Source organism: Melanerpes formicivorus, unplaced genomic scaffold (assembly GCF_026170545.1).
Source record: "Melanerpes formicivorus ecotype bairdi unplaced genomic scaffold, bMelFor1.0.p_v2 SCAF_33, whole genome shotgun sequence".
NCBI lineage: Eukaryota > Metazoa > Chordata > Aves > Piciformes > Picidae > Melanerpes > Melanerpes formicivorus.
The window spans coordinates 8760044-8881012 of NW_027142385.1; the positions used below are offsets into that span (position 1 = coordinate 8760044).

A 120969-nucleotide genomic window follows, 5' to 3' on the forward strand; every position below is an offset into this window, starting at 1 on the left:
CTTTCCTCCTAAAATGCCCCTCTCCGCTGGCTGGCTGCGCTCCGGCTCCCTGATGGATCGCCAGCCTGCATTCCTCCCCCCCGCCCCGCCAGGGCCCCGGGGAGCACGGGGGACAGAGCCCAGCTGGGCCTCCAGCGGGCACTCAGGCAGCCTGGGCTCACCACGGCCCTCTTTGCACATGGGTTGGCTTGGGTTGGGCTTGGGTGGGTTTTTTTTTCACACACCCCCCCCCCAAAAAAAAGTCGCGGGGATGGGAAGTCTCCTCCCAGAGGCTGTGGCTTGTGGCACGACCTTGGCAGAAGGCTCCAGGAAGGGCTCCCTGTGCCCTGTCCCACCCCAGGCTCCCTGCACTGATGGCCAGGGAGGGTTTCAGCCCTTGGGTCTCCCCTCTTGGGCAAGTTTTGAGCTGGTTTGGCCCCACACTGCACCCCCAGGGGGAGAGGCACAGCCAGGCTGCTGGGGCCCTTTGGAACACCTCTGACGTCTTCTCTCCTCCCCGGGGCCAGCACGGTTGCTCCCGGAGGTGTCAGTGAGGTGTCCCACGCTCAGCAGCCTTCCTCTCGCAGCCAGCAGTGGGGAGTGCAGGGAGGATTCCCCCCCGGCACGGCGCCTGGTGGAGGGTTGGACCCTGCGCAGTCCCCACCGGTGCCACAGAGCTGGGGACAGTGACCGTGCCCGGCGCTGCCGCCGCAGCTGCGGAGGCTCCAGGGCTCTGCACGGAGGCTTTGGGCTTTGCCCTGAGCGGGAGGGTCCAGGGTTTGCCCAGCCGCTGGCGGCAGTGAGGAGGTAACCAGGGCGGGGGTGAGGGTCGTGACTGCCCAGCCCACCCCATGTGGCGACCCCTGGCCGGGCTGTGCTGGTTTGGAGCAGCCCCGGGACCGGGTGCTCCGGGGCATGGGGAGCTGGGCTGCGTGACGTCACGGAGCCACACCCACGCAGCCACACCCAGAACCACACCCACGCCTGCAGGGGCGGAGCGAGCACCGCGGGAGCGCGCAAGGCTCTGCGCGTTCTCTGAGGGTAGTGCGGGGGCGTGCGCGGGGGCGGGTACGGGGGCGGGCACCGGGTGGTGGCGCCGAGGGGGTGCACCGGTGGTTTGAGCGGGGGTTACACCAGGGGCGTGCACCGGAGGGGTTGCACCGAGATGTACCCCGGTAGGTGGCACGGGAGGGGTGCCCCGGGGGGGTATTATGGGGGCTGCACCGGGCTGTGCCCCGGAGGTGTGCACCGGAGGCTCTGTCCGGACGAGAGTGGCGCTCCGGGCATTTCACCGGAGGGGTTGCACCGGGGCCGTGTGCCGGGGGGCTTGCACCCAGCGGGGCAGCGGGAGCGCGTACCGGGAGCGCGTACCGGGGGCCGAGCCGGGAGGGGCTGAGCCGGGAGGGGCTGCACCCAGGGGCGCAGCGAGGCCAGGTCCCGGGGGGTGTCCCGGGGGGGTGTCCCGGGGGGGTGTCCCGGAGGGGGTGTCCCGGGGGGGTGTCCCGGGGGAGGTGTCCCGGAAGGGGTGTCCCGGGGGGTGTGTCCCGGGGGGGGTGTCCCGGGGGGTGTGTCCCGGGAGCGGTGTCCCGGGGGGTGTCCCGGGGGGGTGTCCCTGGAGGTGTCCCGGAGTGGTGTCCCGGGGGGGTGTCCCGGGGGGGTGTCCCGGGGGGGTGTCCCGGAGGGGATGTCCCGGGGGGGGTGTCCCGGGGGGGTGTCCCGGGGGGGTGTCCCGGGGGCGGTGTCCCGGGGGGGTGTCCCGGGGGTTCCCGGTCCGCCCCCTCAGGCTCCTCCCCCCCCGCCGCGCCGCTCCCGGCCGCGTGCTGCCCCCTGCCGGCCGCGTGCAGCCCCGCCCCGGGACGCCCCGCCCCTCCCGGTACCGCCGGCTACTTCCGGTTCCGGCGGCGGCCGGGGCAGGTGAGCGGCGGCGTGCGGCGGGGCTGGGGTCGCGGCGGGAGCTCCGTGCGGGCAGGAAGGTTGGTTGGGCTCTGCGGTTCTGCCCCCTCGGGGCTCTGCGGGCGCCGCCGCTGCCTCCCCGCGGGCAGGGGTCCCGGGGGGTCCCGGGGGTCTCCGCCGTTGTGCCCCTGGCGGTGCTGGGCGCTCTGCGCTTTGCCCCGGGGGGTCTGGCGGCCTCGGCCCCTTCCCGGGGTGCCGCCGGGGGTCGCTGTCCGCCGCCCTGGCTGCGGTCTCAGGCGCTTAGGGGCAGCTCCGCTCCGGCCCTGCGCTCCCCGCCCAGGGCAGGGCTCTGCCGGCCGCCGGCACCCCGGAGCCCCCCGCTCCGCCCCGTGGAGCTGCGCCGGGGGCGGCTGGTGGCAGCGCCGCTGCGGGCGGGGTGCGCCCCGGGCCGGGGGCCGGTGGTGCCTGCGCCCCGGTAACGGCGGCCGCGGGAGATAATCCTGGCGCAGCTCCGCCGGCGGTGGGAGGAGGAGTGGGCGGCAGCGGCGCTCCGGAAGGCAGGAGGGGGGCCGTGGGGCTCCGCAACTGCAGAGCTGCTGAAAAGGCTTTTTTGCTTTAAAAGGAGGGGAGAAGCCCTCGGGAGCGCAGGCCGCGGCAGGGGCTGCCCGCCGGAGGCTGCCAGCGGGAGGAGGGCAGTGCCATGCTGCGGGCCCCCGGGCGGCTGTGCGGAGCAGAGCACCATGCCCTTCCTGCACGGCTTCCGCAGGATCATCTTCGAGTACCAGCCCCTGGTGGACGAGATCCTGGGGCTGCTGCCCGTGCAGGACGCGGAGCAGCAGAGCAGCCTGGGCAGGTAGGAGGGCTGGGGCACAGCTCTGGGGCCGAGAGGCCGCTCGCTGTTGGGGGTGAGGTGGCTGGAGCTCAGTGATGTGATCCAGGTCGCAGATAACTTCAGGCTGGAAGGGACCCTCGAAGGTCACCTTGTCCAACCCCCCTGCAGGGAGCAGGGACATCTCCAACTGGATCAGGCTGCCCAGGGACACAGCAAGTCTGACCTTGAGTATCCCCAGGGATGGGGGCTCAAAGGCCTCCCTGGGCAGCCTGTGCCAGTGTCTCACCACCCACATTCTGAAGAACTTCCTCTGTCCAGCCTAAATCTCTCCATTGCCTCTCATCCTATCCCCACAGCCCTGGCTGGGAGCAAGCCCCCAGCTGGTCCCACAGCCTCTCCTCTGGCTGCTGGCCTTGGGGAAGGAGAGGATGGAGCGGAGCAGGCATGGGCTGTGTGTGCTCCCCAGGAGCAGCTGCCCTGGAGGCTCAGCTGTGCTCTGCTGCTGCTGTGTAACCCCACGGCCAGCAGGCCACACCTGGTGGTTGCAGCACAGGAGAGGCCACCGGTGACTTTTCTTCCTCCCTGCTGCTGCTCTGAGCCTGGCACCCCCCTGAGATCCATGCCATGAGCAGGGTGACTGACTGGTGGCTTTTGTGCCCCTCCAGCCCTGCCTGTCTGGGCAGTGACAGGAGCCAGCTCTCGGCTGTCAGACGAGTCCTGGAGAGGGAGACCCACTCCCCCTTCTACCAGGAGGGTGTGAGCTACGCCCTGCTGAAGGTCACCGAGCTGGGGCTCGTCCCTGCTGCAGAAATCCTCCTGGAGTTTGGAGCTGACCTCAGCTTTGAAGGTAGGGCTGGGGGCAGGGGGATGGGGCCTGGCTAGGGGGAGCCAGCTGGCGAGAAGCTGCCCTGGGAGGTGCTGATAGCTGGGGCAGAGAGAGAGGTGCAGCCCACAGCCCTGCTGGGACAGTGGGGGTGTGCCATGGGGGTGTGCCTGGCCCAGGCCCAGCCATGAGGACACTCTGGGGGTGCCCAGAGGCTTGGGGGCCCGTTTGCAGCTTTCTTGGTTGGGGGGGGGGGAGGCTTTTACCAGCGTTGGAGCTGGTGCCAAAGCAGGAGCTGGGGTGCCTGTGCCAGCCCTGCCCTGAGCTCTCTCTGCCCGGGGGCTTTGTCCTCAGATCCGGTCACCTACTACACCTCCCTGCACATCGCGGTGCTGCGCAACCAGCCGGACATGGTGGAGCTGCTGGTGCAGCACGGCGCCGACATCAACCGCAGAGACCGGGTACGGCCCTGCCCCCCCGAGCCCCTGAGGCACAGCTGGAGGGGGTCTGTGTGTGGGCACAGCCCCCCCTGCTCCCCACCTCCTCTGTTTGTCTGGGCCCCCTCGGTCACCTCCTGTGTCTGCAGGGCTCCGGTGCTGTGGGGTTGCCTTTGGCTCTGGTGGGTGGCAGGGGGCTGGGGCAGACAAACCTCTGCCTGGGGGGAAGTTCACTTCGATTCTGGGGGCTCCTGGGGTGCCTTTAGCACTTAGTGGTGCTGTGGGCTTTTCCCCTCCTGTTGCTCTGCAGATCCATGAGAGCAGCCCCCTGGATCTGGCCAGCGAGGAGCCTGAGCGACTGCCCTGCCTGCAGAGGCTGCTGCAGCTGGGAGCTGATGTCAATGCAGCTGACAAAAACGGTGAGCCCTGGGGGTGCAGGGGGGGCCCTGCAGGCTGGGGGTGCAGGGGGGGTAGTATGGGTGAGGCTGCAGGCCCTCCCTGTCCTGTTTCCTCCTGCTCTGGCTGTTGGGGCAGGAGGGGGCTGAAAGCAGCTCTGCATGGGTGGTGCCCACACTCCCTAAAGCTCTGCTGTGGCACACATGCCCTCTGTGGCCACCGGCACATGTGGCCTGTGACCCTGTCCCCACAGCTGTGCCACCATCACAAGGGCAGCAGAAGCCTGCCAGGAGGAGAAGGGTTGCCTCTGCCTGTGCTTGGTTGTCAGGGTGCCTTGTGTTCCCCCCCGGTGCTCCCTTGCAGGCAAGACCGCTCTGCTGCACGCCCTGGCCAGCAGCGACGGGGTCCAGATCCACAACGCCGAGAGCATTCGGCTCCTGCTGGACGGAGGTGAGGGAGAGGCAGGGCAGAGCTGCTCCCTCCCAGGCGCTGCCCCGTTCCTGCCGGGCAGGAGCAGAGCCCAGCGGCGCCGGCTGCGCGGTGCCAGTGACGTTCTGCGCCCCCCCTGCAGGTGCAGACGTCAGGGCCACCACCAAGGAGGGCGACACCGTCTTCACCTACGTCATCTTCCTGCTGGGGGAGATGGCCTGCGGCAGCCCGGAGGAGGCGCAGCTGATCAGCCGCTTCTGCTTCCGCGTCACGCAGCTGCTGCTGGCCCACGGGGCCGACCCCAGCGAGTGCCCGGCCCCCGAGTCCCTCACCCACCTCTGCTTCAAGAGCTTCAGGCGCCACTTCCCGCTGCTGCGCTTCCTGCTGGAGTCGGGGGCTGCCTACAACTGCTCCCTGCACGGTCCCTCCTGCTGGTCAGGCTTCCACATCGTCTTCGAGGGCCTCTGCTCGCACCTCAGCGGCCCCGAGGACGACGGCTTCTCGGCAGACCTGCTGCAGAAGGGCCAGACCCTGCTGGAGCTGATGCTGGCCAGCTCCCAGGCCATCCAGCTGCCCACCAACTTCGAGGTCAACACCAGCAGCTGCAGGTACCACGGGGAGAAGGTCAGGACTCTCTTCTGCTGGCTGAAGCAGCTGGAGCGCTCCCCGCAGGCGCTGAAGCATCTCTGCAGGGTCTTCATCCGGCAGCGCCTGCAGCCCTGGCCGGTGGACGCCAAGATCAAGGCTCTGCCTCTCCCAGACAGGCTCAAGTGGTACCTCCTGATCGACCACACCGCTGCTGGCCACGAGGACCTCTGAGCCTGACTGCTGCCTCTCCCTCTGCCCACCTGACGGTCGTGGGGGTGCCTGCAGCCACCCCTCTGTGCCCACACCTGGCCAGTGCTGCCCAGGCTGTCCCTGCCTGCTGCTGCTGGGGGCTTGCTTTCTGGGCACTGTGAACATGCCTGGGGGTTGGTGGCTCTGGGGCACTCTGGGAGGGTGGGCAGAGCCCTGTGGCCGCCCAGGGGTGCAGAGTCCCTGGGCCCTGGGGAGCAGGGTGCTGGTCAGTGTCTGGTGGACAGGAGCTGGGGGGCTGTGTTGGGGTGGTTGGACTGGATGGGCAGCACCAGCCCTGCCAGGTCCAGGGCAGGTGCTGCAGTGCCTTAGGCAAGTGATGGAGTCAGGAGCTGCCTTGGGGTGCTGGGAGATGTTCCTGTGCCAAGAGGGTGCTGGCATCCCTGTCCTGGCTTCCTCCCTGGTGCTGCAGGCAGGTCCAGCATCCCCCCGTGGATGCCTTCCTTGCTCGCCCAGGCAGCAGCAGGGCAGGGCTGAGGGGCAGGGCTGGCCATGGTGGGTGGCTGCTCAGCACCCTCTGAGGCTCTGCTGGCACCATCCCATGCTCCTGGCACACAGCACCAGCCCCAAAGGACAGCTCAGGTGCTGGACTCCAGGACACCCAAGTGGATGTTTCTTGGCTTGGTTGTTCCCTGTGCATGGAGGAAGGGGCAGGGGACTGCTGAGTGCCTTGGGCCTCCCTCCCTCCCTCCTCACTGACTGCTCCCAGGACCTTGGTCTCCAGTGCCTCCTGCCCAGCCCCAAGGAACTGCAGCACCACTCAGACTTTTCTTCCCAAGCTGCTACTGGAAGCTCCACATCCTGGGGTTGCACTTGGGGGTCTCCATGTCCCACATCTCCTGGCTCCCTCCCCCAGGCACCTGCCTCATGATGTGCCAAAGACTGGCCCCAGAGCTGAGCCCCCAGACTGTGCTGCTTTGGGGTTGGTTTGTCAGGGGGGACAGGAGCAAGAGGATGGAAGGAGGAAAAATCTCTTCTGAGCAGGTACAGATCATAGCAGGTGGGTCTGGGAGGGGTTGTCTCCCCCCCACTGCCCTCCTGGCAGCATCTCCCCTCCCCTGGAACTGGAGCTGTTCAATAATGTGATCAGAACTCCCCTGGGGTCTGCAGTGAGCAATTAAATGAGGCCTTTTGCAACAAAAGGAGCTGGTTCCTCCTGGGGGAGAGCTGGGGGCTGTGTGAGAGCCTGGGTGGAGGCACAGGCTGTGGCTGGGGGCTGTGTGGGCTCTGCCACCTGGCAGCAGTGGTGCCAGTGCTGGAGTTAGGTTGGCACAAGTCTGTGGCCAAGGAGGAGGTGGGGGTCAGAGGCAGCTCAGTAGGCTCCCAAGTAACACCCAGAGCACAGCAGCTCCTCCCAGGCTTGTCTGAGCTCTGCCCCTCCCTGGAGGAGGATGTGGAGGGCCCAGGTGACAGCCACCTGCTCTGCTGCTGCACATGGGGGGCACTTGCTCAGGGCTTTAAAGGAGAGGTCCCCACAAAGCCTCAGACCCTGGTGGTGTTCCCCCAGCACAGGGAGGGGGGCAGAGGTTTCTCCACCTTGCCCTGCCCAGGGTGTTGCTGTGAGCAGCAGGGAGCTCAGGGGCAGGAAGGGGTCCCAAGCCCCTCAGAGGAGCCCCAGGCTCCTGCAGGAGCCCTGTGCAGCCATGGCCAGCAACCAGCTGGTAGCCAGAGAGCTCTGCTCCCGCTGCCAGGGAGCCCCTGCGGGGCGGCCCCGAGCCAGGGCCCTGTCCCACAGAGGCCAGGGGCAGAAGCTGCAACAGCAGGAGAATGTATTTGGCAAACCACAAGCAGCAGCAGCTCGGAAGACGAAGCCCTGGGGAGAGAGAGGGGCGGGGGGCAGGGCCAGGACCCTCCCCGCGGGGCAGGCCCCGGCCTCGCCCCTCCCCGGCCGGGCTCATCTCATGGCGAAGGTGTAGACGTGGTAGATCTCGTCGGGGAAGTTCTCCTGGCGCTCCTCGGCCAGCAGGCGCAGGCCGGCGCTGCGGATCAGCCTGCGCACCACGGCCAGCTCCCGGCAGACGCTGCTGTCCACATCGTCCATGATCACTCCCTCCTGGGCCATGTTGTCCTTGATCACCACGATGCCGTTGGGCCGCAGCCCTGCGCGGCAGCGCCGCAGGAACTCCGAGAGGTGGTTGTCAGTCAGGTGTCCTGCGGGGCACAGCAGGGCTTAGGGGGCACGGGGGGCACCTGGGCGGGGGGGGAGAGGGCACAAAGCGTGGCCCCGAGGTTGGCTCTGGCCCCAGCAGAGTGGCACTCCGAAAGGGGTCCTCGGTGGGGGGGGGGGGCTTTCGGCCCCAGCCCTGGCTCTTTGCTGGGCTCTGAGCTGAGGGACACCAACCCAGCTCCTCCTCCCACTCCCAGCTGCAGGCTCTTGGCCTTAGCAGCAGCCACAGAACCCCAGGGAGGGCACTGCAGCTGGCACTGCCCCCTGCTCGAGGCCCTGCTGAGCCCCTGTCCCCTCGCTGCCCTCAGCGAGGGCCTTGCTGGGGGGCAGGGCTGGAGGTGGCTGGGGCTCAGCAGAGAGGGTCTGCAGGAGCCCCACAGCAGCACAGAGGGGAGGCACTGCAGGTGCCAGCTCGAGCCTGGGGGGTGCCTAACTTGTGTCCATTGCTCTCTCCAGCCCTCCCCTCTGCAGCCCTGGGAGGCAGCCCCCAGCCCTGCTGCGACGCTCAGCCTTCACCGAGCCCTGGAGCCGCTCTCCCCAGGCTGAGGGGCACCTGGGGGGCAGCCAGAGGCCAGGCTGGCAAGCGCCCCCCAGGACCCTCACCGATGACCCACTGGATCCAGATGACATCGTAGGAGTTGGGCTCGGGGATGAAGTCCTGCAGGCCGCAGCAGAAGTAGTTGCGAACCCTCCTGCCCTCCTCGCCCAGGTAGCTCCTGGCCTTGGTGAGGAAGTCCTCTGTCACGTCCACCATGTCCACAGTCTGGAAGAGGGGCAGCAGCAGCCTCTTGGTGATGCGGCCGATGCCGGCCCCGCAGTCCAGGGCGCAGCCGGTGCCCGTCCGGTTGGGGCCATCCTGCAAGGAGAGCCGGAGGGGCTGAGCCCTCTGCTGGGCGCCCACCGGGGCTGGGCACGGCTGCAGGGCAGGGCTCCCCCGCTGCGCGCAGACAGCGCCCCCCGCGGGCCGGCAGAGGCAGCTGCCTGGGGGGGGCAGGGCTCTGCAGCGTCCTCCTACCCGCAGGAAGCGCTGCAGGAACTTCCTGGAGCTGCTGATGTCGATGCTGGAGATGTGGCCGTAGCCGCCCAGCATCCCATCCACCGTGGCTGGCACATCCTTCCAGTACTTCTCTGCCTTGGAGTAGAACTCCAGCTCGTCCTCCACCACCTCGCTGGTCATGCTGCCCAGGGGCCCGCCCGGCACTGGCTGCTCCTCCAGGAGGGGACAGAGCAGGCTCAGGGACAGAGCAGGCTCAGGGACAGAGCAGGCTCAGGGACAGAGCAGGCTCAGGGACAGAGCAGGCTCAGGGACAGAGCAGGCTCAGGGCCAGCAGGGCCACGGCACAGCCCCCCCAGACCCAGGCACAGCCAGCTCTGTGAGTACCCAAAGCTCTGCTTCTGCCCCCCTCCCCCTGCCCAGGGCCCCCTCACACCCCTTCAGCTGAGAGCAAGAAGATCTAATGCCTGGAGACCCCCAAGCCCCACCCTGGGCAGGGGGGGCTCAGCCAGCCTGGGCCTCCTGCAGCCTTGCTCAGCTCTGCACCCACTCCCCCACTGGGATGTGCTGCCCAGGGAGGTGCTGGAGGTGGTTAAGAAGAGCCTGGATGAGGCACTGGGTGCCATGGTTGAGTTGATCAGATGGTGCTGGGTGAGAGGTTGGACTCAGGGAGCTCAAAGGTCCCTTCCAACCTGGTCTGGTCTGGTCTGGCCTATTCTATTCTATATTCTGTTCTATTCCCCTGCTCTGCCTGCCCTCATGTTCTACCACTGCCATCTTTCTCTGCCCTGCAGAGGCCCCAGCTGGAGCAGTGTGCCCAGTTCTGGGCTGGTTCAAGGACAGGGACTTGCTGGAGGGGGGACTGGAACATCTCTGATAGGGAAAGGCTGAGAGGGTTGGGGCTGATTAGCCTGGAAAAGGTCAGCCTGAGTGGGATCTGATCAACACTTCAAGGGCAGGTGGCAGCAGGGTGGCACCAGTCTGCTTTCAGTGGTGCCCAGTGCCAGCACAAGGGGCCATGGGCACAACCTGGCACATCAGAAGTTCATCTGAGCAGGAGGAGGAGCTTCTGCACTTGAAGGGTGAGGGAGCCCTGGAGCAGGCTGCCCAGGGAGGTGCTGGGATCTCCATCTCTGGAGCCATTCCAGACTTGCCTGGATGTGTTCCTGTGTGACCTGCTCTGGGTGACCCTGGCTTGGCAGGGGGATTTGACTTAGCTCCAGAGGTCCCTTCCAAGCCCTCCCAGGCTGTGATCTGTGGTGACAGCCCCATCAGTCACCCCCCATTGCACTCTGCCTTGCTACAAAGCTACCTGAGGAGTGTAAGTCTGAGCTGTGAGCCCAGGTTAGGTGTTTGCAACCTAACAAAGTCAGGGTGCAGCCAGCAATGCCAGCTGTAGCCTCCCCCTCCCCAGGCATCCCATAATTCAAACTGCTGTGGAGCTGATTAACTGCACTGGGGCTTGGACACTGGACCTGAGGTGGCCAAAGGGTAACTGTGAGGACTCCAACCCCCTGCACAGAAAGAGCTCTCTGGAAGGCAGGGCTGGAAATGTCCCTTCAGGCACAGAACCTTTGCCAGGGCAGCTCAGGCAGGTTGGGCCCTGGGGGGCCCTGCAGAGCCTGGGGACAGTGCTGGGGACACAGCAGCTCACCTCAGCTCAGCTCAGCGGGGGAAATCCAGCCTGGCTCTGCGCCGGGAGCCGCTCTGCGCCGGGAGCCGCTCTGGCCGGGAGCTGCGGGAGGAAGAGCTGGGAGTCAGCCCCACGCCAGCCCCCCAGCCCCACGCCAGCCCCCCAGCCCCAGCAGGGGCAGCCAGGCCAACCACAGCCCCGGGGAGCCAGAGGTAAGAGCCACCCCCACGCTGCGGGCACCCCCCTGGGGCAGCTGGGGGGCAGGGGGCAGAGCAGGGGGGCGTCTGGCCCCACTCTTAGCAGCACTGCTGCCTGATGCCATACCTTGGGACCCCAATTTGTGCTCCCAGCAGCCTCGCCCCTTCCTGGTGCCCCCCGGTGCCACTCTCCAGGCTGTCACAGGCCCCTGCCCGCCCCGAGGGGTGACCCAAGCCCGGCGCTGGCCTCTGCCCCCTGCCCCTGCAGGGCAGCAGCTCCCCGGCTCGCAGGGGCAGTTGCTCGCTTTCTGGGGGGGCCATTCCCCACCCGCGGGGCTGTTGGCAGCCTGGGGGGCGGTAGGGAATGGGGGAGCAGGGGCTGGGAGTGCTCCCCAGGAGGCCTGCACTGCCTGGGGGGGGGCAGTGGGGATCGCCCCCAAGGGCTGGGAGGTGTGCAGCAGTCCTGCCCTCCAGGGCTGCTTCTGGTCCAAGGCCGGACCCCGCCGCTGCCCGGAGCCCCCAGCCCGGGGCCGGACCCCGCCGCTGCCCGGAGCCCCCAGCCCGGGGCCGGACCCCGCTGCGCTGTTGGCCGTTCCCGGGCGCTCCGCAGGCCGCGGCTCCGCCAGCCGGGGAGGGCCAGGCCCGGCCCCGGCAGCCTCTCCGGTCCCCCCGCGCCGGCCGCTGCGGGCACCAGCGGCGGAGCAGCCCCGGGGCTGGGCAGTGCCTGCTCCTGCCGCGACCCCCGAGTCCCCCCTGCCGCTCGCCCCCCGCCTACCTCCGCCGGCGGCCGCGCTCCGTGTGGCCCCGCCCCGGCCGTGACGGGCGGCTGCGGCCACCAACCAGATGGCAGCGCTCCCCATGACGTCAGTGTGAGGTCAGCGCGGGGGGTGGGACTGCTCTTGTGCCCTACTGGCCGTGTCCGCTGGGGGGCGGCGTGGAGTGGGAGCGCTGGGGCAGGCTGGGGGCTACTGGGGCAGGCTGGGGGGGACTGGGGCAGGCTGTGGGGGACTGGGGCAGGCTGTGGGGGGACTGGGACACAGGCGAGCACTGGCACTGGGTAACGCTGGGGCAGACCGGAGGACAGCCAGGACAGAGCGGGGTGGCCCTGGTAGGAGCCGCATCTCGCTCCAAGGCAGGGGGAGGTCCCCGTTCCGCCCCGGTGTAGGGGCCAGCGCACCCCGTGTGTGCCCGCACGGTGTAACGACCGGCCCCCGGCTCCGGCCCACGACCTGGCACTGGTGGCTCCGACGGGCCGGTGCCTGCAGGGCCACGGCGGGATGGCACGGGGCAGGGCGGCGGGGTCAGGGTGAGCAGCACAGGACAGCAGAGGAGGTGTCGTGGTCGGGCTGCCGGTTTGCACTCCCTGCCCCGGCCTGGTCCTACTGCTACCCTCGTCCCCGTCCCGCCGTTGTCCCCGTCCCGCCGTTGTCCCCGTCCAGCCGCGGTCCCTCCTGTTCCCTCCACGGCCGCGCGGGGGCGCTGTTGTCCTGCCGTTGCGCTGCGGCCGCCGCGGGAACTTCGCTGCGTCGTGGTGGGAGAACCGGACCCGCACCGACCCCTGAGCCCCGACAGCACTGTGCTTACCCCTGTACCTCACTGTGCCCACCTCTGTGCCCGCTCCTACGCTCACCCCACCCAGCCCGTCCCGCCAGCCGGGCATGCTGAGAGCTGCTGGGCTCATCACAGTTGTGCTCTCCCTGTGTCATCAGCACCGTTCCCTTTGGGGCTGCTGCCACCTTCCCACCTTCCCCGGTGAAGGTCTCCAGTCGCGGGATGACAGCAGAGTCCATCACCTCCCCTGAGCTCCAGCCCCCTCCATCCCTTCCCACTCCAGAGCTCCGTGCTGGTAGGGAGGTGACTGTGCTCCTGCCCCGGCTCTGGGGCTGAGGCTCCCCTTTGGCCCCTCAGAGGGGGCGATGCCACCTGCGGTGTCCCCTCTGGGTCTGTGTGATGTGTCTGAGGCAAGAGCTGCAGCTGGACGTTTGAGAGTGAAGGAGCTCTGTCGGGTGTCCCTCAGCTCACCATGCTCCTGAGCCCAGCAAAGGGCTGGAGAGGGAAGTCCCACCACAGAGGACACCCTTCTGAGTCCCACTCTGCTGGGGGCAGGCCCACCCTTGGGGGCAGGTTGTGCCAAGCCAGCTCTGCCCTGCGGCAGTGGTAGCAGCAGCTCCGGCCGCGCCGCGGGGCTCTCTGCTCCCCTCCCCGCGGTCGCTGCTGCTGGGAAATGCTTCTCCTCGGCCCACTTTCAGTCTTGTCCCTGGGTCCTTCCTTGCGTGCCGAGACAGAAACACCCCCCGGGACCCCAGCCCCAGCCCAGTTCTTTCCCCTCCCCTCTCCTCCCGCCCGCTGGCCGTGGCTCGGGGCAATCACCGGCGCTGCCGGCCCTCCCCGGGAGCAGGCGGGGGTTAAATTCTCTTCCCCGGGTGCTTAATCACCCTTATTACCCTTTTCTGATTAATTAATTCTAATTAATTGTGCACTCTCATTTTGGAGGAGAGGTGACCAGGCTGGCACATGTTGTCGCAGGTGATTTGCAAGGCAGGTCCTGCCGCTGGCACAGCTCTTCCCTCGATGGCGACTGCCCCGGGTCCCGCCGGGCACCCGCTGCCCGTTAAGGGCAATTAACGGAGTAATCGAGCTCCGAGGCCCGGGGCAGAGCCCCGAGGTCCTTTGCCAGGACCCAGGCAGGATGTTGCCACCTACTTGGCCCCGCCAAGGGGGCAGGGTTTGAGCCTGGCCAAACCTGCCCACGTCCACGGGGCTCCTTCAGCTGCCCCCACGCCGTGGCCATGGCTTGGGAAGTCATAAGGAATTAGGTCAGGGCTGCTCCTCGCTCTGCCAAGAGCCACCGAGGCTCTCTGAGGGGTGGCAGAGACGTGTGTCCCTTGGCACTGGCCATGCTCTCTCATCACTCATCTTCCAGCACTGGTGCCAGCCTTCTGCTGGGTACTGGTGCAGGATGCATCCCACATCACCCAGGGCCTTTGCAGCCAAAGCCTGAAGTGGTTTGGATGGTCCTGCCCCCAAAAGAAGTTCAGGTGTCCTGGGGACAGAGGCCAGCACCACTTCCCTCTTTGTCCTAAAGGCAAACGCAGGTCCTAGTGCCTGGTGAGGAGGGGGCTAAGGGGGGGGGGAAGGTGCCATGCTCATCCCCAGGAGCCTGTCAGGGTGTCCCTGTCATTGTCCCCAGGTGGTGCCTCTCAGGCAATTCTGCTGGCCAGCTGGCCACCCAGCATGGCTTGGGCCATCTCACCTCCCTCCCTTGGCTCCTGGCTCTCACTGGGAGCTCGAGGCAGCCCCCCTGGCACTGCTGGAACCCCCCAGCAGTACAGAGGATGTATTTGTTGTACCCAGGGTGCCACAGCCAGGCTGCTGGAGCTGTGTGCTGGAGCTGCTGGCTGGCAGAGAGCAGAGTGTGTGGCAGTGTTTGTGTAAGCATCCTCTGCACCGTGTGAGGAACAGGGTGAGGGGAAGAGCTGAGTAAGGGGCTCCTGATGAGGGCCTGCAGTGATAGGAGGAGAGAGGAGGGAGAGGAGGGAAGGAAGGGAGAGGAGAGGGAGAGGAGAGGGAGAGGAGGGAAGGAAGGGAGAGGAGAGGGAGAGGAGAGGGAGAGGAGGGAAGGAAGGGAGAGGAGAGGGAGAGGAGAGGGAGAGGAGGGAAGGAAGGGAGAGGAGAGGAGAGGGAGAGGAGGGAAGGAAGGGAGAGGAGAGGGAGAGGAGGGAAGGAAGGGAGAGGAGAGGGAGAGGAGGGAAGGAAGGGAGAGGAGAGGGAGAGGAGGGAAGGAAGGGAGAGGAGAGGGAGAGGAGGGAAGGAAGGGAGAGGAGAGGGAGAGGAGGGAAGGAAGGGAGAGGAGAGGGAGAGGAGGGAAGGAAGGGAGAGGAGAGGGAGAGGAGGGAAGGAAGGGAGAGGAGAGGGAGAGGAGGGAAGGAAGGGAGAGGGGGGAGGGAGGGGAGAGAGAGAGGAAGGCCACAACTGCTCCCAGCTGCAGGAGCTGCATTGCACTCCAGGGCTGGATGCTCCCCAGCAGTGCCAGACTCGCAGCACTCAGGGGCTGCTCTGTTTGAGCCTCCTCACTCCCTGAGCTCACTCCCAGCTCTTCAGCTGTGCCAAGCTCTTGAGGTGAGGATGCCCAGGCAGGGGACTGAGGCACTTGGCAGGGGGGGGTAAGGAACTTTCCCCCCAAAGTTCATCTTTGCTGGGCAGAGAAATCCTTCTGCAAGGCAGGGCCCTGCCCCCCATGACCCCCAGGAGCCTGACCCAGGCTTTGCAAAACCTCCTGGGAGCTCCCAGCAGGGAGGGCTGAGCCCCTGTGGCACAGAGAGGTGCTGCTGGGGTGCCAGCATTGGTGCCAGGCTCGGTGGTGGCAAACCAGCTTCTCCTTGCAGTTTGAGCAATGCTCCAGGCCCTGTGACCCCCCCACAGCCCCCCCAGCGGTAAATCCTGGCACAGACAACCCCCAAACGTTTGTCTGAGGCAACACACTTGGGGTCAGCCCGGCACTAGCAGTTACACTCCTCAATTAATACTTGTTAGGCTGAGACTAAAACTAACGTGCTGGGCTGCTGGGCTGGGCTTTGCCCTCACCCGGCAGCAGGGCTGGGCTGTGGGGCCTCAGCACCAGGCTGCTCCCTGCTCCACAGCCAGGGAAGGAGGCAAGCCCAGGGCTGTGTTGCAGCAGGGAGCCTGCTCCAGCCAAATCCTCTCCTTTCTGCACAGCCCTGGGGGCCAAACCGAGCAGCTCAGCTACTGCCCAGGGTGTGAGGCTCAGCCTCACCTCTGCTCCTGCCTGGGGACGAGCTGGGGGGTGGCTGGGATGAGCTGGGGGGTGGCTGGGACAGCAGAGCACAAGGGCCTAACCTCCCTTTTCCATCTCAGCTTCTGAAGCTGCTTCTCTTTCGCTGCTCTTTCTGTTTTCTCCCTCCCAGCTCTGTTGTATTTCCCACCGGGAGCTGATTGCATTTCCCAGGCAGGACCCCCCCAGGAGAGGCCAGGAAGGAAATGGTCAGCCCCAGGCTGGTGCAGGTGGGATTTGGGGGTTTTGTGCCCTCTGCCAGGCAGCAGCTGTGGCAAAATCCCTTTCCCAGCAGCAGCCCTGTGGCTGCAGAGCTGGAAGCTGCAGCCAGGGCTTGGTGATGCTGGGAGACAGAAGGGCCTGAGCCAGGGCTGCAAAAGGGAAACCCCAGGGTGCAAGCAGGCAGGGGGGGGCAGTGCTGCTCCCCCACCACACCACAGCCCAGTGTTAAACCCTCCAGGCTCCAGGGCTCCTCCTTTAGCAACCCCCTGAGCTGCTGGGGCCCTGTCAGCCCTGGGCTGAAGCCTCAGCAGGGTCTGCAGCACCCAGCCCCGGGGTGCACACACAGTTAACCCCTGCAGCTGCAACCCCAGAGCCTGCAGCTGCAACCCCAGAGCCTGCAGCTGCAACCCCAGAGCCTGCAGCTGCCCCTGAGCCCGGGACCCCAGTCCCTGGGACACCCAGCACCAAACCTCCCCAGCCTTGGCCCTGCTGCAGCTGCCCTTCCCAGAACTCCTCAGCTTCCACCTTCTGGGCAAGTCCAAGCTCCAGTGAGGCCAAGCTGGAGGCCAGGATCCCATCCTGCCTCATGGAGCTGGGGGGCAGGGGGGCTCCCCCAGCCCAGGCTGGGATGCAGGTTGGAGCCAGCAGCAGTTGGTGATGCTGCAGCATGCTGGGAATGTGGATGGTGCTGAGCTCCTGGGAGAAGTGATCCAATCCTCCTTACAAAGCAGGGAGGGGAGGAAGGGAAAGGAACTGCACAGATTAATGCCACTGATGAACATTAAAGTCAGGCATCTGCTTTGGAGCCACAGCTCAGCCCCAGCCTGGCCACAGCCACCCTCCAGGGCTGCCTCTGCCCAGGCTTTGCTCCTGTTTGTCCCCCAAACCCCCAGATGGGTTAAGCTACCAGCTCCCTGCACCCAGTACCTGCACTGCAGTGCCTGGGCAGGATCAGGCCCAGAGGGAATGGAGCAGCCTGGAGCATTCCAGCTCCAAGGGGCTGATGTTTCTCTCTGGTGCCTTCACTTCACCCAGCAGCACCTGGCCAGAGGGCAAGCTGGGGCAGCCAGGCCTGGGAGATTCACTTCAGTGCCAAAGAGTCAGAAAGGGAAGTGCTGAAGGCTTTGGAATTCTGCTGCTTTATTAGTAGCCAAATGAGGTTTGGGACTTGAAAGTCTTTCTCTCCCCCTCTGCTCTGGGGTGAGGATGCCTCTGGAGGTCCTCCTGGCAAGGCAGAGGCTCAGCAGTGCTCACAGAGCTCCAGGAGCTGCTGCTTCACAAAGGGAAGGGAAGAGTTGGGGAGGAGGCTGTCCAGGAGCTGCTGCAGGATCCAACCCTGCTGGAGCTGGAGCTGGAACTCCTCCCGTGGGAGGGAAGTGACTCCAGCATTCCCAGGGCAGCTCTGGGGCACCAGGGACTTTCCAGGGCTTGCAGTCACTGTGGGCACGCTGGCTGGCACCGAGGGCTGCCCCGGGGCCACACCACAGCCTCAAAGGTTCCTGCTGAGGCTGGGGCTGCAGCAGCCCGGGGGGCACCCATGGGTGGGACCCCCTGAGTGCCCTGCTTTCTGCACCCAACCTTCCTGCTCCCCTGGGCTGTGCCTCCAGCCATGCCCCCTCCCTGGCTGTGATTTCATTCTGCTCTGGGCTGCTTCCCTCCCTCCCTCCCTCCCTCCATCCTCCTCCCTCGCTCGCCGCTGCCAAGTCCGCAGGTTCCTGCTGTGACCTTGAGCTGGTTTCTGGAGCTGGTTGTGGGCTTCTTAAAGGAGCCGTGGGGGCTCTCACCATCCCCCTCCTGCTCCCCCACACCCCACCCAGCCACACACTGGGATCCTGGGGAGGGGGAGAAGAGGGAGCAAGAGCAGGGGGAGCCCCAAGGACACAGAACCTGGGAGATGGTGAAAGAGGCAAATTCTGTGGCCACAGAGCCACGTTCTGGCCATGCTCATCACCAGCCAGGGCCAGACAGCCACTGGAAGGGGGTCCCTGGCCACCAGACCCAGTGCTGTGCAAGGGGAGGAGTGGGCAAAGCTCCTCTTGCACCTGGCACCCAGTGCTGGGGGGGGGCATGAGGAGGGGGAGCCTGGGTCAGCAGCAGGAGCTGTGGGGGGTGCTGGGGCTGGGGGGGTTCTCCCACCCCCCATCTGCTGGTGGCTTGGTGACCCTCACTGGCAGTGTGGTGACCCTCAGAGCCCCACAGCCTGGGAGGCCTTGAAGGTGAAGGTGATGGCAGCTGCTGCCAGCTCCTCCCCAAAGCCAAGCCAAGGGCCGAGGGCAGCCTGTCCAGCATGGAGACCTGCAGGGGACAGCCTGGGGGCAGGCTCCTCCTGTCCCTGCTGGAGCACACCTCTGCATGTCTGTCTGTCTGTCTGTCTGTCTGTGTGTCAGCCCAGCAGGGCTCCCTAGGAAGCTGCTGCTGCTTGTGTGTGCTGCACACAAGCCCCAAATGCCACCAGCATCCCCATGCCCCAGGGTGAGCCCTGCCTGGAGTCTCAGCAGGGCAGAACCCCCCAGGCTGCCCTCACCCCCATTCCCAGAGGCCCCTCTGAGCCCCCCAGGAATATTCTCCTGTGGGTTAAACCCTGCCTGGGCTGTGGTGTGGGCTGGGGGAGACCAGACCCTGGGCTGAGACTGAGCAGCTGAAAAGCATCTCAGAGGGCAAACAGCTCCCAGGTGGATGTGCCAAGGGAGACTCCACTCCTGGCAGCAGAGGTGTGCCAGTGCCCATGCCATGGAGGTTTTAAACCATGGCTTAGCTAAGCTGGACAAGCTGAGGTGTCAGCTGTGCTTGGCCAGCCCAGGCTGTGCCAAAAGCTCCATCAGCTGCAGAGGACCCAGTCAAGAGTTACCTTCCAGGCAAGCAACCTGGGAATGCTGCAGGCAGGGCTCCTCCAGGAGCAGGAGGCACAAAGGGCAGGCTGGGGAGAGAAACTCTGGGGCTGGTGCCTGGAGCAGGCCAACTGCTCAGGGGATGGACACCAAAGGTGACCAGGGCACCCCTGGGAGCCCCTGGCCTGCCAAGAGCAACCAGACCACTCCTGCTGCCTTCCTCCCAGCCGCTGGGGCCGGTGCTTTGTGCGAGGACCTGGCCCTGGTCCCCGACGGCAGGGACCGAAGCGCTCAGGGCGGGCACGGGAGGCTCAGCTCTCGTCCCAGCCCGAGTGGGACACATCCAGCACCGTGTCGGGAGGAGGAGGAGGAGGGAGGGAGCGGGAGGAGGCGGGAGAGAGGGAAGCAAAGGAGAAAAATGAGTGCTGCCGGCGGCGCGGCGATTGATCGGCGCAGGCTGCTGCGGAGCGGTGCTGAGAGCCTCATTCCCCTCCGCCGGCTCACAATTATTGGAAAGCGCCGGGCGCTGCTGCTGCACTGAAATTAGTTATTGATCTCTTGTCTGGGTGACGAGCCGGGGCCGGGCTGCGGGGCCGCTCGCCCCGCTCGGGGCTCAGCAGCCCCGGCTGCAGGGGACCGGGAGGCCACCGGAGCGCTCCGCGCTCAGCCCGCCTCCCAGGCTGCTCCCCAGGCAGCTTCCCGAAGACGTCAGCAGGACGAAGAGAGCTCTGCCCCACGCAGGATGGGACCCTGAGTTCTGCTAGCTCCCTGCTAATGCCCTTTGCGAGGCTTTTCCCCCACCCCCGGCCCTCCCCGCCCCAGCTCCCGGCCCCCAGGCACTGGGGTTAGGGTGTCCTGGGGCTTACTCCACCTCCTGATAACCTGGCCCCGTGGAGGGAGATAAGGCAGCGGCAAATAAGGCAGCCAGAGAGCTTTTGTTGTCTGGAAGAGCTCCACACATCCCTGGCTGCAGCATCTGCTGCCTGGCCCCACGGGGACAGGCACAAGAAGGTAGCTGGGCCAAAGGGGTTGTGCCCTTCCTGGAGCCACTTCCACAGCTTCAGCAGCAGCAGAAAGGGATTCAGTTTCTTGTTGCAATGCCTGGCAGGAGGCAGGGACAGCTAGGGACATCTGGGGACACTTCTGACAGCTCCACTTTCCTCCAAACATGGTCACCAGAGAAAGGCTCCATGTGGGGCTGCTCTCTCCTGGGTTCCTCTGGGGCCTCCCCTTCTGTAGGCTACTGGAGGTGGTTCCTTGGCATAGAGCAAGGGTGGCACCAGCAGGGACAGTGGCTTGGGCTGGCACTGGGGCTCTCCTCTGTGCCCCTGGGGCTGTTTGACTGTTCATAGTGAGGGTTTTGCACCAACTTTCTGCCCCAGAAAACACCTCCCTGGGGGGTGGCTCCCAGGGTGTCCCTGAAGTGGCTTTTGGGGTGTAGCTGAAAGCCAAGTGCTGGGCTCCTGGGGGCCAGGTAATGTTTACTTAGACTTCTGCGGGGGCACAGTTGGTGTCCCTCTGCCTGGGGGGGGTCCCATGGGTGCTCAGTGTAGATTAACATCTCAGGGTATCTCCAGGGAGGGCAGAACCTGCAGAGGTGCCAGGAGGGAGAGGATGGACCTGGGTCTGTCCCCTGAGGAGCTCCCAGGGATGAGCAAAAAGTGGCAGCAGGGTGGCAGGCAAGGGGACCAGCAGCTGGAGGCCACTGCTTGCCACCAAAAAGGCACAAGCCCAGTGGCAAGGGGCAGGCCCCTGTCATGGGTGCCCCTGCAGAGGCAGAGTGGGTCCTGGCCCCTTCCCCAGCCCTGGACAAAGGCCTGGGAACAAAAGCCTGCGGGGTTGGGAGGCATCTCCAGCTGGGGGGGATTTGTTTAGCCTGGAGGGAGGTGGAGAGAGGAGAGGAAACTGCATTTCAAAGCACTTCCCTCTTTTGAAGCCTTCACAGCTACCCTAGTGCCCTCTTGATGGATCCAGTACCCCTCTGAGAGGGCACTGGAGCCCCTCTGGCCAGCCCCAGGGTCTCTGGTGGGGAAGGACAAAGAGAAGGTGGGGAAAGGAAGAAGCCAGCCCCCCCAGGAGGAGGGAGCAGGGCCCCCAGCTCACCCCCACCTTGGGTGAGGGACCTGGGGCTGCCCCAGCCCCAGGGGCTGCTGGCTGGGCTGAGGTGAGATGGAACACAGCTGCTTCTCATTTCTCTCCCTTCTCACCATGCACGGGGAGAGAAGAGGGGGTGTGGGGTGGGGAGAAGAGGGGGTGTGGGGTGGGGAGAAGAGGGGGTGTGGGGTGGGGAGAAGAGGAGGGTTGGGGTGGGGAGAAGAGGGGGATTGGGGTGGGGAGAAGAGGGGGATTGGGGTGGGGAGAAGAGAGGGGTTGGGGTGGGGAGAAGAGAGGGGTTGGGGTGGGGAGAAGAGGGGGATTGGGGTGGGGAGAAGAGGGGGTGTGGGGTGGGGAGGGTTTGTTACCCTGGAGGAGAGTCAAAGCCTGCCCCTGGCCCCTTCCCCATCTGCCAGCACCCAGAGCAGAGCTGTGGGCACTGAGGAGGGTGGCAGAGCCAGGCACAGCCCCTCCCTCGCAGACCTGCCCAGGTTCCCCCAGCAAGGTGCCACCAGCACTGGGAGGTCTTTGGCCACCTGCAGTCATCCCTGGGCTGCTTTTGCAGCCCCCCCCCACACATCCATCGCCCAGCCCTGGGCACATCCCTGCACAGACAAACTCCTGGCACCTTCAGCCCTGCCTGTGCTGCCAGCCTGTGCCCCAGAGACCGCTGCACATGGGGGCCCCTGGGACTGGTTTGGTTTCACCACCCAAAGACCTCCAAGCTGTCCCCAGGCAGGCAGGGAGCTGCAGCAGGAGCAGCCACAGGCAGCTGGAGAAGCAGTTCCCAACTCCCAGGGAGGTGTAGCTTGCAGGGAGGAACCACACCAGCAGCCAGTGTAGCCCCAGACCCCCCAAACTCCATTGGGGCGGGGAGGGATGTGGAGCCCAACTGCTGCGGGCAGAGGCGAAGGGAGCTGGCTCTGGGCTGAGCCTCTCCTGCCGCCCGCTCCCCGCCGGCACACCGGGAGCAGAGCCCACGCCGACGGCGGCGGCCGGGCAGATGGAAGGACCAAATGATGGCTTCGCAGGGGGCCTGGGATTTGTTTGAGCCAGCGCTGCCTCCGTGAGTGACTCCGGGTAACGGATCCACTTGAGAAAGCTGCCATCTGCTCCCGGCCAGCGCGCAGCCGGGGCGGCAGGGGAGAGAGATTCGGCGGCTGCCCGCTCCGGCCCGCCCCGGCTCCGGCCCCGACGGCGGCTCCGGGCTTTGTGCAGCCTCCCGAGAGCGAGCTGGGACTCGGTTTGGGATAGGCAAAGAGCAGAAAGAGGGAGGAGGCGGCAGAGGTGAGGCCGCGGGATGCGGCGCCGCCGGCAGCGCGGCTGTGGTGCGGCTGGCAGAGGAGAGCTCACCAGATCCCTTCCCTCCTTTCCCGTCGCTGAAGCTCGAGTGCCTCCTGCCTCCAGCTGGGCTGGAAATGCCACAGAAACAGATGCTCCAAAGCAGCACAGTGAGAGCCTCCAGCCTGGGCAGAAAACAGACATGAAAAATAGATGCAGGGCTTGCAGTGGGGCTGGGGGGGACCGGAGGAGGCCTCACAGCTCAGCCCACCACGGCCTCAGCAGCTCCCAAACTCAACCCTCTCGCCCTCAGCTAAGCAAACCCAGCTCAGGAGGGGATGAAAGTTCCTCCTGCACCTCTGCTCAGCTCTGCCCATGAGCCCGGGGACCCCTCAAGCTCAGGTGGCTGCAGCCTGCCCTGGCTAGGAGGGATCCTTGCTGCTCCCCAGCAGACTTTGGTGGGACAGGAAAAGCCTCAGCACAGGGCCTGCGGGGACAGGAGGAGCTAGGGAGGGACCCAGCTGGGTAGGACCATTCCCGGTGGCCTTTAGCTCCTGGTAAGTCCAAAGCAAGGGGACAAGGATGCCCAGCACTGGCACTGCCCCATGCACCTAAGGGAGCCTGCTGCATGCACAAAGTGACAATGAGGATGAGGAGAGCAAGGAAGAGAAGGTTGAAGATGGAGAAAAGGAGCAGGGTGAGGATAGGGAAGACAGGGGTGGAGAGGAGGAGCAGGATGAGGATAAGGAGAATAGGGAGGGTAACAATGCAGAGGAAGAGGAGGAGGAGGATGGGGAGGATTAAAAGGATCAGAATGAGGAGGAGGACAATGGGGAGGATGAGTATGAAGGTGGGGAGGAAGGTAGAATGGAAATGGAGAAGAAAAGAAGATGGAGATGAAGAGAAGGATGAGCATGGGGAGGAGGAGGAAGAGGAGGATGATGGGAGGAAGAGGAGGATAAGGATGGGGAGAATAGGGAGGAAGAGGATATGCAGGATGGAAAAGGAAGATGAGGATGTGGAAGATGGGGAGGAAAAAGATGTGGAGGATGGAGAGGAAGAGCAATAGGAAGATGAGGATGGGGAGGCTGGAGAGAAAGAGGGTGTGGAGAGCAGGGATGAAGAGGAAGATGAGGATAGGGAGTGAGAGGAGGGTAAGGATGGAGGTGGGAAGGGAAAGGAAGAAAGATGAGGAGGCTGAGGCCGGGGAGGGGGCAGGCTGGCAGGGCAGTGCGGAGCCGAGCGGCAGCGGGCAGCCGAGGCTGGGCGCGGCGGAGGCAGCCGCACAGAACGGAGCTGCCCGGCCGCGGGGCGCTGTCAGGCGGCGCTGATTAAGAGGCTGCCTTCCAGCTCCTGCCGCCTGCCTTCCTGGCAGCACCCAGCCCCCGGCTTCCTGCCCGCGGAGAGGCTCCAGAAAGGTTACATTTGCACAAAGTGCCGCTGGAAAAGAGGAGCCAGGGGCTGCAGGAGGGAGCCGGGGGGCTGCAGGAGGGAGCCGGGGGGCTGCAGGCAGGCAGAGGGGAGCAGCACTGGAGCTGTGTCATGGAAAAACCCTGGGGTGAGGCACAGGAGAAGACCAACTGCCTGTCCCCCAGCACTGCAGAGCTGGGCCTGCCATGGCTGGGAGGTGGCTGAGGGGATGGGGTGATGGTGGTGAGCACCCCCAGACCTTTGGCTCTGCTTTGGATCAGTCCCAGCCCAGGAGAAAGCAGGGCTCAGGCCATGCACCCCACCAGCAGAGGCTGCCCATCAGCAGGACTCTGCCCATCACGGGGGGCTGCCCACACAGCCCCTCAGCAGTGCCAGCTCCCTGGGAAAGCTTTGCCCTTGCCCTAGGCAGGATCCTGCATCTCTGCAGCTTGCTGAGGAAAGCTGAGGCTATTGAGAGGAAAATTTCCAGACCTGGGAAGAAGGAATTTCCTTTGCTGGAGCTTCAGTCCCCACTGCTGGGATCCTCAGGCCTTGGCACTGCCACAACAGAGCCACTTTCACCTCTCCCCCCGCCCCCCCCCCAGGCTATCCCTGCCCTGCTACCCCACAGCTTTAGGTCTGGCACTATTATGGTGGTGTCTGGGAAGCCCAACTGCCTGTGGGGACCACTGAGCCCCCCACAGCTATCCCTGCCCCACAGCAGCCCCCCACAGCTATCCCTGCCCCACAGCAGCCCCCCACACCTCTGCTCACCTCCTCCACCACCCCCCTTGCACCAAAGCAGCCTCCCCCCGAGTGGCTCAGCACCCTCCAGGGTGAAGCCCTTTGCCCTCTGCACCAGGCTCTTCCTTTCACCTTCTCTTTTCATGGCCTGGGCCCCTTTTCGCCCCCCAGCCAGAGAGGAGGGCCCAGGGCAGCACCCCGGGGTGCTGGAGCCAGCTCTCTCTGCCTCACGCAGGCATTCTCCTTTCTCCCTCCCTTGTTTCCTTGGTTTCAAGGTTGGTTTTTTTCTTCCTCATTGAGTCCCTAATTAAAACAAAACCAAACCAAACCAATCCCAAACAACAGCCAGGGAGGAGTCCCAGCTTCAGGGTGCTCAGAGGGGACCACAGCTGCCCCCACAGGCTCAGGACCCACTGGTCTTGTCCTGGGTCCTTGGTTTTGCCCCAAAGCTTTCAGATCTCACCCTCCCCCTCTGCTGGACCCAGCCAGACCCCACCAGCTCCCCTGCTCAGCATCCCCCAGCTGTGGTCCCCCCTGTGCTGGGGTGCAAGCCCCCCCCTCTGCTGCCCCTCTGTGTCTGCTTTCATTGGCATTTGGAGATAAGCTTCCAAATGAAGCAGTGTTTGCAGCCACTTGGCCTTATCAGCCAGCACCCCACGGCTCCCCAGCCAGCCAGCAGGGCTGGGCAGTGCTCTGAGGGCAAAGGGGACCACAGCTATCCAGACCTCTCCTTCCCCAAATGCAGACCAGCCCCAGAGCCTGCAGTGAGGCTCTGGAGGGCACTGGAGGCTCATGGCCCCTGCCTGGGGACAGCAGTGTTAACACAAGCACCCTCCAGACCCAAGCCAAGGACCAGCTCAGCACACCTGGATTTTATTCCTGGCTCTGCTGCTGCCCTTTGGGAAGCTGTTTCCATTTCCTGTGTTTCCCAATCCAGCCCCTTCTAGGCCCAGCAGGATGCCCACAGAGACTCCTTCTGATTCCACACCATCCCCCCACCCCCAAAAGGTGTGCAACCAGCAGCAGCTCTGAGCATCTGTGGCTCCTGCATCCCCTCAGCCCCCACCTCTGCCCGACCCCCCACCCCCATGGCTCCTCCTCACAACCTGTGAAGCCCCAAACACAGGAACCAGCTGCAGGCAGCTCCCAGCCCCCAGAGCTGCTCCGGGGAAAATCAGCTCCTTGCAGGAGCCTCACCACGGGGGTGTCCCCTGGGGCAGGGCTGCAGTCTCACTCCTCCTCCAAGGCCTGAGGACCATGCTGGGAGGGAGAAGCTCTCCAAGGAGAAGCACAGAGGGAGAAACACCAAGGATGGCAGCAAACTTGCCCCACTAAGCACCCAGCTGCTTGGGGACAGCACCCCCAACCCCCCTGGGTAAGCCCTGCTGCTGCCCACAGAGCCCCCAGCACACAGAGGAGGTGACCCTGGGGAAGCTTTGGCCTCACTGCCTCTTGCCTCAGCCTTCCCCCTTGCAGAGGCATCGCTGGTCCACCCCCTGTGACGAGACAGCATCACAGAGCTGCTTGGGGTGGACAAGACCTTTAGGATCCAACCCAGAGCTCAGTGACCAAATCCTGGCACTCCTGGTGGGGCCCCACAGGAAAAGGATCTTTGGCACAGGGATCAGGGGTTAAGAAAGGTGTGGAGATGGCACTCCAGGAGGTGGTTTAGTGGTGACCATGGCTGTCCCATGCCCCAGAGCAGGCTCCCACCTTGTGCTGAATTCACCCGAGGGGACAACCCAAGGGGAGCCCTGGAGGGGGGAGGCTCCCCTCAGCTCCTGGGGCTAGGAGGCTGGCTGCAACCATGCCCTTCACCCCAGCCCAGCTGCACCCCACAGACCAGCCCCGGCAGGACCTCCTCAGCCCTCAGAGGACCGAGGCCAGGGCAGTGGTGAGGAGCCCAGCACCACAAGAGAGCCAGGGCACCCCCGGCCCCCAGCCAGGGACTGGGATGGGGAGAGGAGGCTGCGAGAGGGTGAGGAAGGAGTTAAACCCCCAGCACTGCCAACCCCCCTCTCCTGCTTCTCCGCTAACTTTGGGAGGAAGGGAATAGCAGCAAGGTAGGAGAGGAGGAAGGAGAGAGGAGACAGATGAGAGGAGCAGGGAAGGGGGAGCGGGAGAGGAACAGACGGCGGAGAGGGAGCGTGGGGGGGGAGATGCTGACGCTTCCTCTCCATCTCAGCGAGAGGCAGAGAGAGGGGAGCAGGGGAAAGAGGGGAAAAAAGAGAAGGCAAAGACCAAGGGAACATGGGAGAGGGAGAAGGAAGGAGCCGGAGCGAGGGAGCATGTGTGAAAGTGGCAGAGAGAGAAGGGGCCTCTTTGATTCCCGTGCCTCATACCAGACAGTGTCTAGACTGCAGCAATTATTGTCAGCTCAGAACACCCAGGCTCTGCCATTTCAGCTGAAAGGGAGCTTAACAAAGAGCCGAGAGGGAAAAAAATGCCCTGCCGGCAGAGAGCCGGGCTCCCTCCAGCACAAGGGGCTCCCCGAGGGTCCTCCAGCGCCCCCGGCCAGCCCCAGCTGCCCTGGCGGTGGGGGGAGCAGGCTGCGAGGTGGCTCTGGGGTGTGAGTGGCTCTGGGCTGGCTTTGGGGGTGCAGCCCTTGGGGTCAGCAATCCCTGCAAGGCCAGGTTATGGGGCTCAGGGCTGGGGGCAGGAGCCCCTGGGGAGGTGGGAGGTAGCCCAGCCAAGGGGCAGCTTCCCCAGCAGGCAGTGTTCAGCTGTAAGGCCTCATGGAGCTGCTCCCCGAGCCTGGGGGGTGGTCAGATGGACACCTTGGTCTCACCCAGGGGACATGGGCACCTCCTCCAAGCACGGGGGACATGACCCACAGGGCTGGGCACCATCATCCTGCTTGGGGATGCCAGCAGATGCTGCTCCAGCAGCCCTGCAGCTCCCTTGGCTTCCAGGAAAGGAGGGAGGTCGCTGGTGCCAGAGCCCAGGAATGAGTCCCACCCCTGCTCTCCTCCATCCTGCCTCCTCACTCCAGCCAAGGAATTACCCTTCCCCTCTCAGGCCCTTTGCCCTCTGAGGGACTTCTGTGCCTGAGGCGTGCTGGGCTGTGGCTGAGGCTCCCAGGAGGGAATTGAGCCCCAGGCTGGCTGGGACTCAGCAATTCCGCTGGGAACACCTCCCGTGCCCCCCAGCTCCTGGTGAGAGCCAGCTCCAAATACCTCAGAGGGCAAGAGGTCAGGAGCAGAGCTCTGCTGCCCTGTCTCCACCATGCCCATGGTTTTGGGGCTGGTGATGATCCTACCCTGCTGCCTGGAGGGGGCAAAGGAGCTCCTTTGGGAGCATCTCCAGCTCCAGGGTTGTGCCACTCCACCACTTGGCACAGCCAAGCGACCTTCTCTGCTGCTGGATGGCTCCAGGGACCATCCCCACAGAGAGCCACAGCTGTTCTGCTGGGGAGGGCAGGGGATGCCCCAGACACCCGAGTGCAGCTCAGGTTTAATTAGCACTTTGAATGCTTGGGCAGGAGGCACAGGGGAATTCCCAGCAGGCTTCCTCCCGGGCAATCCAGGCTGGCAGCAGGGAAGCTGCCCAGCTCCAGCGTGGGGTGACAGTGCTGTGGGGTCTCAAGTGTGGCAGAGACCCTTGGTGAGCCCCACTTGGACCCCTCAGAGCTGGGGCACCTTAGCTGAAAGGGGGTTTGGCTGTGCTGCTCTGCCAGCATGGGCTGCAGGCTGAGGTGCCAGCCCCACGCTGGCTCTGCTGAGCTCTTTGTCCTTGTCCCCTCCCTGCCTCTGGGGGAACCACAGCCACTGTCCAGCCAGGCCTGGCCACCACTGCCAAATGAGGCACTCCTCACCTGTGTGCATGGCACTGGTGTTGCTGGGTGGATAAAATCAGCCCCAGTCAGGATGTGGCCACTGTGGCAGAGCAGAGGACAGCAGAAGCCAGACAGAGGATCAGGAGAGCAGAACCTGCCCAGGAAGGGCCTTGGCTTACCTTGGCTGGTCATGGAGATGCTGCTGCTCCCTGGGTGAGGTCTGGAGGAGAGCACCAGCTCTGCCCACTGCTCACATCTGCCCTCACCATCCCATGGCAGTGGTGCCCTCTGGTCCCAGCACCGTGGTGCTGAGCTCCCTCACACAGCTGGCATCACTTCTGCACCTCAGGGACAAGGTCTGCAGCCCCAGCAAAGCCTACACCCAGGGCTTGGAGTGTGCCACTCGTGGAGGGCACTGAGCTCCCGAGGGTGGCTGCTGTGCTGGAAGCAAGGGCTGAGGGGAGCAGGGGAAGGTCTCCACCTCGAGAGCTTGGGCCAGGAAGTGTTTGACCTTCCTGAGAACTTTTGGCCAGCCTGCCTTGCCCCAGAGCTGGCCCACAAGGAGCTCAGGCCTGCAGTGTGGCTCATGGCCTTGGGGAGGTTTTCCTCCAGGGCTTCAGCACTCCCAGCCCAGGGCTCTGGACCACAGACCGAGCCCAGCAGGGCAGTGCAGTGGGGCAGGCACCGAGGCCTCTCTGCTGGAGCCCCACAGATGCAAGGGGTGGCAATAGAGGAGGAAGAGTTTGCCTTCTGCCTTCTCTCCTGGAGCAGTCAGGCAGTTCCCAGAGCAGCTCTGGAGGCTTCACCTCCAAGCAGAGCCTGTGTGAGCCCCAGCCCTGCAGAGACACCAGGGTGCCACCAGCATGTGCCCACCACAGGGCCTCCCTCAGCCCCCTGCTCCCTCCCAGCTCTGAAACAGCCACGTGGAGGGAGAGGAGGGATCTGGGAAGCCTCAGCCGCTGGTGTCTGTGGCCTCTGTGCGTGGGTGGGTGGGAAACTGGCCACATCCTGCTCTCCCAGCACGCAGCCCAGGGGGCACTGAAGTGTGCCCGGAGAGGTGGGAGGGTGTGGGGCAGCCCCAGCTCTGCAGCCACGGCAGGGGCACAGCCAGCCAGGTCTGGCACCACTCTGTGTCCTGTCCCCACCACCTTGCCGTGGGGAATCACCTAGGGCAGCCCTGACACCCCTGTGGCACCCTGCTACCCTCCATCCCCTCTGCCAAGGGGTCTGCAAATGCCAGCTGCCTGCTTTCCAGCCCCTCCAGGTCTGCCCCCTCCTCCTGGGTGGCTTTTTGTTGTTGTTGTGTTTATTCTACTCCCCCCCCACCCCCTTCCTTCCTTCCTTCCTCCTTCCCGGGTTAAAAATCCTCGGGTCCCGGGCCGCAGCCCCCCGCCGCTCCCTGCCCTGCCCCGGGATCAGCTCTGCGCTCCGGCCCCCCCTCCACCGCTCTCCCCTTCCTCCTCCCCACCCCCTGCAGGGATCTGACTAACGCTGGGGCTCCGCTTGCCAGCTCAGCTGGAAAGGAATTTAACCATTGCCTGGCCTGGAGGGAAGCGGCCGAGAGTCCGGACCTCCCCCGGAGAGGAGCGACCCTCCCTCCATCCACCCCCCGGGACCCCCCGGCTGCCCACTGGAGCAGGAGTGGTGCACAGTGCCAGCACCCAGGGGGAGCGGCGTGCCCAGCCCGGGGTACCGCAGCCCTGCTGGGCTCCTCGGAGCTGCCCTGCCTCCCCCTGGGCCAGCTGGAGCCCATGGCTTGGCCCACGGCACCTCCCCACCCAGCCACGATGCTCCCAGGGCACCTCGACCAGACCGAGGGTGGGTCTGGGGTCCCACACAGCGCTGCTGGGAGGGGCCACAGCGGGACCAGCACCTCCAGCTCCACATCCTGGGGTCTGCCTGGGAGAGCCTTGGGCACAGGGCACTGCAGCTCAGCCCTGCTGCAGTACAGCCCTGGCAGCCTCCGCCGAGTGCCAGGGCTCAGCCTCCACCGAGTGCCAGGGCTCAGCCTCCACTGAGTGCCAGGGCTCAGCCTCCACCGAGCGCCAGGGCTCAGCCTCCACCGAGCGCCAGGGCTCAGCCTCCTCTCGGCACAAGCTGGAAAGTGGAGAGCAAAGGCAGGAGCTAAAACCCACCCCCGAGGGCAAATCCCGGCGCTGGAAGGGTTGGTCTTTGTGGGGACCCCTTCCTTCAGCAGGGCAGGGTCGGCCCTGAGCCTGGTTCCCAGCAGGACAAACCAAGCACAGAGCTTTGCTCAGGGGGATCCCAGAACCCCTGCGGCAGAGCTGGGAGCTGACCTCCCCCTCCCCAAGCCTCCACCACGCTGCTGTGCTGCGGCCAGAGCTCCCCTCCGAACCTCCAACCACTGCAGGGGGAGGGTGCCCAGCACCCCCCCTTGTGCCTGCTCCGGTGCCAGGGCACAGCCCATCCCGCAGGGGCATGGTGCCCTGCCCAGTGCCCGCTGCTGGCCGAGCCTGGGGCTGCAGAGCTCAGCTCTCCGGACCCCTCCCCACGGCCCCAGCTGAGCCCTGCGGAGCCGCTGCCCGCTGCAGGGGCCGGGGCCAGCAGAGGCGAGAGGCATAAAGCACCCAGCCCGCTCCCACCTCGGGCTTCTGCCCCAGCTGCTGGTGCTGGAGGCACCAGGATGGGACCTGCCGGGTCCCTCACTGTGCACCAGGAGGGGCACAGAGCCCCTGCAGCCCCACACAGCCCATGCCGGGGGGCGAAGTGATGGCAGGAGATGGAGCAGGGCCCTGCTCCGAGCATCCCCAGGCAAGGGCCCCCCCTGTTTGCTCCCCCATGACACCTCTGTTTGTTTGTTCCCCCATCCCACCCCCACACCCCCCCGCCCTGCCTGCTCCGTGCCCCGCAGCGACCCCGGCAGGCAGGAAACGCTGCAGGAGCCAAAGGGATTGAGAAACTGCAGGCAGCAGGATGAGACCGGAGCCAGCACACACAGGATGTGACTCGGGGGTGACAGGACCGCCGCGGGGGTGTCACCAGGAAGCGGTACCTAGGGCCCATCCTGTAGCCTCCCTCTCCAGCTCACGGCCAAGCCCCAGCCCAGGCTCTGCTCCCCACACAAGCCACCAGGTCCTGCTGGTGCTTCACTACCTGAACTCTGCTGAGAGCACAGCACTGTCTTCTCCACCCACCCACAGGGCTTTGTGCTCCTGCCCTTCACCAGCTGTCACCCAGGGCTGTCCCTGCCACCACAGCACCCAGCCCCAGCTCCCCACCTGCACAGCAAGCCTGCAGGGGGAGGTTTGGGGGGGCTCAGACCTTCCCCTTGTCCTGCCTCAAACCAGCTGTTGTAGTGCTGCAGGAGAGGAGGAAGGAGAGGAGGAAGGAGGAGAAGCAGAGAAAAAGAGAGGAGGAGGAGGAGGAATCCTTTGTTTCCTCACCAAACAGCCAGTGCAGCTCTGCTGGTCTGCCACCAGCTCCCCAGGCTGAGGCTGACTGCTCCCAAGGTGGCCTCCCCCATGGCTGCTGCCATCCCTGCAGCTCCTGGCTCCTTGTCCTTCACTTTCCTGTCCCCTCTGTGTGCCATGGGCCCTGGGGGGGACTGCAGCACATCCTCCCCTTCCAGAGCTCCACCATGGCCAAGGAAAGCCAACCCAACAGCCACTGCTGCAGGAGCACCTGGGTGGGAGGGGAGCCCCAAGCCCCTGCACTGCAAGGCAAGAAGGGATGAGCTGAGAACCCCACTGTGACCCCAAAGTGCATTGCAACCAGTAACCCCCAGAGACCCTGGTGGGCAGGGCTGGCCACAGCCTCACTGGCTCTGTGCTTCACCCCATATCAAGGCCAGCTTTGGCTCACCCTGGTGTGAGCATGGAGCTGATCCCTCGAGCAAGGGTCAGGGTCCAGCCAAGGTCCTGGGGGTTCCCAGGGCCACCCAGGCTGCTGCAGGGCAGGGGAGAGCTTTGCAGAAGGACTGTGTCCCCATGTGGGGGGGGGTGGAAGGTGTCCCCTTGCAGGGGAATGACTCACACAAGTGTCACAAGCAGTCAGTGCTCAGCAAAGGGCTTTGGCTGGGTGAGGACCCTTCAGCCCAGGAGCTCAGCTCCATTCCCAGCCCCTGCCTGCCCCCCAGGCTCAGCAGCCACCCCTCCACACCAGGAATTGCCCACTCCAGGTGAGGAAAAACAGAGCAACAAGGAGATGGATCCAGCAGCTGAATCCAAAGTCCAAAGCTGGATCTGCTGCTTCCCTTCTGTGGGGCAGGGCAAGAGGGAGAGGTCAACCTGCTGTGGGTCAGAGCCCAGGGCACCCCTGGCAGATAAGGGCATCCCACAGCCCTACAGAGAGACACAATGGGAAAGTCCCTGTTGGACAAACAGCTCCAGCCTTGGCCCACCAGGCAACACCACCTCAAGGGCTCCAAGCTGCTGCAGCTCTCCTTCTCCACCTCTCACCCAGGCAGGTCAGCACAGCACAAGGACACACTCCCAGGGGAGAGGAAACCTCCAAAGCCTAGGAGGGAGGAATGGGATGCAGGAGTGCAGGTTAGCCTGAAGGCTAGGAGAGCCTCCTGGGAGGTATCCCTGGACCCAGGAGGATGCAGGAGCACAGAACCACATCCCAGCAACTCCCTGAAGCATCCCAGTTGCTCTCTGAGTAAAGCAAGATCTCCAGGGTGGGGCAGAACCTTCCTCCTCCACCTGGGATCCACCACCCAGGAAGTGTGGGCTGTCTCCCCATGGCCAGCCCCAGCTGTGGGGCTGTAAGGGGACCTGTGCTGTGCTCTACTCACTTGGTCACTCCCCTGAGAGCTGCTGGGGGGTTGGTTTGCCTGGCTCTGGAGGAGCAGAAGGTTTGCCACAGGCTGGAAGGCTGAGAAAAGGCTGAATCATGCTGGAGCCCAGGGTGAAGCTGGAAGTCTGTCTGGAATGAAAAAGAGAAGCTCCTGTGCTGGGCAGGGAGAAGGCTTTGAGGATGTCAAACCCCTTCCTCCAGCACTCCCATGCTGACTGCCTGCACTGGGAGGTTTTCTAGAAGAATCTAATCAACTAATCAAATTATTTTGAGTTCAAGAGATGAGCTCCACATGGAGGAAGAGATCTGATTAAACTTAGGCAACCCTCAAACATGAACCCCCCAAGGTCCAGACCCAAGGTGTTCCCTTTGGGTACCAACCAGCTCTCTCCCTTCATTTGCCCTGCAGGATGGTGCTGCACTGATGGCCCAGAGCCTGCACCCCGGCCTCTGAGCCTGCCCTGCCCATCCTCCACAGGACCCTCCCTCAGCCTCCACCCCCTGGCTGCTGAAGGAGAGCTAAGAGCATCCTTAAGAGCAACTCAGCAACCCAAGAGCCACCTCTGCTCTTGCACTGGGGAAGCCTCCTCTGAGGGGGGAGGGCAGAGTCTCCCCTCCAGAGCCCTGCTCCCCAACCCACCTCAACCCCACCTGACCCAAGCCAGCTCAGCCTCCTCTTTGCCACCACCCACAGCCCCAACCTCTGTCCCCTGCCACTCAGCTCAGTGCCACCACAGCCGGCTCCAAGCTCACCACAGAGCCACGGCCGAGAGGGATTTACCACCCCGAAAAGGCTGACACGGAGGAGGCTGGAGGTGGGGGGAGGGGGTAAAGAGCTGCTGCGCTGCGTTCCCAGCCCCTGTGCCTGGCTGGGGGTGGGGCAATGGGCAGCAGGACTCTGCCCTCCACCGCCGACAAGGAGGAGAAACCCCAGGAAAGTAGCGAAGGAGCCGAGGCGTAAACACGGCACGGAGCCACCGCACCTCAGCCTGCTTCGTTATCTCGGCTGAGGCTGGGGCTGGTGCAGCCGGGTTTGAGGGGAGCAGAAATATCAGCAATTAAAGATATGTCGTGTCAAAAAACCTCCAAACTGATTAAAGTTGAAGGCTCCGTTTTCTTCTTTTCATCAGAGAAGGGAATCAAAACCTGCCTGGAAAGACGCTCTCCCCCCGTTCCCAGCGCTCCGAAGGCAGCGCCTGCATCCGTCCTGCTGTGTCCCTGCATTTTAATTACCACCTTATTAATATTCATGAGGCTAGGCACTCAAGGGGGATTGCAGTCTGTCATTCTCTCTCTCTTTCTCTCTCTCCCCCCCCCCCCCTCTCGCCTCAATCCGTGGGGTTGGTTTTTTCCCCTCCCTTCCCTTTCCCAACAGTTGGTGTGATGCGGAGCCGCACGCGTCAAGGGGCCGTGGGGAGGGGGCCTGTGCTGGGTGGCACAGCTGGGAGGGTGGGGGGGTGGGTGAGGGGTCGACACTCTCCCCACCCACCCACCCACCCCCTGTGGTAGCCCTGGGCACCCAGAGCCCAAACTTTGGGAGGCGATGCGGTGCCCGGAGCAGCAGGAGTGCCACGCTGCAGGGCATGAGGCTGGCACATGGGCATGAGGCTGGCACATGGGCAGAGCTGCCACGTGTGAGTGGGTGTGCAAGGGCGTGGGGGGAGCTGGGGGGGGCGCCTCAGTGTGTACTCACACTCGTGTGCATGAGCCCAGGCAACGGCAGCGCTGCTGAGTGCTGGGGTGGTGGTCCAGGACCAGCATGAGAAGAGCAAGGCTGTGAAGAAGGGCACGGGGTGAACACAACTGCCCCAGCCCCCAGCGCCCCACCTCCCCAAGCACCGAGTGCCCTGCACCCCAGCTCACTCTCTGCCCCAGTTCATCCTGCACCTCAGCTCTCCCTCATGTCCCCTTGCCATGCTCAGACCAAAGCAGCCCTTGCTGAAGCAAGCAAGAGCACCACAGCATGGCCCAGGGACCTCTGTGTCCGGGATGGAGCCACAGCCTTGGCCGCCAGGGTGAAGTGGAGCGGAATCCATCTCACAGGAACCCACCAGGGAGGTGACCCCCAGCTGTGCCCCACTTACTGCTGCAGTTTGCTGGGCAAACTGGATCCCATCTGTGTCCCCAGCTCCAGGGCACTGGCATGACTCAGGAGGAGAGAGGGCAGAGAGCCTGGCTTGGGGGCACAGAGGGAATGGGATGGTGATGGAGCTGCAGCTAAATGATCTCGGGGTTCCCAAGCTGAGCAGTGTGGGGTCTGCCCACTCCTCACCTTTAACCCTTTCAGTAGCCACCACTGTAGCTGCCCACAGTGCCAGGTGGGCAGCAGAGAACTCATCAGGCATTGCAAACCCTGCTCCTCCTCGCTGAAGGAAGCCACAGGAGAGCCAGGCTGCTCTGGCAGCTCCCTGTCCTTGCCCACGGCATGGCACAGCGCAGCTGTCTCCATCACCCATGCTGCCCAAAGGCTGTTGCCAAAGGGGTGCAGGGGGCTGCCCCATCCCAGCAGACACCAGTTGCAGGCTGGAGCCCACCGCAGTGCCACCGTCCCCAGCATCTTCCTCTTGGCTGGGGACACCCAAAGCACCCCCAGGAGCCCGAAGCCTGGCTGGGGACGGCTCCTGCAGCCCAGAGCTCTGCCTCCCCACCACCAACCACCTGCGAGCAACCTGTCGAGAGCCACTCCAACTCTGCCTCCCCACCGCCCCACTTGCTCAGCTCCACAAATATTTGAATTAGGGTCCCCCGGGGAGCGGCAGTCACCGAGTAACTGATTTCTCCTCCTTCATTATATCTCTGTGTAATTTACCGAGGGACGGCGGCGTGTGCCTCCGTTCCAGCCAATTCCCAGCAGGGCTCCCGGGAGCTCACAAATCAGGCAGAGGCAAGGCATTAGAATATGAAAGGTGAGCTTGGTCTCCCCACCCAGGCTCATCTCGGCTCTTCCGCAGCTCCACCAGCCCTGAACTCTGCTTCATTTCCGCTCGCTGCCTCTTGGGGACGAGCCGCGAGGCCGTGTCCCTGGCTCTGTCCCTGGCTCTGCCGTGGCTCCTGCGCCCTTGAGGGCAAGCGGGAGGAGAAAAGGGTCCACAGCGCCTTGGAAGCATCTCAAGAGATGCCAAGGAAGCCAATGCAGCAAAGGCTTCCAAGTGAAACCATCTCACCTGGCCCTAAAACCTGACTGCTTCCCAGCTGGATGAGTAGCCTGTGCCTCCACCTCCACAGAATCCCTCCACCTACTGGCTTAAGACCCTCACCACTGAGAAGCTGGAGGTCTATAAAAGACAACCAGCATCATGGATCCATCTGTGCTGCATCTCCAGCAAGGAGGAGCTGGAGGACGTCTGCCAGCCCAGCTCTATAGTTACCAGCTCAGAGTCACCAAGGAGGAAGAGAAGGGAGAAAATGAGGAGCTTGAACCGAGGATGCACACCCAAGCTGCTTGGCCTCGCTGCTGCGTGAAGCAGGGGCTGTGGGGAGCCTGGTCTTGGTGGACCAGCCTCAGTTCAAGCCCAGCCCAACTCAACCCATGGCCAACCACCACATCTCAGCCCTGTGCCAAGGTGCTGGGAGGGGAGGTCACCCTGAGAGCAGGAGGTGTTCATCCGTGGTGGCTGATGAGGGATGCTCAGACCTCTCAGAGGTCTCTGCAGCACTCTGGGCCAGGCAGGAGCTGTTCCTCTCCACCCCCTCAGCCTTGGCCAGCACCAGGGATGTGACACTGGAGCGAGGCTCCGGCCAGGCTGGGACGTGCTGAGCTCTGCTCCAGCTGCACTGCAGACAGCTGAGGGCAACATTTTGCTTCCTGGAAACACAGAGAAAGAAGAAATGTATTCTTTTTCTTTCTGAGGAGCTGCAGCTCACAGACAACCTGTGATGGAGGTCTCCAAGAGCTGGGTGCTCCCCCTTCCACCTCCCCTGCCAAGACAAAGGCTTGGCAGATGGTGGTGGTGCTCTGCAAGGCTCCTGCTCAGCTCTTCTTTGGGAGCTGGGTGCAGGATGCCTCAGTCTCAGCTTCCCGCTGGGTCTGAGCGCTCTGCAGTCTGCCCATCCCCAAACCCACCCTGCCCTGGGCTGCCTCAACTTCTCAGAGCTCTTCCCACCAGCTGACTCAGAGCCCCGGGGCTGCTCAGCCCATAACAAAGGCCTCCTTCTCCCCTGCCTTCCCCACTCGCTGGAGTTAAACAGGCTGGGCTGAAACCCAGCCAGACAAAGCCCCAGCGAACAGCTCCGAGCCCCCAGCCCCTCGCCCGGGCTCGGGGCAGGGACGTCCCTGGGGCACCTCAGCTGGCTGCCTGGCACCATGGGTGAAGCAGCCAGGTTGTGTTTGCTGCTTTGCTTCCTGCTGCCAGGCGTCCTGGGGATGATGAAGGGGTGCCTGCAGGGACAGTGTGCCACGGAGCTGCTCCAACCCTGCCTGCAATGCTCTTGGGTCTGCTCCAGGCTCTGGCCACGCTGCTGGTGCCACCAGCCCCCCAGAGCAGCTCAGGAGCAGCCCTCATGGGCACCACGTGGGGACCCCAACCAGACCTCTCCAAACCTGGTGCCTGATCCAGCTCCTCGCAGCTCCCATGAGAAACCTTCATCCTCTCCCATTTCTGGGGGGGAGCTCCCCATCCCTGGGCAAAGTGCCCTCCTCCCCCCAGCATGGCAGCTACCAGCTTGCTGGGGCAGGGGGGTGCTGGCAGAGGGCTCTCCATCAACCGGGGGTGGGATTTTCGGTACTGCCAGCCGCGGGAGGGGCTCTTGGCCCCTGGGTGGGCGAGGCACGGGGGTCCGGGGGCGTCCGTGCAGGCAGCTCCTGATCAAAGCGGCCCGGGGCCGGGGAGGCGGGCAGCGGGGGCGGTGGGAGATGAAACGGAGCAAAGTTCTCCGGGTTCGGACGGGGAGTTGGAAAGGATTCGACGGCAGCTTGGAAGAGGAGGAGGAGAGGGCCGGGAGCAGCAGCGTTCAGCAGAAAGGAATGTCCTGATGGGACGCAGCCTGAACGCCGGCCAGGACCCCCCCTTCCCAGGGCTGCTTAGAAGCCCCGGACCTCTCCAAGCCCTTTAATTGGTGCTTTAAAAAACTTCCTTGTTCCTTGACGCGGGGAGGCTTGCGTTTCATGCCCAAAATGACTCAGTTCCCCCTTCCCCTCCCCGCGCCAGGGGAAAAAAAAATAAATTAAATCTCCTTTGAAAGGTTTGGGAGAAGCCAGCCCCGAGCCCTCCCCACCGGCCCCGGCCCCTCCCCACCGGCCCCGAGCCCTCCCCACCGGCCCCGGTAGCCCCCAGCCCTTGCCCCTCCAGCCTCTTGTGTGGATTCTTGTTCTCCCCTAATAATCCACAGCCCAGCTGCCTCCCTCTGCCTTCGCCCTCCTCCTCCCTGCCTCTCTCGCTCCCTCTTTCTCTCTCCTCCCCCCTTCCTCCCCCTTTCCATAACTCAAAAGCTTGTCAGGCTGGTTCCAGACTGCTGGCGCCAGGCTTCACTCCAGGAAAAAAATAAAGCAAAAGAGAAAGGCACGCAGGCAGCCCAGCCCAGCCCCACCACATGAGCCACAGCGAGGCAGCCCTTTATCTCCCCAGCACTCCCTGCTGCAGAGCTGCAGCCCCAGCCCCATTCCCAGCACCCAGCCCCATTCCCGTTCCCATCACCCAGCCCTAGCTCCATTCCCATCACCCAGCCCCAATCCCATCACCAGCCTCAGCTCCACCACCCAGCCCCAGCCCCAGCCTCCTCACCCATTCCCACCCCCAGCCCCACTTCCATCCTCCAGCCCCAGCCCCACTGCCATTGCCCAGCCTGGCCCAGCAGCGCAGGCAGTGCTCAGCCAGCACAGGAGCAAATCCACCATCAATTATTTATCAGCCTTAATCAATTATTTAGGGCCCCAGTGCAGGGAAGGGGTGGGGAGAGGAGGCCTTGGTGGAGGCGACTTTTACCCTGGTAATTCAGGCAGGGGGATTCTGCCCCTGGCCCCTGCCCACCCGTGGGGAGGCGATGGGGGCAGGGGGTTGTTGCCAACACCATCCCTCCCTCCCATCCCACCCCACCGGCGTGGGGCAGCTTCTTACCCCAGTCCTTCCTGCCTTCACCAGCGTGGGGCTGAGCCCCCATGTCCAGCTCCAGGAGCACCCAGGGGCGCCAGACCCAGTGCCCAAGCGAGGGCTGCACCACCCCAAGGTGAAGGCCACTTGGGAACCCAGCACCCTGCCTCCTCACCCAGGCCACTGGTGAGTCCCAGGACTGGGAACTATGGCAGCAGTGTGGAGTTGCTCAGCCACTTCCAGCAGTGCTCTCCCTGTCCCGTGCTCCATGACTCCATCCCACCCCTCCCCACAGCTCAGCTCCATCACACACTGCAGCAGTGGCTGGAGCAGGGCTCTGGAGCCCCAAGTCAGACCAGATCCAGCCACCCCTGATGGAGCTGTGCAGGGCAGGAGCACACCCACAGCTCTCCACCTTAGAGGAGTTTCAGGTCAGGTCTTGATTCTAAAAGGCCAAAACCAACATCCCAAACCCAAGACCTAGCCCAGGCTGCAGGAAGAGGACCACACAGCAGTGCAGAGCCTTGGAGCAAACCCCAGCCCACCTTTGTGAAGCCACTGTTGAGGGATCCCAGACACCAGGCAGGTGCCAGCACCGGGCACAGCTTTGCCCAGGCTCACAGATGGCCACCACAGCCTCCCCAGAGGCAGCTGCCTTTGGATGGGGCTGCAGAGCCTGCAGGGGAAGGGGTTCTGGGAGGGTGATTGCTAAGAGCACTGCCTGGGGATGATTTTACTGCTCACAAACTCTGGAGTCATGGCTGAGGACCAGGCTGGCTCCATGGCTGAAGCACAAACCCCTTCCCCAGCACAAAGCCAACAGCCTGGGCAAAGCCTCTTTGCTTTCCCCCCCCCCCGCCCTGCTCCAGTGTCACAGGGCTGGGGGGCTCCCACAGGAGCTCCTGTGAGCCTGGTAGCCCCTGGGCTCTGGGAAGAGAGGTGGGCAGCAGCTCCCAGACACAGGCACCAGCCCTGTCCTGAGGTGTTCCCCAGTGGATCTCCTTCCCACCCTCAGGTGACCTGCAGCAGAGCAGCACTGGCCACCCCCATGGGATGTCTGGGAAGCTGATCTGGGTGGCTGGATCAGGCCCAGCATGCCCAGACCTCAGCCCTTTGCTCCTGTGGGCCAGGAGCTCTGCTTTGTGCCACCATGGCCTCAGCCAAGAGGTGTGAAGGGCCCTGGGCTGGAGCAGGTGAGATCCTCAGATGCACCACAGGGGATAAGTTCCTGCAGCACAGCTGCTGGCTTGGCTGCTTCTGGGCACCAGGAGTGTGCAGAGAGCCCCACTGGCTGAGGACAGAATTGTCTCTGCCTCCAGTGCCCTCAGCCCCAAGAAACCAGAGGCTGCTCTCCAAAAGCAACCAACCTGTTCCTGAGCTGGAAGGAAAACTTCTGTGCCCCACACCATGGCTGACAAATGCCTGCAGCAGCCCAGGGGGCTTAGAGCACCCACTCAAACCCCTGGCTCCTGCTGCACCACCCTCAAAGCCTCCCATCCACCTTGACCTACTCCTGGGGCAGTCCCAGACCTCCCACAGCCCCCCAGAGCCCTACTGACCTCTGATCATCCCTCCTCAGGAGAAAGGAGAAGGTCAAGGGCAGGGATCCCTCCAGATGTTGGCTTGTTGGTGCCAAGAGCTTCCCAAGCTCCTCTCCAGCCCCAGAGGAAGACCTCAGCTGAGACAAAACCCAATAAAAATCATTCCCTTGAGTAAAGAAAGAGCAGGAACTGCTCTGCCATTTACTGCCCCAGCTCTCCCACACCCAAAGCTGAGCACAGCTGAGCACAAGTTGGATGAGAGGGAAACAACCAAAACGCTGAATCCCCTTCAAGGGCTTCAGAAAGGACATTTTGGTAAAGCTTCTGCCACATTTTCCTCTTTTTTTTGTGTGTGTGTCAACAACATTCCAGAAACAAACAGCCCTCAGAGCTGCTGTTCCTCCCCCTGCCAGAGCAAATCCCAGGCAGGAGAACAGCAGAGCTGAGGGCAGGGAGAGAAGCTGGAGGGGGAAGAGCAGGAGGCCAGGAGGAAGCCTTCACTTGGGACTGTCACAGACAGCTCTGCAAAGAGAAAAATCCCATTGTGGGGAGAATTCTCCTCAAAACCTTCATGGTTGGGTTTCACAGGCTGGGGGTTTGCAGCTAAAAATAAAACTTCACATGCAGAAACCAAACCAAAAGAACCCAAAGCCCCTCGGCAGCCCCCGGGCACAGCCTGGAGCCCTGCAAGGGACAGAGGGGACAGCAGCCCCCCTGGGGTGCTGGACATGCCCTGGTCAGGGGCACAGAGCAGCCCCTGCTACGTGCTGGGCAAGGTTTGACCCCAGCTGGGGGCTGGGCAGTGCCTGGGGAGGCTGCAGCCTGCTGGAGCTGACCCTCCCCACACCAGCTCCGGGGCTGGGGATGCCCAGGAGCATCCCTGGTGGCATCTGGCTGCTCGGTGGCTCCTGGCCAAGCTGTCCCAGCAGGTCCCAATGAGCACCTCTGGGGGCTTTGATCTGCTAGGAGCCAGCTCTGCCCCAGCCCGTGCCAGGGGGACGTGGGAAGCAGCAGGGCAGGGCACAGGGCAGGGCACAGGGGCCGGGGCTGGCCCCAGCTGCATCCTGTTCCTGTTTGCCGTCCACGCGCGGGCGCTGAGCTCAGCTCCGGCCATTCTCTGCTCCGCTTCCCCTGCTCCTGCCACGCACTTCCCGGCCCCCTTTCAGATCCTACCTTTGCTGTGTCATTCCCGAGGGCTGCCTTGGGCTCCAGGTGGACCTGCTGCTGCCTGCTGCTGTGCCAGGGGCTGCTTGTGCCGGCAGAGCTGACCCCACTCCGCGGCAGCCCCACGGCTGAACTGGCGCCGAGAGCCTGGAGCACGAGAGGGAGAAAGGCCATGGGAGCTCAGGGGGAGCTGGGAGCACAAAGCCTGGGAGAAACAGGACCCTGGCAGCAGATGGAGATGGCCAAATCTGCTCCCAGTGCTGGGCTTAGCTGAGCAGGACCTGGCCCTGGCCTGTCTCATGTCACAGCCCCGGCAGGGAACAAAGCCCTCAGTGCCCTCTCCGCCCTTATTTGAGCTCAGCCTTGATGCCTTCAGTTCCAGCACAATCATCTCCCAGGCTGCACCCTGGGGGTCCTTCAGGAAGGGGCTAAGAGACAAGAGAGAGAGGGAAGAAGATAGTCAGCCCCCAGTGTCCTGTGGGCTTGGCAGCCCCACAGCCCAAAGCCAGCTCTGGGTGGTGACAACCTCCCAGCCCCTTGCAAGGGGCAGCAGGGAACAGGCACTGTGTTTTCAGGCCAGTTCTGAGTGAGCCTCAGGGATTTGGGCGTCCTCTCCTGCAGGCCTTGCACTCACCCCTTCCTTCTGCCTTGCCTTTGTTGCTTTTGGTAGCCTGGGATGTTGCTCAGCTGGACTGGACCTGCAGGATTTGCACCACTGGAGAAGACAGCAGCCCAGCACTGCCAACCACAACCATTCCCAGCTCCAAAAGACTTCCAGGTCTGGGGGGGGAATAAAAATACAATCAGGATTAGGGAACAGCCTTAAAATAATGAGATTTGCACAGGGAAAGAGATGGAGAAGAAAGGGAAGAAAGGAGCCCAGTTGGTTGGGTTTGATTTCCCTGTTGGCTCTGGAGCCTGTAGGCTGCTCTGACGTCAGGGTGCCAGGCTCAGCTCTGCAGCTGTGAGGTAAGAAGCCTCAGCCAGCAGCCCCCTGCCCGCGCTCACGAGGCTGCCAACGAGCAGGGAAGGGGAGAAGGAAGTGCTGGAGCCGAGGGAGATCTCAGGGGGCTGGGAGGACCCCTTGCAGGAGCATCATGGGCAAGGCAGAGCCTCTCCGTGCCAGCGGGGAGCAGGCACCGCAGGGCTGTGGCTGGCTCTGCGCTCGGCCATCAAGGACAGTCCCGGGAAAGAGAGAAGGTTTCCAAGCACATCTCAGCAGTTTCTCTCTGCTCCCAGAGGAAGCTGTTCATTGGAAGCCATTTTCTGCATAAATTGCCCTTTCCTGCTGGTTCCCACAAACTCAGACTGAAATGATTTCCTGGGCTGGAGGACACTGAGCCACAGCATCCTCAGTGCCTGCACCGAGCTCAACCTTGAGCAGGAGCCCAAAGGCATCCCCAAAACCCTGCCCAGAGCCCACCCAGCTCCCCTGGAGAGGACACTGCCACATCCCCTCCCCAGCAGTGCTTGGGCCAATTTCCAGCCAGGACCCCGGGCAGGGGTCTCAAGGCCCTCTGACCCCTCAGGCCCATTCGTCCTCCCCACACATACTGGAAGAAAGCAGAGCCCCAAAGTGCTGCTCCAGCACAAGGAGTGAGGAGCAGCTCGCTCCAAGCCCCAGGCACTGCATGCTGGCAGAGGATCTGACCCTCAAAGGGCTGCTGAGCACGGGGAGCAAGAGGTGGAGACAGCAGCAGGGCTGTCCCAGCCCCCCCAGAGCAGGACCTGCCCCAGAGCAGGGAGCTGGTGATGGGAACAGGTCCCTGTGCACAGCAGGACGTGGGCAGGGTCCACACAGCAGCGTTTTGGGGGCTGTGGTGCTGCAGGGCTGGGCTGGCATGGGGTCACCTTTCTGCCCCCACCCAGGTTCTGCAGCCCAGCACAGGATCCCAGCAGGCAGCACCACTGCTGCCAGCCCTCCTTGGCCACAAGGCACAGCACTGTCCCCAGCCTGCACCCAGCAGCCCCAGTGACAAAACCACTTGCAGACCATGACCGTGGTGGTGAAAGCCACCACACAGCCTTGCCCAGGAGAGCCCTTGCCCTGTCCCCCGAGGCCAAGCAGCCCAGGGGCATTGGCACATCGAGCTGCTGCCCTTGAGCAGGGCAGGGAGGGAAGGAGGAGGACCTGGAAAATTCCCTGAAGCTGCTCAGGAGGTGCAGGCTGAGGGACTGCAGAGCTCTGCAGCCGGGAACGGGCAGGATACAGTTAACGCCTGGTTCCTCCCGCAGGATCAGGAGGAACTTGGCTTCATATTTCATGTGTGGGATGTTGCAAGAGGACAAGGAGCCCTGAACCCCAGCCGCATGCATCCCCCCCGGCTCGGTGACGGCCGCGGGGAAGGAACCAGGACGTGTCCCAGCTCCACGGGCACTCCGGAGAGGGCAGGAGCCTGGCACACAGGTCAGGGCCAGAGGAGGACGATGCCACCACACCAAGAGACATCAGAGAAACCCCAGGGAAAGGCCACGGCCGAAGCGAGCCGGGGACGGCACCGAGATGCCCCAGTCTAACCCGAGCGGGTGGAACGGCCCCGGGCGTGGCGGAGAGCTGGGGGTCCGCGGCTGCGGGGAGCAGAGACAAAGGCCGGACCCCCCCAGCCCTGCCCGGTGCTTCCCCAGCCCTGCCTGATGCTCGACCTCTCCCTTGTCCTCGCCGCACGCCTGTCCCAGTTCCAGCAGCCGGTTGCTACAGCAACTGAGCTCTGACTAATCATTTGCGCAATGACCTTTTTTCCCCCCAGAGAGAGGGAGGGAGGGAGATGGAGAGGAGGGAGGGAGGGAGGAGAGGCGAAGCAGCCGAGGTTAGCAAGAAAAAGCAGCCAGAGAACGATTTTTTTTTTCCCCCCTAGACGAAGCAAGATTTTTGTTGGTGGGGGGGAGCTGGGGGGGGGGGGGGGCAGAGGGTGGGAGGGGGAGAGGAAAGTGGGGTTTGGGTGTCCCCCCTCTCGGCTCTGTGCTCAAGGCAGGATGGATGGAAGGAGGGAAAGCAGGAAGAATGGATGGATGGGGGCAAAGTCAGCTGCCAGCAGGCAGAGCACCTCCCTGGGACATATTTCCATGGATGAGGGGGTGAGGGGGGGGCTGCAAACAAGGCTTACACTGCAGCCTTCCTCCTCCTCCTCCTCCCCACCCCCCTCCTGGCCACCACGAAGGGCCAAAAGTCAAGAATTTGGCTCTGCCTGAGTGCTGAGCTCTGGGTCAGCCTGGCTCAGGCACCCTGAGCAGAAAACCTCTCTGGTGGGTGGTGTTTGGAGAAGCTGCAGCAGGGCTGAGCTGAGGGAAGCACATCCAGGCTCTGCTGAGCCCCAGGACCCAGCCTGAGAGGAAAGCTGAGCTCAGCTCCAGTGGCTCCCATGGTGTTGCAGGGAGGGCTCTGCTCCCACCTCCGCTGCCTTCAGCTGAGCAAGACCAGGGTCAGGTCTGGCTCCAGCTCCAATCTGGAGTAAATAATGCAGAAGGCTCTTTCTGCACAGCTCTGAGGAGCACACGTGGGAGAAAACAGCTCAGAGGCTGCACATTGCTCCTAGCAGCAGCTGGAAAACAGGAGCTGGTGAAACCCAAAGAGCAGTGGCCAGGAGGTCCTGCTCACCACGGGCTGGGAGGTGGCACTGCCAGCCCCAGGTCTGCACAGCAGAGGGCTTTGGGCTCCTCTCCAGCTGGAGCAGCAAGCAGCCACTGACCTTGCCCAACCACCAAGTGCTCAGCCAGTGGAGATGGACAATGAGGGAGGTCCCTGGTGACCAGGGGCAGAGCTCTCTGGAGAGTCCCAGAAGAATGGGCTGGGAATTTGGAAAGGAAAAGTGGCTTGGAGAAGACAAAATGGTTTTGTGGACAGAATTCCACAGCAGAGCCTGAGAAACTGCAGTGCTGTGAGCTGGAGGAGAGGCCTTGCCGTGACTAAGGAGCAAAGCAAGCAAGAGCTACATCCTGAGCGGTGCTGAGCCCACACACTCCACATGCAGCTTGTGCTGGAGCTCAGAACAGGGAGCTCTGCTTGGAGAGGACAAAGTCTCCTCCAGAGAGGCACTGTGATGGCCCTGCCGCCCTCGCCCTGTGCCCTGCCGCCCTCACCCTGTGCCCTGCCGCCCTGTGCCCTGCCGCCCTGTGCCCTGCCGCCCTCGTCCTGTGCCCTGCCGCCCTCGTCCTGTGCCCTGCCGCCCTCGCCCTGTGCCCTGCCGCCCTCTGCCCTGCCGCCCTCACCCTGTGCCCTGCCACCCTGCGCCCCTCGCCCTGCTGCCCTCGCCCTGCACCCCTCGCCCTGCCGCCCTCGCCCTACGCCCTGCCGCCCTGCCGCCCTCGCCCTGCGCCCTGCCGCCCTCTGCCCTGCCGCCCTCTGCCCTGCCGCCCTCTGCCCTGCCGCCCTCACCCTGCCGCCCTGCCGCCCTCGCCCTGCCGCCCTCGCCCTGCGCCCTGCCGCCCTCGCCCTGCCCCACAGATGTTCCTTTCCTTAAGGCAGCTCTGACAAAATCCTTGCTCCAAGGCCTCCAAGAGCTCCTGGAGCCAACCCTCCTCTTCCAGCTCCCCACACTTCCCTCTGCCCCTCACCAGAAGGGGTAGGGCAGGGCATTCCCAGCAGGGCATTCCCAGCAGGCATTGCCCAGCTGCTCTGTCCAGCCAGGAAGGGCAGCGCAGGATTTCCCCCATCCTCTGCACCCAAAGGAGAGGCTGGGTGGTGAGCAGCACTCTGCAGGCAGTGGGCACCCAAAGTGTTTCCCTTATCAGCACCACCTGGCACCTACAGGAATTCCTTCTGTGGCCTCTGATCCCAAAGCTGAGGCTTCCTAAGCCTCCCCCCAGAGGAGGCTTCCCACGGAGCAGAGCTACGTGGGGTACTGCAGGCAGCCTCAGCTCTCTCGGCTGGAGCTCCAGCAGATCAAAGCCACCTCAAGCCCAGCCTGCTAAGTGCTGCTGACTGGCAGGAAACCTTAACCCAGGCTTGGCCCTGCAGGGCCACGGTCGCAGGGCTCGCAGTCCCAGCCCCAGCTCACGCCTGCCTCCCACCCACCCTGCAGATGAACCTGGGGCTGCAGCGAGCCTGAGCCGCAGCCTCCAGCGATCCAACTCCTTCCACCTCTCCTTGGTTAAATTGCTCTGCAGCTCGTGGAGCTCCACCAAGGACAATTATTTCCAGCATGTGCTGTGCATGAGTGCTGGGAGCAGAGCTGGGCTCAGCTTTGTGTGCAGAGCCGAGGAGGAGGAGGGGGAAAAACAGAAGGCAAAAGAAAAAAGGAACTTGGAAGTGGAGCCCCCCCCCGGGCTCCCCCTGGTCCCGGGGAGGCTCCACGCTGCTCTTGCTCAACCCGACAGGAGAATGAGGAAGCAGAGGAGATGGGCGGGGGAGGGGGGATGGTCAAGCTGAGACAAACAGCCCCTGGCCGGGCAGCTGGCAGCCCCGGGGGGGCACGGGAGCAAAGAGCAGGCAGTGCCCTGTGCCCCATCCCCACCCCAGCCTGGGGGCTCGGGGGCTCTCACCCTGGAGGGGCCTCAGGGGTTTGAGTCCAGGTCTTAGAGGAGATGGTCTCCAGCACAGAGATCTGCCAAGCCTCTCTGCATCCACCCACACTGCCCTGCCAGGTGCCTCTGTGGCACATGGGGCTGGCAGAACCTGTGCCATGCTGTGCCATAGCCATCCAGCTCTCCCCTGGCTCACTCAGAGCTGGCTTTCAGTCTCCTTACCTCCTCTTGCTCCATGTGCCAGTGGCTGCTGTCCCCTTCCCTGTCCTGGTGCCCCCATCCATGCTGGTCTCTGCCCCTTGTCTTGCCCTGGAAGAGAAGAACTGCAGCTGAGGGGAGCCCAGCACCTGCACAGCCCACTGGGGACACCCCAGGAGCCCTTCTGCTAGGCCAGTTAGGAGGGAACCCCAAGGAAAGGCTTTGCTGTTGCCCAGAGAAGTGCAGATCCCAAGGGAGGGAGAGCTGGACCAGCCCTTCAGGAGGGCAGGAGAGGGAAAGCAGCAAACTGGGAGCAATGGAGTTTGCTTTCCCAAGGCCATCACCAGGTGGGAGCTGGGGTGAGGCAGCCTTTGGCCCCTGCCCAGCCCAAGAAGCAGCAGAGATCACCCAGAGAGGTGCCATGGGAAGGGTGGGCAGCAGGCCCTGGGCACTGGCCTGGAGCAAGTGGCAGTGCCAGTGAGCTTACCCCTGGCTCGTGTTTGGTCCACACTGAGAGCATCCCTGAAGGGAAGAGGCTCTGCCAAAGCCCAGAGCCCTGCCTGGGGTGTGAGGGCAGGGCAGCTCTGGCACTTCCAGTTTGGTTGGGAAGCCACAGAGCTGAGCAGTCAGATGCCCCCAGCCCAGCTCTTGCTTCCAGCAGCCTCTGCTGCCCAGCCCAGAAAGCTGCTGGCCCAGCACTGCTGTGAGCCCATGGCCCACAGGGCAAGGCTGGGGACCACTGGGCATCTGATGGTGGCTCTGTGCTGGCAGGGACCTGTGGGAGCTTTCAGAAATGGGGCTGAGGGAAGAACAAAGGTGCAGATGGGGCCTGGGAGCAGCAGCCTGACACCCCTGAGGCACCCATGGGACCTGGTGAGGGGCAGCAGCACTGGGTGCAAATGAATGAAGACAATGCTGCTCAAAGGGGGAGAAAAAGGCATAAAGGCTGAGCCTCTGCAGCACCTCCTCCCCTCCCAGAAACCTGTGTGCTATGCAAATGTGTGCAAATGAGAGATGGAAGGGGGGATGAAGCTGGCTCCCTGGTTTGAGACTGGGAAGCGTTGGAGGCAGCTTGCTGGAAAGCTGAGGCAGAAAATAGCTGCACCATGACAGGGACAAGCAGTGACAACTGGAGGGTGAGTGTCCCAAAACGTCTTTGGCAGTGGGATCAGCTCCCCCAGCACCAGCAGAACCCAGCCCCAGACACCAGTCCAGCAGCCAGCCCTGAAGCACTGCCCACCCCCCCCGCCCCGCAGGGATGGCAGAGAGCACTGCGGCCCCCGGGAGCTCAGGCAGCTCAGTCCCACACAAGGGGAGGCCACCACGGGCAGCCCAGGGTGATGGTCCCCAGGGTGATGGTCCCCAGGGTGGGCACTTGCCAGGGGCTGCTCAGGGAGCAGCCTCTCTGCTCCCTCTCCAGTCCCAGCTCGTTTGTTCCAGGCAGTTTCCCCACCCGGCAGAGCTGAGCTGGGGAAGGTTTTCTCCAGAGGCTTCTCAGAGGAGCAGGGGAGTGGAGAACGTCTGAAGGCTCCGAGGTGTAAACACCATTTGCCTGAGCAATGCTGCTCACGTTGAGCTGGCTGAGAAACAGGAGGAGGCTTTGTGCTTGAGAACAAACCTGGCTGGAGCCAGAGCTCCTTCCCTGCCTCCTGACCCAGTGCAGGCTTCTCCATGGCAGCTCAGATGCTCCAAGCCCGAGGAAAGCTTGGGATGGGTGCCCACATCCTGGGCAGGCAGGGCCCTGGCAGCCCTGCTTCAGGCAGCCACCCACTTCCATCAGCACTGCTGGGATGCAGCTGAAGTTGCCTCCTGCAAGTGGAGGGAGGGCTTTCAAAACTCACCCCAGGCACTGGAGATGAGGGCAGAGGACCAGAAAGAGGAGGTGATGCCAGCACTGCTCTTCATGCACACTGAGACCAAGGGTGCAGCACAAGGACCTGCTCTGGGGCTCAGAAGGGGATGCAGAAGTGTAAGAGACCTGCCAAGAGCACTGGTTGGGCTCAGGTTTGAGTCCATGCAAGATGACCTCCTCCTGAGACCTCCTCTGCAGGACCTCTGCCACTGCCTGCAACATCAGCATCCCCCAGGAGCACCATGGTGCCCCATGAGCCCTGCCTCCCACAGCCTGCAGCTGGATTTGCTTTCCACTGGCTTCCCCTGCCTGCTTAGGGCCACCTCCAGCAGCTCCAGTGCCACCCCAAAGGCCACCTCCAGCAGCTCCACTGCCACCCCAAAGGCCACCTCCAGCAGCTCCAGTGCCACCCCAAAGGCCACCTCCAGCAGCTCCAGTGCCACCCCAAAGGCCACCTCCAGCAGCTCCAGTGCCACCCCAAAGGCCACCTCCAGCAGCTCCAGTGCCACCCCAAAGGCCACCTCCAGCAGCTCCAGTGCCACCCCAAAGGCCACCTCCAGCAGCTCCTCTACCACGCTGGGTGCCAGCTCTGGATGCCTGTGGTGAGGACCCAGCCTTGATTCCCCTCCCTGAAGAGAGCTGCCCTGAAAGTGGTGAGTCCAGGAGACACTCAGCAAAGGCAGAGGAGCTGCTGCTCCCCCAACCTCCTCCTGGTCCCTTCTGCCACTCCTGAGCTGCTGATTTATCACAGAATCAGAGAGTTGTTTGGGTTGGAAGAGACCTCCAAGACCTTCCAGTCCAACATCAACCCAGCACCACCATGGCCACCAAACCCTGGCCCCAGGTGCCATGGCCACACAGTTCCTGACCCCCTCCAGGGATGGGAACTCCACCACCTCCCTGGGCAGCCTGTGCCAGCCTCTGACCTTGCAGCAAAGGAATTTTTCCTCCTCTCCAACCTAACCCTGCCCTGGCACAATTCCAGGCCATTTCCTCTCCTTCCATACCTGACACTGGGGAGCAGAGAGCAACTCCCACCTCACTGCCACCTCCTCTCAGGGAGCTGTAGGCAGCAGTGAGGTCTCCCTCAGCCTCCTCTTCTCCCACAGCCAATCCCTGGGACTCTGAGGAATGAAAGCTGCAGGCTGCTGGCACCTCAGCTGCCGTGGTTGGGGATGGAGGCAGTCCCTGCCTGCCCCAAGCCTGCAGAGCCAGGGGATGAGGGCAGCTTTCTGCCTGCTGCCAGCAGCTGGGGTCAGTGCCTCTGCTGTCACCAGGCAGGGAGATTATTCCCAGGATCTGCTGGGCTGTTTATCAGGAACACCCAACTGCTGCAGCCACTAAACCAGCTTAGACTCCAGGAACAAACAATTACAGCAAACCAAAATCCTTTCTGGAGCCCTGGCAGGGGAGGGAGTGGGGAGGGGGAGGTAAAGCAGCCAGGAGGCAGTTTGGGGTCTTCACAAATCAGCCCCAGCTCAGGGTGGGAGCAGCAGAAGAGGCTCCACAGCCACAGGGACTGAGATTCCTGAGTGGAGGGAAGGAGCAGCACAATTCCCTGGCAGGGGACCCAGGAACCTGCCCAGAGCAGGCAGCTGCCAGCCTCAGCTGGTGAGCACAGCTCTGGGGAAGGTCCTGCAGGGGCTGGCAGTGCCCAGCCTGGCAGCCCTGCCAGGCCCTGCCCTCGCTGCCCACAGCGTGGCCAGGCTCTGGGAGCCGGGGCAGGGTGATGCCCCCTCCCCAGGCACAGCCCAGGAGGGCTCCACGTGTGCTGGGGAGAAGAAGTGGGCTGAGAGTCTGGATGCAGGGAGGAGCAGGCAGCCAGCTCTGGCTTCCTCGGGCATGCAGAGCCTTTGAAGATCAGAAAGCAGCTGAGTGCAAGGCAGAGCTTTCAAGCTGCCAGGGTGGGTTAGTGGTGGGCCTGGGACTCCCCAGGGAGCCAGAGCTGCAGCATCCTGGCTGCCAGCTCAGATCCTGCCCCCCAGCCAGGGGAAGGGAAACAGGAACAGCTCCAGGGACACCACAGCCTGCTGGGGGGCACCGAGCTGCTGGCTGGTTTGGGGTCCCTGCCCTGCTCAGGAGGCAGCCAGATCCTCCAGGTCTGCCACTGCCCTGAAACTCAGGGGGAGCAAGACCCTTCCTGGGGCTCTGGGGGCCAGGGAACGTCCCAGCCACTTGCATCAAAGGTTAAGGCCACTTCCCAATTAGAGGGGCAGGAGCCATGGCAATAAAGCTCTGCTGAGGGGACATTAATCAGGGCATCTTCCTCTGGTGGAAATGCAGCTCAGCAGGATGGGAGTGATTGCAGCCAGGGAACAAGGTGGACACTTGGATCCCGGCTCCACCAGCAATAGGGGCTGGGAGGGTGCAGGGGAGACACCCTGGGACCCAGGCAGGGTGGGGGGGACCCACAGCCCCCACCTGGGGATGTTCAGCATCAGATTTTCAGGTCAGTGTTGTTGCCAAGGCCATGAGAATGGCACCAGCCACAGCAAGCCAGCCCCCAGCTCTCAGGCTGGCTGCAGGCTCCTGTCCTCCCCTCACACCCACCCAGGAGCCAAGGCTCAGGGCCCTGGCAGGAGAGATGAAGACAGCAGTGAGGGCAACAGCAGCAGGTAAGGGATGCAGGAGGGAAGGAGCAGGCTGAGGAGCCAAAGGCAGGGCAGAAAGGAGCCAAAGTGGGGGCCAAGGTGGTGAGGTGCCCAGGGGAGCCTCCTGCCCGGGGAAGTGGTGCAGCGAGTCCGGAGCTCTGCTGCTGGCAGCAGGAGGCATTAGATCCAGCTGAGCTGCTCCAACGCAGCCTGCATGCAAATCAGCTGGACAGGCAGAGGAGAAAAACAAGGGGGATGAGATAAGAGGATAGAGAGGCGAGGGGAGGAGGAGGAGGAGGAAGGAGAAAAGGGGAGGGAAGGAGAGGAGCAGGTGTGGAGAGAAAGAGAGGGCAAAAGGAGAGAGAGAGGAGGAGGAGGGATGGGGAAGCAGAGAGCAGGAGGGCAGGGTGATAGGCTGGCATCCTGCCCCAGCAGGTGCCAGGCAGGGGGAGCTGTGGGCAGGGGCTCCCGTGGGGAGAACAGGCTGGAGGTGCCAGACCATGACCCAGGCTGGACTGGGGCAGCCTTGGGCTTGGGCTCCTGCCCCTCAGCTTCCAAACCCTGCAGCACAGCCAGGACCTGGCTGGGCTCTGGGGCAGAGCAGCTCCCCCCACTGACTCTCCAGCCATGAGGGAGATGCCCAATGGCCACCCAAGGAGCCAGACTCTGCCACCCTGCCATGCCCCACCTGCACACACCACCCCTCTCCTGAAACCTGATGGCCATTGGTGATGGAAGGGCTGGTGGGAGCCAGCCTGCATCGGGGGCACAGAGCAGTGTGGACACAGCACTCCTCCGAGGCAGGGACCCCCTGCCAAGCCCAGCCAGGGGCTCCTGAGGGGCACAAACACAAGCAGCAGCAGCTCAGCTGGGGAGCTCTCAGGCAGAAGGTTGTGGTCAGACCCCAGGGCTGAGGCTCAGCAGCTCCATGAGGTTCTCGTGACTGGGCTGGACACAAGGCTCTCCTGACATCAACAGGCACTAAGCAACCAATGCTGATGCAAATGCCATCTGCTGAGCCCATGACATCACCTTTAATTGCATAACAAATGAGGATGTCACCACATGCAGAGTCCTGACGTCACCAGCAGAGCTGGAGCGAGCTCTGGAGTGGGATGATAAAAAAATGACTCCCAAGGAGGAAGATCTCAGCCTGGGAGAGCAGCAGCTCCAGAGGCACATTTGTGGCCTCCAGAAGGTGATCCGAGATTGATTGTTCCCTGCCTCCCCAGGAAGAGAATTAGGAGCAAGCCAATGGCAATAAGCAGCAGCAGGTTCAGGAGGAACAAGAGAGGGTTCCTCAGGTGGTGCCTGGCTGAGCAGTGGAAGCCCTGGCCACAGCTCTCCAGGGATGGCTCAAAGCAGCCAGACAAATCCATGGGAAGTCCATCCAGGGGATTACAGACAAAGCATCCCTGGCTCAGAGTCCCCAAGCTGCCTCTGGGCTGGGGACAGCCCTGCACAGCTCCTCACTCTGTGCTGAAGGTGGCAGATGGCATCTCCAAGCCAGCACCCTGAGGGCAGTACCTTCTGTGTCACCACAGGTTGTGAGCCCCCAATCTTTCCAGCCCAGTCTTGGGGGATGCTGAAGCCCCTCAAGAGGCAAAGTCCCCACACAGTGCCACCACTGTCACTGCTTTCATGCAACCCTCAGCCTCACCCAGCCCAGCACTGGGTCACCCTCACAGCACCCCAAACACTGATCCTCAGCTCCCTGGACCCCACCAGGGGCCTGTCTGGATGCAGGGCTCCATCCCTCAGGGTCCTGGCCGTGCACTGCCCCACGCCCAGCATCCCTTCTGCCGCCCCAGCAGTCCCAGTTCAACCATCGTGGAGCAGCCTGGCAGTGCCTCATTTATCAGCCTGCCTGGAAGGGGCTTGTGCAAGCTGTCCCTGGCCGGGGGATTAGGCAGCAGACAACTGGGTCTCGGAGGCAGGGGCACAGGCGGGCACAGACTCCTTTCTCCCTCCCCCCCCCCGCCCCAATCTGCGGGGCCAGCGCCTGAGCCCAGCTGCGCTGCCGGCCGCTGCGTGCGGCGGAATAAGAAGGAGCCCCCAGCCTCGGCTTTCAGCCGCTGCAGAGTGAGCAAGAGGTCCCCAAAGGGATGACACAATTGCGATGGAAATGGTTAACCCTTGGTGCGCTGGTTCGGCTGCCCCCGCAGCCAGCCCGGCAGCCAGCTCCTGCTCCACGGCTTGCAAGGACAGAGCTGGAGCAGGTTTGTGCTCCGGGGTGAGCCAGGCTGGCTCGGGGCAGGGATTGTTTCGGCTGCATCCCTCCAGCGCTGGGCCATTCCCAGCTCCTGGAAGCACAAGCACCACTTCTGCAGGCGTCCCACTCGGAGCCTCCCCTCTCGGTGCCCAGGGCCAGAAGCTGCGGTGGCTGCCTGCAGGTCCCTAGGTGCTGCCCAAGCCAGGGCTGCTCCTCGCATTGCCCCTTCCCTGGGCTGCTGAGAGCAGCAGTTCAGGGCTCCAAAACGAACTGAAACGTGAAATGGCTGAACTAGAAAGGGAAGGAGCTGGGGAGGCTTCTGCTGGGCAGAGCCTGCAACATCCACCCTGGGACAGGGCTGCTGCTGGAATCAGCAGAACAATGGATAAAGGGAAATCAGTAGATGCAAGTCACTGGGATTGTCCTAAAGCCTTTGATAAAATCCCACCTGAGACAATGCTAAGGGAACCAGGCAGCTCTGGGCAAGACGTGAAACGCTGCCAGGAGCAGGAAGCAGCAGAGGCACAGAGTGGGGAGGGAGGAGAGGTTGGTGCCCGGCGGGGGTGGAGGTCGGAGCGTGGCCGTGCCCCGAGCTCAGCTCCTGCTGGCATCAGGAGCAGGGAACACAGCCCCAGGAAGGCAGAGCTGTGGATGCCTGGGGCACACCGGAACCTTCACAACACAGCCCCCAAAGGCTCTGGCTCCTTCTGCCTCACTCCCCACAGTCTGTCCCCGGCTGCAGACAGGGCTGAGGGGCAGTGAGCAGTCCCCTTCCTCCCCTCCCCTCACACCTCCTTGAGGGAAGCTAAGCTGAACCTGACACCAAAGAGCACCATGCCAGCCCCTGGCCTCGCTCCTCACACTCTCATCCCTTGATCTCCCCACATCCTTTCAAGGCATCTTTCAACTCTCCATCTGGAGAGGAGAAAGCCCAAGGAGAGCAATCTCCCAGCCCACACCAGGAGTGGGGCACAGCAGGGGAGGGAGGGAGGGAGGCTCCTCCAGAACCACCACTGCCAGCTGCACAAAGAGCTGCTGAAAACAGCACCCAGGCTTCACCTCTTGTGACTGGGCCTTGAAGAAAGGGAGGTGAGAAGAGCCTGTCCAGGTGCCTGGCACCCACCCCAGCCGGGCAGAGGATGTGCCCAGCTGCAAGACAACTGATGCCCAGGCAGAAATGCCCCCAGAGCTGGCCCAGCCCTCAGCCCAGCCCCAGCAGCTGCTGGAGTGCACTTGCACAAAGCACAGACATGAGCATCACCCACTGCAGCTAGCAGCAGCTCTCCAGATGCACTGGGGAGCATCCAGGTGTTTGCCAAGGAGCACTGCTGCTCTCCCTCAGCTCTGATTACTGTCAGTAGCATAACAGTGGAGAGAGGAGGCTGGACCTGGCCCCACAGAGCCCCTTGGACAGGCATTGTGGGCTGCCTGGAGCCTGCTGCACTCATTGCTGGTGAGGCTGCAGCCAGCTCTGCTCCATGCCTGTAGTGCTCCAGCCCCACCAGCTTCAGCAGGGCTGACCCACAGCCCCTTCCCTCCTATCACCACAGACCAGCTCCTGGTGTGCAGCCTCCACTTCTGGCTAGGCAGCTCCCAGCCGAGAAGGATCCATCAGTGGGGCAGCTCCTCCCCCCCAGCACTCCTGCCCCCTGCTCCAGCAGCTTTGCAAAGCTGAGTGTGCAGAGTCCCAGGGGATGGAGGCCATTCGCTGCTTCTCCCTGGGGACTTGGCCATCCCTTCAAGCACCAATCCATAACTCACCCCTCTAGGACCAGCACAGTTTCCCTCTGCAGCACTGAGCAGGGTCCTGGGGAGAATTTTCTGCTAGCTGTGCTGCATTTCCCTCCCCTCATCCCATTACCCACAGCTAGAGCCCTCAGACCACTCTAGATAATTACTCAGCTGGGTGTTTATGACCTTCAGAGTTGTCCATCCCTGCTTTAAGGCAACTCTTCTCCAAGCCTCAGACTTTGGCTGCACAGGGAGATGCAAAACACCCCCAGGCTGCAGTGGGGCAGCCCAAAGGGCTGATCCTGCCCCTTGGCCACAGCCCCAAGGCCACATCCCAAACCCAGGCAGGTTTCTGCTTCCTCAGTGTGATGGTTGCCCATCAGAACCCCCAGTGCCTGCATTCCCCTCCACCCATGGCTGAGGGAGAAAGGAGGGAAGGGACAGCTTGCAGAGGGAGGCTCAGAGTAGTGCAGGACCTCCAGACAAAGCCACTCAGACACCTCCCTGGGGAGGCAGAGCTGAGCTGTCTGAAGAAAGCCCTCGGGAGCCACAGGGAAGGGAACAAGAGGAATCAAGCTGCAAAGGAACAGCTGAGGAGGCCAGGAGAAGCCAATGCTCTCTTTTGTGTCCCCCCCAGCCTCCCAGGGGTGAGTGCCTGGGTGAGGTGAGGGTCAGGGCCACAGCAAGGGGTGCTGGGACTGCCCCCAGCCCCATTGCTGGACACCCTGGACTCCCAGTGTCAGTGTGAGGAGTTGCAGCCCAGAGCCTGATGGGCACAAGGGCAGGGGAGATGCTGCCACAGCTTTTCCCCATGCAGGAAGGGGTGGGAGCTGTGGGAAGGATTCTGCTGGGGCAAGACCCCAGCAGAGGAGGAGAATACACCCAGACAGTGCAGGCACCAGCACTGGTGAGCAAGGAGCACATCTGTGCCCACTGCTCCACACATGGGTGCTGGGCCCTGGCACAGAGCTGGCAGCTGCTGTGGAGGCGAGGAAGGAGAGAGGTGAACGGAGGAGGAGGAGGCAGCAGGATGAGGAGGAAGCAGGATGAGCTGCCCATGGGCAGCACCACCAGCTGCAGGCATTCCCCTGCCATTGCCAAGCCTGAGGCAGAGCTATGAGGAGGGTCTAAAAGGGTTTGTGCCTGCAGAGTGCCCCCAGTGCTATCACTCCCTGGCACCCTAAGTCCCTCCCCAGCTTTCCTGCAGCCCCCTGCAGACACTGGAAGGCCACCAGAAGGTCTCCTGGGAGCCTTCTCTTCTCCAGGCTGAACAACCCCAACTCTGTCCTCCCAGGAGAGCAGCCCCAGGCCCCTGCTCGCCCTCGTGGCCCTGCTCCGGACACAGGCAGCTCAGGTTTCTGTTCCCTTGCGCTGCGCTGGGGCTCAACGCTCCCAGCACGAACCCTGCAGGGGGCCCCGGCCGAGCCCCGGGGGGGAAACGTGTGGCTGTGGTTACCAAGCATCGGCGTCCGGGCGAGGAAGACTACCCAGCACGTGCAGCACAGCCCCTTCCCTTCCTCCCGGGGACAGCAGGTGACCCAGCCTGACCCACGCGGGGTCTAGGGAACCAAACCTGTGCCGGGCCCTGGCATCCCAGTGCTGCCCCGGCCCCATCGCAGTCCTCTGGGGGTGCTGCAGCTGCCTCTAAACCCCCAGCCCCCGAGGGAGCAGACCCAGCCCAAGGGAAGGGCAACCTTCCTGCTTCCTTCAGCCCCCACCCCAAAACTGCAGAGAAATGCCCCCGGCCACCCCCCCGCCCTCGGTGGCTGCTTGGCGAGGGTGAAGCTGGCTGGAGAGCAATCGGAGAGCGCACAGAGAGGGAAGGGAGAGGAGAGGGCAGGGCAGGAGCGGGGCTCCGGCAGGGCTCAGCCCAGCCCGGGCTATTTTCTGCCTGTTCCTCTTCCTCGCTGTTTCGTCGCCATGGCAACGCCGGCAGCTGAGGCTGCTCCCCGCTCCGGGGGGATTTTCTGGGGGTTTTTTCCCTTCCCCACCCCTTCTTCTCCCCCTGCTTTCCTGCTCGGGCACCCACCCCAGGGCGGCCCCCAGCCGGCACCTGGCAGTGCCAACCAGAGGCTTTCCGGGGCGCAGCATGGGGAGGGGCAATGCCAGGCTGCTGATGCCCTGTCCGGTGGGGCACAGCAGAGCCCTGGGGAACGTTCTCCCCTTCAGCACCTTTGGCTCTGCTGCCCCAAGACACCTCCCGTGGCACAGAGCTGAGGTTTTCAGCAGCCCCCCCCGAAGGAACAGAGCTGCCCTGGGGCTCTGACCTTAGCCAGGGAGAAGCCTGTGCAGGGTGCTGGACTCAGGCTGGGGAGGAGTTAAACCCCAGCTGGGTGCAGCTCCTCCTGCCGTCGTCCAGCAGGGCCCAGGGGTCCCTTCCAGCCCTCTTTGCTGGGGCTAAAGTTGGTCAATGCCTCCTTAACAAGCAGCTGAGCCAGAGCCAGGGGTGACTGAGGGGGGATGGAATTAAACACCAGCACAGCAAGGCCAAAGCAGTGGTGAAGGATGGAGAGGAGCTGGAAGAGGAGGGGAGGAAGGAAGGAAAAGAAATCTCTTGCCTGCCCTCAGCTCCACCAATGTGTGTGTGGGGGTGACCAAAGAGCTCTGCACAAGGAAAAGGGCTTGGGGAGCCCCCCAGCACTGGAGACCTTCTGCCACCTCACATCACTGCTCTCCCTTTGCCCTCAAAGCAAACACAAAGCAAAGGCTCTGCCCCCTTGAGAGCCCAACGCTGAGGGCACCAGAGCCATCTCCACAGCACAGCCTCCTCCTCCTTGTCTCATGTTTGGCCCTGCCAAGTGCTGGGCTGGCACACCCCCAGGGCCCCCTGAGCTCATCCTGCCTGCCCAGCTCCTCCCCAGGACACAGGAGCCCCTTTGGGGGGCTCTGCATGGGTCTGGTGCCTGGAGGGGAGAGGCTGTGCTGCTCTGAGCCTGCCCCACAGCAGATGTGCAGCAGCAGCCTTACCACCACATTTGGGAGCCTGCTTTGGCCTCCTCCTCTTCCTTACAGCAGACATCTGCAGCAGGAGAGGGGGATGAGGAGGAGCAGCCAAATCCCACCAGCTCCCAGCCCCCACCCCCCAAACCCCACCAGAGAGGAGCAGCCCAGGGGGCTCCCAGGGGGCACAGCCTGGCACAGGGCTGTCCCTGCAGCCCTCCCTGCCAGGCTCCAGGTTTCCCCACTCAGGGTCAGTGTGACCTGGCTGGAGGTGCAGCTTCACAGCCCCTTGCTGGGGCAGCCAAGGACCTTTCCCTGTGGCTGACGTCAGCCAGGAGCAGTTGGAGCTGGAGTGAGTCAAGGCCTTCAGCCCCGGATGGGAAGAGGGGAGGGAGCTCTGCACCACTTTTAGCTAATCCAGTGCAGCCCAACCAACATAAATCCAAGAACAGACACAGCAGCTTCCTTCCTTCCTCCCTCCTCCTCCTCCCTGTTCTCACTTTTGCTTCCCCCATCCCCTCCCTGAAGACTTTTCCTCCTGCTGTTCTTCCTTCCCTGCTTTCTCGGCCCCCACCCCGGTGCCCACATGCAGGAGGGGCCAGGAAGCAGTTGGAGATCAACCTCCTGGCAGGCTTGGGGAGCTCCCCCCAGGTCTCATCCATGCAGATGGAGCAGGAGGACCCACAGAGACTTCCCAGGCTCCCCACTGGGAGTAACAGAGGTGGCACCAGGAAGAAGCCTCCATAAAGGAGCCCCTGAGCCACCACAGACATCTGCAGCCCCCCCAGCAGCCCCCCACACCAATGTCCTGCTGGGGACACACAGCCCTGGGCCTCCCTGGCACTGCTGCTGCAGTGTCCTTGGGCACTGCCTCCCAAGCTGTCATTTTCCATCTAAGCAAAGACCTTCAAGACCCAACAGAAACCCTTCCCAGGGAGGCAAGGCAGGAGGCCCCAGCCCTCCACTCCTGCCCCAGGACACAGCAGGGCTGGCACAGACCCCCCCAGAGCTGGCTGCAGGAAGCTCCAGCTGGAGTGACGTGGGGCAGGGCTGGAGAGGAAGGCTGCACACGTGGGACAGGAAGCCAGATCCGTTCCTGCCTCTGTCCTCGACTTCCCTCACGACCTTGGACAGATCCCAGGCCACAGAATCTTCCTCTTGCTCCCGCTTGGGTCTGGCCTTAGCCGAGCGGAGCCTGGTGCAGCAGGGAGGATGCTGAGCAGGCTGGAAAGCCAAAGCCTGCTCAGCACCTCGGTTCCTCACCCTTCTGAAGGGCATTGCCCAGGCTGCCTTTCTGCCACCCCGTTTCCAGTCAGCTCTCCAGGGGGCTGGGCTGGGAGGGGGATGTGTGGTGCCTGTGCAGCGCTCTGGCAGCTGGGGGAATGCCTCCCTCCTCCAGAATGCCTGCAATGGACTCGGGGAGACACCTCCCTGGGGAGGGCAGACACCTCCTGGGGGCACAGTGAAAAACCCAGGGTGGAGCCCAGCAAGGCTGGCAGGGGACTTGGATTCCCCCCTGACGCTCTTGGGGTGCCTGGAGCCCCAAACTGCCTCATCCCTCCCCCAGAACAAAAGGGCAACCCCTCTGCTGTTCCACTGGGGCAGATGCAGGGAGCCTGGGGAGAGCAGCAGCAAGAGCAGCAGAGCCCCAGCAGGCACCGGGCTGGCCTTGGCTGCCTGTCCTGCTGTCCCCTGCACTTGTGTAGCTGTCACCCAGCACAGCTCTCTGCAGACCCTCTGGGGCAGGGCAGCAGGGGCAAGCCAGCACCTAATCCTGCAGCATCAGCTCCCTCTGCTCCAGCCCTGACAGCAGCAGCAAGGAGGAGGAGTGGAAAAATACAGAGAGGAGCTGCAGAGAGCTGCCTTGGAAAGGGGCTGAGCCCACATCTTGGACCCTATCCCCCACCCTTGGCCCCTCGGCTGAGCAGCTGCAGCCTGCACCCAGGGGAAAGGCTGAGCTGCAAACTTGGAAAAAAAAGAAAGAAGAGGGGAAAAAAAAGGCAAAGGAGAAGAAAAAAGGAGAGAGGGAGAGAGGCAGGGAGTGAGTGTCTGCCTGCAGCCCTAAGGGCTGTCACAACAGATAAAACCTCAGCCAGGCTTCGCAGTTTGAGCTCCCGCACGCTAATGCGCAGCAGAGCTAAAAATACCCACGTGTGGCACAGCACAGGCTGCTGCTGCTGCCTCCAGAGCTGGTCCTGGGCTCCAGCTTCCCTGGGCAGCCCCAAAGCAGCGGCACAGAGCAGGACCTGCAGCCCCAGAGAGGGGCAAGGGCACCCCAGGAGTCTGCCCTGCTGCCTGGCCCTGGCTCTGCCCCCCCTGCACCAGCTCGTGGAAAGGGCTGGAGTGAAACGTCTGGGGCTGGCAGCTGCTGCTGTGGGCAGAGGAGGGCTGGGCATCAGCCATGGGGACAGAGGCTGACACTGAGAAAGGAAGAAGCTGGATGAGGAGGAGGTCGCAGAGAGGCTTTGGGAGGGGGCCAAGAGGCAGGACAGATCCTGAGCCCCATCCCTGGGGCTGCAAACCAAGCAGCTCAGCCCCAATCCCCCACATCAGCCTGGAGGGGATGGGGAGGGGCTCCTGGCCCCATGGCCATGCTACCCCCCTGCTTTATCTGACCACCTTCTCTCCTGCAGCCCTCACCCTGGCTGAAGCCTGGGACAGGAACCATCTCACCATGCACTCCACATCTAACTCTGGAAGCCATCAGGATGCTGAGGCCTTGGGTGGTCTCTCTCAGTGCTTCTTGTGTGCTCTGCATGCTCCTGCTGGGCCCCACAGGTGGGGCAGAGCAAATCACCTCAGGGTCATTTCACCTCAAGACCTGGAGCCCAGAGTCAGCCTCGGAGCACCAAGAACTCTCCAGAGCTCTGATGTCCTGGCTGGCTTCCTACACCTCTCAGGGGTCAAAGCCTCTCCCAAGGCAGGGCTGAGGTTCACCTTCCCCTCCAGTGGTTGTTTTCCCCACGTTGGCAGAGCAGCTCTTCAGTAACAGCCACCCCTTGGATTAATTAATTGAGGTCTCCACAGCATGTGGAGGAATTAAGAGGAGGAGAAGGGTGGAGGGGGTGGCAGATCAACAACAACAGAGCCCTCCCTGCCTAAGCCCCCAGGAGGGGAGAGAGGAGCTTAGAGTAATCACAGCACCAGCCTCGATGGGGTGGCCAGGAAGGTCCCTCCAGCACTGACCACAGCTGGCTCTGTCTGCAGGAGAGCTCCCTCTGAGCCAGCAGCACCCAGCCCCACACTTGCAGCACTTCTCCTAGCTGCACACAAGCACATTTACAGCTACCCCAGGTCCATCAGCTTCACACAGCCCCATCCAGCCCTACCCCAGCACCATCACAAGGTGTTGAGAGACCTTTTGACTTCCACAGAGCCTCTGATCCCAGAGCCACAGAGTTATGGAAGGGGGAAAAGGCAAAACCTAAATCTCCTCTCTCATTCAAAAGGAAAATTCCCAACCCTGGGGCTAGAGGCAGAGAGCTGGAAAGAGGAGCTCTGAAAATACAACCAGAGAGAAGCTGAGGAGCAGGCAGCAGCCAGGAGCTCTTCACACCAGACATGGTCTGGGGGCAGCCAGCAGCAGTGCAAACACTTCCCCTGCCCTGCTCTCACTGCAGGATGCTTCCCAGCACAGCAGCACTCACAGCCAGGAGCATCCTGCCCAGCAGCCAGCTCCAGCTCCCTCAAACAACCTGGATGCCCCCAGAGAAGCCCCAGCAGGAGCTGAGCCCAGCAGCAAGGAGCCTCCTGGCCCAGGGAGATCACAGCCCCCAGAGCCCCTGACCCAGCAAGAGCTCTGCTGCAGCCCTGCCCACAGGGCTCATGGAGCAGCCAGGTCCTCACCTGGGCTCTCTGGGAGCTCCCAGCACTTGCACTGAGCACCACCAAGCCTCACCCCCAAGCTTTTCACTGGAAACCTACCTCAGGTACTGCCTCCAGTCCTGGTGTCCTCAGCACGAGAGGGACACAGAGCTGCTGGAGTGAGGCCAGAGGAGGCCACAAAGATGCTCCCAGGGCTGGAGCAGCTCTGCTGTGAGCACAGGCTGAGGGAGCTGGGGGTGCTCAGCCTGGAGAGGAGAAGGCTCCAGGGGCACCTCAGAGCTGCTGCCAGCACCTGAAGGCATCCTGCAGGAAGGCTGCAGAGAGACTTCTCCTGAGGGGGTCTGGGACAGGACCAGGGGGGAAGGGTTTGGAGCTGAGGAAGTTCTTCAGCAGGAGGCAGCTGAGACTTTGGCCCAGGCTGCCCGGGGAGGCTGTAGCTGCCTCCTGCCTGGGGGTATTTAAGGCCAGGCTGGATGAGGCCCTGAGCAGCTGAGCCTGGTTGAGAGGAGTCCCTGCCCATGGTTGGAGGAGATGAGCTCTGAGGACCCTCCCAGCCTGAGCCTTTCTATGAGCAGCAGCTGAGGTCACCCAGGCTGCTCCCACACCCTCAGCACCCTTGAGGTCTTCCTGGGAGCAGGATCCAGCACAGGTGCTCCTGGGCCAGCCCTGATCTCCCCTGGCCAGGCTGCCAAGGGTGTGTGAAGGTTGCTCAGCAGTGTCCTCATCCCCCAGTGTGTGCTGTGCCCCGTGGGCAGGCCCAGGATCAGGGGTGGTGGAAAGCTCCTGGCCTGTCCCCTTGTCCCCAGGCATACCTCAGGAGCTATTTATTTCTCCCTCCAGCCCTCTCCCTGCTCTGTCAGGCAGGGAAAAACTGACTCAGAGCTTCCCAAGATAAGGAGCCCACATCTGCAGCCCAGCTCCCCAGGAAGGCAATCCAGAGAGCGAGGGGAGGAGGGGGCTGAGCCTCTCTGTGCCAGCCTGGACCCCCGATGGAGCGTTGCCATGGCAAGCCAGCAGCCAGCAGCCCCAGCTGGGGTCCTGCTGCAGGATTGTCCCTGCTTGGCCTGAGGCGAGGGCAGGGGGAAGGGAGGGACGTTGGGAAGGGCTTGCATCTGGCTGCCACAGCTCCCTGCCCGCAGGTGTGGAGCTCAGCTCCCTTGCTGGAGCACCCCAAGATTGTTTGTGGTCCAGCTGGGTGCTGGGCTGCTGCTGGGCAGCGTTGGAAGCCTGGTGCAGGAGCATGGACAGCAACCCCCCCTGAATCCAGCTCCAGGGCAGTGACAGAGGGACCAGGGAGGGCACAGAGCGATGGTAACCTAAGACCAGGCTGCCATCCCCTGAGACAAGGAGGGCTGAGGGGCACCCACCCAGCTCCTCTCCCCTTCAGCCTTTCCCAACCCCTCCTCGTGTGGAGAAATAGGGCAGCAGGTCCTCTGCTGCGGGGGGGCACAGCCCCGGAGCTGGGGGGGACACAACCCCGGAGCTGGGGGAGAGACAGCCCCAGAGCTGGGGGGCACACGACCCCGGAGCTGGGGGGCACACGACCCCGGAGCTGAGGGAGGTACAGCCCCAGAGCTGGGGGGCACACGACCCCGGAGCTGATGCCAACCCTCCCAGGCTGACCCTGGGGTGGGGTCTGCCCAACTTTCGTACCACAGAGACCCCGCCACGGGCGGAGGTGGCACCGAGCTGGGCACTGCAGGCTTCCTGCTCCGGTGCGGAGCTGGGGTGGGAAAGGTTGGGGCTGGAGGCTGCCTGCTGACAGCAGAGCCTGCGAGCAGGCACCAGGAAATCTGCTGCCAGCAGCAAGCACCCAGGGAGCCGTCACGGCCACCCTGCTGCTGCCTCGCCGGGAGCTGGCGGGGGGGACAGGCAGCTGCTGCTCCATCATCGGCTCAGCACCGCTGCCGACGAGCTGCGGCTCGTTTTCAGCAGGCACCTTGGGAAGAAGAATGCCTCTACAGCAGCCACAGCACCAGGGCCAGCAGCTCCTTCCAGACATCCCAAGATGTGCGGCAAGAGAAAATGCTGCTGCTTGTTAACCCTTGCCTGCACCGGAGGAGCAGAGCGGAGCTGCTGGCCGGATCCTGCTCAGCTTGCCGGCCCTGGAGCTTGGGCAACCGGCTCAGCTCCTCAGAGGCTGACTGAAAACCCTCCCTGAAGGAGGGACCGTGCCCCGGGGTGAGCCAGGACTTGCTCTCTCAGCACCTGCTGACGGTGCCAGGCTCAGCAGCTGTGTGGCACAGGGCAGCAGGGATGGGGCAGGAGGGGCAAAACCCAGCAGGGAGAGATCCCAGCCCTGCTCCAGCTTTGAGCAGCATCCCTGCCCCCAGGAGAGCTGGAGAGGGGAAGGGAGGGCAACAGCACCTGCCTATTGATCTGACAACATCAAAAGGGCTTTTCTTCTCCTTCCTGAGGTGGAGATGGAAGCTATGGGAGGGACCTCAGGCTTTGCTGCTGCCCTGGTACCAGCCTTGCCAGGCTGCTCTTCCCTGAGATGGGCATGGGGTGAGGGCAGCTTTGTGCACCCCAGGGTCACCCACTGGCAGGAGCTGGCTGCTGTTCTCCCTAGGATCAGGTGATGGAATGAGAGGAAATGGCCTGAAGTTGTGCCAGGGGAGGGTTAGGTTGGAGTTTAGGAATAATTTCCTTGCTGCCAGAGTGGTCAGGGACTGGCACAGGCTGCCCAGGGAGGTGGTGGAGTCCCCATCCCTGGAGGTGTTCAAGAAACCTGTGGCCATGGCACCCGGGGCCATGGCTTGGTGGCCATGGTGGGGTTGGGTTGCTGCTTGGACTCAGTGATCTTGGAGCTCTCTTCCAACCCAGACAGTTCTGTGATCCTTTGATCCTCTCATTCTGTACATCCCAATCCCACCCACCCAGGCACCTTGGCTCCTCCAGCAGCCAGCCAGGAACCAGCCCAGGTCCCCTGGAGCAGCACTGCCTGGCCCTGGAGCCCTGGGGTCCCCACTTTGCCCCCCACAGTGCAGCCAGCAGCCTTTCCCCCAGGTTTGCAGCAGCCAGCTGTGGGGCCCAGCGCTGGGGCAGGGCTTCCTCTTACACCAGCCCCAGGTTTGGCTCTGTGAGGGAAGCCCCAGGAGCCAGGAAGGATTTGCAGTTGTCCTCACACTCCTGCTCCCAGGTTAACACAGGGATCCACTTTCTGCTCAGCAGCCTCAGAGGGTTTGGTCTCCACCACGACCTCCTGTGTCCCAGAGCTTTCCAGTGCCCCACCACTGGGTGTGGGACAGAGCAGGAGCAGAGGAGCTCACTTTAATTAGTGTGCACTTCCTAATTGGGCTGCCAGCTCCCAGCCAGTCAGGACTCTGTCTTCACTTTACAGCCCTGGGGGTGAGGAGGCAGCAGGAAGTCCAAGGGCCACGACCAAGGGTGGTCAGCAAGAGGGTGGCCGAGCAAAGGAGAGATCCCAGGAGTGCCTCTGGTGCCCATGGCCTGCCCTGAGCCCAGCAGTGGCACTGGGTGGTGGCAGCTCACCAAATGGAAGATCCCAGCTTGGCCACTTGCATAAACCACCCTGGATCCAGGCAGTGACACAGGCTGAAGGAAACTGGGTTAGAGCCAGAGCCAGTTTGGACTGGGATGCAGCACTCAGGGTAAGGAAGCACCTCCCAGGGCGCAGACTGATGCCAGACCCCACCAGAGGAAGGGTCCTGCCCCGATGGGGCTTTGTGTCAGGGCTTCACCAGAGACAAGTTCTCATCACATGCTGCACAGTGAACTTCCCCCCAAGGCCAGGATGCAGCTGTCCCAGCTGCTCCCAGCAGCAGACAGTATCTGTGGAGCAGATAACCTCAGCTCGGCCCCGCCCGGGGCCAGCTCCTCCCCGGAGCCTGCAGGCTGCAGCACAGCCAGGCTGGAGCAAGCCAGAGCCTTTGCATTGTCCTCCTGCACCACACTGCTCTGGCTGGTCCGAGCTGGCTGTGCTGGGAGCAGGGACACGTTGCTCTGGTTGCTCCTCTGCTTTTCTGTCCCCAGCACTTCCCAGGTCTGCTGGAAGCACCAAAGGGATCGAATGGCTGCGAGCTCCCCTGTGACAGAGGCACAAGAGGGGTCCACAGCCAGCCCCTGGCTCTCCTGCAGCCCACAGGCTGGAGGCTGAGCTGCTGGTGGAGGCTGTTGGGTGCCAGGCTGCCCAGGGCCAGAAGCCAGGAGGGAGCATGAGGGAGCAGTGCTGGCTTGCATCTCCCCATGGCTTTCCTCCTGCTCCTCACACTCTGGGGGGATGGTTTTGTGCTGTCTCTGCCCAGGCAGAGCGGTTAGCTGAGAGCCACCACGAGAAGCTGCTCTGCTCTGCAACCTCTGTGTGGCCAACAAGCTCCAACCAGCCCTGTGCTGTGCACCCCCAGGCTGACACCCCAGTGCCTGGCTCAGGGCATAGGTGGTCCGAGGTCCATGGGCAGCGAGGGAGGGTCAGTCCAGGTGGGTGGCACCAAGGCCACCAGCTCTGTGCTGTCCTGGCCTGGGGCTCTGGGGCTGGTGTCCCCACGCACTGGTGTGGAAGTGGGCTCAGAGGCTTTGCCCTTCAGTCAAATCCTGAGGCCAAGCTCTCCCTGCTGTGCCAGAGCCCAGCTCCTGCTCCTGCCCGGGCAGCAGAGCTCCCTCCCCCCGCAGGACCCCAGCACTGCAAACCTGGCACAGGCTGACTGTGCCAGGGGAGATGGAGCTCCAGAAGAGCTGCCATGGGGACCGTGCCAACACCTCCCTGCCAACGGCCCATGGGAGCCAGGCAACAGCAGAGGCAGAGCCGCAGGTCCCCTGCAGCTCCGCTCTGACTCACGGTTGCCAGGCAGGAGCCAGCACTCGCAGGCAGCTACTCCAGGCTGAAGGAGAGGCTCCCTCAGCTGCTTGCCAGCTCTCTGGGGGAGGACAGCGAGCGCTGGGACCTCAGGGGCCAGCATGGGAGCAGGTGGCAGGCTCTGGCATTTCCATGGGCAGCACCTCCGGGCTGTGGGGAGGTCTCTGGGCGTGTGGCACGGCCCAGGCACAGCTCCCTGCGAGGGAGATGCTCAGAAGGCAGAAGGGAGGTGGGCACCCAGCTCCTGCTGGCTTTAGTTGTCTTTCAGCTCCTTTAAACTCGCAGGCTCAGAGCCCCCCACCCTCGGCAGGCACCGCACAGAACCACCTCCAGGTGTGCGATCAGTGCCAGGGAGAAGCTGGCACCCACCGGCACCGGCCCGGGGCTGAGCTCTGGGGGTGGCAAAGCCCAACACCCACCCCGGGCAGAGCTCCCCGGGCCCCCAGCCCTGCGAACGGCCCCGGCTGGGGCTGGGGGGGGGGCGTAATTACCTGCCAGGGGAGCAGGCGATTCAAACCCTTCCTGCCCCGAGGCTGCAGCGCGGTGCTGATCGATCCCGGAGATGCTCTTTCATTTTCCTGCAGCGCTTGGCTGACGGATGGAAAAATCGATGGCCCGAGAGGAGTCTGGAGGGGTGGAGCGAGGGGAAGCAAGGCAGAGAGAGGGAAAGGGGAATGGGAAGGAGGCAGAGGGGAGCAGGCCGGGGGAGCAGGGGCTGCGGCACCCCCAGCCAGTGCCTGCCCTGCATGGAGGACCAAGGGCAGAGCAAGGCTCCTCCCGGCCACGGGGCCCACACTGGGCTGGGACCTCCCTGTGCTGAGCATTGCTTCTGCAGCGCCAGTGGGGGACCCAAATCTGTGCCCTGGGTTCCACTCCTGCTGCTGGTTTCCATGGAAACCTGCCCCAGACCCCCGTGGAGCAGCCCTGGTACCCCCAGGCAGATAGGGGGAAGAAACCCTGGAGGTCCACAAAGCTCTTGGGTGCAGATTCCTCACTGCCTTGTTCTGAACAAAAATCACCTTGCAGAGACGCCCCAGCTCTAGCTCACTGCACAGGTGAGGTCCAAGCACCATTCTGGGGTCCCATCCTGCCCACACAGCTCTGCAGGGTGCCCCAGGCTGGGACAGGGATCCCCAGAGCAGCTGTGCCAGCAGACCCTGCAGTTCCAGCCTGCTGCCAGTCCTGCTGGGCAGGGGCACTGCCAGAGGGCACTCACCCCTTCAAGGGCCAAAGTCAGGCTGGGACCCACCCAGCTCCTTACTTTCAGTCTGCTGTGGGTTGGGAGCCTCCCACAGCAGCCCCTGGAGAAGCCACCCACGAGAGTGCCCTCACAGAGCCAGGCCCAGGCTGCTGGGCATGGGGAGGTGGCCTCCTGGCTCCAGCAGCTGAGGCTTCCCAGGCTGTGCTTCCCCACAGCCTATCAATAATCAACACAGCCGCAGGGAGATGGCTTCCCTCTGCTGCTGACCCTCCTCCAGGGGCAGAGGTTTGTTGGTTACCACTGGAAACCAGGAAAGCTCCAGCCTGGGCCAGGGATGCTGCTCAGGGGAACCTGTGGCCATGCCCCTGCTGGGCTGGGCTGAGCCCTCATGCCAGGCAGCCCCTTCCCCACGCCAGGGACAGCTCCTCAGGCCACTGCCTGTGCTGTGCCCACCCTATGGCCAGCCTTGCTCAGTGCCACCACCACCAGCATGCTCATACCATCTCCTGGCTGAACAACCACCAGTGAGCTCCAGCTCCTCTTTCCCCCTGAATAGCCAAAACCTCTCAGACAGGGGCAGGGGCAAGGTTTGAGCCCCCAGCCCTGCAGCAGAGTGTGCCCAGCTCTCTCCAGAGCCTGCAGCCATGAGGCCCACAGGGCCTCAGCACCCAAGGAGATCCCACTGCTGTCCCATCCCAGCTGGGGCTTCCAGGGATGGGACAGTCCCACCCCAGCAGCCTCTGGAGATGGTGAAGCCCCTCAGAAGGCAGAGAGCAGGCAGGATCCCAGCGCCTTGAGAAGGAGCTTTCCAGAACCAGTCCCTGGCTGAGAGCTGGAGGCTTCGAAGGGAGCTGCAGAGCGGAGAGCTGAGGGCTGGAGGGGCTGCACATTATAAATAGCAGCTCTCTGGCAGCACATCTGCTCCAGCAGCAGCTCAGGGAGCCTGAGCCTGCTCTGCTTTGGCTATTCTGGGGGAAAGAGAGCCCAGGAGAAGTGAGTGGTGCCTGCTCCTCCTCTGCCTTTCCCCCCCAGGAGGCAAAGGGAGGTGGGTTCCAGAGCCCCACCGCTGCAGGTCTTGCTGGGGATGGTACAAGCATGTTGGTGACAACCTGGATCAGTGAGTGGGGGCACTAAAGGGACAGCACAGCCTCCCCCCATGGCTTCCCAGGGCTGCAAAGCTCAGCCACGAGGTCCCCAGCAGCCCTGGGAGGCCATGGGGGGCAGCAGGCAGATGCTGAGGGGAGGAGATGAGAGATGCTCCCCAAAATCCCTGGGCTCCCCTGTGCCTGCCAGCCCCCTGCTCTGCCACCACCTTCCCCCAGGCCCTGGCCCATCCCTGTACTGAAGGGGATGCTGGAACCCCCGAGACCAACCTCAGTGCAGAGGAGCAGGAGGTGGGACGGAGGCCACAGCCCCAGGGATGCTCCAGCACCACTGAGGCAGGGCACAGATGTCCCAAGCCCCTGTCCCGCAAGGCTGAGGAGCCTGGGGCACCACCAGAGCGAGCAGAGGAGGGCAGAGAGGTGCCCGAGGTCCAGCGGAGCAGCCCCGCGGTGCCCAGCAGGGCCCAGGAGCCCCCCAAGAGCCCAGCGGCAGCTCATTAATCAGCCGGCAGCGGCGGGATGGAGGCGCCCAGCCCAGCGCCAATCCCGGCGCCGTTACCACAGAAACAACCCTTCCCCTGCTCAGGCTTCAAAGGGGTTTGTGCTGTGCCTGCTCCGCCGGCTCCCCCCTCCCGGCCCTCCCCTTCTTGTTTTGTGCGCTCCAGAAAGGGAATTTTGCCTCTTCCCCGGGAAGAGTTTGGCACCGGGGCTGGGCTCGGCGGCGGAGGGAGGCGGACAAACGGATGGAGAGAAGGAGGAGAAGCATCAGGGAGAGCCAGGGGGCCTGGGGGGGCTTTGGGGAGGAGATAGCCACGGGGCGCGGGGGGGGCGGGGTGGAGGCGGCCGCGGTGCTAACGAGTCACAAATAAATATTTATGTGAGGAGTTTGCAGCCCTGGTTTGCATCCTTGTAATAAATTATTCATCCTGCTGCTCCTCCTGCCCACCTCTGCTGGGGGGGAGCTGGGGGGGTGCTGCAGGGTGGGTGAAGGGTGACCAGGACCCCCTGCAGCGCCCCGGGCAGAGGGAGCTGGGCGGGGAGCAGGGGCGCAGCGCAGAGGCGAGCGGAGCCGACAGGACCGCGGCGGTGCCGGGTGGGGAGGGGTCAGCAGAGGTGGGTGTTGGGCCGAGGGTGCCCAGGGGACTCGGGCACCTCCTGGCCAGCAGCGTCAGGAGCAGGGCTGCTGCTCTGGTGCCCTGCACTCGTTTCAGAGGGAACCCTCTGTGACTTCCAGGCCCCCAGAGTCTTGCTTGGGCACAGACAGCAGCTCCCGTGGGGGTCTCTGCAGGGTCCTTCAGAGGAGGTGGGGATGGGAGCTCTGCAAGGAGCCCAGGTGCCCTGCTTTGCTCACCGAGGGTGGGCACACACCAGCAGGCAGCTCCCATCCTACCCCACTGCCCACAGCCATGGGAAGCCCATCTGGGACAGCACTTCGGGAGCCATCCTCACCCTCACATCCCCACCCCGGCTCTGCCGTGGGTACTGCAGGGCCCTCTGCCAAGCTGGCAGTGGCTTCCCATCGAGAGAGGGCTCCGGAGAGCCCCGGGCTCCCTCACTGCACCTCCCGGTGCCCTGCCTGCAGCTGCCGGCACCTCCAGCAGCATTCCAGGTCTGAAAGGAGCCACCAAGCACAAAGGAAGGGCTGGGAGGAGAGGCTGGCCCTGGCTCTTTGCAGGCTGCCTGCAATTGCATCTGCCAGAGCTGCTGCAGCAGAGACAAAAAGCAAGGAGAGAGAAGCAAGAGGCTTGGCTGAGCAAGCCACAAAGCAGCCTCTTGCCTAGCTTGAGGCTTGCAGCACACAGGAGGGGAGGAGAGAGGGCTGGGGAGGATGAAAAATGAGCTCCTGGACCACCCCACTGCCCCCTCCACTCCCTTTCAGCCTCTCCTGGCAGCTGCTGGCCCGACCTGGGCCCCCCCAGCAGCTCCCTGAAGCCCCCCCCCCCCAGTGCTTCAGCCCCAGGATGGCTCACACCAGACCTGAGTCTCCTCAGTGCTCTGCTTGCCCTGCCCAGCACAGGGCACCCAGGATCATTGCTCCCCACCCTGTCTGCAGCAGCCACTGGCAGGTTTCTGAAGGCTGTTCTCACATCTCACCTTCAAACCTAGACCTTTCCACGGAAGGTGGAACAGAAGCAGAGGTTTGTGAGGAGGGGGAAGGACAGAACAACAAAGAGGAGTCTCTGGAGCACACGTGGGAGCCAAGGAGAGGCAGCCAGGGAGGGGGCAAGGAGCAGCCTGCAAGGCTGAGAAGCTGAATCCCAGCAGCCAAGCTGAGGACAGAAGGGGAGAGGCTGGAGACACAGAGCAGCAGGAAGGCAAAGTGATGGTGTGAGGGTCACAGTGAGATGGTGCAGGGCCTGGGCTTGCTCTGCAGGGTAGGTCCCAAACGGACCTGGCTGCAGGTGGCAAGGGCAGCAAGCTGGCCCTGCTGCCACTGGTGCCGCTGGCTATGGCAGGGAAGTGCCAGCTCACTGCTAGGGGCCTGGGAAAGTGCAGCAGAGACCCAGAGCCGTGGCCAGCAAGCACCCAGCAGGTACCCAGCAGCATGAGGCAAGGTGCCCATGGAGCCTCTGCACGGCCACCCAGGAGGAGGAGGTGATCCAAAGCAAGCAGGGAGAGGGCAGAGGAAGAACACTGTGGGCACAGATAGCAGGAGCAGGAAACAAAGGAGAGACTGCAGCAGGCATCTGCTACAGACCCCCAGGACTAGAGGAGAGAAAGAGAGAACAAAAAGATTCCTGAAGCAAGTATCAAAGAGCTGCAGACACAGGATACTTGTGCTCAGGGGGCACTTTAACCACCCAGACATCTGCTGGGCGACAAACATCAAACCCCAGCCCGAGCAGAGAGCTTCCTTCGTTATGGAGAGGACAATTTACAGATGAAGGCAGCAGAAAGGCTCCCAGGATCTGCTCCCCAGCAAAAAGGCCTTTTAAAGAAGCAGCTGCAACAGGGCAGGTTTGGAGCCTCTGATCACCAGCGACACGAAGCCGCCGGAGCGGGGGCAGGAGGTGTTTACCTGCCAGCAAATGTGCCCCGAGGGGAGCTGAGGGACAGGCAGGAGCGGGGCTGGGGCTGCTGGGGGCCCCTCCAACCACATGGCTGGTGGGGAGGGACAGGAGGAGCCTCCCGGGTGCGATGGAAAGGAAAGAAACCGAAGGAAGAGCCCCGAGTGTGGGCTGGGGACCCAGCGAGCAGGGCTGCCCAGAGCCCACCTTGGGTGGCAGCTCCAGCGTGGCTCAGCACTGCCAAGGGCAGGCTGGCACCTGGAGCACCGGGAGGTGATGCAGGAGGGGCTGAGGGCAGGAGGGGGCAGCCCTAGGAGCTCATCTCCAAGCACTGAGGCTTCCCACACCTGGTACTTGAACAGAAGCAGCCCTTGCACTTCCCAGCAGGAGCTGAGCACCACCCAGCACCAGGTTCCCTCTTGAACACCACCCCTGGGTTCCCCTAACGCTGTGCAGAGGCAGAGCCAAGGCTGGCACGGAGCAGAGCCCCAGGCTGTGGCCCCTGCCTGTCCCCCTGCAGAGGCTGGGCTGTGCTGCCCATGGAAGGGCTTTCAGAGACACAAAACCCTCTCTTGTGAAGCTTGGAGATGCAGAAGCAAAGAGCTCTGACGAGTCCCTGTGGTGGCAGAGTGGCTTCCCAGCACACAGAGCCCTTGGGAAGGGGCATGTAGGAGGGGGTTGTCCATGAACTCCTGGAGGAGTCTGGAGAGGGCTTGGCTTTGGCCATCCTTGTGCTCAACACAGAGCCCCAGGCTGCAGGGGACACCACCCTGCCCACAGCCACCCCCCACCCTGGGGCAGGTGGCCCCCAGATCCCTGCAGCCCCCACACCCAGCACCCCCAGCAGCCAGAGCAGCTCAGGAGCTCAAGGAGACTCCACAAGGAGGCTCAAATGCAGCCAGGGCTTACAGATTCAACATTAAAGTAGCAAACCACTTGAAGTGCCTAAAACCCACCTGGAAACCTCCCCTCTGGCATTTAGAGACCTGGATTCCACCGAGGCAGCAGAAAGGATTCTGTTTCTCCTCCAGAGTCACCTGGGTGATGAAGGGAAATGTCATCCCCTGCTTCCCACACCAGCACCAAGGACTCCTCAGCCTTCACCATTACCTGCAGGCAGATGCAGGAGCTGGGGATCTGCAACTTCAAACAGAGCAGCTCGGGAAGGCAGCAGGGCCTGGGGACAGCAGAGTCTGCCCTGCCCCTGGCCACATGTCCAAAGGTGTTCCCTCAGCCCAGCCTCGGCTGGAGCAGTCTCCCATTGCCCTCCTGCCAGGGTAGCTCTGGGGACACAGGGCTCTGAGTTTCAGGGGTGCTGGCTTTGAGGAGCTTTGGGCAAATGCAGCTGGTGAAAAACAAAGGGGGGAGGAAAGCCGAGGGGGGGAGCAGGCAGAGGCTGCCCTGCACAGAGAGCCTCCCTGCACAGAGAGCCTCCCTGCACAGCTTGCTCTTTATTTGTGCTTTAAAGAACCCCACGCAGCCAACCTTGCTTCCCGGGCCTGGAAGCCTGGCCTCAGCTGCCACACAGCTCTGTTTCTCACAGGAGAAGAGCTGCATATTTCCACTGTCACAGGATCCTTGCCAGTGCTGGGATTTTTCCCTAACCTCCAGCCGAAATCTCTGAGCTGTGGCTCTGGAAGTGGAGCAGCATACGAAACGCAGCCGGACTTGGAGCCCCCTGCCCCCCGCCCCTCTTCCTGCCGATAAACAATTTTGCATGCATTTAAACCTCCCTGCTCCGGCTGCCCGACTCCCCCAGCCTCCCCGGCAGAGGAAGGAGCAGGAGCTGTCGTTGCTCTCCCTCCCCTCGCAGCTCCATCGCTCCGCTCGCAGAGGCTGCTGGCATGCAGAGCAGGAGCCGGGCAGCGGCCGCGGGGCTGTGCCGAGCGCCGGCAGCCCCTGGCCGGCAGAGCTGCAGCCGCATGCAGATGAAAGCAGGGCAGGAAAAGCTGCAGACCTGCAAAGCCTTTGGCCGCGGCTGGGGCGCGACGCAGCCTGCGAGGGAAGCAGCCCTGGGACTCCTTCAAGGCAGAGCCTGGCAGGGAGCTGAGGGGCAGCCGGGGTGGCCACGGGCAGCCAGGGGCAGTCACAGAGCCACTTTGGTTGGCAAAGCCCTCAGGATGCTGGTCCAGTCGTTGTCTGGTGCTGAGCCGCGGCCCTCAGCACCACGGTGACCAAACTGAACCAGAGCTTAAAGGTTTCTCCCAAGCCAAAGCATTCCATGGCTCTGTGCTCCAGGGAACAGCTCCAGCCCCCTGCACACAACCTGAGTGAGACCACAGCAGCTCAGCTGCCAGCAGGACTCCTGACAGGGCACTGGGTGCCATGCCCAGCTCTGCCCCTGGTGACATCCCAGTATGGGAGCTCCAGGAAGCCAGGCAAAGAGCCTGGAGACCAGGGCTGCCCCAAATGGCTTTGGTCCAAAGGGTTTGGGGTCTCTTTGCTGGCCTCATGCAGCTTCACCTCCACCCTACCTGAGCCCAGCTGACTGCACCCCCCAGGTCTCAACAGCATGGCACACACAGGCATCTCCCATGGTCAGGATCCACCTTGCCCTGGAAGGATCCAAGCCAGCCTCACCTCCAGGGCTGAGGACAGCCCCATGCAGGATGTCACAGCCAGGACAGGCAGCAGAGTGCAGCTTCTGGAGCAGATCATTCCCAGATGCCTTCCAGGGTTGGGATCTAACAAGGCAAATCATGCAGCAAACCAACTGCTGTCAGTGTCTGCAGGTTCAGATGCATAAAAAGTGCAAAATCAGTAACTTTTATATTGCCACTGAAGGAACCAGGGAGATAAAAGCAATAATCTGGGAGTGGAGAAGCTGTGAATATTTCTCATCTGCACTTAGAGTGGATTCTGGGGCCCAGGGCTTGGCTCTGCCTTCACCCTGCTCAGCTGAGCTCCTTTACAGCCCCTGGCTGGCAACAGATTTCCTTGGGTCAGGTTTCCCTTCCCAGCCACAGCACTGAGAACCAGCAGGGCCAGGTGAGGGTGGGCAGCAGGTAGGAGCAGGTAAGGAAGGGACACCTTGGGAGACTCCCAAGCACAAAGGTCCTGCAGGGATGGACACAGGGAGGCCTCAGCAGCTGCTGCTCGGCACTCTCCCAGCTTCTCCCTGCAGTGGTCCCTTCTGGAAGGTCAGGAGCTTGCCAGGCTTGGCTGTCCAGCTCTGGAAGCCTCCAGGCTGCAGGCAGACAACTGGAACACACCTCCTGCTCCAGTGCCCTGTGCTGGTGGTGCAGGGACCACCTCCTGACCCAGCCCCAGATGCCTTTTTCAGAGAGGTTTCCTTATCAGAGATGACAAAATTAGCACCAAACAGCCTTGGTCTGCAGGCCTGCTCCTGCCAGCCTCAGCGATGGAGCTGCAGGAGATCAAAGGCAAAGCTCAGTCCCTTGGTGACAGCAGAGTGGGGGCAGAGCGTGGGGGAGCACAGCAGTGCCAGCAGCAGTCCCTGCACTGGCCAGGAGCAGCCTCAGGAGCCCCAAAAAGCTGCAGAGCAGAACAGTTTTCTGCCCCCCACCCCCCAGCTCCTCATCTGGAGATGCAGCCATGGGAGCACTGCCCAGGGGGCAACCAGCACTGGGAGCAACTGCAGGCCAGGCTCCTGCTGCAGCATTCCTCCTAGTGCCAGCTGGAGACCAGCTCCTTTGTCTGCTTCTCCCCAGCTACACCAGGGACAGCAGCCCTGGCTGCAGGGAGAGCTCCAGGTGAGCTGCTGCCCCCCCAAGCCTCCAGCCCCCTCCAAGGCTGCTGGCTGGGGTTTGGGTTGACTGCTGCTGCCATGGCTTTGCAGCTCCTGCATCTGCACCAAACTCTCTCCCCTGCTGTGGGGAGCAAGAGCCTGCCCAGAACTGGTCCCCATCAGGTCTCACCCCAGGGCAGTGGCCAAAGCCCTTTGCCACCCTGCCAGCCCCAGCCCAGGACACGGTGAAGGTAAAGATGTGAGCACAGAGCAGCTGCAAGACCTTGGGCTGGCACAAGGACGTGCCCAGAGACACTGCCTGGGCAAGAGCACCTTGGGCAGCGTCTGGCTGGAGCTGAGGCTGCTGCTGTGCAGCTCTGTCTCCTCCAGCCCTGCCTTTGCTCTCCCAGCAGGGCCCTGACCCCCAGCCCCATCACTCAGCAGAAGGAAGGAGCCGGGGCAGGGCAGGCCGTGCCGGGAAGGTCTGGAGCTGGCAGGGCTGGGTGCTCCGCATTGCACACATACCAGCAAACCTCAGCCCCAGCCCCGGAAGGGAAAGAGGCAGCCAGCAGCAGCTCCCAGCTAGTGCAGAAGCCTTAACCCCTTCCCCACTGCAGCCAAGAGGCTCCTGGAGAGCCCAGAGCCAGCGGGAGAGAGGAATCCACCCTAGGGCAAACTACCCAAAGGCTGCATCCCTCCCTCCCTCCCTAAACAAATCCCAGCAGGCCCCTAACCCATCCCTGGGAATGCAGCCCTGCTCTTCCCCTTCCCATGGCCTGGCCAGGAGGCAGGAGGCAATCCTCACCCCTGGCTCAAAGCCACCAGCACAGCCCCAGTGCCAAAGTTCCTCCCTGCTTGGACACCACTGCCCTTGGAGATGGTCTCCCATGGGAGACCCTGGGACAGCCACAGCCTGGCAAGGTTTGCTCTGCACTTGGAGGCTCCTCTGGAGATCATTGAGTCCAACCCCCTGCCAGGGCAGGGGCACCCAAGGAGCTCACCCAGAACACCTCCAGGTGGGTCTGGAGTGGCTCCAGAGATGGAGACTCCAGCACCTCCCTGGGCAGCCTGCTCCAGGGCTCCCTCCCCTTGCAGGAGTTGCTCCTCCTGTTCAGGTGAGCTTCTGATGCCCCAGGTCGTGCCCATGGCCCCTTGTGCTCGCCCTGGGCACCACTGAGAGCAGGCTGCTGCCCCCCTGCTGCCCCCCACCCCTGGAGCATTGATCAGCATTGATCAGCTCCTCCCTCAGGGGGATCAGCCCCAACTCTCTCAGCCTTTCCCCATCACAGAGCTGTTGCAGCCCCCTCAGCAGCTCTGGGTTCCTGCAAGGAGGATTTGGTATTTTTAATAACTGGAATTAGCCTTTTCCTCATAAATCAACAGCCAGAGGCCCACAGCAGCATTCCCATGAGCTGGGGCTTTGTCATTCCAGAGGAAGCCATTTGTTGACAGCAGCCAGGGTTCCCCTGCAGAGCCTGCACTCCAGTGACTGCAGCACAGAGAGACAAAGTGGGGCTGGGGAGCAAAAATAACCTAAACCTCTTCTGAACAAGCGTGGAGCTGACTCATCCCTCCCGGAGCCCAAGCAGAGAGATCCCAGCCACAGGGCCCCCAGCGAAGGCTAAGGTGCAGGGCTGGGAGGGGAGGAACAAAAACAAACACTCCAGATAGCCCAAATTCCTCCAGATGCTCTTGGTGACAAAAGATGAAAGCTGGGAACCTCCATCCCCTCCCCAACACCTCCGCTCCAGCCCGGGGCTGCCCCGCGCCAGGCTCCCCTCGCACGGCTGTGAAGCCAAAGCTGGAGCTTGGTGCCCCAGGGAGGAGCAGAGGCAGCCTCCCTTCAGCTGCTGCCGGCCAGGGCAGCCCCGCAGGAGCAGGAGGAGGAAGGGGCAGGAAGCCCAGCGGGAGGTGACAAAACGGCAGTGAAGCCTGTGGGAACAAGCAGCCTGCGACCACAGAGGGACAAGCGGCAGTGACAAACCTCTCCTCGTGGAGACCTGGTGGCCACTGCTGCTGTCAGCAGCTCTCCCTTCACAAGCCAGGGCAGAGTTCCCTTCCCCTGCTCCCAAAGACCAAACCAGCTCAGGTCCTGCCCTGTGCTGCCAGAGCAGGGAAGGGCTCCGGTGTGCTGCTCACTGGTGAGGAACCGCAGGAGGAGCAGGGCTGGGAGGCAGGCAGAGCTCTCAGGCTTGGCCATGGCTCTCCCAGGCCGGCTGACAGAGCTGGAAAAACAACAGGGCTGCATCTGGGCCACGAGTGGCTTCCCTGGAGCTCTGTCTGGGCAGCAGCAGAAGCCTCTGCTCAGGACAAGGGTTTCCAGTTCTTGTTCCTGGGCTGCACCTCGGGCTGGAGGCAGCCCTGGCTGAAGGGCTGGGAGCAACCAAGAGTTCCAACAGGGAGGCATCTGAGAGGGGAATTTCCAGAGAGGTGGGGAAGAAACCATCAGAGCAAGACTCAGCTCAGTGCTCCTTGGGCAGGGAAGGCTTTCCAAGACCTGGCTGCAGGACAACCTCAAGCCACGAGAGCATCGGTGTGGGAGGCTGCCCCAGCCCTTGCTGCTGCAGCACAGGCCCAGGGAGGCAGGAGGCTCAGCTGGGTGTGAGAACAAAGCACAGAGGCAGCTCTGAACCTCGAAGCCCTTTCATACACCACTGCCATTGTTGGGAAGTCATAAAGCACAACCTCCCCCAAGCTGAAGTGCAGCGATTTTAGCTCCTCTTTTCCAGCAGCCAGAGGCTGAAAGGGACTCAGCACAGGGAGAGTCAAGCCCTGCACCTTGATCACCCCAATTCGACCCTCCAGCTCCCAACAGCCAGGCAGGACTCTGGGCTTCATCCCAGGTCGCTGCTGGAGCACACCAGCACCTTCCACATCCAGAGGCAGAGCAGCCCCCAGGCTTTGCAGGCTCCAGCCCTGCTGCCTCCGGGGGTCAGGCTCCTGCTGGAGGCTTGGAGGTTCCTCCTTTGATGAAAGAGCAGGAAGGGGGGGAGGGGGGGGGGGGGGGCTGCTCCCTGCCACCAGGCACTGTGTGCAGTTGCCCAGCCTCCCCCAGGAGGTTGCTCCATCCCTGCCTGCAGCTCCTCCTAGGATGTCACCACCTCCACAGCTCTGGCAGTCTCCAAGGTGCCTGTCCCCTGCCTGCCCCAGGAAGTGAGGCAGCACTTATCAGTGGCTCACAGATGGGTCACTAGAGGCAGAGAGACACAGCCCCAGCTTCCCTCTGCAGAAACTGCTCCAAGCACAGAGGTTTGAGGGTTCCATGACCTTCAGGTACCTGAACCTGGGTCCAGCATCACCCAGAGCAAAGAACAAGCCCAGAATCCAGGCCCAGAGCCCTGACCACTGCCCATCCTTGCCACTTCTCAGCCAGCTGAGATTGCTCTCCAAGGTCTCATCCCAGCCCTCACGCCCTGGACCGTCCCAGGGGAGCTGCTTTGTGCTGCTCACAGAACAAAATTCAGCCTTTGATGCCTTTGGCACTTCCTCCAGTGGCTGCTTTGAAGATTAGGGCCAGAGCCTTAAAGTGGGTTCAGAAGCTGCTGGGGAGCCAGGGGAGCAGCTTGAGCTCCTGGTGGCCCAGCCCTGTGGGGAGCTGAGCAGTGGTGCCCTGCACCTGCTGGCTCCACCACACTCTTCCTCCTTCCAGCTTCTGCTGCCAGACACAGAAGCTCAATCAGCCTGAGCCAAGCAATGGCATCAATGCCATGGATGAAGCTGCCCCCAAGCTGGGGGCAGAGGGGCTGGCACCTGGGGGACCCCAAAGCACAGCCACAGCCCAGTGACAGCAGGAGGAAAGATGTCACCACAGGCTTCAAAGCCCCAATTTCCAACCTGCTTCCCAGCTTGGCTCAGCTGCCCTCTCCTGCATCCCACCAGGGCAGCTCTGGTGGCTGTGCCAGCTGGGAATGAGAGACATGGCCACGGGCTCTCCATCTCCCCTCCTGCTGGGAAGCCTTCTCCTCTCACCACCACATCCCTGACCGCCCCTGCCCTGCAGTGCTGCCTGGGGCTGAAGGGCAGCAGCAGGAGCAGGGTCTCCTGGGGGTCAGCAGGTACCATGGAGACCAAGAGCATCAGGAATGCTGTCGGGAGCCCAGGCTGGGAACGTCCAGGCATGGGTTTGGTTCCTCTGCCTGTTTCTCACCAGACCAGTCCTGCACACACACACAGAGACCATCCCGGCTCCAGCCCACGTGGGTCCAGCACCAAGCAGTGCCTGCAGACCTCTGCACGGAGCTCAGGCTCTGGGCACTCAGCAAAACATCCAGGAGCCCACCACAGCCCCTGCCAGCACAGCTGGATCTCCCCTGCACCCACCACCCCCCACCCAGCTCCCAGGACAGCTCCCTCTGCCCAGGCTCCTCCCGGCTCCAGGGATGCTAAGCAGGGACCACACAACGCCCCAGCTCCTCTCCCCACTCGAGCCGGTTCCCAAGCGAGGGAGGAGATCCACGCATGCCAAACTTGCTTCCAAAGCATCCCCTCCTCCGGGAGGCAGGGCAGGGGGGCAGCAGGAGGCTCCGTGCCGCGGAAGCGCCGCGCACCGAGGCAGCGTGTGGCACCGTGTGGCACCGTGTGGCACCGTGTGGCACCGTCACGGCACCTCGAGCGGTTTCAGTTAATTTCCCGCAGCTCTGTCTTAGTTTTCCAGCAGCTTCAGGACTTAAAGGTTAAATCGTAACCTTGTCTCAGCAGCTCGCTGCTGCTCCATGCAAATGTCTACCTACAGCCTGGTAATTACATGCATCTCCGGGAGCCAATCCGCCGTCAGCCTGACAGATACTGATCTTCCCGTTTTATTTTTAGCTCTGTGCTTCCCCCTCTAGATGCAAAAAAAAATTCTGTTTGTTCCATCTTTTGCTGCAGCCTCCTTTGCTCCCGGCTCGGCAGCCGGCTCCCGGCGCTCCGGGGCTGGAGCAGGGCGGCAGAGCCGGGCCGGCGTTGGGATGCTGGGGTGGGGTGGGGGCTGGGGGTCCTGCGTGGGCCCCCCCACCGCGGTGAGGGTGGGCAGTTGGCTCCTCTGGGGCCGCCCAGGGGGTCTGTGTTACAGGGAGGTGTTGAAAGGGAAGCTCAAGGGAGGTGTGAGAGCTGCTGGCCCCTCTGCAGGGGACGGGACCCTGCCTCTGGGGCCACCCCTGGCTGCACATATCCAGCCAGGTCCCACCAGGCAGAAGAGGCCAAACCTGGTGCAAGTCAGCCCTGTGCTGGTGGCTCTGTGAGGCCAGGACCTCTTGGCCAGCAGAGGTGGATGGCTTCCCAGTTAGCCACCCAGAAAGAGGAGGCAGCGCTGGCAGGGTGGGCAGCAGGGGCAGGAGCAAAGCTCGGCTGATGCCTCCAACCCCTAAAGCGGGCACACTGAGCCCAGGTGTGGCTGGTGCCACTGGGACCAACGTGCTGGCTGCCTCCACAGGCTGCCCTGGTGGCTCTGGGCAGGAGGCAAGTGTGCAGCCCACCAGAAACTGGAGAGGTTCAGCAGCACTGGGGAGCCACACACACCCCCCAAAGGCTCCCTTGGAAGAAGCAGGGATCAGGTTCTTACTCCTTGCCTTTGCCTGTGGAAGGAGGCTGGGAGTGGGGCTGGGTTGGGCTGTGAGGGGTGAGGGCTGCATGCCTCTCCCCTCTCTCCCCTCTCTCCCCTCTCAGATGCATATTTCAGCTTTAAACTGGAACAGATTTGCACAAACTTGAGGCATGTGGTGGGGAGGAAAGGACACTGAGTGCAAGGAGAGGGCTGGCTGGCAGCACCACGGCCCCCAGGCCACACTCACCACGGCCACCCCAGGCCACACTCACCACGGCCCCCCCAGGCCACACTCACCACGTCCAGAGCTGATGGTGGGACACAGAGTGCAGCCTGGAGACATGGAGAGGGTGAAAAGAGTTTGCACAGAGCAGCTGAAGAAAACCTGCATGGGGAAAAAGCACATCAGAAATGCATTAAATAAAGGAAGAGAAGGAGCAGAGAGGAGCAGGGATGGGCCAGGGGTTGAGTGTGGTGGTTGCATCTCCTGTGAGACAGCAGTGAAGAGCAGCACAGCTGGGGCTGATTCATCTCCCCACACCATGGACACTTCTCCAGAGCTCCCTCTGCATCAGCTCCAGCCCCAGCCAGTGTCTCATGCCCACAGAGAAGGGTTGCTCCTCCTGGTGCACTCCCAGGGATCCTCCTCATCACAGCAGCAGTAACAAAACCATCCAGGAAATTGTCCCTCACATTTCACTCCCCCAGGGGAATCTCTTCAGCAGTTCCCCACCTGGAGAGTTTGTAGGCAGTGGAGCTCACAGCACTTCAAAGCAGCTTCTCCAGCAGCCCTCAAACATTTTCAACAGGTGGCTTTGGGCTTTTGTGGGGACAAGGATTTTCTGGAGATCTGGGCTCCACTGTCCCAGCTTTCCCTTCCCACATCTCCTCACCCAAAGGTCAGCCCAACACCAACACAGAGGAGCAGGACCCATCCCAGCAAGTGCAGCAGCACTGGTGGGGTGAGAGAGAGCATGGAGGGGGCAGCTGAGTGTCCCTGTCACAGAGCTGGGGGGGCCAGCAGCAGAGATTTCACTCTTCACTTACCAGCCCACAAGGCAGACCTTGCACTTACCCAGGACAGGCACAACAGAAGGCTTTGGCTCCTCTGTGCTTCAGCTGGGTCCTCACCAGCATTGCTTTGGTCAGTGCTGCCCAGTCCTGTGGTGACTTCCATTCCAAGCCTTCCAGCTCTTCAGCTGCCTTGGAGCAGCTCTTTCCCTCAGGATCTGTGCAGCAGTTACCTCCACTTGCCCTTCCCCGGGGGCATGGTCAGCTCTGCCCTCTCCCAGCTGCCCCTCCAGCCTTGCTCTGCAGCTCTTTCCTCCTTGGCTTCTCTTTCTGCGTGCTCAGCATCAGGCAGAGAGCTGCAAACAGCAGCATGGAGCTGGCAGAGCAAACCCCACGGTGGAGGCTGTGTCCCACCGCAGGAAGCTGGGGCTGCAGTCAGACTCTTGCTGGGTGCTCCCCATCTCACCACAGAGTTTCCAGCCACAGCCACAGGCACCTCCAGCGAGAGCTTCAGAGGCACTGGGCAGAGCCAGCCATGGACTGCTGTGTCCTTGAGTTCCCTTGGGCTGTTTTGATCCCCACTGAGCCATTCCTCGTGGGCTGCTCCTTCCCACAGCCCTGCCACCTCCCACAGCCCCAGCAGGACACCACAGGAGCAAAAGTTTAGCTCCTGGAGCATTGCTGGGAGCCACTCAAGGGCAGCTCCCTCCCTGCCCTGTACTTCACTAGAGACTCCTGCCAGGGACAGATGGGAACTGCCCAGCTCAACCCCTCCTCGCCCCAGGACATCCCACCCCAGCCCACATTCCTCCTAAGGCCCAGGTGGGATGGGATGGGATGGGATGGGATGGGATGGGATCTCCTGCCCCACAGCTTGGACATCCCTGGGATGACTTCCCTGCACATCCCAGCACCATGGACTCAGCAGGAGCCTTTCCTCTGACTTCAGCAGCTGCTGGCTTCATTCCCCTGCTCCTCTTGGCCTCTCCCTTCCCTCGTGGGCTGCTCTTCTGTTTGGGAGCCCATGATTGTATCTGACAGGGTCTCCTAATTGTCTCCACTGATTCTACCAGAGACTGATTTTAAAAGCAGCTCAGCAGCTCACTCACTCCAATACCACTGCTGGATTCAGCTCCCTCATTTATTAATGGGACTACTTTAGCTCTCTCTCCCCTGCTATGTTTGCAAACTCCCTTTTTTGTTTCTCTTAACTCCTTTGGCTACCATTAACAAGCACAAACTCAGTAATATTTGATATTCTGTGTGTATAAATAAAAGCAGGGAAAGATCTCACTCCTGTTGCAGCTTCTGAAGCAGGCCTGGGGCTCTGCAGGAGCAGCTTGGCTGCCTGTGCTAAACCTCTGCCCTACTGCTCCACAGTGTTGGGGTTGTGGGACAGATGGGGTCAGTGCCCTCACAAAGCAACATGGGCAGCACACACCTCCAGCCAAGGGGGTTTAGAACCTTCTCCCTCACCCTGCACCTCCACAAACTGAGGGGACACAAGGCTGCAAAGCCTGGCCCCATGTGCTTCATGACCTTCCCTCCACGAGAGGCGAGGAGGAAAGGAGAGGGGAGAGCAGACATCCCCCTGGCACCACCACCACCTTCTCTCCTGGTTCTGGAGGAGCTGGGGGTGGGCAGCTTGCAAGCAGCAATCCCAGGCTGCTTCTGCAGCCACAGCAGTGCCTGACAAGTGCCAAGCACCACATCTCCAGCTACAAAGAGGGTTTGGGGGTGCCCCTTCCTCACAGCCCAGAGCCAGAGGAGACAGGAAAGGGGAAAAAACCCCAAAGAACTAAATCCCCAAATCACAGCAGCTGTTTCCAGAGGGAATTCTTCACCCCTGGTGCTCTCAGAGGCTTCTCAAACACGGTTCAGGTGATGCTAAATTGTAACAAGAAGAACCATGAAGCCAAGTGACCAAAACTCCACTTCCAAAAGTCTGGGTGAGGCCAGGGAGCCCTGGTGAGGGAGCAGCTCCCTGCCTCTGAGGCTGGGCTTCTGCTTACCTGCTTTAAATCACTGCCCCAAGGACTCCACAGGTTGGACACCTGAAGACCATCTCTGGTTCCCAGCAGGGAGAGGACCTGAGAATCCCAGGAGATGGCTCCAAAAGCTGTCCCCAGATGTCAGCTCCCAGGGGCCCCAGCACAAGGGGGCTGCCATGTGGAGCTGGGGGACCTCTGTTGTGGACACCCCAAGCAGAAATTCACAGGGTTTGCCTTTCCAGATGGGGGGAACTGGGATTTCTCCTGGGAGGCAGAGTAGCACTGGAGCCTCAGCAGGACAAGGCTCAGCCACATCCCAAGTGCCAGCGGTGCCAAACCAGATTTCTTTGCTGCTGCTGCTGGAGGGAGGGAGAAAACAATGAGGGAGAAGCCAAAAAGGGGCACCCAGGGCTCAGTGTCTGTCTCAGTTTGCCCTGCTCCAGCCAGTGCCAGTCCCCAGGGCACCAAGAGACAAGAGGGCAGCTGGCACTAGGTGGCCTTTGCTGGACAAATGCCTTCCTGGGGGCTGAGGATGTGCTGTGGGGGGAGCCAGGGGAAGAAGGATGCTGGGACCCCCCCTCTGCCAGGAGCACAGTGGTCAGGCAGGGAAGGAACCAGGGGCCAGGGCTGCAGGATGAGATCCTGCCTGGCCACACAGTGATAGGGGGTGAGCTCAGGTCCCCCTCAGCAGGGCTGGGGTGACACCACTATTGCTGGCTTCACCCCTGCAAACACTCCCCACACACCCCCTGGGGGCACAGAACCAGGGCAGCCCAGGCTCGCCCCATCACCCTCTGCCGCTCTCCCTCCTCTAAGAGTAGAGCTTCCCTCCACACCCTCCCTCTTTAACCCCAGCCCAAGCAGGGGCTGAGACCCTCCCTTTCTGCCTGGGGGCTGTGATTTTAGGTGGGGGGGAGGCAGGAGCCCCTGCTGCAGCCAGCCCGGCAGGGCGCAGGCAGCGGCGGCGAGGGAGGGAGGGAGGGCGAGCGAGCAGCTCCCCTCGCAGAGCCTGTCCTGTGCTGTCTAATAACACAAGGTGTCATTGTACACCCAAATCAGTGCCTGCAGCTTTATTTATCACAAGTGAAACACAAAACCCAGCAGGCCAGGCGCGGGGAAGGGAGCCAGAGGGACCAGGGAGGGCAGGGAAGCAGCAGGGCGAAATCTCCCTCTTTAGCAGGATTTGCCTTGAGATTTTCAGTCTGGAGTGAGGGTGGGGGGAGGCCGTGGGGGGCCACGGGAGGAAGAAAAAGAGATGAAAGGGAGGGAAGAGGGAGCTGGCAGAGCAGTGATGCCTCCCTGGCAGTGGCGAGGCAGCGATGCTGCCTCCAGCACAGAGCTCTGGGCGTTGCGGGTGCTTCACTCGCAGCCCTCCGACAGGCAGCACAGGGAGCTGGGGGAGGCTGCAGCTCCCCTGGGACTCTCCGGCTCCTGGGCACTCATTCATCCCGGGCAGAGCTCTGAGGCTGGCTCCCGAGAGCTCCCTCTTGCCCTGGCACAGGTTGTACCAGCGAAGCTGGCAGGAGCCACCCCGAAGGGTCTCTCCCAGCCCGGCTGGCAGCAGCCCCTGGGGCGCAGCTCCCCTCGAACCCAGAGCAGCCTCTCGCTCGGCCCCGCTGCTGCGGGGTGCTGAGCGCCTGAACTCCTGCTGAACTCGGAGGCAGCCGAGGCAGCTCAGCAGCCAAAGGTCCCAGCCCTGCACTTACAGCATCGGGAGATGCTCTCCTCGGGGGTGGGTGCAGATGTTATCACCACCGCTGCCACCCCCGGCAGCCGCTTCAGCTGCTCCCCGCTGCCGGAGGCTCCCGCTGCCGGCGTCGGTGGAGCGGCTCCTGCATGGCCCCCGGGCAAAGCCTGCAGCTCTGGGCAAAGCCTGGCAGCTCTGCCTGAAGCCCCTTTCCCCAGCCGCGGGAAGGAAGCTGCTGCCAGGCTTGGTACTGAAGTGGCTGAGGTGAAGCATTCGTGGCCCCTTCCCCTGACTCACCGCGGAGGTGGCAGGCAGCGGCAGGAGGGAAATACTCAACACCTGGAGGGGTAGAGGGGGAGGTAACCTCTTGAGGAGCTGCAGGTAGGGCTGCCGCTTGGTGCTGAGCTCCCCTGCAGAGGGATATTTAAATCTCCGGGTGCAAAAGGCACTGAAAGTTCAGGCTGAGTCAGAGCTCCCAAGCTGGCCCCACTAAGAGGTAAGAGAAGGAGCCCCTGAGGAGCTAAACCCCCGACCCTGTCTCACACCCAGAGCTGCTCTGGACCAGCTCAGCTTCTGCTGAAGACAGCAGGAGCCAGGCCACGCTCCCTGCAAACAAACCAGAGCCGAGCACCCCCAGCAAATCCAGAATCCAGGGAGGAAAAGGCTCCCAGCAACTCCACCAGGACTCCAGGAGCAGCCCCGCGCCGGTCAGATGTGCTCTGACTCCATTTGTGGGGCACACACAGAGCAGCACCCAGCCCGCCCGGCACGGGGGGCCCTGGGGCTTGCTCCCTCCACCCAGCACCATCCCAGCTGCACCACGGCCCCCCCAGAGCCTACCTGCAGAATCACATTTGCAAAACTGTTGCCCAGGAAATGTGGAGCTAAAAGCTGTGAAATAAGCATGGCTGGGATCAGACGTTCCCAGTGTCGCTAAACGACCGTGCCTCGAAATCTGCCTCTGCCTTTAGCCACGCTGCCATGTAGGGAGCTGCAAAACAAAACCCTCTGCTTGTTCCACACCCCAGCCCCGGCTCCGGGACTCCCTGCAAACAGGCAGCCCAAACTCCTTCCCCCGGGGGCTTTAGGAGTGTGGCAGCAGAGATGCAGAGGGGTGGGAGCCCCGTGCCAGCGTGCAGCCAGCCCCCAGGCTCCAGCCGTGGGGCACTGCCCCTGCCAGGGGCTGCAGCCACCCGGCACATCCAGCCCCAGCTGGCTCCAAGCAGAGGCCAGGGAGAGCCTGGGCACCAGAGCTCCCCATCTCTTCCACCATGCCTGTTTCCTCACAGCAGGCAGAGTCAGTGGGGATAACACAGAACTGTGGAACTCTTTGGGTTGGAAAATGCCTCTGAGATCACCCAGTCCAACCCAGCACCACCCTGGGCACCAAACCCTGCCCCCAAGTGCCATGACCACACAGCTCTTGAACACCTCCAAGAATGGGGACTCCACCACCTCCCTGGGCAGCCTGTGCCAGTCCCTGACCACTCCTGAAGCAAAGAGATTTTTCCTCCTCTCCAATCTAAGCCTCCCCTGGCACAATTTCAGGACATTTCCTCTCCTCCTATCTAGGACTGGGGAGCAGAGCCCAGCCCCCACCTCACTGCAGCCTCCTTCCAGGTAGCTGTGGAGAGCAGTGAGGTCTCTCCTCAGCCTCCTCTTCTCCAGACTAAACACCCCCAGGTCCCTCAGCTGCTCCTCACCAGACCTGTTCTCCAGGCCCCTCCCCAGCTTTGTTGAGGTGGCCAAGTTTCACTGAGGACCCAAGCAGGGGATGGCTGAAAGTGTTGCTTTAGCCCACAGAAGGAGAGGGCTCTGGGAAGGTCTCCCAGGTGGAGCAGCAGCTTCCCCAGCCTGCTCCGTGGGGCTCATCAGGCAGCCTGCAGACAGCTGATGTCATTTCTCACCTGCTGATGGGTGCTGCCCACAGCCACAACCCCACAGCACAGGCAGACCTACAGCCTGCAACAAGGTCTCCCCACAGGGCCAGCATCTCCCTCTGGGGCCAGCCAGCTCCTCCTGCCAGGCAAGCCTCCAGAAGTCACAGAATCAGAGTGGGAAAGACCTTTGAGATCACTGAGTCTGATAATCAGCCTGACACTGACAAGTCCTTACTTAAGCCAGGTCCCTCAGCACCACATCTACAGGGCTCCAGGGGTGGGGATTCAACCACCTCCCTCTTCGAGCCATTCCAGTGCCTGAGAACTCCTTCAGTGAAGAAATTCTTCCTCATATCCAACCTGAACCTCCCTTGGTGCAACTCGAGGCCAGAAAGTCTGAAGCACTAACATCAACAACAACAAAACCCAGAACACAACACCCGAGCCGATCTTTGAGGCCAAAGAAAGGGTTTGGAAGCAAAGGGGAAGGGGAGGAGGTGGGGAAGGAATCTGGAGTTGCATCACTTGGAAATACCCAAGTGCTCTGGAGATGTATGTACATGTTCAGCTGCCTTCTGTCTCTCCAGGAACAGGCTTGGGAGCAGCAAAGTGACACCAAAAGGACCCCGGTGACGTCTGCCTGAAGCAAGCACAAACAGCCTTGAATCGAATCCAAGTTAGCCCCCGTGCAAAACCTTCCCTGCCTCGGAGCCAGGCGCTCCGGGGCTTTGGAGCTGCAGGCAGGCGAGGAGGGTGAGAGGGGTTTGCAGCACAGATCAATGAAGAGCTTTTGCCCTTTGGCTGGGCTCAGACCCAGCCCCCAGATGCTCCCCGTGGTGTTTCCAACGCGCCTCAGACCGTGGAGCTAACCCCGGGGTTGGGCTCCTTCAGCAGGCAGCCCCCGTGGCTGCTTCAGGAGCAGGGCAGGAGGCTGGAGGGGAAGGTCTGGCTGTCGGCAGGAGTTTTGATCTCTCAGAAGCTCAGGCAGCCGCCCTGAGACAGGAGAGCTGCTCCCAGAGGTTGCTCCTGCAGCCGCCCACACCGGGAGCTGGAAGCCGGGGAGGGCACGGGGAGGGCACTGCGGGTGAGCCTGCTCGGGCAGCGCCATGCCCGCTGGGGGCCAGCGTCAGGCCGGGACACACCTGGCAGTGGGGACCAGTCCGGGTCCGACTCGGTCGAGGGGACTGCAGCCTGGGCCAGCAGCAGGCCTGGCACATCCCACCCAGCCCCAGTGATGCAAGGGCTTTGCTCTCTGCCTGGCACGGGCAAGTCTGCCCGCCGTGCCCCCTCCCAGAGGGAGCCGGGGCTCCAAGGCTTCCCGGAGAGGCAGGAGGAGGGGAAATGAACAAACCCTGGCCAGGTGCTGCACTTCCACAGGCTGCTGGGAACCACCGACCCAGACGGGGAGTGTCCCGACTCGACGCCCGCGGCCGCAGGAGGGATGCTGGCTGGGGCCGTTCCCACTCCCCGGGCACCCCCTCTGCCATCCCACGCAGCCCCTGGCCAGCTGCCTGCCTGCCCAGCGCGGCGCGGGGCCCGTGCCAGGCGGCTCCCGGCTCACCTGCAGCGACTTGTCGAGAGGGAGCTGCTCCTGCCCTTTCTTGTCTGGCTTTGGGCTGCCTGGGGAGAAGGCAGGAAAGGGATGGGGAAGGGTAAACAGCTCAGGCAGCTGCAAGTCCCTGCAGCCAAAGGGCTGAGCAGGTGGTGCAGGGAGCTGGGGGCCTGCGGGCACCCCGCATGTGATGGCAGCAGCCTGGGAGCTGCCGGGGGGAAGGTGCTGGCTGCCAGGTCTGCAGCATCCACCACTAGCCCAGCAAGGGCAGGACAGGGACTGTGTGGTGCAGGGGCTGGGGCACATTGCTGCCCCTTGCTCTGGGGCCTCCTGCAAAGGCTGATCCCACCAAAAGGCTGCAGGAGCCAAGAGGAGTGAGGTCCTGCACCAGCAAAGCATCCTCACTGCTGCAGATGCTGCCAGCTCCCCTCAGGCACCTCACAGAGCTATGGCCCCAGCCACAGCTCATGGTGCTCCCTGCTCCACGGGACCACACCACCTCCAGGAGCCTCTGGGCCAGCCTTTGCCACTGCCCCAGCACTGCCCCAGCAGCCTCCTCTCCCTTGGGAAAAGAGAGAGCAGGCTCAGTCCTGTGGAAGCTGCTTTCTGCCTTTGCTTCCCTCAGCCTCTCCACAAGCAGAAGAGACTCCTGGGGAACCAAGAAAGAAAAGAACCATTTGGGCCCAGAGGTGGCTGAAGGCTTTCAGTACCTGAGCTGATGACTTTTGACCATGGAGTTCTCAGCCAGTGCTGCCACAGACATCACCTCCAGATCCTCTGCTGGGACATGGGAACCCCCAAGATGGAGCTGAGCCAGGCTGGCCTTTGCAAGTGCTCCAGGCAGGCTCAGGACCTTGTTCAGTCCTCACCCAGCTGCAGAGATGCTTTGGGGAGCAGGGTGAGGAGCCAGGCTGGCCCCACATGAAGAAGGCACTGTCCAGCCCTGCAGTCCCCGGAGCTGCTGGCCCCACACACGGTGCAGGCAGAGCTGCTTGCGGGCAGCAGGAGCTCCCCAGGCACAGCCAGGAGCTGCTTGGCTCCTGCTCCATCCTTTCCCCACCCCAGAGGCTCAGGGGGTCAGATGCTGCTGCACAAGGCTGGGTGCAATTTCCTCGGGGCACAGGGAATTCTTTTTGCAGCTCTCCAGCCCTGTAAAGCTCCAGGACTCTGCAAATCCCTCTCTGGCCTCTCCAATCCCAGCCAGGGGCAGCCATCACCCCCTGCAGCCAGAGAGCTGGGAGCAGCAGAGCCAGTCTGACTGCTCAGGGCTCCCAGCGAGCTCCCAGCGCTCCTCTCCTGGGAAGCACGGGCAGACCAGTGCGCCCAGTTCCCTCCCAAGCAGGTCAGGACGAGGGCTCTTCACCGCCCGAGCCTGTGGCCTGATCGTTTTCATTCCTGTCCCCACCCCCTGCCCGTGGAGCAGGGACGGAGGCGCCGGTGCAGCACTCTGGTGTCAGGCACTGCCCTGCTGCCAGCGGCTCCAGGAGCCCAAACGGCTCTGTGAGTCCAGCCTGAGAGCTGGAGCCCAGCTGGGTGGGCACCAGAGGTGCCTGTGGCAGGGCAGGGGCAGGTCCCAGAGCCCAGCAGCCGCGCAGGAGGCTCAGTGTCCCTCGGCCACGGCCGCAGCAGCAAGGCTGCCGTGGGGAAACCTGCCGGGAAGGTCCCAACCCTCCCCAAGAGACACCAACTGTGACCGTGGGGAGGGCCAGACCTGCCCTGAACCTCCAGCCTCAGCAGTGGGAGGGGGAGGCACAGACCTGGGGAGGAATCTGAGCGTGCAGGGAGGGAAACAGCAGGGCAAAAAGCCCTGAAAGGATGAAACAAGAGGAAAGAAGGACTGGGAGAAAACAAATGTGGGTAGAACAGTCAGGCTCTGGCAGCAGCTAAACTTCCATGTGTTGAGTTCCCTGAATCGATGCTCAGAGCTGCTACAACAAATGTCACCTTCCTGTGAGCACCAGAACTGCAATTTGCTCATCAGACCTTTTTTTTCTCCCTCTTCTTTTCCTCCCTCCCCACAGTTTTGTCCCTGCTCAGAGCAGAACCTGTTGGGAGCAGCTCCAGCAGCCAGCAGAGCTGGGCTGTGCTCTCTTTGTCCTGCTCTGAGGCTCCCACACACCCCAGCTCCCTGGCAAGTTTCTGGTGGATCCAGAGGGAGAGGTAGGTCCTGCCAGCTCCAGCATCCAACTGCTCTTCCCGGGCCCGCAGTAACCATAGAAACCGCAGCCACGGCGCCGGCTCTGCTGGGGGGGCCCGGCAGCCTCGGGCACACACAGGCAGGTAGAGCCCTGCCAAGCCACCCCCAGAGCATGGGGAGAGGGACAAGCAGAGGGGGGTGCTGGAGGCTTCCCCCCCAGGCCTGGGGGCCGTGTCAGGAGCTGCTCTGGGGAGCTGAGGGTGCCGTGGGTGAGCTGATGGGGAGGGTCCTGCTGCCAAGCTTTGTCTTGCCCTGTTCCATCTGCAGAGGGGATGGGTACCCCGGAGCTGCCCAGGCCTTGATCCTCAGCTTCTTCTTGCTCCACGAACGCCAAGGGGCAAATCCTGCCCCTGGCTGCGCTGGGGAAAGGCTCTCTGCTGGTGGTGCTGGCAGAGGCACAGGGCAGGGGTCGGCCCAGCACAGTCAGCTGCTGAGCTGAGTCCAAACGCTGCTCTCCTCTCCCCCCCCGCACAGGCAGCCCCCACCCTCCGCAGCTCCAGGCAGAGCCCTCACGTCGAGCACAGCTACAGCCTGGGAGCCCCTGGGCACAGCAGCTGCTGGGGGTCTGCAGGAGCCAGGCAGCAGCATCCCTCCAGCGCCAGGGGGGACAGGATCTGAGTGGGGCTGGGGAAGGGCTCTCTGCAGTCACCCCCACGCCCCCCACCGAGAAACCTGGCAGCGGTGAGCAGGGTGGCACACGGCGGTGGGCACAGCAGGGACAGCTTCATGGCTTCACCAGCTGTGGACAGCATCTCTCCACCCTTCTCACCCACCACAGTCTGGGCTCCCAGGACCTCTCTGTGGAGCTCCCCTCCTGGCTGCCCCACAGCTCCATCCCCCAGCCCCCTCTGCAGCCAGAGCAGCCAAGGTCTCACCCAGAGGTGCCCAGATGGCAAGGAAGCAGAAGCACCTCTGAGACAGGGTGAGGACAAAAGCAGCCTCAGCTCCAGCGTCTGCCCCAGCCCCTACCCTGCCCCTGCCCCAGCCCCTGCCCCAGCCCTGCCTCTGCCCCAGCCCCTGCCCTGCCTCTGCCCCAGCCCCAGCCCCTGCCCTGCCTCTGCCCCAGCCCTGCCCCTGCCCCAGCCCTGCCCCAGCCCCCAAAACCCAAAGGATGAATAAGTTTGCACAACTGCTGAGCTCCCTCCCTGCCTCCTCCCTCCCAGCCAGAAATCCCCCTCCGGACCCCCCCCAGCCACGCCGTGGCCTCCACAGGAGGAGCCCAGCCTCGGGTGGCCACCAGGAGCCTATTTTGGGCTGTGACTCGGCCGGGGAGGGACAAGAGGGCTCAGCTGTCCCCTGTCTGCAGCCCGGCCGGGCCCCAGCCCCGGCTCCAGCCACTCAATGGCCTCATTGTTCATGGCCAGGAGCTCAGCTGCAGTGGCTGGTGGCCCATCTGGCTCCCCGACATCCGGGGGGGGACTCCAGCCCCCAGCTCGGGGCACCCCACAGCCCCCCGAAAGGGGAGGGAGAGGAGGGAGCTGCATTCCAGCGAGGCAGAGCTGGGGCAGGGGCTCCTCCCTCCCCAGGGCTGCTGTGGGGAGCGTGCTGGGTGAGACCTGGTTCCCACTTCCTTGCATGGCTTCTGGGGGCTTGCTGGGGGGGCTGTGGTGCAAGGAAGCACTCAGGACTTGAGCTTTCCTCTCCCACTCCCCAGACACAGCTTAAAATCTCTCTGCTTCCCCAGCCAGCTCCCCTGGTCCTGCTCCCCCAGGCCAAACTGGGAGGTGAAAGCACCCCCAGCATGGTGTGGGGTTGGAAGGGACCCCTGGAGCTCATCCAGCCTAGCCCCCTGCTCCAGCAGGGCCCCCACAGCAGCCTGCCCAGGAGCACAATGGCCAAGGGGGGTTGGAATCCCTCCAGAGAAGGAGACTCCACAACCTCTCTGGGTGCCCATCCCAGCGCTCTGGCCAACGGGTCACAGGGCAGGGACACCCAAACCCTGCCAGCAGCCAAGAGCAGAGCCAAGCACAGGCTGGCACCGGGTGGGCACACTCCAGCAGGTCCCAGATCTGCAGGAGATAGCAGCAGGCACAGAGCCTCCCCACAGCTGCTGCTGCCGAAACCAGAGCCCTCCAGCTGTGGCACCAGGAGGCTGTGGCACCAGGAGGCTGTGGCACCCAGCTGCTGGCTGCAGGGGCTCTGCTCCACACAGCCTGCACAGGAGCAGGGAGCTGGACACTGCTGCTTGTGTCTTCTGAAGTGGCTTTGCCCAAGCAGCCAGGGAGCAGAGCCACCTCCAGCGGCCAGCAGTGGCCTCCTGCCAGGTCTCTGCTCTGCCAGCTCCAGGAGATGAGGCTCTAGAGAAATACCACAGGGTCTCCCTCTCCAGGGGGAGTTCCTGGTGACCTGATCTCTCCCTCACTCTGTTTTGCTCAGCACTGGCAGAGCACTTGAGAGGACCCAGAGGGATTTCTGCTGATCCTCTGCCTCCTCTCTCCCTTCCTCTCCAAGTTTTCCTTCCTGCCTTGAGCCTGACTCCAGCCTGCTCCACGTCTGGATGAAGCTGATCTAACCACAGCATTATCTCCCCACAACTTTCAACCCCCCTGACCCACTCCCAGCCCAGTTCTGGGGCCGGGGGAGTCCTCAGGAACATTTCTGCAGCCCCAGGGAGGGATCCTGCCCAGGCACCCTGCACAGCCACTGCACACAGAGCTGACCCCACCAGGGCTGGGCTGGATGATCTCTGAGGTGTTTGCTGTCCTTCTGGATCCCACCTCAGCAGGGACACCCCAGCAGCCCACCAGCTCACACAGCCTCTCCCAGACAGCCCAATTTACTCCACCTGCCCCAGCTCAGGACCCAGAGCCGTGGCAGCCAATCTGCAGTCATTATCTGATTAGCCTCCCTGATCTCCCAGAGCCTGGTTCAATACCCGTGGAAATCAAAGGCCTCTTGATCTCACCAGGCACCAAATCAAGGCCTGGCTCCCTCCAGCCGTGCACAGCCATCCCAGCTCCACCACAGCTCCCCTACAGCCCAGGACACTGCTGCATAATTAGAGGGCAGGATGCTGGCTTACCCCAGGGCACCAACCTGCCTTTTCTTACTGGCCCTGAATTTCCCCTTCCTCTGCACTGCCAGGGGAGTCAGGAGCTGCTTCTCTGCCCACTTGCATCAGAGGATCCCAAAGCACTGCAGAGACTCCACTGAGTTCTGTGAGCAGCTCTCCCAGCAGAGTCTGAGCAGCCTTTGGCACAGGGCAGAAAGGGAAGCACCAGGAGGTGAAATTGGGTCTGTCCCAGGCTGTCCCTGGGCCCAGTCACCATCCTGTGCCCACTGCAGATGGGGGTCAGGAGTAACTCACCCAGGGGGCAGAGCTGGGGGCAGAGCAGCAGCCTGGCCCTCTGCACACCAGCTGCAATCTGAGCTGCTATTTATTTTCCTCTTGCTCATGCAGGAGCAGAGCTGCCTGAGCTAGCAGCCACGTCAGTGCTTGGCTCCACAGGACCCAGGCTGAAAGACAAAGCAGCAGAGGAAGAGCAAACCAGAGGCTGCTCCACACTCTGGGGATGCATCAAGGACCGGTTCTGGGACCTGGCACTCATGTCTGACACGTTCTGGAGTGAAGGGGGACATGAGACCCCAGCCTTGCCACCCCCTGGAGACATGCTCTTCAGCTCAGCCTTTTGCACAGGGAGTCTGAGGCAGCAGCAGGACATCCACCAGGACCTGGACTCCTCTGACTGAGCCTTGCAGCCTGCCTGATCCTGGGAATCCCACAGGGTGGTAACAGGGCATGAAAGGGAGACCCAGGGGGTGAAAGGGAGACCCAGGGGGTCCAAGGGCAGCACTGACATCTCCATGCACACCCAGCCCCCTCCTCCCCGAGCTGTAGAAGATGTGGCAAACAATTCCTCACTTGCCCCCTCCCCAAGATCAGGTCAGAAAGCCCCAACCAGCTCACTGCTCACCTGAGCCAGCCCCCCCACAGCTCAGAGCCAGGGGCTGGAGAGCTGCACAAGGAACATCACAACTCTTGTCTGCCTTGGGAGCCTGCAGCCTGGATGCCTCTGAGCCAGCGAGGCCTCAAGGCTCTGCCCCCTCCCTGGGACCCCAGTGTGCCAAGCTCCCCACCTGCAAGCACCCTGCAGGCAGGGGTTGCCCACACCTTGCCCCCAGGCTGCTATGGGGCAAAGAGCTCCATTTCTTGGGGGGGTTGGGGTGGTCAGAGATGCTTCTCTTGCTGAAGGGCAGGATTCAGGACCTCACCTGCATGGGGCTGGGAGGAGGTTTCTGATCAAGCCCTTGTGGGACATCAGCCTGATGCTGGGAGCCAGCAGACAGGAAGGTAGGAGGCCAGGGTCCCCCCCTGGGAATGGCTCAGCACCAGGCAGGGAGCAAAGGAGCACAATTCAGGCAGCATCTGGGGCTGAGAAACGTCCTGAGCCTGCTCATGTCCAAATCTTTCGTGAGCTCAAATCAGAGGGCTCCTGGAGCTCCTTCACTCCTGGAGAAGCAAACAGCTGCAGCAAGCTGGATCTCACCACACTGCTCCAGGGCTGCCTCCCAGCACCAGCCCAGCAGCACAGCCTGACCCTCCCCACACAGCACCCAACCTCCTGTGCCAACCTGCCGCCCCTCCCCTGCACCCTCCCCGCCGCCCCCAGGGCCAAACACATTCATTCTTTTATGGAGAGCCCGAAGGAGCCTCTGCAGCTCAGAGGAGCAGCACCCAGGCTGCTTCATTCTCTGCTCTCCTCCTCCTCCTCCAGCTCTTCGCTGGAGCACAGGAGCCTTCTCCTCTGCCCCCCGCGCTGCCGAGCAGCCTCCACCTCCCCGGCTCCGGCAGAAGTCTTTCCTCTCCCTCCCTTTGCTCTGGCTCTGCTGAGCAGCTGGGAGGCAGCCTGCATGAAAGGTACTGACAAAATAAAGTTGGATTGCACTGCATTATTGAGAAAGTGACCTCCAGTGGTCAATAAAGCCTTTGCCCACCGTTTCCAGGCAGCGCTGCCTGTTGTCAGGCTCTGCCTGGCTGCAGCGGGACCGCAGCTCCTCTCTCCCGGTCCCAGCTCCCACGAGGGGTTCGTTAAGGCTCAGTCTGCACTTTGGTGAGGAGGAGCTCGGAGCACTCTCATGCAGGGCTGCAATCAGGAATGCAAAGAGGCTGCAGGAGAGAGAGCAGCGCAGAGCCTGCTGCCTGCCGCCGGCTCCGGGCAGAGAAGCTGGCAGAGGGCACGGTGCGGCGGCCGGCGCCGTTCTAGGACCGGGCACCGTTCTAGGACCGGGCACTCTGGGGGTTCACTGCAAACCCTCAGCCACGCTGTGGGGAGAGAGAGGAGGGGTTCCAGGGATACCATCCCCTGCGCCTGGGCAGTGCTGAGCGCAGTGCCTGGGCCGGGGGGAGGCCGATGGACCCAGCGCAGGTAGCACACAGGCTGCCCTCGAAGGTGCCCTGCTCTGTGCCAGCACGTCCCCACTCCTTTCACATTCGGTTTCCATGAACAGTTGCACAAACAGCTTCCTCCTTCCCTCCCCTGCTGCTGCAGAAGGCAGATCTGGCCCAGCCACGTCAGACACTGCTGGAGGAGGTTAACCCCAGTGTGGAGGGGGAGCAGCCCACCAGCAGCACCCCTCTGCTGGGCACCCCAGCGAGCAGAGGCTGGGCAGAGCAGAGCTGGTTTCCCTTCACATCACACACGGAGAGCACAGGTGCCCTGCTGCACACACAGCAGCCCCACGCTGCTGGGAGGAACCCACAGGAGATGGCAGCAGCCTGTTGGCAGCCCCAGCAGCTCCTGCTCACTGGGAGCAGCTCCTGCTCACTGGGAGCAGCTCACTGGGAGCCCAGGTGCTCCCTCACCTGCAGGTCCCTCCTCTCCTTCCTCTCTCCCCTCAGCAAACAGGCAGCAGCCCTCCCCAGCAGGCTGGGGCTCTGGGCAGGGATCTACCCTTGCTGGGGTCAGCTTCAGGTAGAGCTCAGCTGCAGGGAGTCTCCTCAGGACGTGAACCAGCATGCCCCAGAGAAATGGAGGGAAGACCCTCAAGCAGTTGGGCTCCTAAGGGTCCTGCTTCATCCCCAAGTGCCTGTGCCACCATAGCCAGGGATGCCTCCATGCCTCCCAGCCTTGAGGAGGGGCACAGCAGCAGCTGCCCTCTCCAGGTCTCGCTCCATCTCAGGACCAAGGCTGCTCAGGGACAATGTTTGGGATCCGGGCACAGGGAGCAGCCCCAACACCTTCAGAAGCCAGGCCAGGCTGGGAAGAGCTCCCCAAGGCTTGGCAGACACCGGCAAGGGGAGCTGGAGCCTCCTCCCCTTCCCGGCGGGAATTCTGCGCAGGGCAGATAAGGAGCTGCAGAGGCAGGAGCAGAGGGGGGCAGCAGCCAGCGGGGTCCGGGAAGCACGGGCAGAGAGGAGCAGGGGGAGAAGGGCTAATTAACCATCTCCTGCCCCAAGGGGATTGCTTTAGACAGCATGAAAGATTAAAGGTCTCAGGGATGGGAAGGGAGGTGGAGAGGCAGAATCTCCTCCCAGGCAGGGCCACAGAGGCAGCCCAGAGCTGGGGGGTCCGGTCGGGACCAGGCTGGGAGCTGTGGGCATGATCCAGCACCACAGGCAAGGAGAGAAGGAACAAAATGGCATCCTCCTAAATTTAGCAGCCACCAATCCTCTCCCAACCCTTCACCTTCACAGCCCACCCCCGGAGCTCTGCAAGGCTAATTTCCATCAAGGGCTGCCTTGGAAGAGGCTTCTCTCCCATTCCAACCCATCTGCCAAGTGCAGCTTCCCCAGCTCAGCTCCCCTCCTGCAGCCTGCCAGCAGCACGGGCTCCCCTCCGCCCGTGGCACACAGACATCAGGTGCCTACATGCCACCTGCAGAGCAGCCTCCCCTGCCCTGGCATCGGCCAAGCCACAGGGGCTCAGCAGCAGGCTCCCACTTGGACTCTCTTGGTGGAGCAGCCACCCCCTCCCTCCCTCCCTCATCCTACAGCCCTGGCATGGAGAGCAAGGCAGAGCTCCCTGGTCCCCTCTGGTACCCGTCCCAGCACCTCTGTCCTTCAGCTCTGCACTCACACAGCTCCTGCAGCCAGCAGCTGGTACCTGGCATCCCTCCCACGAGGGCAGGAGCAAGAAGCTCCAGCTGGGTTTGGTGCTGCTCTGCAGCCCTCACATCTGGCCCAGCTGCAGCACCAAGGGCAGGATGCCTTCAGGCAGAGCCAGGTGGTTGCTCTGTTCTGCAGCAGTTTGCAGGTTCCTGGAGGAGAAGGAGACCATGAGAGGCAAAATCGAGGCTGAGCCTCACAGCCTGCAGCAGGAGATGGCCCTGTGAGAGCCATGCACGGCCAGGAGGGAGGGAGGGGGGATGAAAGGACCTAAGCTTTTGGGGTGACTGCAGCCAAGTCCCAGCTGGCTCCAGACCACAAAGCATCTCTCCTCCTGCTGACCTCACCAAGTGGAGACCACCTAGATGCAGAGCTTGGCATGGTCCAGACACCACCACAAAGGGCAGAGGCCCTGCTGTGTGCCCTCCTGGGGAACAGAAGACATCAGCAGAGCTGTTCAGCCCCAGAGCAACCACGGAGAGGGTGGCTGCTGTGGGCTCACGTTGGGATAGCTCAGACCATCTGGTCACAAACCCTCTCCACCTCCTCCCCACGCTGCTGCCCCTTCCCCTGGAGGTCACCTGTGGTGACAGCAGCTCTGGCAAGGGTACCCTTGCCCCCCAGGATGGGGGTGGAAGATGGTTGTCAGGGGATGGAATGTCTTTTCATGGTGCTGAGGGACAAGATGGACAAAGTGCAGCTCTGCAGGAGTGCAGACACTGCCCTGGGCTCTGGTGGGGCCCAGCAGATCCTCCAGCACCGGCAGGACCAACCTGGCCACACAGAACCTCCACTTGTCTCCAGAGAGGACAAGCACAGCCTGGGGGTGAGACAAGGCTGGGGTTTGGGGTGCCAACGACTTCAAACCTAAAACCTGAGGCCCACAGCTCGGGGGGAGGTGAGGGGTGGGCTGGATCCCACCACTGCCTTTGCAGGGCTTGCACCAGCTCAACCCTCCACCAACAGGCATCTCGCCCAGCCTGGTGCTCACCCCTGCACCCCTGGCACACGGGGGCCATCAGGTGAATCTGGGCCCTGGGCTCTGCAGCTTCAAGCTCTAGAAGTTCTGGAGAGCAGCAGCTCCCAGCCTGGCTCCCAGCCTGGGCTCCCTGGCTCACCCCAGCCCCAGCCGGCGGCGCTGAACCAGCCAGGCAGGACCAGGAACCACCCCATACCCTGCACCTGCCCTGGGCCATGGTCTGACAGGCAGAGGAGGCTCTGCCAGGGAAGGCAGCACAGCCCTGCAGCCCTTACACCAGCGGGGCCAGATCCTGCTCTCCTGACTCACCAAGCTGGGAAGAAGGGGAACAGCAACCAGGGACAAGAGAGGGGGAGGTGATCTGTGGCCATCACATCCCAGGCAGCTGAGCCCCAGCAGGGAGAGCTCTTCCCTTCCCTCCACTGCCCTCCTGCCCCTCACAACCCTTCCCAGCCTCTCCCAGCCCAAAACTGGGCTGCTGCAGGTGCTGGTGAGTCAGAGCTGGCCAGAGACACCTCTGCCCCACGGCCCCTTCAGCTCCTGCCTCCTTGACGTGCCCCCAGCAGCAGCTTCAAGAGCAGCTTTGGGGGTGGGCTCCCCCCTCTCTCTCTTTCCCTGCCTGCTCTTTCTTGTCTCCAGTCCCTCTGGTGGATGGGGAAAATCCTGGGTGTCAGACTTCAAACAGGCAGCCCAAGCTCTCCTCACGTTCCTGTCCCAGGCACTGCCTCACCACAGCTCCTGCCTGCACCCACCCCCAGGCTGGCAGCAGCTCATGTGGGGCCTGGCCAGTGGGACACTGGCAAAGGATGGCACCGGGCTGCTGCCTGCCCTCCCACAGCCTGCTTCTGCCTGGATGTCCATTTGTCCAGCCAAGCCTTGGAGCCCCAAGGCAGGGACAGGAGGAGGGTGTGGACCTGAAGCCCCTGTTCAGGAGGGTTTCAGGGCTGGGGTTCAGCCCCCTGCCAACAAGCTCTCCCCCAAAGAGGAGCAGAGCTGCTGGCAGCCAGCTCTGCAGGAAGGAGAGAAAAGCCCTTGACTTCTGCCTGCTCAGCACCATGTCCCTGGCAGCAGCCCTGTAGCTGTCACCCACCCCGTGAGACACCTGGGTGGCACAGGGCAGCCTGGGGATGCTTCACACCCAGCACTTTGCTTTGTGCAGGCTGACTTCACCCCCGGGCTGGGTGATGTCTGCCAGAGACCCAAGGACTCTGCTGGGCTCCTGCCCAGCCAAGCAGAGCGGGCAGGCCAGGCCAGCAGCAGGGCACAGGGGCACAGGATGTGCTCCATGCAGCACAGCCAAACCCCAGGAGGTGTGAGGAAGCAAGCAGCCTGCCCTCTGCCAGGGCTTGGGTAGGGAGGAGCAGCTGGATGGAGCCCTCCACCCCACAGAGCTCTCTGCCTGCCATGGAGCCCCCAGCCTCCTGCTGCTCCCACCTGCAGCAGCCCTGCTGCACACAGGCCACCTCCTGCACACCCCCTGGCAGGCTGAGCAGAGCAGGGCACTTCCCACCTGGTGCTTTCATAACAAACCTATTTCCCTTCCCCAGTCACCTGCAACAAAGCCAAGCAGGCACAGAGGCAGCAGAAGGAGATGCAGCATCCCTTTGATTTTCTATTGTGCAACCTAAAGCTGATTCACAGCTGCTTTGCTTCTGGGTTTGGTGGCACTTGAGACCCTCAGGCTTCATGGGGAGCTGAGCTCTCCACAGAGGAGCAGGCAGGAGCCAGCTTGGGCCTGGGAGGAGAGGCAGGGACCCCACGAAGAGGGGAAAGGGAGATGCTCAGAGCAGGAGAGCTCAGTCCTGGGAGCCTCCACCAGGAGCCCCCCAGTCAGAGGCTGGAAGCAGCTCTGCTGCCTGCCAGGAGCGCAGGGAGACGTCAGAGTGGCATTTTGCTGAAAGGGGCTGAGCAGGAGCGTGGGAGGATGTGTTGATGCTCCCTCCCCGGAGGAAAGGGCACAGTTTTCAGTGAGAAAAAGCTGTCCTGCCTTGGTAGCTGTGCCAGGGAGGAGGGGCAGCACGGGATGGGCAGTGCCACAGCCTGCCCTGACACCCAGCAGTGAGGTACCAGGGTGTCTCTGCCAGCCAGGGCAGCCCACATGGGCCCTGGCTGCTCACCTCTGCCAGCCAGCACCTTCCAAGCACAGACTCCAGGGCTCCAGTCCCACTCTGCCCGTGGCACTCATGTGCAGCGGGTTTGGATGCCATGGCCTGGGCACCAGACACCTGCACCACACGGGCTCTGGAGCATCTCTGTGGAGCACAGGATGGCACCAGGGTGTCCAGGGCACCAAAAGCCTCAGTAGCAACCTCAGCAGCAGGGGCAGTGTGGCTGGGGCCACACTCCCACCACAGATATCTCCTTTCCAAACACCTCCCAAGGGCTTGCACCCAGCAAGGTGCTCAGCTCCATGAGCCCACAGAGCCAGCAGGAGCTGAGGAACACGCTGTCACACCGTGCCATGCAGCCCACGGTGCCCAGCTGATGCCCAGCCTGGCTCTAAGCTGGTGAAGAGCCCCTTGCTGATGCCCTCTGCTCCCCCTCCAGGGAAGCAGCTACCCCAGAGCAGCACAACGTGCAGGTGTGGGAAGGATCTCTGAGCAGCAGCTTGCTGCACCTCCAGCTGCTGCTCCAGGGCTGCTGGGACAAACCTGGGCCTTGAGAAGGGGCTCAGGCATCCTGGCGCTGTGGAGGGGCTGGAGGGGAGGGAGGTCCTTGCAGTGAGGTAGGCAAACAGCACTGCCCACATCTCCCACCCTGAGCCCTGCCTGAGCAGAGGCAGGGCAGGGCGTCCTCAGCATCTCCCTAGAGTTACCCTCAGCAAACCCCTCACCCCCACCATGCCCTGGGCAGCAGGCTAGGAGCTGAGGGAAGGGGCTGCTGCCCCCCAGCCCCCGAGCCAAGGGGCACACACGTGAGCAGGTGTTGGCTTGGGTTTCCAAGCCCTGCAGCACCAGCTGCTCCTGCCCATCCCTCTCCCCCACGGGGGCCCTCAGATCGGGTTTCCCAGGCTGCCACCGCCAGGTGAGTCCCCGCAGACCTGGCCTGGGTCTCCTTCTCTGCATCCCTCCGCAGGGACGGCAGCTCGGCCTCGGGCAGGTGGGCACCGGAGCATCCCGCGGGCGGCGGCCGGCACCGGAGGGGAGCCGGTGCCCCTCGGCCCCCGCACGCCCGGGGCGCGCCGGGCAGGGACTCGCCCCCAGAAACCAGATCTGGGCCACTCCAGAACCAAAAATAACCTGCCAGCTGCCCGGGAAGAGAGCAGCGCCAAGCCTGCCCAGATCATGCACATGTCAGGAGGGAGTCATCTGCATCCCTCCGCAGGGAGACCGCGGGAGCGCAGGGCTCGGTGCGACTCGCCGGGTAGCGGCCGAGCAGCAGCGCACAGCAGCCTCCAGGCCTTTTTTGGCAGCAAAGCAGCAGAAGGCCAATACCCCCAAGGCCCAGTCCTCCATCTGGGGAAGATCTGCCGTGCCTGGGAGCTGCACAGAGCCCAAGAGGCAGCAGCAGCAGCAGCTGGGAGCACGGGGAGCTTGCAGCCCTGTGCTGGCTGGGAGGATGTTCTCCCATCCCAGCTTCTCCAGTAGCACTCAGCCAGAAATGCTCCCCAGGCCCGAGCAGGGGTGAGCAGAGCTTGAGCAGGCTGGAGAAAGCAAGAAAGAAAATCCAGATGTGCAGACCAGAGTGAGGAGGCACCAGGGGCTGGTGCCAGCTGCCTGCCACGGCCTCTCAGTGCAGTCCACACCTCAGCTTTTGGGAAGCAGCAAGAGCCCTGAGCCTCACAGCTCTGGGGAAGGAGAGGAGAAGAGCTTTTTGCCCCTTGGGACAGCCATGGTGAGCAGCCAGGGCTCAGGAGTGGCATGGGCACAGACTCCAGAGCTGCTTTGGGTTGAGCCCAGGCAGTGGCACCCCATGACCAGCAGCCCTGTGAGCAGACTCAGGCCACATCAGAGCAAGATGGGGTCCCAGCTTCCACCATCACAGAGCAGTGCCCCCAGCACTGGGGTGCAGGGTTAGGCTGAGCTAGGGCAGAGGGCAACACCTCAAGGAGTCTTTTTCCCTGAGCATTCCCAAATCTTCCACTTCTTTAGCTCTTCCTGCCAGTGAGGCACTCCCAGCTTGGTGTCTTCAGGCCCTGTCCTTCAGCAGCAGCTTTGCACCAGTCTCCAGTTCCTGCCAACCACACTGGCACAGGGAGCAGCCTTCACCCTGCTCCCAGCTGCCAAGGCCTGGCTGCCCTGCCCCTCAGCACCCCAAAGCCCTGGGTGCCAGCTGAGGCACACACAGAGGGCAGAAGCTCCTCGCTGGGGCTCTGCAGCTCCTTCCATCTCCCAGGCTCTCTCCCCAGCTGGCCACCACCTCCAGCTTGGCAGCCACGGGCTGGAGGCTTAGGATTTGTTTTTGAGAGCTTAACATCCATTATGCTCTTAAAAAAATCATGCTCTTAAGCATCTCCACAGTGGCTGCTGAGCACCCACTGGGAAACTTCATCTCTTGCTCAAGCCTCATGAGTCTCACCTGTCAGAGGCACCCAGGCACAGCTGGGCACAGCTGGCAAGGCACTGGGCTGGAGCTCTGGGCTCCTTAGGCCTGAGCACAGCACCACCAGCCCTGGGAAAGTCCTCAGCCACCAGGAGACTGAGAGCCCAGGGGTGAGGTCGATGCCCCTGCTGCAGATGCCCATGGAAGGGCCTTTCCTGTGCCCTCCTCCAGGTCCCAGTGCAGACCATGGCCATGCCCAGCAGGGCACAGCCACGCAGGCTGTGGTCCAGCATCCAGCCAGGGCCTGGCACTGCAGCAGGACCACTCCACAGCCAGAAACTCCAATGGGCTTCCCCCTTCTGCTCCCACCCTGCCACTCACACCAGGAGCTTTCTGCACCCCAGGGAAGAGCTCCTCTGGGGACAAATTGCACCCAGACAGCCCCAAACCCAAGCGAGCTCAGCAGCTCTGCCCACTGCCAGCTGTGCCAAGCGCTGGGCTGGACGCAGTGAGGGTCAGAGCCTGAGCTCACAGCATGGACCAGCAGAGCCCAGTCCCAGGCTTTGCCAGCCAGTGAGGCTCCTGTGCTGTGCCCAGCAGCCCTTCTGCAGCAGTGTCTCTGGCAGAGGGATTTCACCTCCTCTGTGGAGCTCAGAGGGGCACAGGGGAAGGGCTGCCAGGTCAGGGCAGCAATTTGAGGCAGCCAGGTGCCAGCCTGTGGCTGGCTGGCTCTGCTGGGGCAGATGTGTCACACACACCACCACAGACAACCTCATTATGGTCCCAGAACAGGGTTGCCCACCCAGCTGTGGCCCCCAGGACCCCCCCACACCAGCCCCAGCTGCCCCAGAGCAGGCAGAAAGTGCTGGGGGCTCTGCTGGCATCTCCCCCCAGGCCTGCACAGGCTGTCTGAAGGGAGCTGCTGGCAAGGGCCCAGACCAGCAGCGGTGGCCTTGATATGGGTGTCTGCTGGGCACATGCCAGGGCCAGGCCAGGGCATGTGGCTGGAGGCAATGGCTGCCAGACTGAATCATGCCAGGGGGGAGAGCTAGAAATCTCCAGGTCATGGCTGTGGCACAGTGGCATAAGGAAGCAGCCCTGCTGCCCGTGCCAGCCCTGCTGCCCGCGCCAGCCCTGCTGCCCGCTTGGCCTCAGAGCTCTCTATCCAGGGGGCTCAGGCTGGGGTGCCCCCCGGTGAGGGCACAGCCATGGCACCGGTGCCGTGGGCATGGGGACACTGGACAGCTCAGTACCCACCTCCCAGTTCAGCACCCACCTCACGGCAGCATCAGGTTCCCGGCCACCGAGCACCGGGAGGGGATGCTCGGGAGGGGATGCTCTTGGGGGGTGCAGGGCCAGAGCGGGTCCAGCAGCAGGCAGGCAGCCCCGCGGCCGTGCCGGCGACGCTCCGGCACCGAAGGGGTTACGGAGCACGGGCGCCGCCGTTAATAACGGAGGCCACGGGAGTGATTTTCCTCTTTAAAAAGCCCACGGCCCAGGTTGTTCTGCTCCGCAAGGGAGTCCGCTCGGGCACCGCCGCTGCTCCTTTAAGGTACCAACAACAAAGCAGGGGAAGGCTCTGGCTCCGCCCCGAGACTGCGCATCCCCTCCGGGTCCCACAGCCACCAGTGGCAGCCGGGACCCCCACGCCAAGCTCCGGACTACCGGTCCCGGCATCCCCCGGGCACCCCCGGGGGTTTGCTCTCTGCCGGGGATTGTAGTCCTGCCGTCGCTGTCCGTCCGTCCATCCACCCACAGACCCATCCGTCCGCGCTCGCAGCCACGGCCGCACTCCTCCCTCCCGGCTGGAAGCGCCCTGCTGGGGAGAGCTGCAGGTCCCACCCCAGACAGGCAGCAATTAACCATTTCGTTAGCCGGCCGCACTAATTGCACCCCCCTCGGGTCACTCTGGAGGAGGAAGGGGACCCCCACCGTGGCTGTGGCCAGGAGCCCAGGCAGGTCCCTGGCACCATCCCAATCTTCATCCCTACCCAAGGCACAGCTCCAGCTTTCGTTCAGTGTCTGCCCCCCGATGCCCTCCCCGCAGGCTGGGCAAGCCCAGGGAGCAGGGAGGGAGCTGCCTGCAGCTGCTCTCAGCTCCAAGCATCACCACCAGCCCCAGGATGTGACCTCACTGGAGTCACCCCAGGGTCCCCCGCGCCGCCGGTGGTAGGGCAGGCCCCAGCCTGGCACCCAGAAACCACAGGAGAGGGCAGGAGCAGGGGAGACAGAAGCAGAGACTCAACCAACCCTGTGCAGAGGTGCCAGCTCTCCCAGCTCCGTGCCAGCTCACTGCCAGGCTCCTCCAATCCCCTGCTGGTACCTGGTAGGGAGCACAGCTACGAACACCACTCGGCTCCGGGCAGGGACAGGAAGGGGCTGCAGATAACAGCTCTCACTCACTGCTGACAGGCTCCAGCTGGGGGAGGGTGGTGCTCCAGCACACCTGGGGGCACAGCTACAGCGTGGTGTCAGACCAAGGCCAGGGCTCAGGCCTCGGTGGCACAGCAGGGCAGAGCCAGGGACGTTTGACCCAGCAGTGGAACAGAGTCGCTGCCAGGTGCTGCAGCCCAGCCAGCAGCCCTGGGCGTCTCATCCCTCCTGGAAGTGGTGCTCTGGGGTGGCAGCAGAGATCCCAAAGCAGCTCCAGCTGGAGCCCCTGGCACAGACCTTTCTCCAAGGAGGTGGTGGTCACACCCACAGCCCCCAGCACCCACGCCAGGCACCCAGCACCCCAGGACAACCTCTAAGGTGCCCCTAGGCAGCCACCACGGCACCCCTGCCTGCCCTGTGCAGCAAGCAGAGCTCCCGGCGGGGGGAGTGCCCTGTCCATGAGGGAGGTGTGACAAGCTGTGGGTGACAGGGGCCAGGAGAGCACCCAGCCCAAAGGGTAGAAGTAGGTCACAGGAGGGAGTGGATACCAGCTTCATCCTTGGGGACAGCTGGGACAACCTTTTCAGCAGGGCCTGCTGTGGCAGGAGAAGGACTGATGGTTTGAACTGAAGGAGGTCAGGATGGAGAGAAGGAAGAGATGTTTGGCAGTGAGGGTGGGGAGACCCTGGCCCAGGTTGCCTAGAGCTGGGAGCTGCCCCATCCCTGGCATCATTTGTAGGTCAGGTTGTTTGGGGCTCTGCTTGGGAATGTCCCTGCTGGCTGCAGGGGGTTGGGGTAGATGGCATTGGAAGGTCCCTTCCAGCCCAAACCACTCTGCTTCCATGGTGCTCAGAAGAGCAGCTCCTAAGCTTGCCACACCCAGCGCAGCTCGGAGCTGTGGCAGCTCTGCAATGGTTTTCCAGGAAGCCCACATCCTCCAGACAGCAGAAGCAAGGAGACAAGGCTCAGCAGAGCCCAGCACAGTGGGATAGGCTTGCTGGAGGCCTGGGGAAGCACCTGTGCCAGAAGCTTTACAATGGCACCAATGCAGGGCAGCACAGCAGCAGCTCTGGGTGCCAGGCAAGCCAAGCAGATCACACCAAGACCAGCTGAGAGGCTGCAGCCTCCCCTTGAACGCCCCCAGAGCTCATCCTTCCACAGCTTGAGCAAGGAACAGGTCTGCTGCAGACCAAGCCATGGGCACAGCAAGCTGGCAGCAAAGCAGGCACGGGCTAAAAAATACCCCAAATGCCCCAAATCCAAGGCAGGCAGAGCCCTCTGTGCCCCTGGGCCACATCCCCAGCTGGCCAACACAGCCAGGTCTGCCTGCTCACAGCAGCATGAGCAGAGCCCACTGTGGAGAGGGTCAGCAAAGAGATCCTGGCAGCAGCACCTCCTCAATTCCACCCTGTGCCAGGATTTGCCACAGCAAGACCAAGGCCATTTCTCTCCAGGGGACCTCCCAGCACTTTGGTAGGCACACAGCACCAGGAGGCTTTGGAAGCACCACCTTGGGCACAGGGGGGGTTAGACTGTGCTTGGCCATGCAGCAGTGAGAGGTCACAGGCTGCACCCAGCCCCTGCGGTGCCCAGGGTGCAGGAAAGGTTGGTGCAGGAAGGTAGGCACAGAGCAGAGCAGATCCAAGTGCTGAGCTTCTCGCTGTGTGCAGCTGCCCAGCTCGGAGCAGCAGACACCAATGGATGGCTCTGGGGGGGTGGTTCCTGCAGGATTCATCCAGAGTGCTTCCCTGCGGTGCTGGGGCTGAGAGCAGGAGCCAGCAGCTGTGGCAGGGGGGTGGGAGCCTCACCCACAGCCCGCCCCACCAGCTGCTTGGGGGGGCTGCTGGCTTCTGCAGCCACCGTGCCCCATTGCCCCCCACGCTGCAGCAGACCCTGGGGGCTGGGGAGCAGCTTGGGCGGGCAGGCAGCATCGCCCCTTGCCCAGTGCTGAGAAGGGGGTGGCAGAGGCCAGCCCTGCTCCCGGAGCTCGGCCTGGAAGCCTTGTCCTGGCTTGTTTCCCCAGCAGCTCTGGGTGCCTGACTCGCAGTCAGGAAGCCTGAAAAGCAGGATCCTCCCCAGACGCCAGGCAGCCGCAGCACCGCTCCTGGACGCATCCCCAGCGAGCCAAGTTCCAGGTGCACCCAAACCCACTCCTGCTTCCAGATGCCTCCAGTTCCTCGCCTGAGGAAAGCTGGGCAATGCCCAGGCCCGGGACTGCGAGGCTCAGGGGGGATGGCTCTGTGGCAGGCAGTCTGACTGCACTGAACAGGGAGATCAGGCAGCAAATCCCACGCTCGGGGTGGCAAAGCTGCGCCGGCCGGCACCTGGCCTCTGCTGGCTGCACTTGACGTTTGAGTGGGGAGGGAAGGAGAGGGTTAACGGAGGAGAGCATTGCCACTTGGAAGTGCTACCTAAAAAGGGTTTCTCCTACCAGCTGAAGCAAAATGGTTTCTCTTGCCAGCTTGTTTACTCTGCAGCTGAGAGCAGCGGCCGGCCAGGGTCTGCTGCTGGAGCCCCGCGGCAGGACGGCTGCGAAACCAGCCCTGGCAGCAGCACACCAGGGCCAGCTGTGGGCCAGCTGCACCATGCCCAGCCCAGGCCCAGCCCCACAGTGCCCACACCGCAGCACCGGCAGCACGGACGCCAGGAAATGTGTGGCTCCCACCCTCCACCCGCGCCCAGCCTGCCCTCCTCGGGGGGAATCTGGCACTTGCCATTTAGTGGCCAGGTAAAAGCTGCGACTGCGTTCAGCCCAGGTGGCTTTAGACCAACTGTGCCCTCCAGCAGCAGGCTCCTGAGAGCCCTTTCCCATGGGAAGGGCACACAAACCCCAGTGGGGATCAGGGATGCTGCACAGGACAGAGATTTTCCTCAGAGAGGCAAGTGCCAAACCAAGCCCCAGCTGGCTGCTGCAGAGCCGGGAACAGGCAGCACTCACTGTCCTCCTTGGGGGAGCGGAGCCCCCAGGGTGTGCCAAGGCAGGTACCAGCCCAGCTCCCGTCCCTGGGAGGCTGTGGAGTGCAAAGGGAGGCAGCACAGGCAGCCGGCAGCCGTCCTGGGTCTGGGATTAAAGGCACCGTGCTGCAAACAAAGCTCTCACACCTGCTGCCAGAGCCAGCCAGGCAGGAGCAGCCCAGGGCCAGTGCAGCCCCACCAGCTGCAGCCGGTGCCCGGCAGCCAGTGCCAGGCTCAGGCCCGTGCTCTGCAGCCTCGGTATTAATTACCCAGACTCTCAATAAGATTAAAGTTTTAATTCCATCTTCATCTCCTAGAGGCTCCTGCTGTGCTCTTGGGTTTTGCTGGTGCCACGAAGCTTCTCAGGCAGTTACAGCAGAGGGCACTTCTCTGGCAGCATCTTCCACATCAAGGCTGGCCCGTGATGCCCAGATGCCCCCAGGGGCCCTCCACCCTCTGCAAGACCTCTCCATCGCCATGATGCTGCTGCAAACAGGGCCCTGCAGAGCCACCTGAGCCACCACTTAAACCACAGCCCGAGGGCAGCAGGGCCATGGGATGATCCGAGGGCCCAGGGCAGTGTCCCCAAGCCACGTTGCTGGTCCAAGCCAAGACAGGATGGTGAGCTGGAGCTCGAGGGGAGGATGTTTGCCAGGGAGATGTTTTGTGGCTGGCACCATCCCCACTGTCCAGACTGGCATGTAGCAGCTGGCTGAGGGGCAAATCAAGCTCAGCCTGGACCACCTAGGCTGGAGTTCTGCAGCTGGAGATGGGCCAGAGAGCAGCAAACGCCAGCTGAGCAGGAGGCAGCCGCTGCCTGCACCGGCTGGGTGGAAGATGTGGCTCACTGCCCTGGCTCCCTGGTGCCCAGAAGGCCACAGAGAGCACTGCAGAGCCACAGCTGGGGCTCAGCCCACCAGCACCTGCCCCCCACGAGGGCAGAGCCTTTGATTCCACCGAGCAGGAGCAAGGCTCAGCCGCCAAGGCAGCCAGAGGAGATGTGCTGCAGAGCCCAGCGCGGCGGCACCGCAGGCGCTGACCGGCTCCGGGCATCACCTCCCCGACCTCCGGCGGCGGTGCAGCCAACCCGCAGCGAGGGTTGCGAGGGAAGGAGACAGAGCAGCCCCCGCCTCACACCTGCCCAAACCGCCTTGAGCTGCGGTCCCTCTGGGCAGGGCTGCGGCTCTGCTCCCCGTCGCGGAGAGGGGAAGAGGGTCAGCAGCATCCCCCCGGCGCCGCGGCCGCCGGTGCCGCCAGGCGCGCTGGGCACGGGCGGCGCCCCGGGGGTGTCACGGCCAGAGCGGCGCAGGGCGCCCGGTGGCCCCGGAGAGCGGAGCGGGGACGCCTGCCGCCCGCGCGGCCGCTCGGGGCCGCCCCCCGGGGCCGGGAGCCGCCCCCCGCTCACCTGTGCGAGGGGAAGCGGCGCAGGGAGGCGGCTCCTGGCCCGGCCGCGGCTCTGGGGGTCACCCACCGCCCGCGCCCCGGCCCGCAGACCCCCGCCCGGCCCGGCCGAGCCTCCGCCGGGTCGCCGCCGCCTGCCGGGGCCGCGCCGCGCCTGTCAGCGTTTGAACGGCGCCCAGGGCCCGCCTCATCCTTATTGGCCGCCGCTCCCGTCCCTCAGGCCCGCCGCCGCCGTCCTATTGGTCGGGCAGGCCGCTGGGGGGCGGGGCGGGGCCGGCGCCGCGCTATAAAAAGCGGGGGCTGGGCGGGGCGCGCGCTCAGTGCCCCCGCGCGACAGGTACCGGCGCGCGAGGGAGGGGTGGGGCGGGGCGCGCGGAGAGGAGGCGGAGCGAGCAGGGGAGGGGGGCGGGGACGGGAGGGCGCGCGCAGGGAGGGAGGGGGCGGCGCGCGGGGAGGGCGCGCGCGGCGCTGGCTGCACGCGCCGTGGCGGCTCCGGAGCGGCAGCGGCGGGAGGCACCGGCAGGCACCGGGGACAGCGGCGATGTGCGCGCTGCCGCCCGCCGCCCCCTGAGACGCCCCTCTCTTGTTTCCCCCGCTCCCCTCGCACCCTTCTCCAGCGACCCCAGGCTCTTTTCCCCCCTCTCCCCTCTCCCCCTCCCTGCTCTCTGTCTCCTCTTCCCCCCCCCACCCCTTCCAGACCCCCCCGCTCCCTCCGCTTCTTTATCCTCCGGTTCTTGCGACCCTCCCGGTTGCCGTGTGGATGCGGCCCGGGCTGCCTGTCTGCGCGGGTGGCGAGAGCAGATGCTGAGGGGCCGGAGGAGGATGGAGAGCAGCCTCGATGCGCAGAGTTTGATCAGTATTTCCCTGCGGAAGATCCACAGCTCCCGCACGCAGCGAGGCGGCATCAAGCTCCACAAGAACCTGCTGGTCTCCTATGTGCTCCGCAACGCCCGGCAGCTCTACCTGAGCGAGCGCTACGCCGAGCTCTGCCGCCGCCAGCAGCACTACCCCGACGGAGCCCCGCTGCTCGCCATGCCCGCCTGCCCGCCGCCCGCCGCCGCCGCCCCGCCGGAGCTGGCGGGGCTCCCGCTGCCCGCCGACACGCAGGACCGCGACGCGCGGAGCTGCGCGGTGGTGCGGGGCGGTGCGGAGCTGCTGGAGGTGCCGGTGTGCGCGGCACCCCCCGAGCTGCAGCGAGCGCCTTGCAGAGACTCGTCCCTGGGCTTCTACCGGGCCGCCGGCAGCGCCGGTCCCGGTGGTGGTGGCGGCGGCGGCGCGCCCCCGGGGCTGCTGTACGCCGCCGGCTGTGACTTCGGGAGCGGCGGGGCCCCGCACTGTAGCAGCCGCACCACGGTGCTGGATTTGGACACTCACGTCGTGACCACGGTGGAGAACGGGTACTTGCACCAGGACTGCTGCTCGCAGTGCCCCTGCTGCTGCCAGCCGGCACCGGGGCTCGCCTCCCCGCCGCCCACACCGGGCACCAAGCGCAAGTATTACCCGGGGCAAGAGGAGGAAGAAGAGGAGGGGGTGGAGGAAGGGGAGCCGGGGGGAGGCGGGGTGGCGGGCGGCCCCCCCTTCGCCCCGTGCACCAAACGCGCCCGGTTCGAGGAGTACAGCGCCGAGCACCCCCAGGACTCTAACAACATCTCCAACTTGATCTCCATCTTCGGCTCCGGTTTCACGGGGCTGGTGAGCCGGCAGCAGGCGGACTCGGAGCAGCCCCTGAACGGGCAGCTGTGCGGCAAGCAGGCGCTGGCGAGCCTGGGAGCCTGGACTCGGGCCATCGTCGCCTTCTAGAGCAGCGGGGAGAGCAGGGGGGGAAAGGGGAGCGGGGGCGGGGGGCTTGCGAAACGGGGGTGCGATCTGAGGGACAGCGGTTCCGGAGGGGGGGACCCTGAAACAAAGGCGGGGAGGGGGGCTGGGGAGAGGGGAGGGAGCGGGGGGGTGCCGAGGGGTGCGCAGGGAGGCGGGGGGGCAGAGCCACGCTAGTGTTTTATAAATTGTACAATAAAGAAAACAAAATCTAAGCTCTCGGGAGTTTATTTTTGCAGAGATGAGAGAGAAAAGAGAGGGAAAAAAGGCAAACAAACGCAAACAAAACAAAAAAGCCAAGCGCGAAGCACCTATTTAAATAATCCTCTTTGTGTCCGCTCGGGTCCTCTCCCGGCGGGCTTCCCGGGGCCGGTGCTGGCGACGGGAGAACGCCACGTGAGAGCCGGGCCCCGGCCCCGGGACCCCGCGGCGGGGAGAGCCCCCGGCCCCTTCCCCGGGCCGCCCCGGCGGGGTCCCTCCGCCTCCGCTCCGCCGCCGCTGGGGTGCGGGGAGGGAACGGCAGCCGCCGGCGGGTCGCCGTCCTGCGTTTCTTTGGGTATTTAAAAAGAAGAGAAAAAGGAAAAGGCAGAATCCAAACATCGCAACTTTGCTGCCCGAGAGACGTGCGCGGCGCTGCCGCTGCCCCTTCCCGCTGCTCCCTGCCGCTGCCGGGGGACGCCGGAAGGCAGCGAGAGCTCAGTTTGGGGTAGGGGGGTGTGTGGGGAAGGGTGAAGCGAGGCCCGGGGGGGTCCCTCCGGGCTGCTCCTCGGCGGGGAGGGGGGCAGGCGGCCCCCGGCAGCCCGTTGGTGCCGCAGGTACCGCGCAGCGCCGCTCACGGCTCCGCTCTCCTACTCTTTTTTCCGCCCCCCTTCCCCCCTTTTTTTCCCCTAAGTTGAACCGCTCTGCCCCCAGCCGCCCCCAGCATTGTTCGCCCGGGGAAGGATCTCTCTCCTGTAGTCTCTTGGCGGGGGGAGTTTATTTTTCTTTTTTTTTTCTTCTTTAAAGAAAAACCTTTTGTTGTAAAAAGGCTTTTCTGGCCGCCCCCCCCCCCCACGCCCCTTCCCCGTCCTTGTTTTCTTTGCCCCCTCCCAGCTCCCCGGTGTCCGCACCGTGGGGCTGAGGATGCTTGGCCAAACTGTCTGGGGGGGTCTGGTTTTGTTGTTGTTGTTGTTCGGTTGGGTTTTTCCCTTTCCCTCCGCTGTTCTTTGTTTGTCAGCCTGCATTTCTGTGCGTTTGGGACTGTACAGCACCGGGTCAAACTGTTCAGATTTGTTTAAATTTCTAGTCTTAATAAAAAGTCGATTACAAAGTTGCTGCGCCTTGGATTTCCTCAGCACCGGAGCCCCTCTCTGCGCCCGGGAGCCTTTGCGGAGGCTCCGAAAGCCGCCCGCCCCCCGCTCTCCCCGCTGCACCCCCAGCAAACTCCGCCTTGTCCCCTCCCCAGCACCATCCAGCTTCACCCCCTCCCACAGCCCCCTCCGGGGTTCCCAGGTGGGAAAGGGGCCTGAGCTTGGGTCCCCTCCCTGCTTCCCTGGGTGGGAGGAGCCGGGCGAACCCCCCCGGCCCTGCCCCTACCTGCGCGGCCCGACCCCCCCCCCCCCGCTACCTGGGCACCGCCGCCCCCTCGCTCCCCGCTGCGCTCGGGAAGTTTTTAAAGTTCCAGCTGGCTCTGGCTGCGCGGCGCGGGGAATCGTCCCTTTTTTCGTTGTTTTTGAACCCCTTTTTGTGTACTTTCTTACACCAAGGACACGCAGCCGGGGCCGTTCCACGCCCCCGCGGGACGGAGAATTTCACATCTCCCCTTTGTAAAATCTCGCTCAAAAGGCGCAGATTGCAGCAGCCAGCGCAAACCCTGCTGCTGGAGCCGCTCCTCGGCCCCCCACTCGCACCCCCAGCATCGCCGAGACCCCCCCCAGAAGCCCGGGACCCCTCTGTCCAAAGCAGCTCACGCACAAACCGCGCTCTCCAGCCCCGCGCATCGCCGCGGGACCGCAACGTTCCCGGAGAGAGCGGGGAGCCCCAAAATGGGATCATGGAACCGGGGGGGCTCCGCAGACGCGTTACAGCCGCGGACGAGCCGAAGCCCCTCTCCCCCTGCCCCGCTTCCCCCGGTCCCGGATCCTTTTCCCCGTTCCCTGTCCCGGTTTCTCCGCTCCGCACCCACAGCGCCCCCTGGCGCCCACCGCGAGCGCCTCAGCGACCCACCGGGAGAGGACAGAGCGGAGCCCGCGGATCAACCTCAGTCCCGCAGCCCCAGCCCGGGCAGAGTCCCGTCCGGCCGCGGGCACTCACCGCACCGCCACCCCCCCCCGAACCCCTGCCCCTAGACCTCGGTTCTGCCAGTGGCAAAGCGACCATCAACAGCGCCCCTGCTCCTGCAGCACTCAGCCCCCGACCCTCCCGGGGGAGCCTGCCCTCGCCCCCGCTCCCGGGGGGAGCTTCTGGGGCTCCAGTCGGGGCTCCAGGGGCTGGGTTTGACAAAGACCCCTCTGCAGGGCTGGCAACCTGGGGGAGATGGGGTGCGTGTGCCATGGGAACACCCCACAATCCCCGGCACCGAGGGGAGCCGAGACCCCGCAGCCCGCCGCAGCCCGCGGCTCTAGGTGGCGAGTTGCCTCTTTATTTCGAACCCCGGTAGATGACATTTCCCGTCTCGGGAAGCGGCAGCAGCAAACCCATCACGGAACCGCTCTCCTGAAAGCGGAGCCTGGAAACCAGCGCCTCATTTGCATATTCATAAGCACCTGATAAATTAATCATGATGGCAGCAGCGCTCAGGCTGGGAGGGAGGTGACAGGGGAAGGTGGCACCCCCGGCACAAGCCCCTTACGTTCCTCGTCCTCCAGCCACGAAATGTTTTGATCGCTTCACAACTCGGCTGAGCCCCCCGGGACGCTCCCAGGGCCTTTGCTCCCCTTCCCCTCAGCACCTCAACAAGCACCCACAGGCAGCGGGGGGGTGGGGGGCGCTGTCTCCGGTGAGACGCGGAGCAGATGGGCTGGAGCAGGCAGGAGAGCCGCGGGCTGGGGGTGTTCAGCTGCCACTGCCAGACCCCCCCTGCTGCTCCCATCCCAGCGCCTGTCCCACACCGGACCTGCCCCAGTGCTGCCCGGCCCTGGCACCGGCAGTGCCGAGGAGTTTGTGCCCAAAAATCCTCCTGTGTCCTCCCCTGCACTGCAGTCTCCCCGGCTGGGGGTGAAGGGGCATCACCAGGAGTCTGTGCCTGGCAGCTCCAGAGTGGAGCAAGGCACAGAGGGGTCCTGTGGAGGGGGCAAGGGCACAGAGCTGCAGGAGGTGGCAGCTGGGAGTCCTACCCCTGGCAGAGGAGACTGGTGCCATGCACCCACCACTCACTCTGCCAGCTGAGAGACAGCTGTGGCCTCCCCTCCACCAGGCAAAGCACTCTCCAGAGGCAGACCCAGTTGTTGGGGTGCCCTCAGTGTCTCTGCACTGAGCCACCCTGCCCTGGGCAGAGATCCTGCCTCTGGTAGCAGAGGAGCAGCTCAGCCTGCTGGCGGGGACACACTGCTGCACACCCAGCAGGGACAAGCATGGACATGGTGCTGGAGCAGAGAGCCCTCTCAGCTCCTGGGCTGCCAGCCCAGCTCTGCCTCCAGCACCCAGTTCCCTCAGGAGGGGTCAAGACCCCACTCAAAGTCCCACCCTTGGGCTCTCAGCCTGGCACCGTCTCCCAGGTGCTGACCCACAGACGGAGCTGCTCTGTGTCGTCCTAGAGCAGGACTGCACCAGCGCCAGCAGCACGGCCCCAGAGGAGCAGCTTCAGCTTCCTCCCGGCTCAAACAGGGGCAGCGGAGCCTCGCCGGGGGTCTGCTGGTGCTGGCAGCTGTGCGGAGCAGTCCCCTGCAGGGAGAGCAGTGGGAGAGCTGCAGGGGACACAGCAGTGTGGCCGAGCTGCCGCTGCTCCCAACAGGGTGGTTAATGTGCTGGGCTTGGTCTGGGCCTGCCTAATTAGCATCTGAGCAGTAATTATTCACACTTGGCCTTTCTGCAGCCTGCTTGTGGGTTTGGTGATTCATGTGGCTCCTCGAGTGAAGCCCACCCTGGACTCACCACACCTGGGGCAGTGGAGGGGAGGTGCTGAGCCCTAGGAGATGCTGTCCCTTGTACCCCACAGCACAGCAGCCCCAAGAGCTCTGCACAGCAACAGCAGACACCAAGCACAGCACAGACACTCGGCAGCACCCCACGGCCACCAGCAACACACAGGACCTCGGGGGGAGGGGGCAGAGGCACAACTCTCCCCCAGCACTCAGGGGGTGATGAGGGGGTGACCTGGCACCACAGAGCCTGAGCTGGGCAGGTCCCTGCAGCAAGGCAGGGCTGCAGACAGCCTTGGCCACGTCTCCACCACATGAACCCCAGGAGGGGTCTCCAGAGAGGGCTCCACTGCCCCCCAGGCTGGGAAACCCAGCTGCACACAGCTCCTCCCTGGGAGCAGCAGAGCTCAGCCATCAGTGGTCAGGACCAGCTTACCTGCATTCCTGGGCACTGGCCCCCCTGGCACTGCTGCTGGGCCTGGGCAAGGAGGGTGTGCTGTCCCTGGTGGTTCTGGGCCCTCTGCTTCTATGCCAGGCAGGCAAAGGGGCACAAGCTTTGCCCAGGATCGTGCCCGGTGGCAGGAAGAGAAGGAGCCAGCCAAGCCCAGAGGCAGAGGCCAGGCAGAGCTCCTCTTCCTCAGGGCAGACACCAGCTCCAGGTCCTGGAGAGGAGCAAGGAGCAGCCCCCCAGCCCCTGCTCTTATCCTCACCTCTGGCCCCAGGATTGGGCCAGCTGAGCACTGGCTCCTGCCCCACACCTGTGGGGAGGAGGCAGAGCATTAACCTCCTGCGTGCTGCTGCCTGGGGTCGGAAAGGGCTTTCCCTGCGCTGGTGGAACCCCCCCAGCAGCCCAGGACCATCCCTGCTCCTTCCTACCCTCCTCCAGATACTTTCCTGGGGCTGCTGCTGCCCCTTCCTGCTGCTGCCCCCGCGGGCAGGACCCATGGCCGGGAGGGGAGTGCCTGACCCCTGCTCCTGTCACACCCCTGGGGATCAGGGTGCAGCATCTGCACCGGGACCCTGACCCCCCCGTTCCGATGGGGGGCACGGGGACCGGGGCTGCAGGCAGCCAGAGGCACTTCTGGGGCTGGGCTCCACCAGATCCGTTTTCCCTTCCTCCCACCGGGGGCAAATCCCCAAACCGCCCAGGCTAAGGTCAGGGCTGGGCTGCAGCGGCTCCCTCCGGCCCCGGGCAGGCAGCAGCAGCGCCGGGGTCGGGGCAGCCTCACCTGCCCCAGGTCCCTGAGCATTTCCACCCCAGGGGCTTGTTTGTGAACCACCCCCGAGGCAGCTCTGCCCCCACCCTTCCCTGGCCCAAATGAGGCTTCTGCAGCGGAACCTGCGAGGCTGCCTCCTCCTGCCCTGGCTCCGCAGCGGGCAGCGATGTGAACGGAATCCTGAAGCGGCGCCGGGGCCGCGCTGCGCCGGGCGGCAGCTGCCTGCTCGCAGAACTTCCTCTTGAGCAGCTCCCCGAAGAGCTCCTGCTCAGCATCCCCCACTGCTTCGCGGCCAGCCCCTGCCCTGCGCTGCCCTGCCCCAGCTCCTGGTTCTCCTCTGCTCCCCAGCGAGGATGAGCAAAGCACCGTGAGCTGCCCTGCCCTGCCCGTCCCGTGCCCTGCCCTGCCTGTCCCATCCTGTGCCCTGCCCTGCCCGTGCCCATCCCATGCCTTGCCTGTCCCGTGCCCTGCCCTGCCTGTCCCATCCCCATCCCATGCCCTGCCTGTCCCATCCCGTGCCCATCCCGTGCCCTGCCCGTGCCTCCTTCTCGCCAGGAGCTGCCCCAGCAGCGCCTGGGGTTTCTGTCCAACCCCTCGGGGAGCCTCTCAGGGATGTGTCTGGGACCTCAGGGTGAGTGGCACAGCTCCAGCCAGAGCAGCACAAGGGAGAGCAGGATGGAGGAAGCCTGGCACTGCTCACCCCAATGTCGACTTCTTTGTGGGGTGTCTGAGGGAGCAAGACCCCAGCAGGACCCCAGGCTGGGCCGGGCAGGAGCCTGAGGAGCTGCTGGGAGGCCTGGGATAAGCCAACCCCTGCCCAGCTCCTCTCGCCCAGGCTTACAGGGGTGTGGGGCAGGACTGTGCTCTCCTCTTGGCCTCCAGGCAGGAGGGGGAGGAGGTGTCCTTCGTGCAGGTTGTGGGGGGGTCTGAGCCCCCCTCTGCACCTACCCAGGGCAGCTCTCTCCTCTCTGTGATTTATGTTTGCCTCTCCCCAGGGACTCCTCTCCAATCTTCCCTCTCTAATTACAAACCCAGCAGGTTCAAGGCACCTTGGAGTTTCCTTCCCCCACGCTGCCGAAGCGCAGCCCTTGACTGTAACCCCAAATTCTCTGTGACACCCCCGCGCCTGGCGACCCCCCCGGGCCGGCCGGGGCAGCCCCTCGGCTGCTGCCGTCCCTGTGCATTAACCTCCGGTCGGGGCCGGGGGAGGCAGCGCAGCGCAGCGGCTCCGGCGGGCTTGGGGAGTTCCAGCGTCCTGCACGTCGGATCCGTGCGGAGGAAAGGGAAATGCGAATGGAGCAGCAAGACAGAGACAAACCCTGCCCGGTCCCCGGGAGCGGCCCGAGCTCCAGCACCAGCACAGCCTGCTCCAGGCAGGCCACCGGCCGGCCCCTGGCGGCCTCCTGCGGCCCTTGAGCCCTCCCAGCAGGGAGACTTCCCAGCAGGAGAGGCAGCAGCCACAGTGCTGTCACCATGGAGCAGGTAGGAGCTCGGCAGAGCAGCTGCCAGGGAGCAGCCAGCACTGCAGAACTCGCTCCAGCATCTCACAGCCCAGCTGCTGTTTCCTTCTACCACCCCAGCAGGACAGGAGCCACCAGCTCAGGGGCACATGGATGTGCTCTGCCCTGCCAGCAGAGCCTCCTGGACCTCACCACGGGCAGGGGGCTGCAGCCAGGGGCTGTGAGCAGGGAGCCAGGGGAAGGCAAACCCCAGGCCGTGTGCAGGCTGCAGCTGAGGGCCAGAAGCACCACGGGGGCCCGGGGGGTGCAGCCCCACAGGAGCCACTGCTCAGAGCCACTGCTCAGAGCCCTCCCTTGGTCAGTGGCTGGGCAGGAAGGGGCTGGGGAGGCTCTCCATGGGACAGGCTCCAGCCCAACCCCAGAGCTTCAGAGACAGCATCTGTGACCCAAGGCAACATTTCTGCCCCCCACCCATCCCCCTGCTGCTGCTGCCACGCTCAGCTCCAGGCACTCACACAGCTCTGGCCTGTGCTGGCAGAGCAGGGACCCAGCTGAGCCCTTCCACTGCAGCTGCAGCCCCCTGAGCCTGCTCAGGATCAGGTTCTGTACAAACCAAACCGAGCTGCTGGAGGTCCTGAGCCCTGCTGCTGCTGGAGGTCCTGAGCCCTGCTGCTGCTGGAGGTCCTGAGCCCTGCTGCTGCTGGAGGTCCTGAGCCAGCCCCTCCAGCCAGGCAGCAAAACCAGCTGAAGAAAACAGGCTGCAGTTCTCAGCCTGGCTCAGATCTCCCTTGGCCAGCAGAGGCTCTGAGCAGCAAGAGGCATTTGGTGGCCTGGGAACAGCACACAGCAGCCACAGGCTGGAGCCAGGCCGGGCTGGGACCGCAGGGAAGTGAAATGACCAACAGCTGCTGCAGGGCAGAGCCCTCGGAGGGACACAGCCAGGCTGGCTACCTGCCTGCCCCGGGCTGGCTACCTGCCCCGAGCTGGCTACCTGCCTGCCCCGGGCTGGCTACCTGCCCCGGGCTGGCTACCTACCTGCCCCCGGCTGGCTACCTGCCCCAGGCTGGCTACCTGCCTGCCCCCGGCTGGCTACCTGCCCCCGGCTGGCTACCTACCTGCCCCGGGCTGGCTACCTGCCTGCCCCCGGCTGGCTACCTGCCCCCGGCTGGCTACCTGCCTGCCCCCGGCTGGCTACCTGCCCCGGGCTGGCTACCTACCTGCCCCGGGCTGGCTACCTACTGCCCCAGGCTGGCTACCTACCTGCCCCGGGCTGGCTACCTACTGCCCCAGGCTGGCTACCTACCTGCCCCGGGCTGGCTACCTACTGCCCCGGGCTGGCTACCTGCCCCGGACTGGCTACCTGCCTGCCCCAGGCTGGCTACCTGCCTGCCCCGGGCTGGCTACCTGCCCCGGACTGGCTACCTGCCCCGGGCTGGCTACCTGCCTG

At 63.5% G+C, this 120969-nt stretch overlaps 4 protein-coding genes across 12 annotated transcripts; 2 read left to right on the forward strand and 2 right to left on the reverse strand.

The window, feature by feature from the left end:
• The first annotated feature begins 1097 nt into the window (after positions 1–1097).
• ASB6 (ankyrin repeat and SOCS box containing 6) lies at positions 1098–6805 on the forward strand. 4 transcript variants are annotated; one of them, XM_068156021.1, is made up of 7 exons: positions 1098–1154; positions 2495–2725; positions 3370–3551; positions 3882–3988; positions 4275–4383; positions 4724–4810; positions 4932–5697. In XM_068156021.1, the coding sequence occupies exons 2-7, from the start codon at positions 2613–2615 to the stop codon at positions 5606–5608; spliced, it is 1275 nt and encodes a 424-aa protein (XP_068012122.1). In that variant the 5' UTR covers positions 1098–1154; positions 2495–2612; the 3' UTR covers positions 5609–5697. The 4 variants fall into 4 exon arrangements, with proteins under 4 accessions (XP_068012122.1, XP_068012124.1, XP_068012123.1 ...); XM_068156023.1 differs by lacking the exon at positions 1098–1154 and adding an exon at positions 1883–1893; XM_068156022.1 differs by lacking the exon at positions 1098–1154 and adding an exon at positions 1906–1952.
• Positions 6806–7396: 591 nt separating this feature from the next.
• Positions 7397–11483, reverse strand: NTMT1 (N-terminal Xaa-Pro-Lys N-methyltransferase 1). Of its 3 annotated transcripts, none has more exons than XM_068156025.1 (5): positions 11411–11483; positions 10460–10540; positions 8827–9015; positions 8415–8667; positions 7397–7795 (listed from the first exon to the last, which is right to left on the reverse strand). In XM_068156025.1, the coding sequence occupies exons 3-5, from the start codon at positions 8986–8988 to the stop codon at positions 7539–7541; spliced, it is 672 nt and encodes a 223-aa protein (XP_068012126.1). In that variant the 5' UTR covers positions 8989–9015; positions 10460–10540; positions 11411–11483; the 3' UTR covers positions 7397–7538. The 3 variants fall into 3 exon arrangements, with proteins under 3 accessions (XP_068012126.1, XP_068012127.1, XP_068012125.1); XM_068156026.1 differs by having other exon boundaries at positions 8415–8574; positions 8827–9021; XM_068156024.1 differs by having other exon boundaries at positions 8827–9021.
• Positions 11484–20831: 9348 nt separating this feature from the next.
• On the reverse strand, positions 20832–82568 carry LOC137449961 (uncharacterized). Of its 4 annotated transcripts, XM_068156030.1 has the most exons (8): positions 82495–82568; positions 81717–81804; positions 74788–74891; positions 73164–73317; positions 46953–47039; positions 41905–42050; positions 41280–41417; positions 40539–40628 (listed from the first exon to the last, which is right to left on the reverse strand). In XM_068156030.1, exons 4-8 carry the CDS (start codon positions 73266–73268, stop codon positions 40604–40606), a joined length of 501 nt encoding a protein of 166 aa, XP_068012131.1. In that variant the 5' UTR covers positions 73269–73317; positions 74788–74891; positions 81717–81804; positions 82495–82568; the 3' UTR covers positions 40539–40603. The 4 variants fall into 4 exon arrangements, with proteins under 4 accessions (XP_068012128.1, XP_068012130.1, XP_068012129.1 ...); XM_068156027.1 differs by lacking the exons at positions 40539–40628; positions 74788–74891; positions 81717–81804; positions 82495–82568 and adding exons at positions 20832–22037; positions 40125–40243 and having other exon boundaries at positions 73164–73252; XM_068156029.1 differs by lacking the exons at positions 40539–40628; positions 41280–41417; positions 41905–42050; ... (3 more) ...; positions 81717–81804; positions 82495–82568 and adding exons at positions 20832–22037; positions 32538–32668; positions 34233–34313; positions 37080–38138.
• Positions 82569–111381: 28813 nt separating this feature from the next.
• On the forward strand, positions 111382–112814 carry IER5L (immediate early response 5 like). Its single transcript, XM_068156031.1, has one exon. The coding sequence runs from the start codon at positions 111774–111776 to the stop codon at positions 112770–112772; it is 999 nt and encodes a 332-aa protein (XP_068012132.1). The 5' UTR covers positions 111382–111773; the 3' UTR covers positions 112773–112814.
• Positions 112815–120969: the final 8155 nt, after the last annotated feature.

Bases quoted from the DNA above. Each gene is read 5' to 3' on its own strand.
- ASB6 (XM_068156021.1), top strand. From the start codon at position 2,613: ATGCCCTTCCTGCACGGCTTCCGCAGGATCATCTTCGAGTACCAGCCC. The intron at 2,726-3,369 runs GTAGGAGGGCTG...GTGCCCCTCCAG, and splicing joins CAGCAGAGCAGCCTGGGCAG to CCCTGCCTGTCTGGGCAGTG. The intron at 4,384-4,723 runs GTGAGCCCTGGG...GCTCCCTTGCAG, and splicing joins CAATGCAGCTGACAAAAACG to GCAAGACCGCTCTGCTGCAC.
- NTMT1 (XM_068156025.1), bottom strand. From the start codon at position 8,988: ATGACCAGCGAGGTGGTGGAGGACGAGCTGGAGTTCTACTCCAAGGCA. The intron at 8,668-8,826 runs GTAGGAGGACGC...CTCTCCTTGCAG, and splicing joins TCCTGCAGCGCTTCCTGCGG to GATGGCCCCAACCGGACGGG. The intron at 7,796-8,414 runs GTGAGGGTCCTG...TGTGCCCCGCAG, and splicing joins CTGGATCCAGTGGGTCATCG to GACACCTGACTGACAACCAC.
- LOC137449961 (XM_068156027.1), bottom strand. From the start codon at position 73,185: ATGCCAGAGGGGAGGTTTCCAG. The intron at 47,040-73,163 runs GTGGGTTTTAGG...CTTCTCTTCCAG, and splicing joins GCCAGAGGGGAGGTTTCCAG to GGCAAGACAAGGGGCAGAGA. The intron at 22,038-40,124 runs GTCAGTAGGGCT...TTTTCTGCCCAG, and splicing joins CTGAGGAGGGATGATCAGAG to GCTGGAGGCTCTCACTGTGC.
- IER5L (XM_068156031.1), top strand. From the start codon at position 111,774: ATGCTGAGGGGCCGGAGGAGGATGGAGAGCAGCCTCGATGCGCAGAGT.